This window comes from Salvelinus fontinalis, chromosome 27 (assembly GCF_029448725.1).
Source record: "Salvelinus fontinalis isolate EN_2023a chromosome 27, ASM2944872v1, whole genome shotgun sequence".
Classification (NCBI taxonomy): domain Eukaryota; kingdom Metazoa; phylum Chordata; class Actinopteri; order Salmoniformes; family Salmonidae; genus Salvelinus; species Salvelinus fontinalis.
The window spans coordinates 25,968,364-26,112,542 of NC_074691.1; the positions used below are offsets into that span (position 1 = coordinate 25,968,364).

General features: G+C 44.6%; 4 protein-coding genes and 1 pseudogene across 9 annotated transcripts in view; 3 read left to right on the forward strand and 2 right to left on the reverse strand.

Annotated features, from left to right (window-relative positions):
- LOC129825354 (MAX gene-associated protein-like) overlaps positions 1–8,120 on the reverse strand; it is an 18,940-nt gene extending 10,820 nt beyond the window's left edge. The window contains exons 1-11 of one of the 2 annotated variants that reach the window (XM_055885389.1): positions 7,625–8,120; positions 4,968–6,322; positions 4,055–4,808; positions 3,806–3,884; positions 3,489–3,593; positions 3,240–3,356; positions 1,790–2,360; positions 1,314–1,539; positions 1,014–1,242; positions 689–879; positions 326–487 (exon numbers count right to left, since the gene is read on the reverse strand). In XM_055885389.1, the coding sequence (XP_055741364.1) occupies positions 326–487; positions 689–879; positions 1,014–1,242; positions 1,314–1,539; positions 1,790–2,360; positions 3,240–3,356; positions 3,489–3,593; positions 3,806–3,884; positions 4,055–4,808; positions 4,968–6,235 (3,702 nt within the window). In that variant the 5' untranslated portion in view covers positions 6,236–6,322; positions 7,625–8,120. The other variant, XM_055885390.1, reaches the window with a different exon arrangement.
- A 3,753-nt stretch (positions 8,121–11,873) lies between these two features.
- Positions 11,874–23,193, reverse strand: LOC129825662 (uncharacterized; annotated as a pseudogene).
- On the forward strand, positions 23,128–61,534 carry LOC129825355 (bromo adjacent homology domain-containing 1 protein-like). 4 transcript variants are annotated; one of them, XM_055885391.1, is made up of 7 exons: positions 23,128–23,677; positions 49,190–50,983; positions 51,778–52,136; positions 52,347–52,506; positions 53,655–53,734; positions 54,107–54,198; positions 56,853–61,534. In XM_055885391.1, the coding sequence occupies exons 2-7, from the start codon at positions 49,210–49,212 to the stop codon at positions 57,040–57,042; spliced, it is 2,655 nt and encodes an 884-aa protein (XP_055741366.1). In that variant the 5' UTR covers positions 23,128–23,677; positions 49,190–49,209; the 3' UTR covers positions 57,043–61,534. The 4 variants fall into 4 exon arrangements, with proteins under 4 accessions (XP_055741366.1, XP_055741370.1, XP_055741367.1 ...); XM_055885395.1 differs by having other exon boundaries at positions 51,847–52,136; XM_055885392.1 differs by lacking the exon at positions 23,128–23,677 and adding an exon at positions 32,596–36,032.
- Positions 61,535–65,998: 4,464 nt separating this feature from the next.
- LOC129825356 (echinoderm microtubule-associated protein-like 1) lies at positions 65,999–80,469 on the forward strand. Of its 2 annotated transcripts, none has more exons than XM_055885397.1 (7): positions 65,999–66,548; positions 69,902–70,087; positions 76,932–77,073; positions 77,235–77,351; positions 77,900–77,928; positions 78,807–78,833; positions 79,528–80,469. In XM_055885397.1, exons 1-7 carry the CDS (start codon positions 66,398–66,400, stop codon positions 79,818–79,820), a joined length of 945 nt encoding a protein of 314 aa, XP_055741372.1. In that variant the 5' UTR covers positions 65,999–66,397; the 3' UTR covers positions 79,821–80,469. The 2 variants fall into 2 exon arrangements, with proteins under 2 accessions (XP_055741372.1, XP_055741371.1); XM_055885396.1 differs by lacking the exon at positions 65,999–66,548 and adding an exon at positions 68,452–69,123.
- A 1,778-nt stretch (positions 80,470–82,247) lies between these two features.
- The window catches only part of LOC129825357 (ena/VASP-like protein), a 302,481-nt gene continuing 240,549 nt past the window's right edge, over positions 82,248–144,179 (forward strand). The window contains exon 1 of the mRNA XM_055885401.1: positions 82,248–82,656. Coding sequence (XP_055741376.1) covers positions 82,652–82,656 — 5 coding nt within the window. The 5' untranslated portion in view covers positions 82,248–82,651. The remainder of the gene's footprint in view (positions 82,657–144,179) is intronic.

Below are 144,179 nucleotides of genomic sequence, written 5' to 3' on the forward strand. Positions count from 1 at the left end.
CCAGCACAGTAGGCACAATTGATTTAGTCACAGCGCTCCTGGACCGCCGGGTAGGCTGAGTTTGTGCCTTCAGGCAAATTAAAATGGTTCACAATGGGAACACTTTGCCTACACAGCGTGCAGGGCTTCTGAATCAAGTCCACCTACGGCCAGCAGCGCAAGACAGGAAAACAAATTATGGGAGCACAAGACTTTATCATGGGCTTTTCCACAGAAATGTTCGATGACTGACTAGGAAAGCCTTGAAGATAGACCAGTCGATCGCACTCCTTAATGCATCTACTCCGACAATAAATATTTAGTGTGTGTGTGTCCTGTGCCTCACCTTTCTGCTGCTGGGGATGATGGAACTATTATTGTCCTTAAAGAGGTGGACCTGTGGCGGCAGCACCTGGGGCGGCGGTTGACTGTTAAACTCTCTGACTCTGGCGCACGTCATCATACTCTCAAAGTACTTGTAGACTGGGTCCTTGTCCTCCTCTCGCAGCTGCAGATTGCGCACACACACACACATTCCTTCATAACTTTTTCATATACAACTTTTGTCAAATCAAGGTTTCCATCATATCACTACAGTTGAGTAATTTAGGGTGGTAGTTTGACACTATATGATGTGTCTAAAATGTTCCCCCATTCCCTGCATAGTGCACTACCAGGGCCCACAGTATACTATGACAGAGGAATTTACCTCGGGGGTGAGACGAGGTACGTAGCGCTTGGGACCAGGGTTGTAGATTCTGGTTAAAGGCTTGATGGGTATGTTGGGGGCAGGTTTGGGGCTGAAGAGGGGTTCGGGGTCCACCCCTGATGCGCAGTCCCACAGGGTAGAGACACAGACCCCTCGATTGGGCTGGACCTCATGCTCCACGTTAGACACAGCTGGGCAGGGAGAGGAGAGGAGAAGACACTTTCATTAGCTTGTTCAAGTTGGTGCAATGTGTTATTCATTTGGTCAATAGAGAATATAATACAACTCTCACAAGTCCCCAATTGCACCCTGGGTATGAACTTACTGTAAACAGGCAGTGTCTGGTGCTGGCCGTTCTCTGCTGCTGTGGTCTGTTTGGTGATCCTGCGTTTAAAGCAGGAGCAGCCCAGCATACAGTCAGGTCTGTAACAGTGGAGCGGACCCCTGGACACCCGGGCCAAGCTGGAACACACACACCCCAGCCTGCAGAACTCAGAACCACACTCTGGACTGTCCACTGGACTGGCCTGGGGGGCACGGCTCTTAGGGAGACCCTGGAGGGCAATGACAATGAGGAGAGAGACCATCAGAAAATGTGTGTGCGTGTCTATAAACTAAGTCCTACCTGCGCAGTGAGCAGTGCCATCAGGGCTCTCTCCACTCTCTCAGTAGTGATGTGTGTTCTATCGTGTCCTTGGTAGAAGGTGGCATCTTCCATCTCCATCATTCTTAGCTGGATCTTAGAGAGACCAACCAGTCTGAGCTGTTTCTTAGAGAGGCCAGTCAACCCGCTGGAGAGGCCTCTCCCTGGGCTGGAGTCCCTTCTCACGGCCCCCTGACCTGGAGGAGACCTGGAGGTACGAGGAAAATGTTTAATGAAAGGCTTTATTGTCCATTTTAGGGTAAAAAAGGAAACTTGTTGTAGGCTTACATTAGACAGGATCAATCCCAAATATCTACATAACATCCAAACTATGAAAACAATTGACATTACTGGCATTTCAGACCAATTTCATATTGCTTTGGGACAACAACAAATATAGATGTGTAAACGATATGATTTGGCATGGGTATAGCATGTCTTTAGTGACATTTCCTTACCGTTGCGCAGTAGGAGGGCTGGTGACTTTAACCCCAGCTGTAGCTTTAGCAGCAGTAGTTTTGTTACTGTTGGTGACCTGGATGGGCCGTAGCACAGAGGAAGATCTGGCTTTGCCCTGGGCTGGTGTCATATGGTGCTGTTTGCCCTGTGCTGGTGTGGGTTTGTGTTTGGCTGCTTTAGGAGGGGTCCTGTTGATGGGTGGAGGGGGTTTCTTTAGAGCTGCGTAGAGGAGGGGTTTCCGAGAGAGGGGGCAGGGTCTACAGAAGGCGGGGGGCGGGGGGGCACGTGTCTTCAGAACGCTGTCGAGGGTCCGCACGTAGCTGGTGCTGGTCACAGGCAGCTGATAGGCCACGGAGCCCAGCGGTTTGTGGGAGAAGGCAGCAGCGCGGTCGCTGATTCGCTGGGCCTCGCTCTCCAGGTATTGGTCGAGCATTTCGCTGCAGAAGGCCGAGCGGTTGGGGTTGTGGTTCTTAGAGGTCTCTTTGGTCCTGATGAACTTGTCCCTCCAGCCCTTGATCTTGGTCAGGTCACTGGTCTTCCCCGTCCTGGAGACAAAGGACCTGCTTCCATCTGCACAGCGAAGAGACAAGACCGTTAGAGAAGAGATACGGTCCCAATTCAAAATCAACCTCTAGACCCTTCACCTAGCCTCTACCTCTCTGGTGTTTGGAGACTAAGTAGAGCCATCATCATATTGCACTTATCCAGTCCCTTCAGATCTGCAAATACTGACAGGATTGGGGCTTGTGGGTTATCATCAGACCAAATAATAACCTCACCCATTAACACTCCCCCATTCTACCACAGTGGTGGGAGTCATATTACTAGGGCTAATTCTGAGTGTTTAAGTTGATGTAAATCCCATAATTGCCTTGCCTTATTATCTGCCTGACTGACGAGGGGGTTCAATGTGGATGATGACAGTAAACTGGCTATGAAGTGGTCAGTGACTGATGTATTAAACTAGCTGAGCCATGCAATTGAAAAAGCGCTATCATCTTTCAAGTGTAATTCATTTACTACTAGGCTAGGCAGTCACATTTCTCAATCAGGAAATAATAACATGTCTATTAATACGTCCCCTTGTTGGCAACCACGACATCATCCCTACGGCGGCCACGAAATCATCCCTACGGCCGCCACGACATCATCCCTACGGCCGCCACGACATCATCCCTACGGCCGCCACGACATCATCCCTATGGCCGCCACGACATCATCCCTACAGCCTCTACCTATGGCTCTACTCAAAAACCAGTAATAACTCAGTAAAAATAAATAATACGTTTTGTGTTGGTGTCCCATATAATGATCACTGGAGAGCTTTAAGATATGAGTTTCAACCATTTTTAGAAACAACCAGTATCTCACTGCCGTTTTGCAGGTCTTATTGCTCCTGTATGAGGCCTACATCGCTAGTAAATTACCCATCACTTAAGTGTGACTCACCAGTGGAGGTAGCGCTGCCCAGCCCAGTGAACACAGGCGGAGACAGCGGTAGACGCACCCCCAGATACTGTAGATCGATGGCCAGTCCTGGGTCCAGGGAACTCAACTTCAGCCCAACTATAGGTAAGGGGAATAACACACACATTATCAATGGTGAACATTACTGTGAAATATCTAACTATCTTAGATGGAGAGGGAGGAAGAGAGAGAAATACAGAGTGCATGCGTGAGTGTGTGTTGTCCACTCACCCTCCTGTAGGACAGGGTGGATGACCTGTCTGTATTTGAGTGTGTTCAGGTCTTGCAGTAAGATAGTCTGCAGACCTGCAATCTTCTCCTCAACACTCTCCAGTACTGCACACACACACAGGTTAGAAAATAATAGAATAGACCGGTGTGTCATCATTATTGGAGACTTTCAGAAATGCATGCTGTATTGTGAATGCCAATCAGTGAAAACAGTAGTGGGTGTTGATGTTCTATTTTGTGTCTCCAGCAGGTCTTGTTGCCAAGTACACTGTAATTGACAAGCCCCAGTAGAATAGAACTTCTTCGCTCCCACTTACCAGTTTTCTCTGGCTGTTCCTGAGTGACTGGTGATGTGTTATTGGATGGCATGTCCTCCACATGGACACCAAGAGCTTCCTGTGACACAGAGGAAGAGATGACCGTGTCAATACTGTCTGCACCTTCAGCAAAGTGAAACAAAGTTTCCCTCCTATATTTCCGACTCTGGGGTTTCTAAATTAACATTTCCGGATGTCTGAAATTCCTATTTCCCATAACTCTGACCGCACACAAGTGTCGTGTTTTACCTTGGAAGTGAAGGACACAAAAAGTAGACCCTCCACGTCATCCAGTTCTGGTTGCATAGCAACAGGTATCGGGCTGCTAGTTGCAGTGACAGCCGCTGTCGCCGCCTTAGTACCCTTAGAGACTTTTCCGACACTGCCCCACCGATTGCCCCCCGGTTTACGCCCCTTCTTCCATGGCTTAGGGACGGCAAAGGGGGACGCGGTGGGGGTCAGAGGTGAGGGGGTAGGAGAAGGCTTCGGTGCAATCTTTTGAGGTTTGGATGTTTTAGGGGTTAAGCTCGCAGCCTTGTCCTCTTGAGTTTCTGTAAGCGAAATGGGTGCGGTCATGGTTGGTTCTAGAAGCGGAACCTTCTGTGAAGGCGGAACCTCAGACTCCATTGGTTCTACAGTGGAAGGTTTTAAAGGTTTTGAACAGCTGTTGGTGTGTAACACAGTAGACTGTGAAGTATTCTGAGGGATAGCAGTCAGGCTGGCCTGTATGGAGGGGTCCATCCCAGCACCCAGTCTCTCCCCCCCAGCCCCCGGGCTGTTCTCTGACCTGGAGGCTCCTGAGGGCAGGGCTAGCTGGGCTCGGAGGTACTGCCTGTGGAAGACATGGTCACTGTCACTGTAGTCCAGATCTATCCCCTCTTCACTGGCAGACACATTAGTCTGATTGGCATCTGAATCTGCTGTACCAGGAGCTACTTTCCTCAACTTCCCTGAGACTTCAGCCCCCACAGGGTGAGTTGTAGGGAGAGAACGTTTCTTCATGCTACAAGACAATAGGGGGTGCAGATGAACAAAAATATATTAGCGGTGTATCAAGAACGAATGGAAAACGGAAGAGCAACAGTAAAACACTAACATTCAGTGAATTGTAAGGAAAACACTGGAATTATAGTACAACACGATAACAGAAAGCTTCACTCACCTGATATCAGCCACAACATCGTTTACAGTCCCAATATGCTCAGTCCCCTCACCACCATTGGACCTAACAGAGCTACGACTAGGGGAGCGGATATCTCCCTTCCCCGCATGAGGGTGCTCTGGCCTGGGCTTTGCGAGGCGCGGGCTGCCGCTGTCCTCCCGGAAGCCCTTAGCAAAGGGGTTATAATCTATCTTCAGCTGGGTGATCCTGGTGTTCTGGTACGACGTCACTGCATAGAACTCGGTCTGCGGGAACGTGAAGGTCATGACCTCCGGGCCGAGGAGCTGGAGGTCAAGCAGCTTAGGGTCAAAGCCAAGGTCGTCTCCATCTGCGACGGGGATAACGTGTAAACTGGGCCTGTAGCGGTGCATGGAGTGCAGCAACACATGTCCCTCCTGGTCCAGGCAGTGGTTAGTCAGTTTGAGTTTATAGAAGGAGACCAGGCTGGCCATCCAGACCTTCCCCAGGGCTGATGAGTCCTGGTGGGGAAAGAGTCGGCATGAGGCCTGGGTGTGTGGTTCTCCAGGACCACTGGGTTCCCACTCCTTCAGGTTCCAGCGATGGCGGTACGTGTCGACGGGGGTGATTGACAGGACCAGGCAGTAACGACGTGTTGGTTCCAAACCCGTCAGGCGGTAGCGGCAGTAGGGAAACATGCGCCGGCCCTGTTTGGTGAGGATCATCTCGGTTCCACAGCAGTGGAACTCCCTCCAGACATTGCTGTTCTCCAGAGTGACCCCCACACTACCACATGAGCTTATCGCTGAGAGGCCTCCCTCCTCGGGCTGCAGGCCTCCGGGGGCTGGGCCACTGGCAGCAGATGATGAAAATGGTGAGGGGAGGGCTGGGTTGGCACCAGTGTTTGTTACGGTGGCAGCTGCTGATAAAGATGCTGATGCTATGGGTGGGTTAGCTGGCTTAGCATCAGAGTTTATCCCACTATCTATGGGTACGGCTATGGTTCCACTCGCTTGGTTCCACTCCATGGCATCAGTGGATAATGTTATTGCTAAGTTCACGTCACTGTGTATGGATGATGCCATAGCTAGGTTGACTTCAGTGTTTGTTATGGTGTCAGTGGATGAAGTCATGGCTATGCTGGTTAAGCTTGCATCCTTGTCTGTCATGGCTACAGCTTGCACCTCCACCCCATCCTCGTTGGCCAGGCCTGGCTCCATGGTGACGCTGTCAAATGGGATTGATGTGGTGACAGAGGTAGTAATGGCCGAGTCCTCTACACTCTCCTCCATTACAGTAGGGTCCTCCATAGATGGGACAGAGTAAACGGTGTATACTATTCTTCTTCACTTAAACAGTTTTATAAAAAGCACCTTAAGTTATTTTCAGTCGACATCCTGGAATAATGAAAAAATAATGTTACGTTAGAAAAATGTCTCATGTCAATGGCCAGATAGTGAACCAACTAACAACATGTAAGGACGTGTCTAAATCAATTATTACAGCATAATATATATGTTGGGAAATTGTAAGAAAAACATGGAGATGAAATAAGATTTGAATTTATCAAAATACATTGTTTTCAGATGTGTGACCTTTCATGTGAAGTTTAGTGTCACCCAAAAGCAGTAGGCCGATTCCTAAAGCTTGGACTTTATCCGAGACCACACATTACATACATTTTCTGTTTATCAGCTTGTTTTTGGAATTTTCTTGAACAATGGCATTGTATTCATGCAATGTGTCATTCAAGTGTAGCAGATGAGGTTGGTCAGCTCACTAGGCTCTCTTCAATGGTAAGTTGCCATAGGCTTTAGTTCAGATGGATAACACAGTCTTGAGTTGGGTCCTATGGAACAAAATTGATTAGCCTAGTTACTAGCTTAAGTTACATAGATGCTAGGCCTATATTAAAAAACGTTATCTAAACTGATTAGGTTAAATTAGCCTAGCTAAACGTTTAGGCTAACGTTACAACAAGATTTCCCTGTGCAGGTTAAAATGCAATTATGACATTAACTGGAATGTCCTTGTCAATTTAAGTTCAGAAACAATACAAATATCACGACTTCCTTTCATGTAGCCTATAGAAGTGTTTATTGGAGGTGTTACCGTTATTATTTGTTAAATATGGTTATTCCAAATAATATTTCCATCTCAACAATCAAACCAGTATTATTTTCCATGAGCTTTAAATCGTGTATTTCTTCAAAAACACATGCCAGTGTCGAGTATAAAAGTTGCTTGACAACACCCCTCGTCCTCTCCTCCCCAAGCCTTGTTGTAGGCCTCCAGATATTTAGCCAGCAAGTTAAAAAGTTGGACATTCACTGACGCCTACCTTCCACCACCGTATGGCGTGTTGCGCTGTTTGGAGAGCAATAATAACAGTGCAAACTCCAACTGTTGCGTGCCGTCGTCGAAACAAAAGGCCTCGAAATAATCTTCGAGCGTGCACATAAATTCGCAAATGGAGGCCGCCGAAGCCACGCAATGTAGCATAGCATCGACCATGCACACAGGCTACCAAGGCGCATGCACAACATCAACCCTCAATGGCGCGTGATTTCCCACGCCAGCGCGAGGAAAAGCGGGAGTCCATCCCGAGGATCTCTGCCACCTCGAGTCCAATTCGTGGCCTCGAACAACTCCGGCGAAAAGTCTGTGCAATAAATAACAAATACACAAATTGACTCTACCTTTGTGAATCGTGCAGGAATCGGATAGCGAACTGTCTGTTGTGACTCTTCGGATCTTGTGCATGTCCGTCCACTTCCAGACTATCTCTCACTCCTTTCGAACATCTATCTACACATTCTCACTCCACGGAGACACACACACACACACACACTCAAAACACACACATCCGTGCTCGGGGTGTGACGTAAGTCACCATGGCGGCACACACACTCAGGTTCGGTCCGTGTGTGTTGCGCAGGCTCCCTCCAGAGGTTTAGCGGGCAGTTATTTCTTCGGTGCAGCCGCCACAAAAAAAGCAGAAAATACGATTCAATCTTCAGTACAGCTGATAACGCGGAAAAAAACGTTTAGCCTATCTGCTCTGTTTTGAACACCTCCATTGGGGGAAATGGCAATTTTAGCCTGTATTCCTGCTGTAGCCTATTTGTGTGTGTGTGTATATCTGCCTGTCTGTCTGATGGTTGGACGTCTGCCTGATATTTGGTCTGCCTGTCTGACTTATGATCTCTGTCTTGATCTGTCTGTCTGATGATGGTCTGTCTGTCTGTCAACAGCTAAGTTACAAGTTATATTTTCACTAGTACGCTATAGTCTACCCTCAACTTGATAGGCCCATGGGCTGTGGTTATAACAGGCTATGCCATCAATACACTGAATAATACATATAAACATATTTACCATATGGGACAGGAGCCAATAGACAGCCTATGCTATTATTTTCCCATGTCAAAGTGTTTAAGTTGTTACATTGTTGTAGCCAAACTGCAATGTCAGAAAGTTCCAAATGTAGCCAAATACAATGTTACAGTAGGCTAGGCTAGTGTGATAGAAATGATGCGATTTGTAAAATAGCCTAGTTATTAAAAGTCAATATTGACCATCCAGTCTATCAATCCCGTCCATGGTTACTGCTGTGAAATATAAAAGCTCACAGCGCAAATTGTTACAACTTAAACCACCCAAACTGTTAGCAACAATTGTAGCCCTATGTGAACGCGTTAGTCTGCATGGTTTATGCCCCGTATTTTTATATCAGTACCAAATATGACATTTTGTTAATGTTATTTCAGCGCGAGTGACAATGGTTCATATTTTGTGTTCAATTTGTAACTTCTATCCTATATATGCTCTTATATGCGCCATTGTTGTCATTTTTTCGCACTGGAATAACATCAACAACGTGATTCCTGACTCCTCAGCCCACCTCGGGGGGAGTGAAGGACAAGGAGCCCAGACACAGGACTCCAGGGCCAGCAGAGTATTACAACCTATTGCCGCCTTCGACAGGCTGTGAGGGCCGCAACAACAATTTTCTTTCTAGGTTAGAACACTAAAAGGAATTAGAGACAAAGCGCTGCCTCAGACATCTACATCCTGTCATCCTAAAATAAATAGCCGGCAAACACCTTTCGGACTATTGGGGGCTATTTTGTGAATGCTTCGAATAGTCAATCGTTTATAACATTTCGAGTGTCGGTGTAAGCATGCTTAAACACTTCCCTATTGGACTCACATACAGGCCTCACCCGCACGTTTGATGAATGTTTTAAAAGACAAAAACGACATTTCAGATCTACTAAATATCAAAATAATATTTGCATCTAAATTATATCGGGAATGAGGAATCATGAGAAGCAAAAACGAATGAGTGGTCTTATAATAGTGGCGACGTGTGTATGGCATAAACCTCACAACAACAATAACAACATCAAGACGCATTAGGGAAATACAAGTAGGCTAGTCTATTCTATTGTAATTCGGCATTGAACTAAATAATTGTGTCTATTGAAATAAATCGTTCATGATTATCAATCAATAATCATCACTACTATTGATGATTAATCACTGATTATTTCAACAGGATTTGAGCAGTTATTTTGAGTTAAAACGAGTCTGAAGCCGACATACGTTTTTTTTGTTAATAAAAATTCCCTGTCTGACAATAGATATTATATGACTGTGATGTAGTTTAGATTATCATGTTGAGTTGAAAACCTATTGTGAGTGGAGTGAGAAATGAGATGACTTGAACCTTTACCCTTTCTGCACAGTACAGCCTGTAACTCCTGTAACTATGGACAGATCAATGAATCTAAATCACTCTATTCCTTATTTATTTGAGATGCAATTCATCACCAGTTAAAATTGCTTAGAATGTAACAACATGCATGTCAAATATTTATATTTACACAATGAATATAGTCAGTTGTTCCTCCAAGTGTGCTACTGATCAGATTTGTTTCAAACAAACATAAAAATGTGTTACTAGTAAAGCTATCCTCTTACAAACATTTTGACCCTGGTTTCCACACAAAAGATCCATTTCCTAACTACTTCTGAAAATGTTTTAGAGAAGTATAGAATATTCCCTATTCTATACAGTTATTGCACTCCTAACACATCATGGTGGATAGTTCCCAATATGATTTTATTTAACAATTTAAAATACATAAAATGTTGCAGCAGGCAACCGATACATATACAAAACTTGTTGAGGTTACATAAACAAAAAGTCAAGACTTATTTTCATTGTTGTCAAGTGTCATGTGCACTCTGTGTCATACATTCAATCATAGACAAAGTTCAATGTTATATATACAGTTGAAGTCGGAAGTTTACATACACTTAGGTTGGAGTCATTAAAACTCATTTTTTCAACCACTCCACAAATTTCTTGTTAACAAACTATAGTTTCGGCTAGTCGGTTAGGACATCTACTTTGTGCATGACATGTCATTTTTCCAACAATTGTTTACAGACAGATTATTTCACTTATAATTCACTGTATCACAATTCCAGTGGATCAGAAGTTTACATACACTAAGTTGACTGTGCCTTTAAACAGCTTGGAAAATTCCAGAAAATTATGTCATGGCTTTAGAAGCTTCTGATAGGCTAATTGACATCATTTGAGTCAATGGGAGGTGTAACTGTGGATGTATTTCAAGGCCAACCTTCAAACTCAGTGCCTCTTTGCTTGACATCATGGGAAAATCAAAAGAAATCAGCCAAATTGTGGACCTCCACAAGTCTGATTCATCCTTGGGAGCAATTTCCAAACGCCTGAAGGTACCACGTTCATCTGTACAAACAATAGTATGCAAGTATAAACACCATGGGACCACGCAGCCCTTATACCGCTCAGGAAAGAGACGCGTTCTGTCTCCTAGAGATGAACGTACTTTGGTGCGAAAGGTGCAAATCAATCCCAGAACAGCAGCAAAGGACCTTGTGAAGATGCTGGAGGAAACAGGTACAAAAGTATCTATATCCACAGTAAAATGAGTCCTATATCGACATAACCTGAAAGGCCGTTCAACAAGGAAGAAGCCACTGCTCCAAAACCGCCATTAAAAAAAGCTAGACTACGATTTGCAACTGCACATAGGGACAAAGATTGTACCTTTTGGAGAAATGTCCTCTGGTCTGATGAAACAAAAATAGAACTGTTTGGCCACAATGACCATCGTTATGTTTATAGGAAAATGGGGGATGCTTGCAAGCCGAAGAACACCATCCCAACCGTGAAGCACACGGTTGGCAGCATCATGTTGTGGGTGCACTTCACAAAATAGATGGCTGCATGAGGTTGGAAAATTATGTGAATATATTCAAGCAACATCTCAAGACATCAGTCAGGAAGTTAAAGCTTGGATCTTCCAAATGGACAATGCCCCCAAGCATTCTTCCTAAGTTGTGGCAAAATGGCTTAAGGACAACAAAGTCAAGGTATTGGAGTGGCCATCACAAAGCTCGGACTTCAATCCTATAGAAAATTTGTGGGCAGAACTGAAAAAGTGTGTGTGAGCAAGGAGGGCTACAAACCTGACACAGTTACACCAGCTCTGTCAGGAGGAATGGGCCAAAATTCACCCAACTTATTGTGTGAAGCTTGTGGAAGCCTACCCGAAACGTTTGACCCAAGTTAAACAATGTAAAGGCAATGCTACCAAATACTAATTGAGTGTATGTAAACTTCTGACCCACTAGGAATGTGATGAATGAAATAAAAGCTGAAAAAAATTATTCTCTCCACTATTATTCTGACATTTCACATTCTTAAAAAAATAATCCTAACTGACCTAAAACAGGGACTTTTTACTCGGATTAAATGTCAGGAATTGTGAAAAACAGAATTTAAATGTATTTGGCTGAGGTGTATGTAAACTTATGACTTCAACTGTATATATATATATATATATATATATATATATATATATATATATATATATATATACATATACACACACACACACACACACACAAACCAGTCAAAAGTTTGGACACACCTACTCATTCAAGGGTTTTTATTTATTTTTACTATTTTATACATTGTAGAATAATAGCGAAGACATCAAAACTATGAAATAACACATATGGAATCATGTAGTAACAAAAAATGTGTTAAACAAATCAAAATATATTTTAGATTCTTCAAAGTAGCCACCCTTTGCCTTGACAGCTTTGCACACTCTTGGCATTCTCTCAACCAGCTTCACGAGGAATGCTTTTCCAACAGTCTTGAAGGAGTTCCCACATATGCAGAGTACTTTTTGGCTGCTTTTCCTTCACTCTGTGGTCTAACTCATCCCAAACCATCTCAATTGGGTTGAGGTCAGGTGATTGTGGAAGCTAGGTCATCTAATGCAGCACTCCATCACTCTCCTTCTTGGTCAAATAGCCCTTACACACCCTGGAGGTGTGTTTTGGGCCATTGTCCTGTTGGGGTAAAACATGATAGTCCCACTAAGCGCAAACTAGATGGGATGACGTATCACTGCAGAATGCTGTGGTAGCCATGCTGGTTAAGTGTGCCTTGAATAAATCACAGATAGTGTCACCAGCAAAGCACCATCACACCTCCTCCTCCATGCTTCACGGTGGGAACCACACATGCAGAGATCATCCGTTCACTCTGCGTCTCACAAGACACGGCGGTTTGAACCAAAAATCTCCAATTTGGACTCATCAGACCAAAGTACAGATTTCCACTGGAATAATTAATGTCCATTGCTCATGTTTCTTGGCCCAGGCAAGTGTCTTCTTCTTATTGGTGTCCTTTAGTAGTGGTTTCTTTGCAGCAATTCGACCATGGAGGCTTGATTCATGCAGTCTCCTCTGAACAGTTGATGTTGAGATGTGTCTGTTACTTGAACTCTGTGAAGCATTTATTTGGGCTGCCATTTCTGAGGCTGGTAACTCTAATGAACTTATCCTCTGCAGCAGAGGTAACTCTGGGTCTTCCTTTCCTGTGGCAGTCCTCGTGAGAGCCAGTTTCATCATAGTGCTTGATTATTTTTGCGAATGCACTTTAAGAAATTGTAAAAGTTCTTGAAAGTTTCAGGATTGACTGATCTTAATGTCTTTAAGTAATGATGGACTGTCATTTCTCTTTGCTTATTTGAGCTGTTCTTGCCATATTATGGACTTGGTCTTTTACCAAATAGGGCTATCTTCTGTATACCACCCCTACCTTGTCCCAACACAACTGATTGGCTCAAACGCATTAAGAAGGAAATACATTTCACAAATTCACATTTAAGAAGGCAGACCTGTTAATTGAAATACATTCCAGGTAACTACCTCATGAAGCTGGTTGAGAGAATGCCAAGAGTGTGCAAACCTGTCATCAAGGCAAAGGCTGGCTATTTGAAGAATCTCAAATATAAAATATATTTTGATTTGTTTAACACTTTTGGCTACTACATGATTCCATATGTTTTATTTCATAGTTTTGATGTCTTCACTATTATTCCACAATGTAGAAAATAGAAAAATAAAGAAAAACCCTGGAATGAGTAGGTTTTCTAAAACTTTTGTCGGGTAGTTTACGTCTAAAAACCGGGCTTTGACTTCTTAAAATTACTTCCAAGAAAATAGAGAATCACCTACATCTAACACAGAGCGTTTATAAATATACCACAACTACTTCGTTACATGTTTCAGAGAAGAGGTTATTCCCTTATCCCATAATCATACTGCACAGAAAATTGCTTACACCGGACACCTAAAAATTATTTCTTACATTACTTCTTAAATTGTTTCACAGTAAACAGGTTACTCCCTATCCCATACACATAAGGGCTGATTGTGGTATAGGACGATGTGATGAAGAACTCCACCTCGGTCCAAAAGGGGAAGTCGTAGGGACTGAAGGATCCATTCCACCTGGAACACCCCCATGGCAGCCAGGATGCCCACTGTGTTCCTATCGATCCCCAGGTAGACCTTCTTCCTGGGAGGCTGCTCCACTGGCACCCCTGCTGCACTTAGCGCTGGCACCACCATCCTCCTCTGAACCAGCAGCACCTGGTGCACCAACATTTTAGTCATTCAGTAAAACTTCTATACATAACGAGTTATAATACGGTAGGTGTGTTCAACTAAAGAAGGGGAGACAAAACATACCAAGACAATGTGTCTGTCAACTGGACAACCCTAAGCAAACAAGTGGTCACAGACAGAGCATTGCCACTATCCACAGATCTAGAATCCGATCACTCTACCCTCAAAACTAACCTTATTAACTATTAGAGGGATGTGGTTAGGGGCAAACTCTACCGACTCCAAGGTGGTTACAGACCTTTACAATGAGACAGGTGGTGACGATGACGATGAATAGAGGCAGCAGGTTGCAGAGCAGGATGAAAATATACTTGAAGACCCAGTTAATGGTCGGGCAGTTCACTGGACGAAGTCTGGAGGGCAGCCTCCGTCTTGCGTATAGTTATCCATATGACCATCCATGTTCATGAGATAGGTAGGAGTTCCCAGGAACATGGCTAGCATCACACACAGCCCAGGCCAACCAGATGTTGTCCAGAAAGACGGGCAAGATGCCCCCAGTCTCAGCATCTGGGAGCTTCTGGTACCAGAAGATGCTGATGAGGAATGTGAAGAGGATGCTGCCGATTTCGCCGAACACCTACATTACAAACGAATAGATCAATAAATTATCACATTATACAATTATCTCAGCTGCTGTCAACTTGTTTCTGACAGGAATGATTTCTAAGTACATTTGTACTTATGAGACTGTGTAAATTCCACCCAACCAGAGCACAAACTCATATAACCCTCTACGCTGTAACACAACAAAAAGCACTGTCAATAGCCTACCACTGAGCCAGAAAAGCAATTTCGAGATCCAGGGTGACAGTACTTCCAGGTCTTGGGAAGGCAGTAGCACTTTAGCCATCCGCTGCTACATATACTGTACTTTACTCTCACCATGAGGAACTTGAGCGTCCGTTAGGACAAGGGGGTGAGGACAGACACAGAACATGATGACGTTGCAGATGTTTACGACAAGGAGCTCTTCCAGGTTGGAGGTAGCGAGGCTCAAATGTTTTCAGATGGGAGATCTGGTTCTTTATTAAAGACAGGATTAGGACTACATTACCCATAATGCCCACGATGGAAATGAAGATCTGTTGGAAACTTGGCCAATGTGCTTGTAAGAACCCCTTGCCTGGCAAGCCAGAAGAAGATGGACTGCCTCTCTTGAGCCTGGTGTCTCTGCTGGTTTCTCCTTGCCACTGTCGCCTCTGCTTGCTTGTTGGGAATCTATAGGCTCAGATTATTTGCAAAAGTAAATATACACATCAAATTTGATTGATTGAAGAGCTTATAGTTGATCTGTTCTCCACTTCTTTCTACTTTTCCACCTCAGTGACCTCAAGCTCTGTTGTCATGCCTTCAAAGGCATCTGAACCCAGACTGCTGATTGGTTAAGATCATTAGGTGACAAGGAAGCAGAGGATGCTGGAAAAGCAGAGGCCTGGGACTGGGAGTCCCTTAAATTGCACTTTGGAGCTTCATTTGGACAGCCTCAACTCTGAGATGAGAACACTGAGTCTAACTTTCAACATTTATACCACTGCATGGCACAAATAAATGAGCTGGCATAAGTAAATTGGGTTGTTGCGTAACAAGGTAGAGGTTGATTTCTACCCATTCAACTCGACTCACACAATCTTCCTCTGAGTTATTACTTCCATTGCAAACATGTGTCACCTAAAATCATATGGAAGCAAAAAATCAGTAACTCTAAGAATTTAATTTAATTAAATTCTGATGATTATAATATGGGTTTAATTCAGACATAGGATGTAAAAGTGCCAAAACAAAACCTCTCCTCCCACTTAGAATTACTCCGAAGTCAGAGAAGTTCCATATAAGGCCCTTCCTGTAAGGACAACAAATAGAAAATGGGTTAAATTTCTAGGTTGTCAGCGGTTACACAGTGTGGATTAATAGATAGATTAACAGGAAATGGAGCGAGAGCATAAAATGTAGGCACAATTATAATTAGTACAGCGTACAGGTATTTGGATTTGGTGCACGTAAAACACACCTTTTTCAAGGTGAAAAACATTCACTCATCCTTTCACACTCTTCCTCGTTCCTCTCATCACTCTTTCAATCCCTCAGACTCTCATTCTTTCTATCTCACCATCTCTCTTTATTATTTCCTTTAATACCTCATGCTCACTCCCTCACGTCTTTGTCCTCAATCTCTCATTCCCTTACTTTCACTCTCTTACTGTAATACTCTCTCCATCTTTCACTCCTCTACCCCCTCACCCTTGCTATTTCATCTCTTCACCCCCTCTCTCATTTCTCTTGTTTGTAAGGAAGCCTTCATGAAGCAAGACACACTCAGCAAAATAGGACAGCGAGTAAAGATGTGGGGATTGATTCTCAGTGGATAGTACAGAGTGCGGAAATCTGTAATAACACAATATCACTACACTGGTGAATTGTGAGGGAGGAGTGTAAAATCGTGATGAAAAGCTTTTGCCAATTTCAGCAGGCAGTCTATGATTCACAGGTAGACAGTGTTATTTCACGGCACATCTCTTTTCCTCCATCAGCACTGACAGGTCTGTCTTTAACACTTACCCTGTCTCATTTGAGATCTGCAAAGGGGAGTGAACAAGAGCAGAAGGGAAGGGTCAACTTACTAGAACGAGATTGAGATGCAGTCAGACCAGAGAGAGAGAGAGAGAAAGAGAGAGAGAGTGCCCAGTGGTTATGAGTGTGGACAAGTGACAAGGAGAGGAAACAATTAGTGGATTGAGATGCATACAGAGTGAGTGAGTGCCTGGTGGTGAGGACAGGAGACGATGGGAGGAATGCATCATAACTGCTGTATTTCTGTATTTTGAAAGTTATATACTGTGTCTTGAATACTTGATTTCTGTCATGCACAGCATTTTGGGACTATATCAACAATGGACTAATACCAAAAGATAGTTTTTTGGTGGAGTTTTCCTTTAAGTGGCCTTAAAGCGTAACGGAGGAAAAGAAGACAAGGAAAGGAAACCACTTTAGACTATTGAGATGTATCCCCAGCAACTCAGAATGGGTAAGTGAGTGTCTGCTGGTGCGTGAGTGAAGAGATAAAATGTCCTCAGCCCTGCTGTTCTAACACCATAGCACATTAGATCATGTCCCATCTTGTCTGTTTGTTCCAACAGTCTCCAAACGAGGTCTCCAGCTACCACCACACAGCCTTGTTTAAACCCGTTACTTCTCCTCTACTCTCTTACAAACAGACCCACTTCCCTCCTGCATCAGCTTTTAATCATCAATTGTATTATGTGTCTACTGTGGAAACCATGTCAAAATAGAATAGAAATGTTTACCCTGAAATGGACAAAAACGCTTTGGAACATTGAATTCCCCCTTTGTCCTCCAAGTGTGTGCTTTTATTTTATCTGAATAAAGCGGGTTACTTCCAAGGGGCTTTTAATGCCTTCAAATACAGTACCTCAAACAAGAATCATAAAGACGAGTCATTCGTTGCGTATTAGAGACTACTAGGCTATGCTCCTTGTGCCCTCGCTGTTGGCCATTTGCCATTATCTCTTTTGACCTAAACAGGACAAAATGGCCACTTGACTGACCGCCACATATAGTAAGTGTTCTAACAGTAGCACGCCAGACTGCATGGGCCAAAAATCTGAACATGCTCCAGTGGCTTTACCTAATGCTGCTGTTAGAACTGAATGTTTTAATAGAGATATGATATGGCTTCATACATATTCTACAAAGGACTTTGGTTAGCTTTTTACAGTGCCTTCAGAGAGTATTCAAACCCTTTGACTTTTCCCACATTTTGTTGTGTTACAAAGTGGGATTAAAATGGAATTAATTGTCACTTTTTGTCAACAATCTACACAAAATACTCTGATGTCAAAGAGGAAGAAAAGGTATTACATTTGTGCAAAATGTATGAAAAATACAACATATCATAAAACATAACATAATATATCTTGATTAGATAAGTATTCACTCCATCAATACGTTAGAATCACCTTTAGCAGAGATTACAGCTGTGAGTCTTTCTGGGTAAGCCTCTAAGAGTTTTCCACGCCTGGATTGTGCAACATTTGCCCATGATTCTTTTAAAATGTCTTCAAGCTCTGTCAAATTGGTTGATGATCATTGCTAGACAACCATTTTCAGGTCTTGCCATAGATTTTCAAGAAAAACTGTAACTCTGCCACTCAGGAACATTTACTGTCTTCTTGCTAAGCAACTCCAGTGTAGATTTAGCCTTGCATTTTAGGTTATTGTCCTGCTGAAAGGGTGAATTAATCTCCCAGTCAATGTCGAACCAGGTTTTGCTCTAGGATTTTGCCTGTGCATAGTTTCATTTAGTTTATTTTTTTTATCCTGAAAAGCTCCCCAGTCCTTAATGATTACAAGTATACCTATAACATGATGCAGCCACCACTATGCTTGAAAATATGGAGAGTGGTACTCAGTATTGTGTTGTATTGGATTTGCCCCAAACATAACACTTTGTATTCAGGCCAAAAAGTGAATTGCTTTGCCACCTTTTTTTCAGTATTACTTCAATGCCTTGTTGCAAACAGGATGCATGTTTCGGAATATTTTTATTCTGTAAAGGCTTCCTTCTTTTCACTCTGTCAATTAGGTTAGTATTGTGGATTAATTACAATGTTGTTTATCCATCCTACATTTTCTCCTATCACAGCAATTAAATTCAGTAACTGTTTTTTTTTATATTTATTTATTTATTTTTTTATCCCATTTTCTCCCCAATTCTCGTGGTATCCAATCGCTAGTAATTACTACCTTGTCTCATCGCTACAACTCCCGTACGGGCTCGGGAGAGACGAAGGTCGAAAGCCATGCGTCCTCCGAAGCACAACCCAACCAGCCGTACTGCTTCTTAACACAGCGCGCCTCCAACCCGGAAGCCAGCCGCACCAATGTGTCGGAGGATACACCGTGTACCTGGCCCCCTTGGCTGGCGCGCACTGCGCCCGGCCCGCCACAGGAGTCGCTGGAGCGCGATGAGACAAGGATATCCCTACCGGCCAAACCCTCCCTACCCCGGACGACGCTATGCCAATTGTGCGTCGCCCCACGGACCTCCCGGTCGCGGCCGGCTGCGACAGAGCCTGGGCGCGAACCCAGAGACTCTGGTGGCGCAGTTAGCACTGCGATGCAGTGCCCTAGACCACTGCGCTACCCGGGAGGCCCCAGTAACTGTTTTAAAGTCACAATTGGCCTCATGGTGAAATCCCTGAGCTGTTTCCTTCCTCTCCAGCAACTGAGTTAGGAAGGACACCTGTATCTTTTTAGTGACTGGGTGTATTGATACACCATCCAAAGTGTAATTAATAACTTCACCATGCTCAAAGGAATATTCAATGTCTGCTTTTACATTGTTATCCATCTACCAATATGTGCCCTTCTTTGTGAGGCATTGCAAAACCTCCCTGGCCTTTGTGTTTGAAATTCACTGCTCGACTGAGGGATCTTACAGATAATTGTATGTTAGGGGTACAGAGATGAGGTAGTCATTGAAAAATCATGCTAAACACTATTATTGCACACATAGTGAGTCAATGCAACTTATTGTTAAGCAAATGTTTACTCCTGAATTTATTTAGGCTTGCCTAAAAGGGGTTAAATACTTATTGACTTAAGACATTTCAGCTTTACATTTTTTATTAATTTGTAAAATAAAAAATAACTGACATTATGGGGTATTGTGTGTAGGTCAGTGAGAAACATCTCAATTTAATCTAATTTAAATTCAGGCTGTAACACAACACAATTTGGTGCGAATGCTTTCTGAAGGCACTGTACGTATAAAGTAATCGTGGAATGCTATGCCACCAGAGATTACTAAGGCAAAAAGCAAGTTCAGCTTTAAAAAAAACAGATAAAAACATCGGCCCAAGGCAACTTCCCTGAGGGATACCGCAAACACAATTTTCACCATCAGTTTATGAAGAACAGGCAGCAAACTGATTGGGTGGCTGTTTGAGTCAGGAAAGGGTGCTTTACTATTTTTTGAAAGTGGAATTACTTTCACTTCCTTCCACACCTGTGGACATACACACTCCTTTAGGCTTTGGTTAAAGACATGACAAATAGGGGTGGCAATACAGTCTGCTCCCATTCTCAATAGTTTCTCATCTAGGTTGTCTATATTTGTTAGTAAATCATTGGATTTGATTAATTAATTTGCATCTTTGAGAACTACAATTTCGTATCTATTAGAAATGTTATGGTTATTTTTCTAAAAACGTATTAGGTTGCAAATGGAACTGGGGCCATGTAAATAATTGTAAGGCTACTCATTTTGAATCCATAGGTGGCACCTTGTGTGACCATAAAAGCCTGTGTGCGATTGGACAAAGTAATATAATTTGGTTGCAAAAGTCACTGGCCTGCCATACAGCATATAAATATAATTAGTATTGTGACACATAATTGCCATGGTAATTGGAATTACAATGGAATGTTAAGTCAATAAGCATTATGGGTAATTAAGTAATTTTCCATCATATGCGTTGTGACATTGTTGTTGCTCTGGTTACCAAGATAAAAAAAATTAAACGGACAAATAAACAAAAATACAAAACACAGTGGAATATAAAGTGACCTATGGCATGTATCCGGACAATGCACTTCTTATGAGCCTAAAATAAAATAAACCAACATGAAAAACACAGCGGATTATACAGTGACCAGGGGCATGTCACTGTGTAACGGAGACAAGAACGTGCCGTAAGCGTAGTGCTCAGCTCAACAGCTGGGGTCGCTGTGAAGCGAGTTTAGAGGGGGTGCGTGAACGTGCCGTAAGCTCACTCAACAGTAGAGGTCTTCTCGGGTCCAAAAAGTTGGTCCGAACAGACCCGAGGACAATCAGACCCGGATATGAATGGACCTGATATTTTTTATTAAAGGGGGACCCGAACCCGAATGGACCCGAGGACAACCAGACCTAGACCCAAAGATCAAAACCGATTGGACCCGAGTGACAAAAAAATTATGTTTATCAGCCAAGTTGCTCTTCTGATAAACAAATAGGTATTTATATGTGTGCTAGGCCTTCTAGGCCTTCTATAAGTCAGTAAATTAATCTTATTAGAAAATAAATATGCTATAGGCTATGCAGAGCCGTGGTCAGGTCCATTCTAGTCCACTCAGGTCTATCAGCTTAGGTTACATAGACACGAGACCCGATGACAATAAAACAGGACCCGACCCAGACCTGAGGAAAAAGTTTGAATTTTGGACTCAAACCCAATGGGGTCCCGGTCGGGTCCTGGGTAATTAGTTCCCACCAGGACCCGTGAAAAGCTCTACTCCACAGCTAGCTGGAAATGTCGTCAATGTAACTGCTGAATTGGATCCTTTTCCATAGCTCAACTGGTTAGTATGTTGTCAAGGAGGGCAGTCATCTGTGTTAGTGAGGCCGAGGGCACTGGGTTCGAACTGTGGTTCAGACCGTTTACCCCGAGTTGTATTCAGAGAGGGAGGAAACTAATCCTGCCAAGCTAGCACACTGATAACGATTTCAGCCGGACGCCGAACTTCTTTTGAGGGTAAAATGAAGAAAATTTGAGCTATATTGTAGAAGCAGATCCCACTGCAGTTGTGTGGCTTTGGTATTATAATGTAGCGAATGGAGGGACAGGGATGCAAACCCAAGTTGCTGGTGTAAAAGGTAATCAACATATGCATCGCACCAATAGGGTTAACCCTTTTAATGGGAATTGTAGTGTGGCTCATATAGCGAGAGGATTGCTACACTGCACCCTCCGAACGGGAAGGCAAATCCCCATGCTTCGACCTGCCACGGCCCCCTCACACGTCCGGTTTCCCCCTCACGGCTGCCGTCTCACTTCTGACACCAATGTAGCGAACGGATCCCAGGCGTGAAAGGCAAACACCCTACGCATCTCACCAATAGGGTTAACCCGCTTGGGAATTTTAACGTGGCTCATACAGCGAGGATGACTACAATAATATAGAATGCATCATAACTCCACCTATTAAATGAAATGCTGCTGGAGAGTAACACATTTTGGCTACAGTCTCACGCTCCTTACTGCTAGGCAAGAAAGCAATTTCTAGTATTCAGGGAGGTTTATGCCACTTTGCTGAGTTAAGGGTCACTAATGATTTTTCAATACCGAATCTTGATTTAGGTGATTAGGGTTGGTTAGGGGTGGTTGAAAACCATGGCAACCAATGCATTTCACATTCTGCAACAACATTTGCTGACTAAGGACGCTCAACACCAGTTGAATATGGCCGGTGTTGTAAAAATCGGCAAAAAAGCTTAATTAAATTGTTGCCGGCAGCACAGTTACAGTCACCAACGCTCTGGATAACATGAAAATAGCCCTGCTATGGGCAGGTAAATGGCCAGAGTGAGGAGTTCGCTCATTAATATCTGGAAATAGCTAACTTTAGCCAGTTAGCTTGGGTGCTTGACTGCCATTGTGAGAAACGCTTTGAATTTACGAGCAGACAATCTGACAACGCTCTGAATTTACGAACGCACAGAGCTCACTCTGAGCGCTCTCTGGCACTCCAGATTGAATTTACGAACGCACCCAATATCAAAGGCAATATTAGAGCGAAGTCCAGCCTCTATTTGCCCCAAAAAGATTGTGAAGACAATTGAGTAGGTAGCCGTGCATGAATGAACTAATTGAAACGCTGTTGGGCCATTTACTATGTCGTCTGCAGTGGTAGTCTCCAGATCTCATATACAAAGATGCTCAGATCCGTGGTTGTTTAGGCCTGTGATTCCTCAAATATGCTAAATAATAGAAACATTTGCAGGAGGATAGCCTGTGTTTGAGTGTCTCCACCTGTTAATTTTGTGGTAGCCTTGTCTAAAATGGATGCATGTTCATTAACTCAAGTTTAGGCTATGCTATATAAAAAGTTGCATCCTGGAGGACGGACCCGTAAAGGCCCAATACCCCCTATATCGCTGTTGAACGATTGCCGACCAAGCGCTGGTGCCCCTTTTAAAAGTATCTCCATGTTGTCCTCAAATGTGATCGGACACACACCGCTCCTGGGTGATGCTGTTATGTAAAATACGCTACACTGCCAAAAAATATATATATATTTTTTTACATGCGAAGAAAACAGTTCTGAGATGTTTTACCTGTGTTGAAGCCCGCGTCTGCTGAGGATTGGTACACTTTTCACAGCCAGTGCAACAGAGTAGCTTAGCTACAGCACTTGGGTTTCTGGCGAGCAGCCTTATTTGTCACTGGTGCGCAACTGAAAACTGCCACACAGTGCAGCTAGGTTGCACAGTGCCATAACGGATAAAGCGACGTGTATCTCTACACTTTAGCCCGCCCCAATCAACGGTATCAACTCGTGTGTGGAAATAGGTCCGTGTTTGAGTTGATGTAGCTAACGCTAGGGAGTACCTTTCGGCGAATAGGATGATGCTTGGAGTTGTTTACTTCTTTCGTCGATTGTTTTTGGGGGGTCCTCGAAAAGAGTGTGGAAAGGCTAGAGGAAGCCACATCTAATTCGGCGACATTGACGTTCGCTGAGACAAGCACTTCAAGTAAAGAGCAGAATCCAGCAGCCCCAGCATCGGACAACTAGCTAGCTAGATAGTTCGTAGTTGTTAGCTATCCACCTCTGTTAAACAACAAGGTGTCCTGGAGAGTATTATACCAAGATTGCAGATTGTTAGCGTGCCAATTAGGACAGGAGTGCCACGGAGACCCATACGGGTGAGTAGCTTGCGTTGCTGCCTCTTTTCTCATGGGTTCGTTCGTGGAGTAGCTAGGTAGCTAGCTTGCTAGCTAGATAATGCCACTAAACTAGCCCATACTATTTCGCTGTTTTTCCAGTGATGGCGATTGCGTTTGCTGTGTTTGTTTCGAGTCGTGTGTGTGTGCGTTAATGAGTGAAGTAGCCATGAAAATAGGAAATTGTTTCGGGGAGTGGTACTTGGCTGTGCTGCTAGCCTAAAAGCGTGCGCGATGTATAGTGGTCATCCACTCCAGCCCGTGTATGCTACTGCAGTGGTTCCCAACCTTTTTCGGTTACTGTACCACCATCTGAACTTTGCTCTGCTTGGAGTACCCCTGAAGTAACCACTCATGTGCATTTTACCAGTAAGCCTATGGTCTCATGAGTCTTCTCAAGTACCCCCTGTGGATAGGCCAAGTACCCCCAGGAGTCCTAGTACCCCTGGTTGGAAACCACTGTGCTACTGTGTCACCGCTACTCGTGCTAGCCAAGAAGTGAGCATTCGGAGCAATAGAGTCGATGTTGTGATTCAAAAGCGTGCAATTAGTTTTGAAATCTGGTGTAGTTACCAATAAATTGATGTTTGGTCTTCAATAAATACAACAATTAGGCAATGTTACAGCCTAATATATTATTATTTTATATGGTGGCAGGTAGACTATCAGTTAGAGCGTTGGGCCAGTAAACGAAATGTCGCTAGTTCGAATCCCCGATCCGACAAGGTGAAAAATGTCGACGTGCGCTTGCTCCAGGGTCGTCATTGGTAGAACCTGGCCGTGACCCCACTCCGCCTAGGGAGAGTGGGATCTGCACAAAAACATATTTCAAATTCATCACGTGCTTGTGAATACAAACATGCACATATGTGCTTATTTGTCCTATTTCACAAATCAAATTATTATTAGCTTGCTAACCCACCTGGATGCATGACTCAACAACGAGCATAACATTTAGTTTAGTTTAAAACTGTATCCTTCTTATGATCCTTTATAACACATGTATTAAGCTTTGTGCTTCCTTAACTTATGTTATGTTCTTTGTCGCATGTTTCTCTGAGTCAGTTTTATGGTGTGTGTGCTTATGACACCAAACATCTCATTTCAAAATCATGGGCATTAATATGGAGTTGGTCCCTCCTTTGCAGCTATAAATAACAGCCTCCATTCTTCTGGGAAGGCTGTCCACTAGATGTTGGAACATTGTTGCAGGGGAATTACTTCCATTCAGCCACAAGCGTATTAGTGAGGGAGGGCACTGATGTTGTGTGATTAGGCCTGGCTCGCAGTCGGTGTTCCAATTCATCCCAAAGGTGTTCGAGGGGGTTGAGGTCAGTGCTCTGTGCAGGCCAGTCAAGTTCCTCCACACTGATCTCGACAAACCATTTCTGTATGGACCTCGCTTTGTGCATGGGGGCATTGTTATTATGAAACAGGAAAGCGCCTTCCCTAAACTGTTGCCACAAAGTTGGAAGCACAGAATCGTCTACAATGACATAGTATGTTGTAGCGTGGTGAAGCGTGATTCATTACTCCAGAGAATGCGTTTCCACTGCCCCAGTCCAATGGCGGCAAGCTTTATACCACTCCAGCCGCCGCTTGGCATTGCGCATGGTGATCTTAGGCTTGTGTGCTGCTGCTCGGCCGTGGAAACCCATTTCATGAGGATCCTGACGAACAGTTCTTGTGCTGACGTTGCTTCCAGAGCCAGCTACTACTTGGTAGTGAGTGTTGCAACCGAGGACAGGCGGTTTCAGCACTCGGCGGTCCCGTTCTGTGAACTTGTGTGGCCTACCACTTCGCGGCTGAGCCTTTGTTGTTCCTAGACATTTCCACTTCACAATAACAGCACTTACAGTTGACCGGGGAAGCTCTAGCAGGGCAGATATTTGACGAACTGACTTGTTAAAGGTGGCATCCTATGATGTTCCAATGTTGAATGTCACTGAGCTCTTCAGTAAGACCATTCTACTGCCCATGTTTGTCTATGGAGATTGCACCTGTCAGCAATGGGTGTGGCTGAAATAGCTGAATCCACTAATTTGAAGGGTTGTCCACATACCTTTGTGTATATATAGTGTATATCAAAATATGCAAATGAGACCATATAGGTCTTACATGTGCCTATACTGCCAATCTACTTTAATAGACACTGGATAAAGTCATTATATTTTGGGGGGCTTTAATTTGAAAAAGACTCCAGGGGCCTAATTTATCAACCGTGTAAATTTCTCACAAAATTCTTGCATATGTGAAGATTCTAGGATTTGCGTGCGCAATAAATGATTGGGATTTATCAAACTGTCACACGCAACACATGCGCATGTGTTCATTAATAGATCAGAGCCATACTATATTTCTACGCTCGTGAACAAGCGTAACAACCAATGATATAAACCCTGGATGGCTGATGCGGTGTATTGGCCAGTGAGAGGCTTTGAAGCCACCGATCAGCCTTACTGGCACTCCCCAGAAGGACCAGTCCTCCATAGGAATTCATTGACTTCTACAGTATTTCAATTAAATGTTTCAAGGACAAAATGACATGTATTTTTGTTGTTGTGGTGGGGGAAGGTAACATTAGAACTTTTTTTTTTAAAGTACACTTTAAGGAAGATGTTTTATGTTTATTTTTTCTTTGTATGTTTAGCTCACATAATTTAAAAGTATGCATTTAAGGTTTCTGTAATAGAATAAACGTGGCAAAAACAAATGTAGATATTCATAATAAAGCGCCTCCTGTCAGTGATCTAGTGTATATTTAAATCATTGGTACAACCCTGCCTGGAAAACGCCCTCTCTCCACCTTGTAGGCTAACAACAACGCTCTCATTTGCTGTATGATTTTGAGATGTTGGAACTGGGCCATGGTGGTTTCTAAAGCGCAATGGCAAAATGTATTACAGTTCTGTAGAGGTGTGGGCAGAATGTGGTAATCTTTTGAAGTGACTTTTCCAACTTAAAATGCATGCCGCCTATAGCGAGTGCTAAACACTGGCTGCGCATTCTGCAAGATTGTCTTTTCAACAATTTAAAAGTAAATGCTTCAGCCCACACTTCTATACAAAAGACAAATTGTTGTTCAATATTTTGTTTCAGGACATGATTGTGTTTCTATCTCCTGCCTTTGGGCGGCAGGTAGCCTAGTGGTTAGAGCGCTGGACTAGTAACCGAAAGATTGCAAAATCGAATCCCCGAGCTGACAAGGTAAAAATCTGTCATTCTGCCCCTGAACAAGGCAGTTAACCTACTGTTCCTAGGCCGTCATTGAAAATAATAATTTGTTCTTAACTGACTTGCCTAGTTAAATAAAGGTAAAATAAAATAAAAATAGTCTCTGAGATTAAATAGGCCTTGATTTCGTACTCCTACCACACAGCAATACTAGCATATACTGTCAAAAGGCTACTGGTTTATTTACTTTCGCGCATACTTGGCTATTGAATGAGCAATGGATAAATAGTAGCCTAATATTTGTTGTGCAGCTGGAATAACCCAGTCATGTCAGAAAAGGAGAGACATGTCCTGCAGTATATGATTTAGGCCTATAAAGTAAAGTAAACACATTAGGCTACATGCTGCTATGCGATCTCCTAACCAAATGCATCTGTTTTATCATTAGGCCCACGTTTGAAAGTTTTTGTTAGCCTACCATTATTATAATTCCTGTGCATCGAACGCTTCAAATTCCCCATAAGAACAATATTTGCTTGCAATACAACTGATCAACTTCCAGAAATTGTGTACACGTGGTCTGAGCTGTACTTTGAGATATGCACACTTTTGGGTGCGCATGCACCTTTGATAAATGAGGCCCCAGGACTCTTCACAGATTTCTAAAATAAAAAAACAGTATTGCCATGTGTCATGCATTTCGGCATACATTTGACAAAATAATCTTCTCTAGAACACAATTTTAGAGATATCGGCAATTGCTTCAGTAAAGGTCTGAAGAATATAAGCACACAAAGTGGTGACTGCACAAGCTTCTGAAGATGAGGTATACAGTGCATTCGGAAAGTATTCAGACCCCTTGACTTTTTCCACATTTTGTTATGTTACAGCTTTATTCTAAAATTGATTAAATCGTTTTCTTCCCCTCATCAATTTAAACACAATACCCCATAATGACAAAGCAAAAACAGGTTTGTAGACTTTTTGCAAATGTATACACTACCGTTAAAAAGTTAGTGGTCACTTAGAAATGTCCTTGTTTTTGAAATCATTTTTTTTGTCCATTTAAAATAACATGAAATTGATCAGAAATACAGTGTAGACATTGTTAATGTTGTAAATGACGGCATAGGTGTACAGAGGCCCATTATCAGCAACAATCACTCCTGTGTTCCAAGTGCACGTTGTGTTAGCTAATCTAAGTTTATAATTTTAAAAGGCTAATTGATCATTAGAAAAACACTTTTGCAATTATGGTAGCACAGCTGAAAACTGTTGTTCTGATTAAAGAATTAATAAAACTGGCTTTCTTTAGACTAGTTGAGTATCTGGAGCATCAGCATTTGTGGGTTCGATTACAGGCTCAAAATGTCCAGAAACAAAAAACTTTCTGAAACTCGTCAGTCTATTCCTGTTCTGAGAAATGAAGGCTATTCCATGCGTTAAATTGCCAAGAAACTGAAGATCTCGTACAACGCTGTACACTACTCCCTTCACAGAACAGCGCAAACTGGCTCTAACCAGAATAGAAAGAGGAGTGGGAGACTCCGGTGCACAACTGAGCAAGAGGACAGGTACATTAGTGTCTACTTTGAGAAACAGACGCTTCACAAGTCCTCAACTAGCAGCTTCATTAAATAGTACCTGCAAAACACCAATCTCAACGTCAACAGTGAAGAGGCGACTCCGGGATGCTGGCCTTCTTGGCAGAGTTGCAAAGAAAAAGCCATATCTCAGACTGGCCAATAAAAAGAAAAGATTAAGATGGGCAAAAGAACACTGGATGCTGGACAGAGGAAGATTGGAAAAAAGTGTTATGGACAGACAAATCTAAGTTTGAGGTGTTTGGATCACAAAGAAGAACATTCGCGAGACGCAGAAAAATGAAAAGATGCTGGAGGAGTGCTTGACGCCATCTGTCAAGCATGGTGGATGTAACGTGATGGTCTGGAGGTGCTTTGGTGGTGGTAAAGTGAGAGATTTGTACAGGGTAAAAGGGATCTTGAAGAAGGAAGACTATCACTCAATTTTGCAACTCCATGCCATACCCTGTGGACGGCACTTAATTGGAGCCAATATACTCCAACAACAGGACAATGACCCAAAGCACAGCTCTAAACTATGCAAGAACTATTTAGGTAAGAAGCAGTCAGCTGGTATTCTGTCTGTAATGGAGTGGCCAGCACAGTCACCGGATCTCAACCCTATTGAGCTGTTGTGGGAGCAGCTTGACTGTATGGTATGTAAGAAGTGCCCATCAAGCCAATCCAACTTGTGGGAGGTGCTTAAGGAAGCATAGGGTGAAATCTCTTCAGATTCTCAATATATTGACAACTAGAATGCTAAAGGTCTGCAAGGCTGAAATTGCTGCAAATGGAGGATTATTTGACGTAAGCAAAGTTTGAAGGACACAATTATTATTTAAATAAAAAATCATTATTTATAACCTTGTCAACATTTTTACTATATTTCCTGTTCATTTTGCAACTCATTTCATGCATGTTTTTCATGGAAAGCAAGGCAATTTCTAAGTGACCCAACTTTTGAACGGTAGTGTGTATATAAAAAAAAAAATATATATATATTACATTTACATAAGTATTCAGACCCTTTACCCTTTACAGTTTTTTGTTGAAGCACTTTTGCAAGCGAATACAGCCTCAAGTCTTCTTGGGTATGATGCTATAAGCTTAGCACACCTGTATTTGGGGAGTTTCTCCCATTCTTCTCTGCAGATCCTCTCAAGCTCTGTCAGGTTAGATGAGGAGCGTCTCTGCACAGCTATTTTCAGGTCTCCAGAGATGTTTGATTGGGTTCAAGTCCGGGCTCTGGCTGGGCCACTCAAGAACATTCAGAGACTTGTCCCAAAGCCACTCCTGCGTTGTTTTGGCTGTGTGCTTAGGATTGTTGTCCTTCGCCCCAGTCTGAGGTCCTGAGTGCTCTAGAGCAGGTTTTCATCAAGGATCTCTCTGTACTTAGCTCTGTTCATCTTTCCCTCGATCCTGACTGGTCTTCCATGCCACTGAAAAACATCCCCACAGCATGATGCTGCCACCACTTTGCCTTACCGTAGGGATGGTGCCAGTTTTCCTCCAGACGTGACACTTGGCATTCAGGCCAAAGAGTTCAATCTTGGTTTCATCAGACCAGATGATCTTGTTTCTCATGGTCTGAGTCTTTAGGTGCCTTTTGGCAAACTCCAAGTGGGCTGTCATGTGCCTTTTACTGAGGAGTGGCATCCGTCTGGCCGCTCTACCATAAAGACCCGATTGGTGGAGTGCTGCAGAGATGGTTGTCCTTCTGGTTGTCCTTCCTTCCAAAAGGCACCTAAAGGAATCTTCGACCATTGAGAAACAATATTGAACTATTTGGCTGGAATGCCAAGCGTCACGTCTGGAGGAAACCTGGCACCATCCCTATGGTGAATCATGGTGGTGGTAGCATCATGCTGTGGGGATGTTTTTCAGCGGCAGGGACTGGGTTACTAATCAGGATCAAGGGAAAGATGAACGAAGCTAAATACAGAGATCCTTGATGAAAACCTGCTCCAGAGCACTCAGGACCTCAGACTGGGGTGAAGGTTCACCTTCCAACAGGACAATGACCCTAAGGACACAGCCAAGACAATGCAGAAGTGGCTTCGGGACAAGTCTCTGGATGTCCTTCAGTGGCCAAGCCAGAGCCCGGACTTGAACCCGATCTAACATATCTGGAGAGACCTGAAAATAGCTGTGCAGCGACGCTCCCCATCCAACCTGACAGAGCTTGAGAGGATCTGCAAAGAAGAATGGGAGAAACTCCCCAAATGCAGGTGTGCCAAGCTTGCAGCATCATACCCAAGAAGACTCAAGGCTGTAATTGCTGCCAAAGGTGTTTCAACAAAGTACTGAGTAAAGGGTCTGAATACGTACGTTTTTTAAATTTGTTAATAAATTAGCAAAAACAGGTTTAGAAGTTTTAGCTATGTCATTATGGGGTATTGTGATGTCATTATGGGGTATTGTGTGTAGATTGATGGAGTAAAAAAGCAATTTAATCAATTTTAGAATAGGGCTGTAACGTAACAAAATGTGGAGAAAGTCAAGGGGTCTGAATACTTTCCGAATGCACTGTGTGTATATGATATGTGTGTGATATATATACAGTGGGGCAAAAAAGTATTTAGTCAGCCACCAATTGTGCAAGTTCTCCCACTTAAAAAGATGAGAGAGGCCTGTAATTTTCATCATAGGTACACTTCAACCATGACAGACAAAATGAGGAAAACAAATCCAGAAAATCACATTGTAGGATTTTTTATGAATTTATTTGCCAATTATGGTGGAAAATAAGTATTTGGTCACCTACAAACCAGCAAGATTTCTGGCTCTCACAGACCTGTAACTTCTTCTTTAAGAGGCTCCTCTGTCCTCCACTCGTTACCTGTATTAGTGGCACCTGTTTGAACTTATCAGTATAAAAGACACCTGTCCACAACCTCAAACAGTCACACTCCAAACTCCACTATGGCCAAGACCAAAGAGCTGTCAAAGGACACCAGAAACAAAATTGTAGACCTGCACCAGGCTGGGAAGACTGAATCTGCAATAGGTAAGCAGCTTGGTTTGAAGAAATCAACTGTGGGAGCAATTATTAGGAAATGGAAGACATACAAGACCACTGATAATCTCCCTCGATCTGGGGCTCCACGCAAGATCTCACCCCGTGGGGTCAAAATGATCACAAGAACGGTGAGCAAAAATCCCAGAACCACAAGGGGGGACCTAGTGAATGACCTGCAGAGAGCTGGAACCAAAGTAACAAAGCCTACCATCAGTAACACACTACGCCGCCAGGGACTCAAATCCTGCAGTGCAAGACGTGTCCCCCTGCTTAAGCCAGTACATGTCCAGGCCCGTCTGAAGTTTGCTAGAGAGCATTTGGATGATCCAGAAGAAGGTTGGGAGAATGTCATATGGTCAGATGAAACCAAAATATAACTTTTTGGTAAAAACTCAACTTGTCGTGTTTGGAGGACAAAGAATGCTGAGTTGCATCCAAAGAACACCATACCAACTGTGAAGCATGGGGGTGGAAACATCGTGCTTTGGGGCTGTTTTTCTGCAAAGGGACCAGGACGACTGATCTGTGTAAAGGACAGAATGAATGGGGCCATGTATCGTAAGATTTTGAGTGAAAACCTCCTTCCATCAGCAAGGGCATTGAAGATGAAACGTGGCTGGGTCTTTCAGCATGACAATGATCCCAAACACACTGCCCGGGCAACGAAGGAGTGGCTTCGTAAGATGCATTTCAAGGTCCTGGAGTGGCCTAGCCAGTCTCCAGATCTCAACCCCATAGAAAATCTTTGGAGGGAGTTGAAAGTCCGTGTTGCCCAGCAACAGCCCCAAAACATCACTGCTCTAGAAGAGATCTGCATGGAGGAATGGGCCAAAATACCAGCAACAGTGTGTGAAAACCTTGTGAAGACTTACAGAAAACGTTTGACCTCTGTCATTGCCAACAAAGGGTATATAACAAAGTATTGAGATAAACTTTTGTTATTGACCAAATACTTATTTTCCACCATAATTTGCAAATAAATTCATAAAAAAGCCTACAATGTGATTTTCTGGATTTTTTTCCCTCATTTTGTCTGTCATAGTTGAAGTGTACCTATGATGAAAATAACAGTCCTCTCTCATCTTTTTAAGTGGGAGAACTTCCACAATTGGTGGCTGACTAAATACTTTTTTGCCCCACTGTATATCTCAATAGCCATCACATCCACAGCTGTTACGGATGTTACAGATATCAACATGCTGAAAAAGGATACTGACAATGAAAAGGGAGAAACCAATTATAGACCATATATAACCTTGATGAAAGTTAGCTTCACAGAGAATATTTCAAGATCTGATGTAAGGTGCATGTTTTACCACAAAAAATCATACAAATGTTTTGTAACATTGCCTGCCCCAGTCACCTGCTATCTTTATAAGACTGTAGAACGCGCAAACGAAACTCAAGACACTTCAATTTGGTTTGCATTGCTTCATTAACATCTCATCTTCATAACTAACACTGGGGGACAGCTGTGAGTGGAAAAACAAGCTATTTGAGCCCATTCTAATAGCCTTGGATTACTCCGTAATGGTTCAAATTTAGTACATTTCCTACTTTTCAAATAAAGCCTGAACTCCAACATATACTGTAGACCTTAAGGATAATTATGGAAATGACTAACTTTAATTTGAATGTGTAAAAGACGTCACACTTCTTGCTTAGTCAGCACCGCTTCTTCCTGATTCGGCTCACAACGAGGCTCGGACCGAGGACCTCTGCCTTGCTAGCACACGTGACCGCCCTCCTAAAGCATCTTACCTGTCGGCGCCACGCAAAAAGCTAGCTATTTGCAGGTGCAAGTGGGGACACTTGGGCTGAGGAATAAGTTTCACACATCCCCATGAGCTACACATACTCAGGTTGACTTTTACACAAAACTGTTCTTCTACAGATGTTCCCCTCACACAGTATAGCCCATCTCTCACAGGTGTAGATGAAGTTTGGGGTGCAACATCATTACAACAATTCCAGTCAGACCTGTATGGAGGACAGGAGAATGGGAAGTATTTGTCATTCTAAACTAAAGGGTGTCACTGACTGTGATAAAACTCCCCTGGAAACAACAGCACAAAAATGTTCCCTTGCCATTAGGTGGGGAAGATGGTACAGCATGGAAGTGTCATCAGATAAATGGTTTGGGAAATTACCACTTTGTATTAGTCACTCTGCTCTCTCTCCTTCCTGCTACATATTACCAGAGCTGAAAAACAATTCCATGACTTTATGTTGTTTGTGAACAGCCCACGGATAGAGTTTGTGATTAATATATCACCTTAAAACTGTGTTGTTTAAATCTTGGCAATGCAAGGATTTTTGGTTCCTTGTTTTTGTTTTAATATTATTAAAGTGATTTTTGTCTCCATTTTCCAGGATTATAAGGCTTTGGGTGAACAGATAAAGTTACTCTTTGACGCCCTGGTTTATTGTCGATTAGACATTATCTCTGGGGTAGAGGGTACTGTAGTTGGCTATAGTATATAAAAGTTATTCAGTCACTAGCTGTAGTTTTGTAGGGAAGCAGCCGGTAGCCTAGTGGTTATGGCGAATACCCGAGCCGACAAGGTGAAAAATCAAATAACCCGAATTTGCTCCAGGGGCGCAGTAATGGCTGACCCTGTAAAACAACACATTTCACTGCATCTATCTGTGTATGTGACAATAAGATATTTGTTCTTGTTTGCATTATGCTTAATTTTGTTGTATCACAGAGGTCTCATCAGCCTATAATGCAGTGGACTCCTGATAGGCTACTGGCTTGGGACTGTTGTGATAGTGCAGTGTGAAACTGAAAAACGGTAGTGCATTTAGCTTAGCTGAAGTGCACTTTTCAGGAGTTGACTACTGATTGTGCCCTCAGTTATTGACATATCAATGAAATATGTCAAATTGTCAGTCATATGAACGGCTGTGTAAAATGTTTATTAACTGGTTATTATTATCCAATGTATGGTTGCTGTGTGATTTTAAAGTGAAATGTTTAACTTGTATATAGGACAGATGTTATACATATCGAGATTGCTTCTGTATGCCATTTCTATAGATAGAGCCATGTCAGTTGTTTCAGTTGAAGCCTTCAAGTCATCTGATAATTTACATTCTGTTCAGTTTGCAGCTCAAATCCTTTTCCTCTACCAATTTTCTGACCGAAATGATGCAATTGACAGACATTCAACTACATTTTTTTAAACAAAGATTACCGTGGCTTAAATATGGATACTCTGGAAACACAGCCTCCAACTGAAAGAGCGACGATTGGTGGTCGCGTGGCCAGATGTCTCGGCCTTGAAATCACACATTTTTCAACTTAATGCACATGGTGTTGTGGGGGATTTAAAATCGTATAGGGTTCATCTTAATAGTCTTCAACAGCTTCCTCTACTTGTCTCCTCTCCTTAATCTCGATAGTCTAAAGGAGCTTCCTCTCATTCATCTGCTTATATCTGAAAACCCATACCAAGGAAAAGCAATATGGTGGATACCCACTGGGGATTTGCTTTCAGCTGTCCAGTTCCTTCATATCTGTGCTGCTGAAGGAAAGGAGACAATGAGAGGAAGCAACTCCAGACTATTGAGAATTGCTGCCTATGCATTATTACATTGTAATCACCTGACACCAACACAAAACTAGGACCTGATCACTATAATTTATCATATTAATTTGCCCGTTATTACACGGAGTGTGGAGGCCCGCATATTATTAATGCGCTCGATTAATTTCCTCTGCAATATGACTGGGTGGTGTTTGCATGTACCTATAATACAGCAATAGATACTGTAATAAAGCGATTAATAAAACCGGTAATAGCGGTAGCCTAATGCACATGAAGCAGCTTATGCCTGGTCCAAAGGTTCAATCATTTGGACCCTATACTAGTGAGTGTTAGGCTTTGTAATATATTGATTGAAATTATAATTATTTCCATATCCAATTAACTGTTTGGGCACGCTAAGAAATCAATTAGGCCAATAAAATGGAGGGTTATTATTTGAAAAGCGTTCTCATTTTATTCCACCACAGGCAATGAGAATGAACTGGTGTTTCCCTGCATGTTTTACATTCTCTTGGGTGTACATTACAATGTTGTGATAGCTGTACACACCAGGAGACGTGTGGAAATATAGCTAGTGGTTTACTCAATGTGGTCTGGTCACGACAAAATGACAGGGTGAGGCTGGCGTTGAGGGCGGACAACATCGCTCCATAGCCGGTGCAATTAACCGAGTTGAATCAAGTTAATTCGAGACACTTCGCAGGGGGACGCATATTCGACAAATATTTGGGGTTTTAGTCTTGAAATTAACCGCCAGGCCTGTTCGCTATTGGAAGACTGGGATGTCAGCGAGGCTCGTCTGTATAGCAATTGGTTAAAATGAAGTTTTCTGCAAATCCGTGAAGCCGAACCAGGAAGAGCAAAGCACATCGCGCAGGCAGCCACCGTCCTCTCTCTCCACTCCCCAGCTCTCCCCCAGTCAGTACAGAGATCAGTTCAGCCATCACACCAGTCCAGCACTATTTCGACGCTTCTCCAGGCATAGTATGACGGAGTCGTCGGAGTGTGTAAGTTAATATCTCTCAAATATTTCTTCCTTAACGATTTTCGAGTGCCGAGTGTTGAAGTTGCGTTCGGAGCCCGTCCAAAAAGGAGTGCAGAACCTATTTTCGCTTCGGAGAACGAAACCCCTTCTGCCATGCAAAATCGATAGCTGTAGCTTGCTAGCATACGATATCCTTGGGGTTTCAGACTAAGTAGTGGTATAATAGATAATTATTTCGATGTTATTTTCATAAATAGCATGGAAAAAGTGTTTGTGGCACCATTATTTTGGCTGCGGTTTGTGTTCGGGTCGCCCACAGCCCCGTAGATAGCAGTTACTTCAGATGGCAGGCTACTCAGAGACGTCTAGCGAGCGAGGCGCAGCCTGCCTACTGTAACGTTATGTCGGCCCCGATGTCCTCAAGTAGGCTATAGGACGTTGTGTATGTTTGAGCAAGTCAAATAGGTCACCAGGGCGAAACTCAGGTGTTACATGTAGCGCTTGAATCGATTTAGATGGACTGTAGAGAGTAGACCCTCTGAAAACCATTTCATGACAAACAAGCCGACGCCTCGTGTTTATTGTTTTTGTTCTGGCATCGAAAGTGTTCAAAATACCCCCCTGCATCAGTTCAAAACACCTTACCCTGTGGGTTATTTTGGGGAAGTTGTCGGTCCCCTTGTCATTGCCCCCATATCTCACACGGTGTTAAGGTGTAATTACATAGATTAATGTCAGCGTGAATGCCTGGTTATGGAAATAATTGTGTCTAAATGTGGAGTAGCTTGCTCTGAGAAATGGTAGGCAAGATAGATACATACTTATTAGGTGTCTGTATGGCCTGTAGGCTAGGCAACACAGGACATGACTGTTTGTTTTGTAACTTGTTTACCAAATGAAACCGGGCTCTACAGTCATGTAACAATTATTTCATACAAATAATATGTAATTGTCTAATTGGTTTCTGCTGATTTTAGAATGTTTGCTGAAATGTAATGTCTGCTGGATTAGAATGTCTGGTGAATTTCATTGACTGTTTAAAATGCCCAGATGTGTCAGATTGTCTCCATGCATATGGAAATCTCCCCGACCTCTCACGTACTCGATAACGGTCCAATCATGTTTTGACTATTTTCATCTCTTCAATATTGTTTGATTTGAGTGCGTCGGCATGCGCTTCAGTTTTGCTGCATTCTTTTTATTAAGTATTGTTTAGCATCTCCGCATTTTCATTTTTACAGAGAATCAGAAATTCTAGAACATTCTTTCAGAAGAAGCATATGGAATAGACAACATTGTGGAAAGTTTACTGCTTCTTGGTAGTAAATGAGAAAGAAACCCACCAGGAGCCACATTTTCTCAAGCGGGTGTGAAGTGCAGTTCGACCCAATTATACATGATCGTGCTGTGGAAGGGTCAATGATCTCTGCTGAAGATGTTAAGTGAATTTCAAGGAATCCCTTTTTTGTGACTACTTAAGAAGGCCAAATTGATATCATTCACAGCTCAGCATAAATAGATTAGTCATATTTTGACACACACCTCTATTTTCATGATTTATTGGATTATTTCGTAGATTACTGTTGATGTTATTAACTAAAATATACATTTGTGTATTAGAAGGTAGGGCTGTGACAGTCATGGAATTTTGCATGACTGTAAAATGACCAGCCAAATGACCGTGGTCTCGGTCATAACCGTTTTGAGTCGCATTGGTTATCTATAATTTTTTTTAATGAACACATTTTTAAAATGTAAAAAAAAAAAACTGTCCTGACTGCATGTACTGCTATAGAAATAGAATGAATAGAACAGGAATCCTCATTCAAATGAATGATGGCATAATGGGTGGCGGACATTGCGAGTGTACCCAAAGGAGCAAAGTTGGAAGTAAAAGCAGGAAGTGTACCCATCAATATGGGCTGTGATTTGTTGATTCAGCTCAATTGGCATAAAAAAAAAAAAACATTCCATTGCATGAGCCACATCAGTTAACATAATTTAAATGAACATTCTACATTACGGCGGCAGGTAGCTTAGTGGTTAGAGCGTTGGACCAGTAACCGATAGGTTGCTAGATCGAATCCCCGTGCTGAAAAGGTAAAAGTCTGTTGTTCTGTCCCTGAACAAGGCAGTTAACCCACTGTTCGTATGCCATCATTGTAAATAAGAATTTGTTGCTAACTGACTTGCCTAGTTAAATAAAGGTTACACACACTCTGGCCAAAGTTATTTTGTTGGCATGTATGTATGTCCCCATTACCAGTAAAATATAATCAGAAGCTATTTTTCACTTACTTGCTGTGCTGTTTCATTGTTCATTTGTTCAGTCGTTTCATTCTCAACCAGGATTTCATCATACATGTCAAGCAGTGAAGTTTCAGCTCTGTCTGTCCGTGGCCTCTCTTCCTCTGTGCACACTGTTACTGTGTCCGTTTCCATCTTGTCCAGCTGTGTCTAACATTTCACGTAAACCCTGTTTCTTGTCTGTATCGAAGTAGCGGTCCTTGTACCTAGCATCGGGCATGGTGTCTACACAGTATAGAGGCTCAGAGAAAATTGCCCTAGGAGTGTGTTCATGTTTCCAAGTTCCAAACATGTTCTCAAGTGCCATTGAAATGGCAGCAGCGGTATGAGAACCAGCACATTCTTGAGCATGCAATACAGCTTTCCTCAGTACAAAATCCTTGTTGACCCACTGTGCTGTCAGACAGCATGCTCATGGGGCTGACATCGTTGGTCCAAATGTCAGTCGTGAAGTTAATAGCAGTGACCCCCATAGCAAGTAGCTCATGGATGTGTTTCAACAATACTGTGTAACTCCGGTAGGGCAACATCTGAAAAATAGTGCCTTCTTGGTCGACGAAAGCCAACATCACCCACGACAGAGAACGGTTGATTGTCAAGGCCAATGAATTCCATTATCTTGGCGTTAATTTATTTCACCTTTGAGTTGTCTCGCTGAAATGTTCTTACTCTTTCAAATGACTGCTGGACTTGAACTTGTTTAATTGTTGGAAGTGTGCACTTAGTATTTTTCTGCTTTTGTTCTGTGTAACGCTGTATTTTTCGTGGCGTCATTATGCCATCTGCCTACGTTATATAGGTATGCACGTCAGCTTTGACATCGGTTTTGGACATCAGCGTTAAACTAGACATCATGCCGATGTTGGCATTTTTAGCTAATATTGGCCGATTCTGATATGCTCACCGATTTTATATATTGTGCATCACTACAAATTATAGGGTATTTAATTTTTTCAGCTTCAGTATAAAATTCCAAACACTTAAGACATTGTCAATAACCATCAATATCCCTAATGTTGGATGTTAAGAATAAAATGTCTCTTATAATGGCTGTTTGGATTCTTCGTAAAGCACATTGCATTTTATTCATCCCTTTTTAGTGAGTTTGCTTATAAAAAATAATACTCCTGATTCTACCAGACTATTGATTGATACATATGATCATGTTTGACTTTAAGTGAAGGTAATGGATGAGATGGTAGAATAAATTTTTGGCAACTTTTGAATACACAGTTCTTTCTGTGAGAAATGTCTTGTTGTGGATATAGATACCCACCTTCTTTGTGGTATGTGGCTCCTGTTGGCATGGTTTCATTTCGGCCCCTAAGCCCTTCCCCTAGGGGCCCTACCACTTCACTGTAAGAAATGGATAGCAGAGAATGAGTAATCAGTATACAGTGCATTCGGAAAGTATCCAGACCACTTTTTATACATTTTGTTACGTTACAGCCTTATTCTAAAATGGATTAAATCATTTTCCCCAACATCAATCCCCACGCAATACCCAATATTGACAAAGCAAAAACAGGTTTTTAGGAATTTTTGCATATTCATAAAACCTTAAACTGAAATATCACATTTACATAAGTTTTCAGACCCTTTGTTGAAGCACCTTTTTGGCAGCGATTACAGCCTTGAGTCTTGGGTATGACGCTACAAGCTTGGCACACCTTTATTTGGGGAGTTTCTCACATTCTTCTCTGCAGATCCTCTCAAGCTCTGTCAGGTTGGATGGGGAGCGTCGCTGCACAGATATTTTCAGGTCTCTCCAGAGATGTTAGATCTGGTTCAAGTCCAGGCTCTGGCTTGGCCACTCAAGGACATTGAGACTTGTCCCGAAGCCACTACTGCATTGTCTTGGCTGTGTGCATAGGGTCGGTGTCCGGTTAGAAGGTGAACCTTTGTCCCATTCTGAGGTCCTGAGCGCTCTGGAGCAGGATCGCTCTATACTTTGCTCTGTTTTTCTTTCCCTCGATCCTGACAAGTCTCACAGTCCCTGCCCCTGAAAAACATCCCCACAGCTTGATGCAGCCACCACCATGCTTCACCATAGGGGTTGATGCCAGGTTTCCTCTAGACGTGACGCTTGGCATTCAGGCCAAAGAGTTCAATTGTGGTTTCATCAGACTAGAGAATCTTGATTCTCATGGTCTGAGTCTTTTAGGTGCCCTTTGGCAAACTCCAAGCTGGCTATCATGTGCCTTTTACTGAGGAGTGGCTTCTGTCTAGCCACTCTACCATAAAGGCCTTATTGGTGGAGTGATGCAGAGATGGTTGTCCTTCTGGAAGGTTATCCCATATCCACAGAGGAACTCTAGAGCTCTGTCAGAGTGACCATTTGGGTTCTTGGTCACCTCCCTGACCAATGCCCTTCTAACCGATTGCTCAGTTTGGCCGGGCGGCCAGCTCTAGGAAGAGTCTTGGTGGTTCCAAACTTCTTCCCTTTAAGAAAGATGGAGGCCAGTGTGTTCTCGGAGACCTTCAATGCGGCAGACATATTTTGGTAACCTTCCCCAGATCTGTGCCTTGACACAATCCTGTCCCGGAGCTCTACGGACAATTCCTTCGACCTCATGGCTTGGTTTTTGCTCTGACATGCGCTGTCAACTGTGAGACCTTTTATATAGATAGGTGTGTGCCTTTCCAGATCATGTCCAATCAATTGAATTTACCACAGGTGGACTCCAATCAAGTTGTAGAAACATCTCAAGGATTATCAATGGAAACAGAATGCACCTGAGCTCAATTTCGAGTCCCATAGCAAAGGGTCTGAATAATTATGTAGATAAGGTATTTTCTAAAAACCTGTTTTCACTTTGTCATTATGGGGTATTGGGTTTTAGATTGATGAGCAAAACAATGAATTTAATCCATTTTAGAATAAGTCTGTAATGTAACAACAACAAAAAAGTGAAGGTGTCTGAATACTTCCCGAATACACTGTAATGATGTTCCATCTAGCTCTTCAAGACCCTTAGCTCCATAAGTGGAGCTCCTATAGGGCTTTCATCTGTCCGGTCTTTTCAAATGGGTAGGAGGATGGCTAGGATAAGGGACTAGAGATCAAAATGGAACTGGGCAGTACTTTTATATCAGTGAAAACTTAAAGTATATGTGTATACAGAATATATGTGGAAGGGTTTATACCAGTGGTCATCAACCGGTCAATCAACTAGGAATGCCTTGAAAATGGTGTTGACGTTTGGTGCACTTGATTCAGAAGCCTTGTGCACCAGGTAAACAAAGTTTTCCCATTTTGAACCATTTCATTTGTCTGAAAAGAAAACCTCTGCCTACCTGGCAGACCGGGAAATCTGTGGCTAAATCGAGGCTTACTGCACTGGCCAACCGGATAGCTCAAAACCCGCTCCTACAGCGCTTCCTTGACCCCTGTCACAGCAAAGTTTTATTCTGGCCTACGTGAGATCGAATAACTTTTCAAACCATGACCACAGAGAGAATGTCAAAGAATACAGCAAAGAGCTGCTGTTCTTATGAGTGAGTTAATGTAACAACAACAAAATATTCAGCAATGAGAGGCATACCCTCTGCTGCTCTCTCCCTCCCTCCACTGAAACTAATGCCACGTTCACGACAACTGGGAACTCTGGGGGGGGTGGGGGGGGCGCGAGATCCGACTGGGGAAAAATCGCTTTGAATGGTCATCCAACTCAGAATTCTATCTTTCTAGACCTCCGACTTTCCGACCTGAAGATCACTGACATCATGATTTGACCTCGGTTTTTCCCCAGAGTTCCCAGTTGTCTTGTTCAGTACCATGACCATCAGGTGCAGGTATCATCAGTCCAGTAAAAATAATAAAAAAGCAAATTATTTCAGTTTTTGCTCAGCTGTGCCTAGGGTTGTGGCGGTCACAAAATTTCTTCAGCCGGTGATTGTCAAGCAAATAACTGTCAGACTCACTGTAATTAACCGTTAACTAACATAAACACATTTAGCATCTCCTGGCTTCAACACAGCCTGCAAGCCATTTTAAAAAGTCTAATAAATCCATGTAATATAGCCTACACCTTCACAATAAGTACATTATTTATTCTAGACAGGTCTAAAGAAGCGTGATATGAAGAAAATGTAGTCTATTTCAGAAGAAAAGAATAGCGTACTCTTGAGTTGTCCTGAGGCTATGCCAAATGGCTGTGGGCTACACTAGTTCATTTAGCAGACAAGATGTGCTTAGAATTTGTTGCTATTATTTTATAGTATGAAGAATACAATTGAACAAAGCTGATTAAAATATAAATATTTTCTCCAAACGATTGGAGGGAGTGCGCACATCGCTCAACGCTATTCTGCGTTGAGCGGCTAACAAAAAAATAGGTACACCTATATGCTTAATTTAGAGTTATTAATGTAACTTTAGTTGTTCTACAAACATTGGGCTATATGTTTTGATTTTTAATACATTGTAAGGCTCAGGCAGGTTACTTTATAAATGTTATCCGTTACAGTTACTATTTACCGGTCCAAATTGTAATCAGTAACGTAACTTTTCGATTACCCAAACTCAGTAACGTAAACTAATTACATTCAGTTACTTTTAGATTACTTTCCCCTTAAGAGGCATTAGATGAAGACAAAAATGTATGTTACCAATTGAACGACATCTATTGCAGGATAAATCATTGTTAAAGTTTACATAGCTGACCATATATGGATGTTAAATTTTACTTTATGTGTTTGTTATATTGGCTTCTTCTAACCCATCGCTTTCTACTACATATAATAATACCATTCAATTATATCTTTACATTAAAACCCAAAGTATCAGAATTCCAGTTATTCCAATAAATGTTATACTCCCTGATCTTCAAGAATAGGACTTGAAAGTATGGAAGTATAGACTAGCCTAATGGTTTTACCTGAGCATAACCCCAAAACTAAAGATTTCGTAGCAAGCCCTACTCTGTTGTTTATGATTTAGTTGTCATGGAGGACTGATTGGGCTCATTGATTTGAGTTGAAATTAAAATTAAATGCTGCGCTCATTGAATGGCATGCTTTGAGCACTATTGAAAAGTGCTATTTACATGTGAAAAATGAATGCCATATGCTGCATTTGCTATGGGCCTATTGTTTACCTTTTTGTTGGTAACACTTTGATATCTTGATAATATACAGATATTCATAGGGCAAACCTACGTATGAAATAGTAACAAAAAGGCCGCCCTGCCTCTGTTTTGGTATAAAGCTGAGCGATGGGCCTGGAGAAATGTAACCACTCTCAGATTAATAGACAGCTATGGATGCAAGGACTCTGACCATCAATGATATCAAAATTATAGTTTTAACCATGTTATAAGGTTACACAGTGTTTTTTTACATTTACAATGTTTACAAACATTGGAGATAAACAAGCTTATATTTTGGCTTCTCATGAAGTGTGACAGTTGAACTAAGCTGATGAGGCATTTATACAGTTGAAGTCCGAAGTTTACAAACACTTAGGTTGGAGTCATTAAAACTTGTTTTTCAACCACTCCACAAATTTCTTGTTAACAAACTATAGTTTTGGCAAGTCGGTTAGGACATCTACTTTGTGCATGACACAAGTCATTTTTACAACAATTGTTTACAGACAGATTATTTCACTTATAATTCACTGTATCACAATTCCAGTGGGTCAGAAGTTTACATACACTAAGTTGACTGTGCTTATAAACAGCTTGGAAAATTCCAGAAAATGCTGTCATGGCTTTAAAAGCTTCTGATAGGCTAATTGACATCATTTGAGTCAATTGGAGGTATACCTGTGGATGTATTTCAAGGCTTCAAACTCAGTGCCTCTTTGCTTGACATTATGGGAAAATCAAAAGAAATCAGCCAAGACCTCAGAAAAAAGATTGTAGACCTCCACAAGTCTGGTTCATCCTTGGGAGCAATTTGCAAATGCCTGAAGGTACCATGTTCATCTGTACAAACAATAGTACACAAGTATATCCACCATGGGACCACGCAGCCGCTAGGAAGGAGAAGCGTTCTATCTCCTAGATATGAACGTACTTTGCTGCGAAAAGTGCAAATCATTCCCAGAACAACAGCAAAGGACCTTGTGAAGATGCTGGAGGAAACAGGTACAAAAGTATCTACATCCACAGTAAAACGAGTCCTACAGCGACATAACCTGAAAGGCCGCTCAGCAAGGAAGAAGCCAATGCTCCAAAACCGTCATAAATAAGCCAGACTACAGTTTGCAACTGCACATAGGGACAAACATAGTACTTTTTGGAGAAATGTCCTCTGGTCTGATAAAAAAAAAAAAATAGAACTGTTTGGCCATAATATTTGAAGGAAAAAGGGGGAGGCTTGCAAGCCGAAGAACACCATCCCAACCGTGAAGCACGGGGGTGGCAGCATCATGTTGTGGGGGGCTTTGCTGCAGGAGGGACTGCTGCACTTCACAAAATAGATGGTGGAAAAGTGAGGGGAAGAAATTGTGGATATGTTGAAGCAACATCTCAAGACATCAGTCAAGAAGTTAAAGCTTGGTTGCAAATGGGTCTTCCAAATGGACAATGACCCCAAGCATACTTCCAAAGCTGTGGCAAAATGGCTTAAGGACTACAAAGTCAAGGTATTGGAGTGGCCATCACAAAGCCCTGACCTCAATCCTATAGGAGATTTGTGTGCAGAACTGAAAAAGCATGTGCAAGCAAAGAGGCCTACAAACCTGGCTCAGTTACACCAGCTCTGTCAGGAGGAATGGGCCAAAATTCACCCAACTTATTGAGGGAAGCTTGTGGAAGCCTACCCGAAACATTTGACCCAATTTAAACAATTTAAAGGCAATGCTACCAAATACTAATTGAGTGCATGTAAACTTCTGACCCATGGGAATGTGATGAAAGAAATAAAAGCTGAAATAAATCATTCTCTCTACTATTATTCTGACATTTCACATTCTTCAAATAAAGTGGAGATCCTAACTGACCTAAGACAAGGACTTTTTACTCGGATTAAATGTCAGGAATTGTGAGAAACTGAGTTTAAATGTATTTGATTAAGATGTATGTAAACTTCCGACTTCAAATGTATGTATGTACATTACATTAATGTTACATTACATTAATGTTATGGTATGTTTGTGGCAACTACAGATTTCCCCTTTAACTTCTTATGGCTGCATCCCGCTACCTGGATCGATATGACAACAGCCAGTGAAAGTGCAGGGCGCAAAATTCAAACATCAGAAATCTCATAATTAAAATTCCTCAAACATACATGTGTCTTATATCATTTTAAAGGTAATCTTGTTGTTAATCCCACCAAAGTGTCCGATTTCAAATATGCTTTTCAGCGAAAGCACTACAAACGATTATGTTAGGTCACCACCAAACCACAATAAGCACAGCCATTTTTCCAGCGAAATATAGCAGTCAGAAAAAGCAGAAATAGAGATCAAATTAATCACTAACCTTTGATTATCTTCATCAGATGACACTCATAGGACTTCATGTTACACAATACATGCATGTTTTGTTTGATAAAGTTCATATTTATAACAAAAAATCGGAGTTTACAGTGGCGCGTTACATTCACTAGTTCCAAAAACATCAAGTGATTTTGCATAGCCACATCGTTTCAACAGAAATACTCATCATAAATGTAGATGATAATACAAGTTATACACATGGAATTATAGATATACCTCTCCTTAATGCAACCGCTGTGTCAAATTTCAAAAAAACTTTACGGAAAAAGCAAATAATGCGATAATCTGAGACGGAGCTCAGAACAATAGCCAAATTAGCCGCCATGTTGGGGTCAACAGAAACCAGAAAATACATAATAAATGTTTCCTTACCTTTGATGAACTTCATCAGAATGGAGTCCTAGGAATCCCAGGTCCACAATAAATGCTTGATTTGTTCGATAATGTCCGTTATTTATGTCCAATTAGCTACATTGGTTAACGCGTTTGGTAAACAATTCCAAAGTCACCAAGCGCGTCCACTATAACGTGACGAAATGTCCAAAAGTTCCGTAACAGTCAGTAGAAACATGTCAAACAATGTACTGAATCAATCTTTAGAATGTTGTTAACATACATCTTGAATAACGTTCCAACCGGAGAATTAGATTTGACTTCAGAAGAGCGGCGGAACGGAGATCCTCATGTGAACGTGCATGTGAAAGCATGGTCAGTTCATGGCAGACCTGACTAATTCCTGTCTCCTTCGGCCCCCCTTCACATTAGAGTCATCAGACAAAGTTCTATTGACTGTTGCCATCTAGTGGAAGCCGTAGGAAGTGAAAACTCATCAATATCTCGCTGTAATTTCAATGAGAGCTTGGTTGAAAATCTGCCACCTCAGAAAAAATTCAAACAGGAAGTGGAACTTCTCAGGTTTTTGCCTGCCATATGAGTTCTGTTATACTCACAGACATAATTCAAACAGTTTTAGAAACTTCAGAGTGTTTTCTATCCAATACGAATAATAATATGCATATATTAGCAACTGGGACTGAGGAGCAGGCAGTTTACTATGGGCACCTCTGTGCACCTTTCATCCAAGCTACTCAATACTGCCCCTGCAGCCATAAGAAGTTAAGTCCATCAAAAGTGTGCGAGTTTGAGCATGTGTCCATTAGGCCGCTTTTATTACATAGGCTGGGATCCGCATTATGCAGCTGTTGCAAGAGCGCATGTATCACTGGCTGTCCACTGGTTTCAAAAACAATTATTGATAGGCAGCTTAAACTTCTCATTCAACCATTATTGGGTTCAAATACACATTTATATTTCTGAACAGCCATCCACAACAACCACAATCCGTATGGCGCAAATAGATAAATGAGAGAGCAGCAGTGTGATTCAAATCAATGCGCTATATAGATATCAATAATAAGTCATGTCCGTATCGCCGTAGACTACACCACTGCTCTCGTCCTTACCTCCTAGCGTTTATTTAAGTTGGATAATCTTTAGATGCCGACAGCAGTCGCACCATTGGATGACATAGCTTGGACTGTAGCCTACAAAAGTCTATTCCTGCCCTTTTCCCGCGCTCCATCAAACACATTTGGTGTGTCATCATAGTGGTCTCTGACTTGTGGTCCGACTCGCTCAGGTGGAACAAACTTGTGCCTTTTTTCAATGCTGAGTTTGAATGTCATTGAGAAAACAGAAGTGTCAAAGATCCCTGGTATGCTGCGCATTCCAAAGCGCCTCTCACTCACAGGCTACAAGTGAAGACCAACACATCGGGGACGCAACTGCGCGCGTCCTTATCCAATTCCGAGGTGCATATTGAAGATATTGGAAGAACTGTCCACATTTTACTTTCCGTTGGCCAATAAGATCAGTAGGCCTAACGAACAGCAAAAGCACTAGATATTGTCAATTTACTATCCCCCATGGTACAAAAGTCGACCTATTCTGTACAATAAATAAATATTACAAACATGTTGTGGGATGCGTTAGATCCCAAATTAATAAAACCACTAGCATCAAAAAAACTTTTTTATGCAATGTGGCTGACACAACCGATCAGAATGTTTAGCTTAAAATGTTTATAAACTATAGGCTATTTCTTCACATTATAGGCGCAGCAATGCGCTCATGGTAGTATTATCAACAGTGACTGCAAATGCAATTGGGCATTTTATTATAAAGGTGCATTTTTATGGTGAAAATTAAGCTCACGTGCTGCTTATATATACCAGTTATGCTCTACACTCCTTGTAAAGCAGATTAATGTACTTCATTTTAAGAAGTTATTGGCCTCCCGAGTGATGCAGTGGTCTAAGGCACTGCATCGCAATGCTAGCTGTGCCACTAGAGATCCTGGTTCGAGTCCAGGCTCTGTCACAGCCGGCCACAACCGGGAGACCCATGCGGCGGCACACAATTGGCCCAGCGTCGTCCTGGTTATGGGAGGGTTTGGCCGGCAGGGATATTCTTGTCCCATCTCGCTCTAGCGACTCCTGTGGCGAGCCGGGCACAATGCACGCTGACACGGTTGCCAGGTGTTTCCTCCGACGCTTTTCCCTGTGGTTTATTTTCATGCCAGCCAGCTAGGATATACTCCTGTTGTAAATATAAGCAATGTGTTTAGTATTAGGAGAGTTGAGAAATAAATACAGTAGGTCTAGCCTATAGAAAGCTGATGGGATCCTCATCTTTTTATTAGCAGCCATCACTCTGTTTTCTCCTGCAATTGCATAGCCTATAGAAATGTTGTGCAACATGAGCTCATGGGCTCTCATGAAGTGTTTGATTAGATTATCGAATATGTTTGCATTGATGTCAGTGATTAGAGGGAAAATAGAGTGCTGAGTACCAGGCAGTTAGCATGTTTGGTAGGTTACTAATGACAAGCAGCAGCATCAGAGCTTGGAGAAGCCTAATTACCGTCACTAAACGGTCATGTGTAATTTGACTGCCTTCATGACTCGTGACCGCTGGTGTGGCGGTAATACGGTCACCGCAACAGCCCTAGCTGTGCCTCGGAAGTGCGACACCAACTGATATATTTTGTAATCAAAGCTCAAGTTTTGAAATATAATATGGTCGAGAAGAACAATATGGGCAGGCCAGTTACAGAACTTTTTATTAGGTTAATGGTACATTCTTTAAGTCTTGTTTAAAGACAAATTGTGCGGTAGATCTCGGCACTGGTTTAGGTGATAGGCTAGGGATTAAAGAGATACCAGGGTTGTATTCATTAGGACACAGTGTAGCAAAACGGAAACGATGAGAAATACAAAAAAATAAACAATCTTTTTTTTATTGGACAAATTCAGGTAGTCCCTCCCTGCTTGTCTGTTTTCTTCCGTTTGGTGCCTAATGAATACGTCCCGGGCCATATTACCTTGTTTTTAGGAGTGACATTAACAGTCTCTCCTCCCCAGGCCTAGTGGTGCAGCATGTGATGACCCACGCCCAGAACAAAGGTTCTCTTAGCCAGAGTCGCAGCACAGTGACGCGGGAACACTGCCCCGATAGGTCACATGGTGAGACCATGGGCGGGGCCTGGCCTGAGCGCACGCTGCGATTCGGCAGGACCATGAAGAAGGGCGGGACTAAGCGAGGAAGGGGCGGGGTTAAAGAGATGATGGACAGGAGGGAGAAGACTCCGGAGCGGAATAGGAGGCGGAGCAGGAAATCTTATCCCTTACGAGGAAGGGGAGGTGCTCCGGAGGAGGAGGGACTTAGCTGTCACGTTTTGCTCACCCGACTGGAGAAGGACATCCAGGAGCAGGAGGACACCAGTGAGAGGGGGAATGATTCGCCAATTCAACCGCCTGTCAAACCTGAATCCCGGAGCAAGAAACTGGACAAAGGAAAAGACAAAGCCAAGGGGAAACTCCTGGCAAAGAAGATGATACCAAAAACTAAATCAAAAACCACCAGTGATGAGCAGGGGTTGCCATTTCCAGAGCCGCGTAAGCGACGGCTAGCTTCTCTCAACGCCGAGGCCGTGAACAGTCTGCTGTTGGAGAGACCTAACGAGACCCAGCCGGCTTCTAAACAGGCCAGGAGACAGCAGGATGAGCATACCAGCGGTGAGTCGTTCCTGGGGACAGATCCAGCCAGGCGCGGGGTGACCGGAGGTCCTAATGCTCCAAGAACCAGCAGCAAGGCTTACGCATCGCACAAGCCTGACCCGTGCCAAAGCTCCAGGAAGACTAAGAAGGTCTCCAAGAAACCAGCCAAACCAGACAGAGGACAGAAGAAAGAGATGATGACTTTACAGATGTTACACACCCCTGCTCCCCGACGGCTAGCTGGACTCAACGCTGCCGCGCTGCTAAAGTTAACGAGCACCTCGGCGACTAGCAAACAGCGAGTGAAAACGACATCAACGACTACGACGATGGACTGCAAGGCTACGAGCACCGCATCAGTTGACGTGGAGCAAAAGCAACCGCAACCGCGACCGAATCTTAAACCGTGCAGCCGCCAGCCTAAGCAGAAGGGAAGGCAGTTGATTCCAGAAGAGGTAGGCTGTTCTGCCTGCAAGAAGTCCAACTTTGAGCCCAAAGTGGAGTGGGAGTCTGGCGGTTGCACCCACCGGCTAACCAAACCAGGCTACCAGTCGCGCAGCATGCTAGCCTACCCGTTGAAGCCCGTCGTCAAAGAAGAGCAGGTGGAGGCAGAGCTGAGCCCATACTACTGCTGCCCCCCAGAGGGCTCTGTGGAGTACTGCCATCGCCTGGCCTTGTTCCTGGGTCAGCAGGCCTACGCCGACTCTGAAGAACGACCTTTAAACTCTGCCCTAACCTCTGTGAAACGGGAGTGCCTAGTGACGTCACCCTCCCATCCCCACTCCCACGCAGCCCTGACCCTCAGCCCCCACCCCTGCCTCTGCACCGCCGACCCCGCCTGCTTCTCCAGCTACTACGTCCACATCGCCCATCCTACACACCCTGGAGCTCCGTCAGCCAACCTCAGCTCACGACCTCTGAACTTTGGCTCCTCGACGCTGTGTCCCGGCCGGGTGTCTGGCTCCAAGCTGCTGGGTCCTCCGGTGTCCCATTCCTCGACGCTGTCCCATCCTGCCTTCTGTGGCTCAGTGGGCACTCCCTGCTACAGCGAGGCCTGCCGGGTCAGCGGCTACACATACAGAGCCATGCAGCCGGTCAACAGCAGGGGGTGCTCTTTCTCCACAGGCTGCTCCGGGTGTACACACAGCATCAAGACAGGTAAGAGGAGGACACGGGGAATGTAGGCCTACTGACTAGGCCCCTATATGCTGATTTAAAAAGTAGTGGTAGTTTGGAATTATGTAGTGCATGTACTGTAAATATATTTTATAAGGGAATTCTAACTCATTGAGCACACACTCAAAGGCACATCCATTGTTTATGCTTCTCAGATTGCAAATGAGGATGTGTTATTATCACCTCTGTGTTCTCGCCATTTGGCGTGATCGTGACTGAATTATGTTAATTTTCTTACAAGAGGAAGACATATCTTTGTCTCTCTGTCCCAGACATTGAGTACATTGCAGTAAACAAACAGTATCTACAGGGAATCAGAGAAAAGCATGACATAGGAATCGAGTTAGGCCTATGTATCATGACATCTAGTGAGGCCTATGTATCATGACATCGAGTGAGGCCTATGTATCATGACATCTAGTGAGGCCTATGTAGCATGACATCTAGTGAGGCCTATGTAGCATGACATCGAGTTAGGCCTATGTATCATGACATCTAGTGAGGCCTATGTATCATGACATCGAGTTAGGCCTATGTATCATGACATCGAGTGAGGCCTATGTATCATGACATCTAGTGAGGCCTATGTATCATGACATCGAGTGAGGCCTATGTAGCATGACATCGAGTTAGGCCTATGTAGCATGACATCGAGTTAGGCCTATGTAGCATGACATCTAGTGAGGCCTATGTATCATGACATCTAGTGAGGCCTATGTAGCATTGTTTATGGAGTAAACACTAGTCTATTCTTCCTCCCTTCGCTCTCCCTCCAGAGGGTTACTCCTCCCCCCAGGGTGACCACAACCCCTCCCTCCTGGTTTCTCCCTCTCTCCCCCTCTCAGGCTGTCCCCTCCCTACCACCCCGTCCTCCACCCAGGCCAAGCCCCGTCTCCTCACCCCCCTGTCTGACCGCAGTGTGCCCCAGGCCAGGCTGAAGCTGGCCAGGGAGTGCCCTCAGGGCTCCAAGCCCCCTAACGGCTCTCTGTCCATGGGGAGAACCAGGCTGTCCCAGAAACAGCCAGCTCCGACACCCAGTCTATCCCCCGCCAAGCAGAAGAGGGTCAACCACCGACGGGCCACCAACGGGTGGCTGCCTGTAGGAGTGCCCACAGAGAAAGAAGTGTTCATTGCGGTATGTGGGATCAAGTTTGTGTGTGTTGAGGTACTGAGAGTTTACTTCCCTCATACTACCATGGTAACCTAATCATCCCTAGCTTTCAATTGGCTCATTGTTGTTAATGAGAATGTGTTCCGAGACCTTTCTGATAGAATACTGCTGATGTCGCCAGTGACTGGAGAATAAAGATAAGTGTGTTTTGTGTTTTGACTGTGTGTGTATCAGGGGGAGGACGAGACGGCCTTACGGCAGTGTTATGAAGGAGTGCAGAGAGACGGCGAAGTGATACGTGTCCGAGACACAGTGCTGCTGCGCGCCGGTCCCCGGAAGAAGTCCCTGCCCTACGTCGCCAAGATATCAGCGCTATGGGAGGACCCCAAATCTGGTGAGAGAGACAGCAGGATGTCTGAAACTGTTGTTGGGGTATAATAATTGTGTGTGTGTCAGGGTTTCCGGCACCGGACAACGTGGTAGGGAAGATTGAATATTTTCTAAACAGCGCACCTGATAGCGGTTCCATATGTTAGAAACATAGAAAGAGGGGGATTCTAAAGATGCAGCAGGATGGGTTGCTAATTTGACTAGAACTGTGCCTTTGGCTTCTGGGCAACAACAGAAAGTTGATATGAAAACCAATAGAACAGTAGAGAAATGGCATAGTGGTGGGTCCAGTAGGGAAGTAAATAGAAATTCTAGAATTACTCCTGTCTATACAGAATACTTCTACAGAAAGCATGACTTAGCCACAGAGGAATTTGGAATCATTAGGTTATTTAAATAAATAGCTGTGGATTGTTTCAAATAGCTCGTAGGCTAATGCCTATTTGGGAATGGGTGGCGCGCTTCAATTACCATTTGAGAAATAAAAATAGTATCTCTTTAATTGTGCACCAAAACTGTTTTTAACACTAGATTGCATTTAGAATTGTTGTGCAATGAATGGGCTTGTAAAAGCCCAAGTTTTTACTCCAGCAGCACCCAGCTGAGGCTCTGCAGGAGAAATCCTGCTCAGAATAAGCTCTGTATGCTGTGTGCGTGTGATAGTTGTGTTGAATGAATAAGATACATGATGACTAATGAAAATACACAGGCCAATTTAATTCCAATAAGTTATGCAAATTAAACTATAGACCGATAAGCATGACGGTCAAATTAATTTACATCGACTGGTATTTCCATAAATTAATAAAAAGCATTCTTTTGCAATGGGATTTTATTTCTTCTTCTACCAGTCATTTTGGCCTGCAACAGTTTTATTTATCAGCTTAACATTTTTTGGTGTGTCAAAAAACATCTATTTCCGGCTAATGGAATCCCTGGTGTGTGTGTGTGCTGTGAATGGTTGTTTATGTCTGAAATGCTGCTTATGTCTGGCTGGTTAAAGACTGGGCTGGTCCTTTGATCCTCTGTAGTTGTTTCACTGTCTGCTGTGTGTGCACGTGGGTGTGAGTGTTTGTTTGTGTTTGTGCATGTGCGAATGCGTGATCACCCTGTCTGGTGTTTTGACCGTGTGGGTGTGTGTCTCCTCCTCAGGAGAGCTGATGATGAGCCTGTTCTGGTACTATCGACCTGAACACACACAGGGAGTCCGAGACCCCAGCATGCACTGTGAGGTGAGGACAACTCTCTGACTCCACAGAACAACTCGGGATAACTCTACTCTACTCAACTCTGGCTGCATCTCAGTAGTCTGAAGAGGCCTCCCCTTGTCTTCTCTCTTCGTCTCCTTTCCTTAATTTCAGTAGCCTAGAGCCCTCTCCTTGTCTCCTTTCCTTCATCTGCACTGATGTGTGCTGACATAACTGGTGGAAGCAGGTTTCCAGTAGGCTTCTACCATATTACTTTCACCTGTCTTCTGTTTCTCCATCAGTGCAGAAGCAAGACATGAGAAGAATAATGAGATTCCGTGCCTCTCATCCATCTTGTCTCTGTACCTTTTGATTGTGTGGTGATTCATATTTCTATGTCTGTTTCTCTCTTTTCAGAATGAGATTTTTGCATCTCGGCATCAAGACGAGAACAGTGTGGCCTGCATCGAAGACCGATGCTATGTTCTCCCACTAGCGCAGTACTGTCGGTAAGAAACCCCCCCAAAAAATATATATATACACAGACACACACACACTGAGAAAGACCGTATATCCATCATTAACACACACCATTGTACAGTTGAAGTCGGAAGTTTACATACACTTAGGTTGGAGTCATTAAAACTCATTTTTCAACCACTCCACAAATTTCTTGTTAACAAACTATAGTTTTGGCAAGTCGGTTAGGACATCTACTTTGTGCATGACACAAGTAATTTTTCCAACAATTGTTTACAGACAGATTATTTCACTTATAATTCGCTCTATCACAATTCCAGTGGGTCAGAAGTTTACATACACTAACATGCTGACCAGACCAGACACGTCGCGTGCGCGAGCGTCGCAAAATAAATTTAGAAATCCATGTTATTCAATTATTGCACCCACACTGCTCGCACGCGCCAATGAGCGTCTGCGACGCCAAGGGCTAAAATTGAAGTCGTTCCTATTTCTGACGCAGATCGTGCTGAAAGTCATCTCCTCACAGGTTTATAGAAGCAGGTACCCACGTCCAATTTCCTCATTGGTTATACCCACGTGGGTGATTGAAAGATGAACTTTGTTGCCGGTTGTCGTGGTAATACAATGAAAGTTTAGATGCGATCACCATATAAGTTCAAAGATGAAAAAGCCTGGAAGGACGAGAGATGACTAGAAACGATTCGGTTGGCCGTTTTATGTGTGGATTAATTATCGGAGTAGAGGTCCTTGTGCATTTCAGGTAAAATAACAACTCAATGTTTATATCCCAGGACAAATTAGCTAGCAACAGCAAGCTAGCTAAATAGGACAAATTAACGTTAGCTAGCAAGTGCAAGCTAACTAGCTAAATTGCCATGCATGTTTAATGCTTTTCGACTTGTCCCCAAATTAATGTCATTGGTTAACAAATCAGAGTTTGTTTTGATATTTTAACCTGCGTGTCGTGATCGTTTGGTGTGGGGGGGCAAAATAACTGTATGCACGATGGCGCACGTGCGCAGCCGGTTTGGGTTCCGTGTAAATTGACTGTGCCTTTTAAACAGCTTGGAAAATTCCAGAAAATGCTGTCATGGCTTTAGAAGCATCTGATAGGCTAATTGACATAATTTGAGTCAATTGGAGGTGTACCTGTGGATGTATTTCAAGGCCTACCTTCAAAGTCAGTGCCTCTTTGCTTGACATCATGGGAAAACCAAAAGAAATCAGCCAAGAAAAAAGATTGTAGACCTCCACAAGTCTGGTTCATCCTTGGGAGCAATTTCCAAACGCCTGAAGGTACCACGTTCATCTGTACAAACAATAGTATGCAAGTATAAACACCATGGGACCACGCAGCCGTCATACCGCTCAGGAAGGAGACGCGTTCTGTCTCCTAGAGATGAACGTACTTTGGTGCAAAAAGTGCAAATCAATCCCAGAACAACAGCAAAGGACCTTGTGAAGATGCTGGAGGAAACCGGTACAAAAATATCTATATCTACAGTAAAACGAGTCCCATAGCGACATAACCTAAAAGGCCGCTCAGCAAGGAAGAAGCCACTGTTCCAAAACCGCCATTAAAAAAGCCAGACTACGGTTTGCAACTGCACATGGGGACAAAGATCGTACCTTTTGGAGACATGTCCTCTGGTCTGATGAAACAAAAATAGAACTGTTTGGCCATAATGACCATCATTATGTTTGGAGGAAAACGGGGGAGGCTTGCAAGCTGAAGAACACCATTCCAACCGTGAAGCACGGGGGTGGCAGCATCATGTTGTGGGGGTGCTTTGCTGCAGGAGGGATTGGTGCACTTCACAAAATAGATGGTATCATGAGGAAAGAAAATTTTGTGGATATATTGAAGCAACATCTCAAGACATCAGTCAGGAAGTTAAAGCTTGGTCGCAAATGGGTCTCCAAATGGACAATGACCCCAAGCATACTTCCAAAGTTGTGGCAAAATGGCTTAAGGACAACAAAATCAAGGTATTGGAGTGGCCATCACAAAGCCCTGGCCTCAATCAAGTAGAAGATTTGTGGGCAGAACTGAAAATGCGTGTGCGAGCAAGGAGGCCTACAAACCTGACTCAGTTACACCAGCTCTGTCAGGAGGAATGGGCCAAAATTCACCCAACTTATTGAGGGAAGCTTGTGGAAGGCTACCTGAAACGTTTGACCCAAGTTAAACAATTTAAAGGCAATGCTACCAAATACTAATTGAGTGTATGTAAACTTCTGACCCACTGGGAATGTGATGAAAGAAATAAAAGCTGAAATAAATCATTCTCTCTACTATTCTTCTGACATTTCACATTCTTAAAATAAAGTGGTGATCCTAACTGACCTAAGACAGGGAAGTTTTACTCAGATTTAATGTCAGGAATTGTGAGAAACTGAGTTTAAATGTATTTGGCTGAGGTGTATGTAAACCTCCGACTTCAAATGTAGGTGAAACTCCTTGCTGTTCTCTTTAGCCCAGTGCAGAGGGTAAGATGCTTCTGAATTTACACCTTTCATCGTCGAGGCATTCTTTAGTGGGTAATATCACTGACACTAGAAGCACTCTTAGGGAGAGACCTTACTGGAGCATGTTCACTTGACTGGAGGTAGGAATGTAAAGTAGGGAGAAGAAAAGGCGCGACTGCATTCAAAATTCACTTTGATTTTCCATCTATAGATTTTGTGCCTTGGTGAAGCGGCGTGCAGAGGGTGTGCCCCCTGGCGCTGCCAGAGTGGTCCCATGCCCCTCAGACTTCGACCCCCCCGACCACCGCCAGGTGCCCGCCGACATAGACCCTGAACTGGTGTACCTCTGCCGCCACGTCTACGACTTCCGCTACGGACGCATCCTAAAGAACCTGCAGTAGGGGACAGCAGAGGACAGGCAGACAGACCAACCGTAGTGGAGCACACGCACTCCTACACATGGGGCTGAAGGATGAGAGGGGGAACCCCTGAAGGGTTTTGGGGGTCCCCTGAACTGGAGGGAGGGCTGCTGAAGAATCAAGTACTGGAGGGGGACCACTGATATCTGAATCCCCAGAATGGCGTTAAAGGAGTGGGTACTGAAGTACCTTACCCCCTTTTACAACTGTTACTAGGGAGGTGAAGTTTTCACCCCCTCAACTGGAACTAGAACTGTACCGGCTTGGACAGAAGGGAGAGATCTGCTAGCTGTCCTGGTTAACCATGTCCTGCTATACCAGGGCTCATCACCATGTGCATGGACAGCCATGTTGGTGACCTAACAAGAGGAAGAACTGCGCTACCAGAGCCGTACAGGGCTCGTCATGACGATGATGTTAGAGCCTGATGTGATGACAACGTTCTTCTTCATTTGTGTTTGTCTCTGAGGCAGCTGTGATCGAGAGGGCACTTGCAGCTTGAACACACACACAATTAGGTTTTGTGTGTGTGTGTGTGTGTGTGTGTGTGTGTGTGTGTGTGTGTGTGTGTGTGTGTGTGTGTGTGTGTGTGTGTGTGTGTGTGTGTGTGTGTGTGTGTGTGTGTGTGTGTGTGTGTGTGTGTGTGTGTGTGTGTGTGTGTTCAGTCTGTTGGCTACAGTGAAACCACAGGTGCAGGTTCACAAAGGAAGTGGAAGTCTCACCTTCCCCTCCTGCATTGTCCGAACAGAACACGACACACTATTCTGAAGTACCCTCAGCGCTGGCTGAGTCTCTAATCATACCCTATTCCCCATAAAGTGCATTACTTGGCAGATAAATGTTACTGTATAGCAGGGTTCCCCAATAGGCAGCCCCCCAAGTTTTCTGAACAAAATTATTTTTATTAATTTATTTTTAAATAATGGTTTTTGTGGGACATAAAAAAACAGTGAAATCAGCTCAAAGTGATTTTAATTTAGGAAATCTGTCAAGTATTCCCACACATGAATGGAGATGATCATATCCCAGTGGAATCAAGGTTTGAAATTATGTTTTTGTCAAATACTATATCTGTTTGGGATACATGTGGTCAATTTGCAGGGTACAAATAATTTATAACCATCTTCCGGCTCCCCGACCATCCGCTCAAGAAGAAATTGTCCCCGGCTGAATGTAATTGGGAACCCCTGCTGTATAGGGCTTTGGTCAAAGACAGGGCACTATATGAAGAATAGGGTCATGTGAGATGAAATCCCCCCTGACCCCCTTTTTCTGTTCCTAAGAACAGGACTGTCATCATGCTTTTGTCCAACGGTCCAATGGAGAGCCCCCTTACTGTGGAGGGCTAACCTCTCCCATGCTCTGCATTGGCCTATCAGAAGGAGGGTTGTTGATGTCAGTGCCCACCTCTTTGGAGTGTTCAGAAGGCTGAAACATTCCAGAACGTTCAAATGGAAATGGAACGTATTGCAGAGACCATTGCTTACTATACATGTCCATCTTAACTTTCTGTAATGTTGCACTCTCCTGAACGCGACCCTGTTGTTCCCATGACTTGCCTTATGACTTGCAGGTAGAGCTTTAGGCAGCTAGTCCCACCCAATTAGAAATTGGATGAATAGAATGGAAAAAGTATAAAATCACAGACAAAATCCACATAGATTTCACCCCGGTCAACACTTTGCCATTGTTGTTTGAGTAGAATACTGAGAAAGGCTTGGTTTCCTCAGAAATTCCGAGTGATAAGCATTTTATTCAACATTACAACATGGTACATCCAATATGGCTGCTGGTCCACATGTTGTGGATCTTTGTCCATTCTACTCATTCTACTTCTATCCCCCCATTCCTTTCCATCCTTCGAAGCTCCGCCCTCTCCAAGATAAACCAAAGGATGTCACGAAGCAGAGCACCACCACTCCTCTCCTTCTCTTGTCCTCTTCCCTCCTCTCGTCTCCTCCCTCCCTTGTTAGATTGCACTAATCCATTACTTAATTACAACGTCTATGATTGTGTTCTGATTTATGTTAAGCTACTAATATGTTATATTATAACTGGGGACAATACTGTGTATTATCACTGTCTGTGCGCTTAGTAGAGAATGGAAACTAAGGCTGTGTCATGGCAACTTTTATCAATGCATAACTACTTTATGTGTTTTACTATTAGAGACATCCGCCAGCATACTATCTATGTGTTACTTCAGGGGTGGACAACCTTACTCCTAGCGAGCTACTGGGTATGCAGGCTTTCTCTCCAGCCCTGCTCTAACAACTGATTAGTAAAAGCAGGTGTGTTAGTCGGAGCAGGGCTGGAGCAAAAACCTGCATATTCAGTAGATCTCCAGGAGGAGTGGTGGTCACCTCTGGTTTATATGTTACCTGCTATCCAACCAACCTGTCATATCATCTAATGAAACAATATGTACAATGAAAAATCATTCCTGTAGATTGTGGTTCCACACTGGTATTATTGTTGTTCATCCACGCTGTCCAGGGGGGTTCAGGTGAGTTGGCATCTTGGTGTAGCTCGCTGTCCAGGGGGGTTCAGGTGAGTTGGCATCTTGGTGTAACTCGCTGTGCGGAATGACGTAATGTGATGTTCCAAAGGTTTGGCTTGGAATCTCTGAAAAATGTCCTTTTGATGCCCGTTATTGAGATGTTTTGGTTTTTAACCACAATCATTCAACATTGCCTTGTAACCTTCTGCAGAAGTGTCTGTCCGTCACGTGTAGTCCTAGACAAGCGGCAGTGTCTGACTGAGTTAGTACTTCTTAAAACACTACCTTCGATTGCTTTCTTACTGTGCAAATGTTCTATTGCTGGACTTTGTGCCTAATCTGCAAAGTTTTGAATAATACCCAAAAGCCATCTGAAACATTTTCCATTCTAACAGTTTGAATCATACCCCAAAATAGCGACTAAACAAAGCTTGTATCGGATAAATCATATAAAGGTTTAAATTTAAATATTATCAATAGGTATTTTGTTGCTAGTGGTGCCCAGATTCTTTGAAAAAAATATATATATTCTCCTACTTTACAATTTTTCCTTATCAAAAATATTTTATTATGTCAATTTCTTAAGATGGCATATGCAATATATTTTTCAGAGGGACTATTTTTGACAAATGTATGTGTAAATCGAGGAAGTAAAACTTTTTCATTTTATTTTAGCTTAGTTTTGAATTTGAATCACAAGTCATAAATTGAGATTTGACCAAAAACCTGGAAGACGAGAAATGGGAAGGGTTAGGTTATGTTTTGGTTAATTTCTGACTATAAGGGTTGGTGCAAGATCTGAGGTCCCTACCTAAAAGATGTTGGTTACACTTTATTTTACAGTCCAGTATTCACTTGGGCCCAGATTCACAAAACACTTCATAAGATTGTCGTAAGTGCAATTCCTCCACAATATTTTAAGATTTAATGATGTTCTTACGAACTTCTCAAATATCTTCTTACAAATCATCTTAAAATGTTTGTTGCAAGGAAACCGTTTTAACTAGCTATCTAGCTTGTATGCCAATCATGGTAGCATATTTCTTCCTGAGATTACTGTTCTAAAACATGTTTTGGGGTTTAAAATAATACGTTTGTGAGTGAATTAAACATTTTCAATTGCTTTCATGAGCTTTTTCTCTCACTGCCCTGAGTTTAAGACAAGGGTTTGGCTATCTTTAGAATTAACATTTCCAATAATTTTATTTAAGAATCTAATTTCTTAACTTTTTACTTAAGGAGAAACATAAGAAATCGTGCAAGAACCTTTTTGAGGAATAGAAACTTGGCATAACTTTCTTCTTAAGTCTATAGTTAAGGAAAAAGTGTCAGTTAAGAAGAAATGTCTTCTTTAAAAAGGTTTTGTGAATGTGGGCCCTGGTATTTACTTTAAATTTGCATGGTTAAATGGCAGTTAGTTACCTAATATTTACTTAGTAATTACATTTTAGTTTCTTAAGGATTCATTGGAAAAAGTATAACTTGGTACCAAGTAGTTACCAACCTGAGTTGAATTCTTTGAAATAATAACCAGAAGGCAGAAGGTGCCATTTGAGACGTGACCTACTCTGTACCCTGCTGTGGTGTTACCACTTAATATCTTTCTGAATACTATATAAATACCAGCTAAAAGAGGACTGTAAATAGAGTTTTATGAAATTATTAAGTGTACATATTTGAACCCTGACTCTGTGACCCCTGACCCTCTGTAGACAGCAATTGCACAGTGCAGTAGTAGTATTTTTTTGCAAGACCTGTAGCTGATGATTATATTTAAAAATGAATACATAAATATTTAAATGGAGTAAACCAATACAATATATAAAGATTTCAATTTAACTTATTTGGATAATGTGTTTAATTAATTGAAAAAAGCCCTCTTGCTAATAAGACTTTTGTGGTCAATAATGAAAAACGATTGGTTTCTTGTTATTAGTAATTTATGAGTTTGGAGATTAAATGATTGAATGGAGATTCACAGAGGTTGTAGTATTTTGTACTTATATAGCTAGCGGTGTAGAAGGTTGTTTCTGTAACAATGCTATATTACTGCCCAGCCAGACAATGGCAAGGCCAGGTTGGCTGCAGCAGAAACAGACTGGCACCAGAGCTGGTTTCTATCTAGAGGTGCCACTTGGCATCAGGGGTAAAGAAGACCAAAGCACATTCTGACACAAAGTTAGGGGAGGTAGAAGTTACACTCTAACCACTGATCCAGGATCAGATATGTCCTCATCCCCCTGTTTGTTAAGGTTAGAATTGTGGTTGGAGGGTGAATCTAAGCTGATCCTAGATCTGTGGTTTATGGAGGGAAGTGTCTACATGTCTGACCTTAGGGTTTGACGTCTGGGAGGTTGCCATGGTAACGGAGGTCACCTGAGCCCTCCCCTCATCGATCTATCCAATTAGAGGACATAGTCATACTACACCTGAGACGGCCTGGCTATAGGACGATGAACTTTATCTTTCTGCGGCAGTTTTCTGTCTAGTGGAGTTTTGCTGCTGATATTTTTTGTGACGTCGTAAATTGTCATTTTGGATTTTGACTTAGTCACATTGTTTCATGGGTAGATTCACATGAGAGAGTTGAAGATACAGACTTGACCTGATCAGCTGTTCTGCACCATCAGCACACAGACCCACCATGGCTTTACTCCCAGACGTGTATTTACAGCATTGAGCCCGTAGAGGGCACTACATGAACAGAAATGGGGTGTCCCACTGACAACTTCAGAATAGAACACCCTGGCTATGTCCCAAAGCTCTTTAACATTTACTTTCCTCATCTCCTTTCATTTATGTCACTGAGGAGGGGGAAATTATATAGTATAAGTGTTGTGTGATATTTAACTGTCAAACATTTAAAGTCCTATGGCAAGAGAAGTGAGGAAAGGAGATGGTATATTATGTTTGGGCTATTGGGACATGGTCATGATATATCATGTGTACCTATGGTTTCCATGGTAACATGGGTCAAATGTTCCTGACCTCTGATCTCCACCATTCCACTTCTCACTTACCCAGGAAGTGTTTTTATCTCTGCACCAATCGAAACTAATCACCCGACCAATGCCTGAAACTCTGCTTTTTGTGGTATTCTGTATTACTGCTAAGTGTCAGCATATATTTTGATATATTTAACAATGAGGGATCTAAAAGTCTAGATATTTTTGGAGTAGATAAAGGATGTGTGTATCAGATAACTGTCACTTTGTCATGCTCTCTGAAAATCTCTTGGGTTTTTGGTAAGAATTCTAGAATCCCTGCTGATTTAATGTTCCATTGAAAGACTATTTATAAAGTTTAAGTCCTTTGTGAAAAAAATCTTTGGCGTGTTCTTTATTGTGATTCTGCCATATGTTACTTTGAAAGTTGAATGCAAAACTAACAATCAGATGGCCACTTGTGTGTGTGAGTGTGTGTCATTATGGCTTTTGGAAGGTATACTGGTATGTAAGTTGCAACCAACGACCACAAGGTGACAGTAGATATACTACAGGTTCAGGACTTTGGCCTCCTCTTCAAAGACATATTTCCCTCGGCTCATCTTTGTACAATGCTTAATCCGGCTCAGGCCATTAGGAATGCGCAGTGCTCTATGTGGCCAGACACTAGCACAGCATAGCTACTGGTGTCCATCCCACAGACTTAGACACACAGGCAGTACAGAGCGGGATCACTGAACACTACAGTGGAGGATCTGACAACTCAACAGCTCCAGCAGGCTTTCACGATTTGATTTCAAACTTCAAAAATTTAGTAGCAGTAAGGATGGACTGGGACCAGAAATCGTCCCGGGCATTTCTGAAACACTGGCCCATTTTTTTTTTTTATGGGACAGCGTTTATGAAATGGGACAGCAACCAATTATCTAAATTATGATCATTCTGCTCCAAAATCCTTATAATATTTATTAACAACCATGGGCACGCGTCATTTCTCTTTTTTTTCAACCAAAATGTTTTTCTCCCATGAGCTCAGTCCACTGGCCTACAGGTGGACCAGCCCAGTGGGCATTTGCCTGAACTGCCCTATGGCCAGTCTGTTTCTGAGTAGCACCCAGCTCATAAACCTAATGTCTTGGCATAAGGCACCAGCAATCCTCACTCCCATCAGTACTGTAGGCCTCGAGCACCCACAATGCACTTCCATCAGTACTGTAGGCCTCGAGCACCCACAATGCACTTCCATCAGTACTGTAGGCCTCGAGCACCCACAATGCACTCCCATCAGTACTGTAGGCCTCGAGCACCCACAATCCACTCCCATCAGTACTGTAGGCCTCGAGCACCCACAATCCACTTCCATCAGTACTGTAGGCCTCGAGCACCCACAATCCATTCCCATCAGTACTGTAGGCCTCGAGCACCCACAATCCATTCCCATCAGTACTGTAGGCCTCGAGCACCCACAATGCACTCCCATCAGTACTGTAGGCCTCGAGCACCCACAATCCACTCCCATCAGTACTGTAGGCCTCGAGCACCCGCAATCCACTTCCATCAGTACTGTAGGCCTCGAGCACCCGCAATCCACTCCCATCAGTACTGTAGGCCTCGAGCACCCACAATCCACTCCCATCAGTACTGTAGGCCTCGAGCACCCGCAATCCACTCCCATCAGTACTGTAGGCCTCGAGCACCCGCAATGCACTCCCATCAGTACTGTAGGCCTCGAGCACCCGCAATGCACTCCCATCAGTGCTGTAGGCCTCGAGCACCCGCAATGCACTCCCATCAGTACTGTAGGCCTCGAGCACCCGCAATCCACTCCCATCAGTACTGTAGGCCTCGAGCACCCGCAATCCACTCCCATCAGTACTGTAGGCCTCGAGCACCCGCAATCCACTCCCATCAGTACTGTAGGCCTCGAGCACCCACAATCCACTTCCATCAGTACTGTAGGCCTCGAGCACCCGCAATCCACTCCCATCAGTACTGTAGGCCTCGAGCACCCGCAATCCACTCCCATCAGTACTGTAGGCCTCGAGCACCCGCAATCCACTCCCATCAGTACTGTAGGCCTCGAGCACCCGCAATCCACTCCCATCAGTACTGTAGGCCTCAAGCACCCGCAATCCACTCCCATCAGTACTGTAGGCCTCGAGCACCCGCAATCCACTCCCATCAGTACTGTAGGCCTCGAGCACCCGCAATCCACTCCCATCAGTACTGTAGGCCTCGAGCACCCGCAATCCACTCCCATCAGTACTGTAGGCCTCAAGCACCCGCAATCCACTCCCATCAGTACTGTAGGCCTCAAGCACCCGCAATCCACTCCCATCAGTACTGTAGGCCTCAAGCACCCGCAATCCACTCCCATCAGTACTGTAGGCCTCAAGCACCCGCAATCCACTCCCATCAGTACTGTAGGCCTCGAGCACCCACAATCCACTCCCATCAGTACTGTAGGCCTCGAGCACCCGCAATCCACTTCCATCAGTACTGTAGGCCTCGAGCACCCACAATCCACTCCCATCAGTACTGTAGGCCTCAAGCACCCGCAATCCACTCCCATCAGTACTGTAGGCCTCGAGCACCCACAATCCACTCCCATCAGTACTGTAGGCCTCGAGCACCCGCAATCCACTCCCATCAGTACTGTAGGCCTCGAGCACCCACAATCCACTCCCATCAGTACTGTAGGCCTGCTATTAGAAAAGGAAAGGCTGGGTGGCTTCTATGGGGGACAGTTATGCAGTTATGAGGGTGACCGGTACCGGTGGTATCACAGGTCTAATGGAAGGTGATGCCACTACGTGTGTTTGTGTGTGTGTGCAATACTAGCTGAAACTAACTACGCTACATCAGCAGTGGGCAGTGCAAACATACTGATACTGTGCAGTGCAGCACACTTGGGATGGCAGACCATCTGCTTGAATACCAATCTAGTAAAGTGCAAAATAGACAAAGGAAGAAGCTTACTCTAGGTCTTATTGGTGAGGCCCGTGTGTACCCTAATGCCCTTTCATCTGTTGTTCAACTCTTCCTTTACTGCATAGTAGGATATACTTACCCCTAGACACTGATAAGGTATGTTTGAGTGTTTCCACCCTAATGATTAAGGATAGGATTGGGGAGGGTTAGAGCTGATCGTAGATCAGTGGGTAACTTTTATCCGGAGCTGCCTTCCCCATAATTATAATTAACATGGTCAGCTTATTGTCCCTGTGATGCCTTTAATTAATTAATCAAGATTCCTCCTAATCTTTTGTAGCTCATCAGCCCTACTTGGCCTATGATGCAGCAGCCTGACCAGCTGGCAGTCTGATGCAAGCACTTTGCTTTAGTGTGGGTGGATGGATACATATTTTGAAAACATCAGCAGTTTGGTATCAGTGCAAGACCAATAAATCTTTGTTGAGGAATAGGAATTGTGTGTTTGTTAACTATTCTCACTTTGGCTCTGAGAGTGTTGTTACACAAACCCAGGTAGCCATAGCAACCCCTGCCCACATCTCTGGTGGAAGCTGAAGTTAACCTGTTTGAGACCAAGTGCCCTTTCACCTCTCCCCCCCTCTCTCCCTTTCAGCACTCCACTCCTCTACCTTCCTCCCCCTCTTCTTCCATCACTCCACTGTCCTGTCGTTCTTGGCTGAGGGATTGAGATGGCTTACCAGGGCCTTTTAATCTCTCCTTAATGACATCATCTTCCCACCCATCTCCCTCTAGGCTCCATCTACTCTCCTCTGTGGCTCTGGAACCAGGGATGAAAGAGGGAGGGAGGGGAGCGGATAAGGGAAGGTGATTGACTGAGCTCAGTGGAAGAGGAGGAGTGTAAGCAACCCTTTTGTAGGATCACACCCTCACACACTCGCACACACAGAGGTGGGTAGGCATGGCGTCTGGGACGTCGATGGAGGACAGTCCCATGGAGGAGTTGGTGGACCAGGGGTTGGGGATGGAGGAGATGGGACTGAGGAGGCCTTCTCTTAGGGAGACCTACCACCAAGACTCCCTGCTGGCTCCAGACACAGACTTCATGACCGGTACTGTATGTGTGGGGGATGGCGGGGTGGGGTACAATTCATATAGGTAAAGCAACGAAAGGGAAGATTCCTCTGAACATACATTATTTTGGGGGGGAGGGGGCAATTCCAATTGCTACAAAGTGTCACTTTACCTCTAGTAATTGGGGGCCTGACTGTGTGATGGAGGGGTATTGGTGTCTGTCAGAGGGTTTGTGTGGGTATGCAAGGAGGGTGGTGAATTTGGGATATGAATAGACACATGTTCTTTCTGCCATTCTCAAAGCACACCATCTTGGAAAGGAGAATATCAAATTACTGCCCTCTACATCAACATAATTGCTATAGGCCTATGGTTTTCTAAATGTTTGTTTTAGGGTTGTTTCTATGTTGTGTAGTGTGATTCTATTACATAATCCTGTTAGCTTGAGCGTGTGTGTGTAGACTGCGTGTGTGTGTAGGCTGTGTGTGTGTGTGTGTGTGTGTGTGTAGACTGCGTGTGTTTGTAGGCTGTGCGTATGTGTGTGAAGGCTGGGTTTGTGGTTTGTATAGTTGAGTTAGTGCAGCAGTAGAGATTTGAGCTGGGTGCTACTAATTCCCTTTTCCAGGGCTGGGATTACAGGCTATTCTAATCCCAATCCCACATTAGGTTTCTGGAGGTGGCACAGGCCTGATGTCACAGCCAAAAACAGGAAGAGAAACACTAAATCAGAGAGTACACCGGGTCACAATGCCAAATATAGCAGACTACACTTATCTGCATATATGGCTAGACTATGCCTAAAATAACCTGTATTTGCTAAATGCTATGGTACAGGAAGAGAAACACTAAATCAGAGAGTACACCGGGTCACAATGCCAAATATAGCAGACTACACTTATCTGCATATATGGCTAGACTATGCCTAAAATAACCTGTATTTGCTAAATGCTATGGTATATAGCACATTCACTCTCCTATATAAATGAGATGTGTTGACACTTGGCATGGTTTGTCAGTCACTGCTGGTGTATTAGCATGTGTTGTGTGTAACGTTCAGCCTCCATCAGTCAGAGTGGCCTGTACTATTGTAAATAAAAGACTGGAAGAGCGGGTGATCAATGAGCTGGACAAGCTTCTTAGAGGAGAACAATACAAGGCCATGCAACCTGCCTCTCGCTCTCTCTGTTCTTACTTTACATCTCTATTTGTGTCTAACTCTCTCTCTCTGTCATCTCTCTCTTTCCATCTGTATTATTTTCTCTCTCTTTCTGTCTCCCTCCCTCTCCTCCTCTCTCTTTCTGTCTGCTTCTCTCTCTCTTCCTCTCCTCCTCTCTCTCTTTCTGTCCCCCTCTCCCTCTCTCTTCCTCTCCTCCTCTCTCTTTCTGTCCGCCTCCTCCACTCCTCCTTTCTCTCTCTCTCTCTCTCTCTCTCTCTCTCTCTCTCTGTCCACCTCTCTCTTTCTGTCCCCCTCTCCCTCTCTCTTCCTCTCCTCCTCTCTCTTTCTGTCCGCCTCCTCCACTCTCTCTCTCTCTCTCTCTCTCTCTCTCTCTCTCTCTCTCTCTCTCTCTCTCTCTCTCTCTCTCTCTCTCTCTCTCTCTCTCTCTCTCTCTCTCTCTCTCTCTCTCTCTCTCTCTCTCTCTCTGTCCACCTCTCTCTTTCTGTCCCCCTCTCCCTCTCTCCTCTCTCTTTCTGTCCGCCTCCTCCACTCCTCCTTTCTCTATCTCTCTCTCTCTCTGTCCACCTCTCTCTTTCTGTCCACCTCTCCCTCCCTTTCTATTCTTTATCAGCGCTCTCTGTCTGTCCACCTCTCCCTCTATCTCTTCCTCTTTCTGTCTGTCAGTCTGACAGAAGGTTAATCAGGGTGGGGTTGGGGTTTCTCGTGCCAAAGAGGCTCAGTCTGAGGGATTATCATTGTGCTATTGTATAACACACACACACACACACACACACACACACACACACACACACACACACACACACACACACACACACACACACACACACACACACACACACACACACACAAACACCTCACTTTAGGCCGGATTGGAGAGGATAGGAGTGTATAGGCATGATCAAACACTAACACACACACATATGCACACGCAACCTCAGATCAAGGCTTGAAGCAATGTTGTTAACATCAGCATGCCCCACAACAGCAGACACCACCCAGAGAGAGAGGGAGCGTGATAAAGGAGAGACCGAGAGAAAAAACCCTTAATAATATTTCATAACCTCACCATAGACTCAAAGTCTTTGTGACCTGGATTTGATGCTGTTACAGAGGAAAACAGGACAGGAAGAGAGAAGAGAACAGTTGTTGTGATATACATTTAGTGATCTTGGTGTGAGGCTGGTTGGAGCGGAGAGGAAGGGAGCTCTGTGTTCTACTGTCTGACAGAACTGGAACAGAGGATGGAACAGTGGAGATGAGAACACCAGCCGGTAGAAAACAAAGAGAGAGAGAGAGAGAGCTGGCAATCACTAGGATGGAGGAAGATATTGTCTGTCAGACAGTGGAAGAGAGGAGGAGGAGTTCTGGAGTGGAGGAAGGGTTACCCAGTATGAGGAATCTTTATGACATCTCCTCACTGCACAGGGTTTCCAAAGGTATACGACAGCTTCTGTTCTTTTTCTTTACCATTCCACCAGTCACTTACTAGCATCACTCTCATAGGGATTAGAGTCTACAAAAAGGACACAGATGGCACCTATTGTCTTGGTCTTTGTAGTAGCAGATGTATTTCATTTGATCTCTGTGGTCGTGCTTTCGTATGGTTTAGTAATTTTTTTATATATATATACAAAATGATACAATTTATTAGGAGTGTTCTTCCTATTGATGTAATTTATAGAAAATTGTCTCTTGGTTTTTATCTGAGTGATGTGTGTGTGGTGTTTGTTATGTGTGAATTATAGTGCATGTGCTATTGTTTGTTTTAGCTTTTATGTCTACAGTATTTATGTTACTGTGTAAGGTGTCTGTGTGATATGTGAAGAATTCTCTTTGAGTCTGTGACTGGTCAGTCTGTTTGAGTCTGTGACTGGTCAGTCTGTTTGATGAATCTGTGTGAATATTCAGTCTGTTTGAGTCTGACTGTTCAGTCTTTTTTAATGAATCCGTTTGAGTCTATATCAATCACCTGGAAGCATCAGTAACGCTGTGTGTGTGTGTGTGCTAACATGGTCTTGAATTGCCCAATGGCCAGTGGCTTTAGTTCAGTGGGCTAAGACAGTGTTAGTGGCGCTGGTTGGGTACAAATGGCTTTAGCTGTCTATGTTACCGTAGCTTGGTGGCATGCGGGATGGATATAGTGAACCATCTGACGTACCTGAAGCAGTGGCTTTAGCTCAGTGGGCTAACTCTGTGTGTGGTTGTGCTCCCCAGATGACTGCAGCTCTGCAGCGAGCGGGATAGATGTAGCAGACCGCCTGACATACCTGGAGCAGCGGATGCAGATACAGGATGATGAGATCCAGCTTCTGAAGATGGCCCTGGCAGACGTCCTCAAGAGACTCAACATCTCAGAGGAACACCAGGCCACCAACGCCAAGAAAGGACCTGCTGAGAAAGGTACACACACATAGTGGGGTCCAAAATGATTGACACCCTTGATAAAGATGAGCAATAATGACTGTGTATAAAATAAATAATTCAAATAATGAGCTATATTGTATCCAAAAAGAATTTGGGAAATGATATTGTTTTATACTAATACAATTGCTCAGAGAAAGAGATTATGTTTAACAAGTAATCTTTTTTTTTCTCAAAATGGTAGGAGTCAAAATGATTGACACCCCTAAGGATTCTTTATAAATAAAGTAGTCAAAAGTTTAATATTTGGTCCCATATTCCTAGCAAGCAATGACTACATCAAGCTTGTGACTCTACAAACTTGTTGAATGTATTTGCAGTTTGTTTTGGTTGTGTTTCAGATTATTTTGTGCCCAATTAGTATGTCATGTATTGTGTCATTTTGGAGTCACTTTTACTATAAATCAGAATAGAATGTGTTTCTGAAGACACCATGATTACGGGTCATCCTTAATGAATCGTGAATAAGGATGAGTGAGAAAGTTACAGAGAGTCAAAGATCATACCCCCAAGACATGCTAACAATTCACCATTACCAATAACAGAGGAGGTTAGCATGTCTTGGGAGTATGATCTTTGACGCTCTGTAACTTTCTCACTCATCATTATTCATGATTAATTCATGATTAGCCATAATCATGTTAGCATCCACATTAATGTAGAAGTGTTTAGAAATATATTCTATTCTTATTTACAATCGTCTGAGACCAGCCACCCGGACAGTATTTCTGTTTGTAATAAAGCCATATTGTGGGAGAAAACAAATTCTGATTGGCTAGGCCTTGCTCCCCAATGGATGGCCCCTGCCCGGTCATGTGAAATCCATGGACTAGGGCCTAATGAATTTATTTCAATTGACTTATTTCCTTATATGAACTGTAACTCAGTAAAATCGTTTGAATTGTTGAATGTTGTGTTTTTTATTTTTGTAAATGCTACATTGTTGGGCATACTGCCAAATTCTCTAAAACAGCGTTGGAGGTGGCTTATAGTAGAGAAATTAACATAAAATTATCTGGCAAATGCTCTGGTGGACCTTCCTGCAGTCAGCAAGCCAGTTGCACGCTCCCTCAAAACTTGAGAAATCTGTGGTATTGTTGTAACGATTGTCGTCGGGAGAAGGAGAAGAGGACCAAGGTGCAGCGTGGTACGTGTCCATATTTATTAAATGAACACTGAAATAACAAAAATAACAAAGCATAACGACCGAAACAGTTCTGGCTGGTGCAGACACACAACAGGAAACAACAACCCACAAAACACAGGTGGGATGAGGCTACCTAAGTATGGTTCTCAATCAGAGACAACGATAGACAGCTGCCTCTGATTGAGAACCACACCAGGCCAAACACCTAGAAATACAAAACATAGAACAAAACATAGAATGCCCACCCCAACTCACGCCCTGACCAAACCAAAATAGAGACATAAAAAAGGAACTAAGGTCAGAGCGTGACAATTGTGTTATGTGACAAAACTGCACATTTTGGAGTGGCCTTTTATTGTCCACAGCACAAGGTGCACCAGTGTAATGATCATGCAGTTTAATCAGCTTCTTGATATGCCACACCTGTTAGGTGGATGGATTATCTTGGCAAAGGAGAAATGCTCACTAACAGGGATGTAACCAAATTTCTGCACCAAATTTGGGAAAATAAGCTTTTTGTGCACATGGAACATTTCGGCAATCTTTTTTTCAGCTCATGAAACATGGGACCAACACTTTACATGTTTCGTTTATATTTTTGTTCAGTATATACAGTGCCATCAGAAATTATTCAGACCCCTTGACTTTTTCCACATTTTGTTAGGTTACAGCCTTATTCTAAAATGTATCAAATAGTTTTTTTCCTCAACAATCTACACACAATACCCCATTATGACAAAGCAAAAACAGGTTTTTAGACATTTTTGTTCATTTATTTAAAATAAAAATCAGAAATATCACATTTACATAAGTATTCAGACACTTTACTTAGTGCTTTGTTGAAGCACCTTTTGCAGCAATTACAGCCTCGAGTCTTCTTGGGTATGACAGTACAAGCTTGACAAGCCTGTATTTGGGGAGTTTCTCCCATTCTTCTCTGCAGATCCTCTCAAGCTCTGTCAGGTTAGATGAAGAGCGTCTCTGCACAGCTATTTTAGATCTCTCCAGAGATGTTTGATCGGGTTCAAGTCCGGGCTCTGGCTGGGCCACTCAAGGACATTCAGAGACTTGTCCCGAAGCCACTCCTGCGTTGTTTTGGCTGTGTGCTTAGAGTTGTTGTCCTTCTCCCCAGTCTGAGGTCCTGGGTGCTCTAGAGCAGGTGTTCATCAAGGATCTCTCTGTACTTTGCTCAGTTCATCTTTCCCTCTATCCTGACTAGTCTCCCAGTCCCTGCCACTGAAAAACATCCCCACAGCATGATGCTGCCACTATGCTTACCATAGGGATGGTGCCAGCTTTCCTCCGGATGTGACGCTTGGCATTCAGGCCAAAGAGTTCAATCTTCATTTCATCAGACCAGAGAATCTTCGTATTATTCTGTATGTAACTCTGTGACACTCCATATAGTCTCTATGGGGGTGCCACAGGGTTCAATTCTCGGGTCGACTCTCTTCTCTGTATACATCAATAATGTCTCTCTTGCTGCTGGTGATTCTCTGATCCACCTCTACGCAGACGACACCATTCTGTATACCTCTGGCCCTTCTTTGGACACTGTTAACTAACCTCCAGACAAGCTTCAATGCCATACAACTCTCCTTCCGTGGCCAACTCTCCTTCCGTGGGGGTCTCAATTTACTGTTGACTTAGAATACACATGGTGCAATTTCGACATTTGTTTGTTTAACAGCAGACACTCAGTTAGCCCATGTCAGCAATTATTTTTAACGTTTGATTGGAAAGTTAGTCTAGCGGCCAGCTATGTAAACTTTTAGTAAAACCGACTGAAATGGGGCCCATTGATCATCAGTTATCATATTAAAAACTGCAAACATTTTCCTCCACCCTGTGGCAAAATGTGTAGAATTGCAAGAAATTAGCTGTAAAACAGCACATTTTTCTTTCCTTCCCATAGCAAAGTAAGTAGAATTGCATGAAATTAGTTATAAAATTGCAACATTCTCTCTCCACCCCATGGCAAAATGTGTAGAATTTCAGGAAATTAACTTTAAAACTCAAATGTTTTGTTCGCAAGTTGGGCATGGTGTGGGTACGCAGACCCACTGCGGCCCCCCATGATGAGTTCTGTTTTTTTGTGGCCCCCACCCCTATCAGTTGCCCATCTCTGGCTTATGTTGTTACGAGTGTACTGATATAAGTAGGACACGTGACAACTTTGAGAAAAACACTTTATACCCAAGTTGTGCACACGCGTATCTGATCTCTCATTGGACATTGTGTTAACTAATCTCCAGACAAGCTTCAATGCTATACAACTCTCATTCCGTGGCCTCCAACTGCTCTTAAATGCAAGTAAAACTAAACACATTCAACCAATCGCTGCCCCGCACCTGCCCGCCCGCCTAGCATCACTACTCTGGATGGTTCTGACTTAGAATATGTGGACAAATACAAATATCTAGGGGTCTGGTAAGACGGCAAACTCTCCTTCCAGACTCACATTAAGCATCTCCAATCCAAAATTAAACCTAGAATCGGCTTTCTATTTCGCAGACAAAGCATCCTTCACTCATGCTGCCAAACATACGTAAAACTGACCATCCTACCGATCCTCGACTTCGGCGATGTCATTTACAAAATAGCCTCCAACACTCTACTCAGCAAATTGGATGCAGTCTATCACAGTGCCATTCGTTTTGTCACCAAAGCCCCATATACTACCCACCACTGCGACCTGTATGCTCTCGTTGGCTGGCCTTTGCTTCATACTCGTTGCCAAACCCACTTGCTCCATGTCATCTACAAGTCTCTGCTAGGTAAAGCCCCGCCTTATCTCAGCTCACTGGTCACCATAGCAGCATAGCAGCACGCGCTCCAGCAGGTATATCTCACTGGTCACCCCCAAAGCCAATTCTTCCTTTGGCCGCCTTTCCTTCCAGTTCTCTGCTGCCAATGACTGGAACGAACTGCAAAAATCACGGAAGCTGGAGACTCATATCTCCCTCACTAGCTTTAAGCACCAGCTGTCAGAGCAGCTCACAGATCAATGCACCTGTACATAGCCCATCTGTAAATAACCCATCCAACTACCTCATCCCCATACTGTATTTATTTATCTCTCTCCTTTGCACCCCAGTATATCTACTTGCACATTGATCTTCTGCACATGTACCATTCCAGTGTTTAAATGCTATATTGTAATTACTTCGCCACCATGGCCTATTTATTGCCTTACCTCCCTTATCTTCACTATGGTAGGGGGCAGCATTCAGAATTTTGGATTGAAAGCGTGCCCAAATTAAACTGCCTGCTACTCAGGCCCAGAAGCTAGTGTATGCATATATATAGAAAACACTCTAAAGTTTCCAAAACTGTTAAAATAATATCTGTGAGTATAACAGAACTGATATGGCAGGCGAAAACCGGAGGAAAATCCAACCAGGAAGTACTATTATTTTGAAAGGCTCTTTTTCCATTGAAAGCCCATCCACCATACAAAGACTTAGGACCCAATTCATGAGCTCTGTGGCTTCCTCTACATGTGGCCAGTCTTTAGGCATTGTTTCAGGCTTTTACTCTGAAAAATTAGGGAAATACAGCACTTTCAGTGGCCAGTGGACATTTCCAGCCATGAGTCCTGCGCCTGATCGGGAATGCGCCTTTCTTGTTTCTCTTTTTCTATTGACGAAGCTTTTGTCCGGTTGAAATATTATTTATGACAAAAACAACTGGAGGATTGAGTTTAAACATCGTTTGGCATGTTTCTACTAACTTTTATTGTACTTTTTTTTGGACTTTTCGTCTGGACTTGGTGCACGCGCCTTGAGCATTTGGATTACTGGACAAAACGCGCAAACAAAAAGGAGGTTTTTGGACATTATCTAACAAAACAAACATTTATTGTCTAACATGGAGACCTGGGTGCGCCACCAGATGAAGATCATCAAAGGTAAGTGATTAATTTTAATGCTATTTCTGACTTTTGTGACACCTCTCCTTGGTAGGAAAATGGCTCTGTTTTTCTGTGGCTAGGCGCAGACCCAACATAATCGCAAAGTGTGCTTTCGCCGTAAAGCCTTTTTGAAATCTGACACAGCGGTTGCATTAAGGAGAAGTTTATCTTTATTCCTATGTTTAACACTTGTATCGTTTATTAATGTTTATGATGAGTATTTCTCTAATTTGATGTGGCTCTCTGCACTTTCACCTGATGTTTGTTTGAGACAATGCATTTCTGAACATAACGCGCAAATGTAAACAGATTTTTGGATATAAATATGAACTTTATCGAACAAAACAAACATCTATTGTGTAACATGAAGTCCTATGAGTGCCATCTGATGAAGATCATCAAAGGTTAGTGATTCATTTTATCTCTATTTCTGCTTTTTGTGACTCCTCTCTTTGGCTGGAAAAATGGCTGTATGGTTTTCTGTGACTAGGTGCTGACCTAACATAATCACATGGTGTGCTTTCGCAGTAAAGCCTTTTTGAAATCGGACACTGTGGTTGGATTTACAAGAAGTTTATCTTTAAAATGGTGTATAATACTTGTATGTTTGAGGAATTTTAATTATGGGATTTCTGTTGTTTTGAATTTGGCGCCCTGCAATTTCACTGACTGTTGTCGAGGTGGGATGCTAGCGTCCCACTGGTACCTACCTCATTTGCACACACTGTATATAGATTTTTTCCCATAATACTTATATGTTTGAGGAATTTTAATTATGGGATTTCGGTTGTTTTGAATTTGGCGCCCTGCAATTTCACTGGCTGTTGTCGAGGTGGGATGCTAGCGTCCCACTGGTACCTACCTCATTTGCACACACTGTATATACATTTTTTCCTACTGTATTATGGACTGTATGTTTGTTTAATCCATGTGTAACTCTGTGTTGTTGTATGTGTCAAACTGCTTTGGTTTATCTTGGCCAGGTCGCAGTTGTAAATGAGAACTTGTTCTCAACTAGCCTACCTGGTTAAATAAAGGTGAAATAAAAAAATTAAATAAAAAATAGTATGATACTGTATGTTACATTGTTAGGTTACAATATGAATGGAATAGGGGTCACACAATATCATATGAATTAGAGGAAGTACAGTATCATGCGTCTTACCCAGTTGTACAATAGCAAGAATTGGATGATGTAACTTACATAGATCTTGGAGGATGTATAGTATTATGCGTCTTTCTCTGAGACCAAGTTGCTTGTTGCGTCATAACAACAAAGGAGAATTATGGGGAGAATTAGATCGAATCCCTGAGCTGACAAGGTAAAAATCTGTTGTTCTGCCCCTGAACAAGGCACTGTTCCTAGGTTGTCATTGTAAATAAGAATTTGTTCTTAACTGACTTGCCTAGTTAAATAAAGGTTCATTAAAAAAATTAAGACAAAGGTTAGGTGAATTTATGTGAAAGGTTAAGTGAATTGGGTTTGGTTTAGAATAAGGGTTAGCTAAAATGCTACAGTTGTCCCCAACGCGACTCGAAAACACAACCTTTGGATTGATAGACAGTCGTTGATTACACCCACCCATCCTTCACGACCAACCACCCTACTTTTGTTTCTGTCTAAAGTAACAAAATCATTAGTACATCAGTATCCTATGTCTTGGAGGTGCTCAGAAATGTGGATAGTATGTTTTGTATAGCTCTGAGGCAATGCTACATACACACACACCCTCCTCACCCACATTTCCCCTATGCACCAGCAGCAAGGCCTGTGGCTCTTGCCCTGCCGTCCAGACCATCAATGAACAGCCTTGCCTCTCTGAAGAAAAGCTCCACAAGCTCTACAATGCCCTCTACCTCCACCACACGGAACTACAGCCCCTTACCAGGAGCATCAGCCAAAAGGTACAGTACACAATCACTAACAGAGAGGTACAGTATGATTACTAAACCTCTACTGTAACTCTAGCTAGATAAATTTCACCAAATTAATCATAAACTTGCTGTTGTCCCACTCTCTCCCCCGCCTCTCTCTTTTTTCTCTCCCCTCCCCCTTTCTCCCTCAGTGGTGTGAAGAGTTCAGCAGCCAGTCTGAAGGACTGTACCTCTAAGACAGCTCGGCCCGGCCCCCGACCTGGCCCCTCAGGCTCAACAGCGGCCCCCGGCAGTAAGAAAGCCGATAGGTATGTTAGTAGGCAGATACTGCACAGGAACTTAGACGTCTGTGTCAGTAAGAGGGAAGGGGTGTTAAAATGTGTTCTGAACATAGCCATGGAAAGTAAGGGTGATGAGGGGGCTGTAGCATGCCCTGAAACAAATCACAAGACATTTTTGTTGGGATTTCTCACAACAGTAGTGCACTGGGCCTATTTAAGTCCTGCATTAGCAGCAGCCCCATGCCCAAACATCTTCCCGTGGCTATAACTGTTCTGTACTGAGTCTATAAGGCTCTTACGTAGTTTCAAATACATCCCTAGAGCAGGAGTCACATCTCTGGTCCTTGAAGGTCTGCTGGTTTCCATCCTAGTTCGTCAATCAGACACTGGTTTATATCTGGTAACCTGGTGTAAAAACTAAAAGCATCAGAACTGTGGCCCTCGTGGACTGTGGACTGGAGTTGTCCATCCTTGTTCTAGACGAGCGTGAGATTGAGAATAGATGTGAGATTGAGAAACATTTCCATGCTTGTGGGATGGGGCCTAACTTCTTTTTTCTCACTCTCTCCTTGCAGCAAAACCAAGGAGCCTGCAGCCAGTGTAGGTAAGACAATTCTTTAATGTCTACTGTAGTGTGCTCTTCCCACTAGCAGGGAGCAGCACTAAGATGGACAACTGGGCTTGGGTAGAGTAATGGCCAGGTTTAATATTTGTATTTATTTATTTCAACTTTATTTAAGGTTAATGAAATGGGAAACAAGCTGTAGGTTAGATTGATCCTACTGTAACATACCATTGATAAATGGCAGTGGTGGAAAAAGTACCCAAATGTCATACTTGAGTAAAAGTAAAGATACCTTAATAGAAAATGACAAAAGTAATTACTAAGTAAAAGTGAAAGTCACCCAGTAAAATATTACTTGAGTAAAAGTATTTGGTTTTAAATATACTTAAGTATCAAAAGTAAATGTAATTGCTAATATATACTTAAGTATTAAAAGTAAAACTCTTTTCAAATTCTTTATATTAAGCAAACCAGGCAGCACAATTTTCTTGTTTTTTAATTTAGATATAGCCAGGGGCACACTCCAACAGTCAGACATAATTTACAAACGGAGCATTTGTGTTTAGTGAGTCCGCCAGTTCAGAGGCAGTAGGGATGACCAGGGATGTTCTCTTGATAAGTGCATGAATTGGACAATTTTCCTGTCCTGCTAAGCATTGAAAATGTAATGAGTACTTTTGCGTGTCAGGGAAAATGTATGAAGAAAAAGTACATTCTTTTCTTTAGGAATGTAGTTAAGTAAAAGTTGACAAAAAAATATAAATAGTAAAGTACAGATACCCCCAAAAACGACTTAAGTAGTACTTTAAAGTATTTTTACTTAAGTAATTTACACCACTGACAAATGGTTAGAGTGGCTACTATAACTCCCACATAGAGTGACCTGCTCTCTCTGTTTCTGTGTTTGTTTTCTACAGGGTCGAGGCATGTGACGCACTGTAAAGGTAGGCCTCAGTCCAACCTCTTGGAATAACATTGTTAACCTCAACTGGATATGTCTTAGTCTAGCTTTCCTAGTAATGGCTGAATGGAGTCAATGAAATGGTACCAAACACGTGGTTTCCATGTTGTTGACACCACTCCATTGACTTCATTCCAGCCATTACTTTGAGCCGTCCTCCCTCAGCAGCCTCCACTGAGTTCTACATACTATGACTGTATTCTCCACCGCCTGTTACTGATCCCATGCATTATCTATCTCAGAAGAGACAGCGTCTGTCAAGTTTGTCAAGTTTATGGAATAATATCTACTAAAAGCTCAAATCTAATCTGTGGCAAATACATCTTCTGGTTTCTAAAGTACAAGTAAGCACTGTATTTGAACACTTGTTTTATCCTTGTCTCTCATTTTCTCACCATGTATCATCATGACTTCTCTTCCCTTCCCATTCCCTCTCCACAACACATCCACACCTTTCCCTCCCACCTCAACACTTCAACCCCTGACCATCTCCTCACACCCCAACACTTCAACCCCTCACCACCTGCTCCCTCACACCCCAACACTTCAACCCCTCACCACCTGCTCCCTCACACCCCAACACTTCAACCCCTCACCATCTGCTCACACTAACATACATCACTTCGTCCCCTACTTTCACCCTCAACCTTTACCCCTCATTTCACCTCTTCACTTAGTGACTATGCAGATCTATCTGAGCCCCCAAACAAAAAGGACTGGGTTTTCTGAAGTGGCCAAATCAGCCCCCACGGTCCCCAACTCCAGACCAACCAGAACCCCCACCCCCCCTCAGACCAAAGGAGTCCCCCCAACCTCCGACCGAACCAAGCCCAAGACACGCAAAACACACCCTGCCTTCACCCTCCCCCTGCAGAAAAGCACCAATCAAAATACGTATTCTCCTCTGGACACGTTCAATTACAAAAGCCCCTTCAAATCACCCAGCCATTACTTCCAGATCTGTTACTAAGCAATAGAGTAGGTTATGAGGATATAGAAGTTGCTCCTTAACACAGGTCTGGGGTGAGATATTGTTCTAATCCTCATAATGGTTAGGGTTGGATAATCTGATCCTAGATCTGTGGTTAAGGGCAATTTATATTTGGGCTATTACAAGTGTAGGCCTGTAAGGGAAATCGGTTTTCCAGATGTTTGAAAATGTATAGCAATGTGAGGTACTTACTGTAGAAGTGGAGGTTGTCTTTAGTAATGTTTGAGATGGACTCATAGTTACAAAGTTTGGGTATTGAGGTTTTTGTTTGACCAGACAAGATAATAGTGAGTTTATTTCATTGTTTTGTTGAATTTCCTAGCACCATCAGTGACCATAGTCCTCTTCACTTTGTTCTCTGTAATTTCTTACATATTTCTGTCTCTGTCAACTGGAAGCCTCTATTTTTTTCTGCTGGTTCTTTCTGTCTTTATGTTTTACATTTTAGTAATTTAGCAGTTTTGTTTGTTTTGTAGCTTTATGTCAGTAAAATATGGATGTATGAGTTTTCATTGAAATCTCCCTGACTTTGAGGGGGATGTACAGTATGAGTGGATTCTCTTATTCGATTTCTGTGTGTATCTCTGTCTCTGTTGACAGCCATCAATAAACATTTCAGTGATCACCTGCTTCGACTACTTTTTCTTTCTCCTTTCTCTTACAACACAAATGTTAAGTCATTTAGCAGACGCTCTTATCCAGAGCGACTTACCGGAGAATTGAGGGTTTAGTGCCTTGCTCAAGGGCACATTATCAGATTTTTAACCTAATCGGCTCAGGGATTCAAACCAGTGACCTTTCGGTTACTGGCCCAACACTCTTAACCGCTACCTGGCGCCCCCTATGGCCTGCTGTAATAATAACAAAGTGATAACAAATTATTACAAGATATGTCCATGGTGTTTGGAGTTTTACTCTGTGTGAGTGAATGTGTGTGTGTGTGTTTTGTACATAGTATCGTGGAAAAGTTCTGTTAGAAACCTCTATGGAGATGCATAGTGGGGCAGAAATCTCTGCCGTCGGCTCACAGAAACTGTAGGCCTCAGTGTATGTGAGGGTCAGAAGGCTAGATGTATGCTATCCAACTCGGTGACAACATGACATTGGGTAGGCTAGTTTCAGTAGTTATCTAAATTGCGTATGCACCCCCCTTTAACTTAGTGTGTTGTCTTCACACTTGCAACATGGAGTTCAAGTGGGTAAGGGATGCTCTCTGCTGGCAGAAGATAATTGGGCCTCTGTTTCCTTTCTCAGACACTTTAAAGCCCCCATGCAATCTTTGTAATTGTATTTTTAAATCTTCACTGTATGTCTAATAAAACAACTTAATTTCCCTGAGCCTCATTGGCCCTTGAAACGCTCGGTCTAATGGTGTAGGCATTAGGAAACAAAATAGAAAATATTTCCATGCACAGACCTGATTGGCTGATAGGATGGTCTAGAGCCCACCCCTTTCCCAGATGAACAGTCATTGGCCTATTCACATTGTGGTCACATTGTGAATATCATGATGTGGGCCAAAAGTTCCATTCAACCTGAACAGGCTGAAATTCCAGGCTCTTAAACAAAAAAGGCATTATCATAATTTTCACAATTTCAGTGTTATTTCGACCTCATTGTGTGGAAATATAATTTAAGAAAAAACTGTAAAATCACAATTTAACTGGAATGCCCCTTTAAGTGGGCTCAACTTCAAGGATATTTCTTCTTTAATGGTATCTGAAGAATATGTGGCTTGAAAATCAAGGCTAGACAGCAGAAGTGAAAGTCTGTGACCACACCAACATCTTAGTTGGGTACAGATCATTCACACCTGCCATCTTGCAGGCTATGTTCAATGATTCCGTCGTTGTCGATTGATGTTATGTCCTTGGCCCTGTACTTTGTCTGCATGCAGGTCAGAAGATCTTAGTCGTGTAAAATAAAGGTTAAATGAATAAATAAAATACAAATAGGTTTGAGGTGTCCTAACCCAAAACCTAGCCTACAAAAGGGAAAGACATTCACTTTTGACCTTACAACCCCATCTGTTTACCTGTCCGAGGGGAACAGCTGTTCCCTGTAGTGTAGCCAACTAAGATGGGTTCAACAAGGATGGATATCAAATGGACATCCAATTCCTCTCATCGTGGATTTAAGTAGGCCTAATACTGTTTTTCATTAAGTGCTAGACAGGTTACATTATTACCTGGTGGTGTTGTCAGGGTCACAGGCTTAGTGGTCACACTTCAAAAAAGAAACATCAGTTTGAACCCGACGACCATTGAATATCATTGGTTTGGAGAGGAAACAGAAGGGTGGTATGGACTTAGCCTACAGTAGCTACAGCAGCTGTAGGCCTTCAGCGGAACGAAGCCACTGTGAATGCCCCCCCCCCCCCCCCTCTCTATACCCCTCCATCCCGCGCGTCCACTCTCCGTGTGCTGGACGAAGGGAAGATGGCACCCCAGAAGCCGCTGTCAGCCGCACAGACCGGTCTCTCGCCAGGACAGTTCTCCGTGGCGTTCTGAAATGGCACCGAAAACACTGGCAGGACCTCGAGAGGGACTGGTTAGAGATTCACTTTAAAAGAGACTAAAACTGTGGCATCGTTTTGTGGCATTTACCCCACCCTGTCGCCTTTCTAGCATCTGCCTTGCTCTGCATATCGCCGGCAGGCTTCGTAGCATTGGCGTAGCCTAGGCTATAGCTAGATAATACATATTATAATATTTACATCGACTATATTGTGGACTAAGAGAATCGTCCAGAAAGGGTGACATATTGAATACAGGTCATTCTTCATTTATCATTACGTTGGAGAGAAGAAGATGAGGTAAGCAAAGCATGCTCTGGCTTTTTGATACAGCCCGTCCGCGTTATTAATGCACAATGAACGATACACACACAGAGAGACTGCCGCTGCTGCTACTGCAAGGCTGGATGAGATTCGAGGACGGATTGTACGGGATAGAGTCGGATAAACCGAAAATATCAAATTCATAGTATAACATTTTATTCGTGCTGTCGAGGACGCACTTAGCAAATATACCGCTCTTAAAGCCAGGCTTTTATTATAGTCACATTTTGTTTTTAGGATGACCGGCGACTCTACCTTTATTTGAGCCTATGAGGTGGGGCTGTGAATTATCCATGTGAATAGAGGAAAAGGAATCCGCTTCAGTGTCAAAAAGCAACGAGCATGGGCATAGACACAGGGGAGAAAGCATTGATAAGACACATAAGCAGCAAACGTCTCAACCCAGCTCTTGCTCGTGCTCCCATACAATCTCTGTGATGTGTCACCAACACCGAGGGAGTAGTCTGCAGATGGATCTGTTGTCATAGAAACCAGACTACACGTGCGTCATGTGTAACATGGTTATAAGTGGTGGCTCTAACATATAAATATAATTCAATCCATTCTAATTCTATTCTGGGTTATAAATGGTTCCAGAATGCCATGTAATTGGAATTTTGATTCTATGGTTTTGATTCTATGGGCCTTTTTGGATTGTAGGGCACACATTAACTCATAACTCATAGGATTTCTTATCACCAAAAATAACCTACAAATGTAATTTTATCAGGCCATCAGATCCTGCAACATGCTCAGGTGAACACACACACAAGACACACAGACCCAGGTCAACTGGTCTGTGATCAGTGTTTACTTCCAATATAGGGAATGCTTTCCCCTCTGTGTCTTGTGTTGATTGTGGTCTCCGTTTTGTGACCAGCAGCTCCTACTGGTTCAAAATAATTTACCATGTTCCAGTACTTTCTCACTGAGCCAGTTCCAGTATTATCTCACTGAGCAAGTTCCAGTACTTTCTCACTGAGCTAGTTCCAGTATTATCTCACTGAGCCAGTTCCAGTACATTCTCACTGAGCCAGTTCCAGTACTTTCTCACTGAGCCAGTTCCAGTACATTCTCACTGAGCCAGTTCCAGTATTATCTCACTGAGCCAGTTCCAGTATTATCTCACTGAGCCAGTTCCAGTATTATCTCACTGAGCCAGTTCCAGTATTATCTCACTGAGCCAGTTCCAGTATTATCTCACTGAGCCAGTTCCAGTATTATCTCACTGAGCCAGTTCCAGTACTTTCTCACTGAGCTAGTTCCAGTATTATCTCACTGAGCCAGTTCCAGTACTTTCTCACTGAGCTAGTTCCAGTACTTTGTCACTGAGCCAGTTCCAGTCCTTTTTTACTGAGCTAGTTCCAGTACTTTCTCACTGAGCTAGTTCCAGTACTTTCTCACTGAGCCAGTTCCAGTACTTTCTCACTGAGCCAGTTCCAGTACTTTCTCACTGAGCTAGTTCCAGTACTTTCTCACTGAGCCAGTTCCAGTACTTTCTCACTGAGCCAGATCCAGTACTTTCTCACTGAGCCAGTTCCAGTACTTTCTCACTGAGCCAGTTCCAGTATTATCTCACTGAGCTAGTTCCAGTATTATCTCACTGAGCCAGTTCCAGTATTATCTCACTGAGCCAGTTCCAGTACTTTCTCACTGAGCTAGTTCCAGTACTTTGTCACTGAGCCAGTTCCAGTACTTTCTCACTGAGCTAGTTCCAGTACTTTCTCACTGAGCTAGTTCCAGTACTTTCTCACTGAGCCAGTTCCAGTACTTTCTCACTGAGCTAGTTCCAGTACTTTCACACTGAGCCAGTTCCAGTACTTTCTCACTGAGCCAGTTCCAGTACTTTCTCACTGAGCCAGTTCCAGTACTTTCTCACTGAGCCAGTTCCAGTATTATCTCACTGAGCCAGTTCCAGTATTATCTCAATGAGCCAGTTCCAGTATTATCTCACTGAGCCAGTTCCAGTATTATCTCACTGAGCCAGTTCCAGTACATTCTCACTGAGCCAGTTCCAGTATTATCTCACTGAGCCAGTTCCAGTATTATCTCATTGAGCCAGTTCCAGTATTATCTCACTGAGCCAGTTCCAGTATTATCTCATTGAGCCAGTTCCAGTATTATCTCACTGAGCCAGTTCCAGTATTATCTCACTGAGCCAGTTCCAGTACTTTCTCACTGAGCCAGTTCCAGTATTATCTCACTGAGCCAGTTCCAGTATTATCTCACTGAGCCAGTTCCAGTATTATCTTACTTAGCCAGTTCCAGTATTATCTCACTGAGCCATACCCAGAACTCAGTTGTTCTATCAAATCTCACACCGAACACAGCCACCCTAACCAATAGTGACAGTTCTTCCTGCGAATCAGATCACCAACCCAATCAGAACTGGCCTTACTGTAGTGCAGCACTGAATGGTGGCCAATCCGCCAAGGTTTTACTGTCGCTCTGTGGTGACTGCCAGCCTTTGGCACAGGTCTGCTGCAGGCAGAGGAACCCCAGGTTGAGGCTAATTGTTGTTGGCGGTGTTTGGGCAGCCAGTCTCTCTTTCTGTGTGTGTGTGTGTGTGTGTGTCTAGGCTGTATCTCCCAAGGTCAGAGTGGGAGTGTGCCAAGAATGCCCACAGTCAGACAGTGCTCTCTATCTATGCCCACAGGGCAGTATTCCCTGTCCCCTCCTCACCTCTCCTTCTGTCTCCCCTTCTTTCACCTAGGACTCCAGCCTACTCTTTCCCCCTCCATTATCACACTGCTCCCTCATCCCCATCTCCTCCCCTTTCTCCCATGCACCCTGTCTCTTCTTTACCCTCTCCCCTTCCCTGCCACCCTGGCATTGAGCATAGCATATACCCTACCTAAGACACTTTTCATCAACTGTTTTTGTATGCTCGAACCCTGTAGGCTTACGGTGCCATTAGCTAACCCAAGCTGACCCTAACAAACTGATTGACTTCAATGGTTATATAATGTCTGTGACCGTCACATATGTCTGGCTGGGGATGTAAACTCATGTAGCCTACACTGTTATAGAGCTGTACAGTAGGTGGCAACATTGACTGTGGTTCAACCATTCTTCATCTGTAGTAATGTGTATGAGTGTTTTAGGGTGTGAGTGTGTGTTCGCGTAGTTGTTTGCGCGTGTCAGTGTGCATGCACTTTCATGTATGCTCTTGATTGATTGTGTCTCTGTGTGTTTGTGTATTGTGACAAATGTTCAACATGTGAGCCTCTCCATGCTATGTGTGTAGGCCAGTAAGTGATTGTTGGTCTCTCTAACAGGGACTTAATGGCCATTGATTCTAACCAGATGAAGTCATCTCTACAGGTCAAACATACATTAGTCAAGGTTACAGACTCAGAACCTCACGGGTTGCATCCCAATACCACCCTATTCCCTATAAAGTGCACTACATAGGGAATAGGGTGCCATTTGGAGTGCAGACACTGTTTCTTTTCAGAGTTAACCTACAGTATACTGGACTAAAAGCTTTGTCACTGTTGGTTCACACACACTGACCTGCATTCAGTCACGTTCATGGTGAATTTCACATCACTAATAGAGTTTTCTATTTTACCAAGTGTATGGGGTTTTGCTTAAATGGAACAAATAAATTAATTATCTGAATTAAACTTCCCAAAGGGTGTGTTGGGGGGGGTGGGACGGATTATATTAAAATAAGGCATGATAATATTTAAGTCTGCCTCTTTAAGTCTGCCTCACAAGAGGCGAGAGTCTGCCTCTCGCCTCTTGTGCCCCAGTCATGGAACCTGGTCTCAGAGAATTTCGTATTATTCAGTAAATAAATCCGAGACATTCCATTTAGTATATGTTACGTTTCGTATGGTATGTATTCATTTGTGGATGTCCATCACCCATTTTGTATAATATGTTAGGAATTATAATTCATATTATATGTTGTGACTTTGCGAAATGTATATGTTACGAATTTGCTAAATGTATGATATGCTACAAATTCTTGTCACGACCGTTTAAAGGAGTGGACCAAGGCGCAGCGTTTTGAGCGTACATACTTGTTTATTTAACGATGTCGCCAACAAAACAATAAACAACCAACCGACACGTGAATCTAACGTAGTGCTCACAGGCAACTAAACATGGACAACTACCCACCAATACAGGTGGGAAAAAGGCTATCTAAGTATGGTTCTCAATCAGAGACAACGATAAACAGCTGTCTCTGATTGAGAACCACACCCGGCCAAACACACAGAAATACAAATTATACCCTGACCAAACCAAAATAGAGACATATAAAGCTTTCTACGGTCAGGGCGTGACAATTCTAACTAGGTGGCTAATGTATGCTAGCTGGCTAATGTTAGCTAGGCTAGGGGTTAGGATTAGGGGTTAGGGTTAAAGTTAGGGTTAAGTTTAGGAGTTAGGTTAAAGGGTTAAGGTTAAGGTTCGGTGAAGGGGTATCTAACATGCTAAGTACAGTCGTGGCCAAAAGTTTTGAGAATGACACAAATATTAATTTCCACAAAGTTTGCTGCTTCAGTGTCTTTAGATATTTTTTTCAGTTGTTACTATGGAACACTGAAGTATAGTTACAAGCATTTCATAAGTGTCAAAGGCTTTTAATGACAATTACATGAAGTTGATGCAGAGTCAATATTTGCAGTGTTGACCTTTCTTTTTCAAGACCTCTGCAATCTGCCCTGGCATGCTGTCAATTAACTTCTAGGCCACATCCTGACTGATGGCAGCCCATTCTTGCATAATCAATGCTTGGAGTTTGTCAGAAGTTGTGGGTTTTTGTTTGTCCACCCGCCTCTTGAGGATTGACCACAAGCTCTCAATGGGATTAAGGTCTGGGGAGTTTCCTGGCCATGGACCCAAAATATCGATGTTTTGTTTCTAGACAAATGGCAAGGTGCTCCATGATGCTGGAAAAGGCATTGTTCGTCACCAAACTGTTCCTGGATGGTTGGGAGAAGTTGCTCTCGGAGGATGTGTTTGTACCATTCTTTATTCATGGCTCTGTTCTTAGGCAAAATTGTGAGTGAGCCCACTCCCTTGGCTGAGAAGCAACCCCACACATGAATGGTTTCAGGATGCTTTACTGTTGACATGACATAGGACTGATGGTAGCGCTCACCTTGTCTTCTCCGGACAAGCTTTTTTCCGGATGCCCCAACATATCATACTAAATAAACTTTATTGGATTTACGTACAGAATAATACAAAATTCTCTGAGACCAGATTGAGGCATGTTATTACATGTTAAGTCTATTAGCAGGTTATCAGTTAGAGTAGTAATATTATGTGTATTAAGGTGAGATGTGAACGTGTTGGAGAAGGTGGCTCTCTCAGGATGTGTGGGTATGTGGTGGACATAGTTTTGCGTGCTGACGTGTCAGCCTGCCACGCAGTGTCCTCGTGGAGTGCAATGTAATCGGCCACAATCGGTGTCCAAAAATGCCAATTACTGATTGTTATGAAAACTTAAAATCGGCCCTAATTAATCATCCCGATTAATCGGCCGACCTCTAATTGATAGTCTTTACTGTGACTGTGATCAGACAGCAGCAGTGTCGTCTCGAATTAATCTGCTGTTCTCACACTGGTGAGTTAAACCATTTAACGAGTAAGCCAACCATTAACCACAGACTAACATGAGAATAGACTCACTCATTACTGCTGGGAAGTATAGAAGGGAGTATGGAAGAGACAGATTTTAGGTAGTGTTGGTGTCAGCATGTGAACACTGCATTAAGACGTGATGTCGTTCCTGGACTTTCCCGGACCCAGACTAACATTAGTCCTAGATTTTAAAATATATATATTCTCAATGGAGAATCTTCATTGAAAGTGCACTTTATTCCAGAACTTGGGTTAATCTGGGGTGGGGAAACTGGCTCCACAGTATATATTATAATTCAGAAATGTTCACAAGTTGTTCACTGTTTTCACAAGAAACAGACTGACACACATTTTCTGTTTTGACTGAGTACTATGAAAAAGACAGGTTTAGGTCATTTCTCTGTCTCCAGCAGGTCCCATTAATAGCCTAATGCTTCTAGCCAGCTGTAGTTGATTTATATATATATATAAATGATGCACTTAAACCACCCTGTGAGAGAATTCTGAAATGTAATTTAGCACTGAAAGCATGCGGGCCATCGATCTAGCCCGAAGCGTAATGGTTTGGGTTGATGTGTATTGGAGTGTGCGGTTAGTGGTGTGTGTGTGTGTGTGTGTGTGTGCGTGTGAGTGTGTGAGTGTGAGCGTGTGCGTGTGTGTGAGTGTGTGTGTGTTTGTGTGTGTGTTTCAGCTGGGCTAGAGGTGACTACCAAGTATAATTCAAGTGACTGTAACTCCAGTTCCATGGCAGCCCCCTCACTACTCGATTCACCACAGAGACCCTGAAACTATTGGGCTTATATTCACTGCTTCTGGAATATCCTTTGCTTATGAGGGTACCATGATGCTACCTTTCAAGCCTTTACCCCTAGCCTGAGCACCCCTGTAATTCAAACCCTGCGGCTGAATTATATGGATCTTCTTGGTCCTTTGAGGTTTACTGTAAGGCTTGGTTCCAGGTGGAATCTATTCACTGTGCACTTTTAACTGGCACAGGTGAGTGCTTTGTAGTTCCACAGCTGTGTGCTCTGAAGTAAACTATAGTTCATTGTTGGAACATTCTAACTCCTAGAAATGAAGCAGAGGCATGGCTGAGAGATACAGTACACTTCCAAGCTGTGGAATTTGTATCTTTCGAATCCATCAAATCAAAATCAAATCAAATGTGTTTATATAGCCCTTCGTACATCAGCTGATATCTCAAAGTGCTGTATAGAAACCCAGCCTAAAACCACAGCAAGCAATGCAGGTGTAGAAGCATGGTGGCTAGGAAAAACTCCCTAGAAAGGCCAAAACCTAAGAAGAAATCTTCTATTTCTTTACGCAATCTTTATTGCACTCCACACTGCCCTCTCCCACCTGGACAAGAGGAACACCTAGCTGAGAACGCTGTTCATTGACTACAGCTTAGCGTTCAACACCATAGTGCCCATAGTGCCATTCAGTGATCTGGCAGTGTGCTGCCAAGACAACAACCCCTCCCTCAACGTCAGCAAGACAAAGAAGCTTATCGTGGACTACAGGAAATGGAGGGCTGAGCACTTGGGCTGTGAATAACCACGTAACTGATGGTTAAGGATGAAGACAGTCATGAAAATAAAATAACCGTCAAAACTATTTAAATAGGCCTGCATTCATGTATCATTTATTTTATTTTTATTAACTTTATTTTCATGTAGGTAAACTTTACCTAGTAGAGGGAGTGTTTACTAATGATTATAAGCAATTGTTCTTGCTAACTTAGTATGTCTATTAAAGTGTTCACGTCTCCTCTTCTTTCCAACTGTCCTGCTACAGCAGCTACTTCGCTAGGTGCTAGATGCTAGATGCTAGGTGCTAGATGCTAGGTGCTAGGTGCTAGATGCTAGATGCCAGGTGCTAGGTGCTAGATGCTAGGTGCTAGATGCTAGGTGCTAGATGCTAGATGCACGGGGGTGTATAGCACTATGGCACTTCAGTAAAAACGATTGTTTCTGTGGACTTTCTTTTATACAATGCACATTTTCATTGCTTGCTAGTAAATATATCAATCAGTCTTTTAAAAAGCGTTGGATGTGTATGACTATTCATGAATTATTCAACAGCAGTCGACACCGTTGTTCTATTTCCGAGGCCTATAATGTGCTAATGTTGTGTCAAATGGGCAATGCTCCAATCACCTCCAACCTGGCATGGTATCATTTGATGCAAAATATTTTCTTAAGTTATCAGCCCAGTCCTGGCCGACATGCCGCCCTCCTATCCCCACATTGTAGAATAGTAGCCTAGGCTATACAGTGTCGGCCCACAATGCACTTTAATGAATGTGGTAGCCTACCGTTTGTAATATCGGTCGTTAATCCCTGGCATTTGGTTACATACATTTCTGTTAATGCATGTACAGTTTTGGCCCATTCCTCCTGACAGAGCTGGTGTAACTGTGTCAGGTTTGTAGGCCTTCTTCTTGCACATGCTTTTTCAGTTCTGCCCACAAATGTTCTATAGGATTGAGCTCAGGGCTTTGTGATGGCCACTCCAATACCTTGACTTTGTTGTCCTTTTGCCATTTTGCCACAACTTTGTAAGAATGCTTGAGGTCATTGTCCATTTGAAAGACCCACTTGCGACCAAGCTTTAACTTCCTGACTGATGTCTTGAGATGTTGCTTCGATATATCCACATCATCTGCTTTCCTCATGATGCCATCTATTTTGTGAAGTGCACCATTCCCTCCTGCAGCAAAGCACCCCACAACATGATGCTGCCACCCCTGTGCTTCATGGTTGGGAGGGTGTTCTTCGGCTTGCAAGCCTCTCCCTTTTTCCTCCTAACATAACGATGGTCACTATGGCCAAACAGTTCTATTTTTGTTTCATCAAACCAGAGGACGTTTCTCCAAAAAGTATGATCTTTGTCCCCATGTCCAGTTGCGAACTGTAGTCTGTTTTTTTTTATGGCAGTGGCTTCTTCCTTGCTGAGCGGCCTTTCAGATTATGTCGATATTGGACTCGTTTTACTGTGGATATAGATACTTTTGTACCTGTTTCCTCCAGCATCTTCACAAGGTCCTTTGCTGTTGTTCTGGGATTGATTTGCACTTTTCACACCAAAGTACGTTCATCTCTAGGAGACAGAACGCGTCTCCTTCCCTTATAGTATGACGGCTGCGTGGTCCCATGGTGTTTATACTTGCATACTATTGTTTGCACAGATGAACGTGGTACCTTCAGACGTTTGGAAATTTCTCCCAAGGATGAACCAGACTTGTGGAGGTCCACAAATTTTTTTCTGAGGTTTTGGCTGATTTCTTTTGATTTTCCCATAATGTCAAGTGAAGTGTCACTGAGTTTGAAGATAGGCCTTGAAATACATCCACAGGTACACCTCCAATTGACTCAAATTATGTCAATTAGCCTATCAGATGATTCTAAAGCCATTACATCATTTTCTGGAATTTTCCAAGCTGTTTAAAGGCCCAGTCAACTTAGTGTATGTAAACTTCTGACCCACTGGAATTGTGGTACAGTGAATTATAAGTGAAATAATCTGTCTGTAAACAATTGTTGGAAAAATGACTTGTGTCATCTTTGTGTGTCATGCACAAAGTAGATGTCCTAACCGACTTGCCAAAACTATAGCTTGTTATCAAGAAATTTGTGGAGTGGTTGAAAAACAAGTTTTAATGACTCCAACCTAAGTGTATGTAAACTTCCAACTTCAACTGTATGTCTCTAATGTGGTCATAGAGGTTAGGAAGAGGTTGTGGTGTGTGCATATATCCTGTCTTCTCCTGAGAGCCATGTCTGCCTATGGCTATCTTTCTTAATAGCAAGGCTATTCTCACTGGGTCCGTACATAGTCAAGGATTTTCTTATATTTGGGTCAGGTATTCTGCCACTCTGACAGATAGCATTCCAATTTGCTCAATTTTTTTGGTTGATTCTCTCTCTCTTTCTCTGTCTCTGTTTTTTTCTCTTAGTATTTGTCTCCGTGTCCCCCCCTCCAGCTGTTTGCCTATAGGCCTATCTGTAGATCTGTTATTTTCTCTCTCTCTCCCTCTTTACCCCTCTCTTTCTGTCATAACTCATAGAAACACTTGCGGCCCTATGGGTGTCCACCAGACACACTATTAAAGACTACATCATGTCTTTAGACCCATTGCCTTCACATAGAGAGTTCACTGTCAGCAGTCACACATCACTTGGTTCTGATTGGACACATACTCCCCTCTGACAGAAGGTTAGGATGCTCAGTGATCAGCTTGGTTGAACATGTTGTATTACTACTAGCGCAATAAATAAAGAGAAAGGATGGCATACTGACAGAGGGATTGTCTGCTCAGCTTGGATATGAGACTACCTGACCAGTATGGTTGAAATGTTAGCTCAATAAAGAGAAACGGTGGCAGACTGGACTGAAGTATTGGCTCAGCTTGGACCGATATAGTTGAAAGGTTGTATTTCTAGCTGATCTCTAGCTGCTGTAGTGTGTCTGTATGTGTGTGGCTTGAGACCAAGACATTTATTACAGGAGCCTTCTATTGTCAGGGGAGCAGTTTGGTGAGGGAGGGATATTAACTTGAGCTTCTCCTCATCACACAACAACAGACTCAGTACCTCATCACACACAACAACAGACTCAGTCCCTCGTCACACACAATAACAGAGTCAGTTCCTCGTCACAGAAAATAACAGAGTCAGTCCCTCGTCACACACAATAACAGAGTCAGTTCCTCGTCACACACAATAACAGAGTCAGTTCCTCATCACACACAATAACAGAGTCAGTCCCTCATCACACACAACAACAGACTCAGTCCCTCGTCACACACAATAACAGAGTCAGTTCCTCGTCACAAACAACAACAGACTCAGTCCCTCGTCACACACAATAACAGAGTCAGTTCCTCGTCACACACAACAACAGAGTCAGTTCCTCATCACACACAACAACAGAGTCAGTTCCTCATCACACTCAACAACAGACTCAGTCCCTCGTCACACACAACAACAGACTCGGCCCCTCGTCACACACAACAACAGAGTCGGTCCCTCATCACACACAACAACAGACTCAGTACCTCATCACACACAACAACAGAGTCGGTCCCTCGTCACACACAACAACAGACTCAGTACCTCATCACACACAACAACAGAGTCGGTCCCTCGTCACACACAACAACAGACTCAGTCCCTCATCACACACAACAACAGACTCAGTCCCTCATCACACACAACAACAGACTCAGTACCTCATCACACACAACAACAGACTCAGTCCCTCATCACACACATCAACAGAGTTAGTCCCTTATCACACACAGCAACAGACTCAGTCCCTCATCACACACAACAACAGACTCAGTCCCTCATCACACACAGCAACAGAGTTAGTCCCTTATCACACACAGCAACAGACTCAATCCCTTATCACACACAACAACAGACTCAGTCCCTCATCACACACAACAACAGACTCAGTCCCTCGTCACACTCAACAACAGACTCGGTCCCTCATCACACACAACAACAGAGTCGGTCCCTCGTCACACACAACAACAGACTCAGTACCTCATCACACACAACAACAGAGTCGGTCCCTCATCACACACAACAACAGACTCAGTTCCTCATCACACACAACAACAGACTCAGTCCCTCATCACACACAACAACAGACTCAGTCCCTCATCACACACAACAACAGACCCAGTCCCTCATCACACACAGCAACAGACTCAGTCCCTCATCACACACAGCAACAGAGTTAGTCCCTTATCACACACAACAACAGACTCAGTCCCTCATCACACACAGCAACAGAGTTAGTCCCTTATCACACACAACAACAGACTCAGTCCCTCGTCACACACAACAACAGACTCAGTACCTCATCACACACAGCAACAGAGTTAGTCCCTTATCACACATAGCAACAGACTCAGTCCCTCATCACACACAACAACAGACTCAGTTCCTCATCACACACAGCAACAGACTCAGTCCCTCATCACACACAGCAACAGAGTTAGTCCCTTATCACACACAACAACAGACTCAATCCCTCATCACACACAGCAACAGAGTTAGTCCCTTATCACACACAACAACAGACTCAGTCCCTCGTCGCACTCAACAACAGACTCAGTCCCTCATCACACACAGCAACAGAGTTAGTCCCTTATCACACACAACAACAGAGTTAGTCCCTTATCACACTCAACAACAGACTCAGTCCCTCGTCACACTCAACAACAGACTCAGTCCCTCATCACACACAGCGACAGAGTCAGTCCCTCGTCACACACAACAACAGACTCAGTCCCTCATCACACACAGCAACAGAGCCAGTACCTCATCACACACAACAACAGACTCAGTCCCTCGTCACACTCAACAACAGACTCGGTCCCTCATCACACACAACAGAGTCGGTCCCTCATCACACACAACAACAGACTCAGTCCCTCATCACACACAGCAACAGAGTTAGTCCCTTATCACACACAACAACAGACTCAGTCCCTCATCACACACAACAACAGACTCAGTCCCTCATCACACACAACAACAGAGTTAGTCCCTTATCACACACAACAACAGACTCAGTCCCTCATCACACACAACAACAGACTCAGTCCCTCATCACACACAACAACAGACGCAGTCCCTCATCACACACAACAACAGACTCAGTCCCTCATCACACACAACAACAGACTCAGTCCCTCATCACACACAGCAACAGAGTTAGTCCCTTATCACACACAACAACAGACTCAGTCCCTCATCACACACAGCAACAGAGTTAGTCCCTTATCACACACAACAACAGAGTTAGTCCCTTATCACACACAACAACAGACTCAGTCCCTCATCACACACAACAACAGACTCAGTCCCTCATCACACACAACAACAGACTCAGTCCCTCATCACACATAGCAACAGACTCAGTCCCTCATCACACACAACAACAGACTCAGTTCCTCATCACACACAACAACAGACTCAGTCCCTCATCACACACAACAACAGACTCAGTCCCTCATCACACACAACAACAGAGTTAGTCCCTTATCACACACAACAACAGACTCAGTCCCTCATCACACACAACAACAGACTCAGTCCCTCATCACACACAACAACAGACTCAGTCCCTCATCACACACAACAGCAGACTCAGTCCCTCATCACACACAACAACAGGCTCAGTCCCTCATCGCACATAGCAACAGACTCAGTCCCTCATCACACATAGCAACAGACTCAGTCCCTCATCACACACAACAACAGACTCAGTCCCTCATCACACACAGCAACAGAGTTAGTCCCTTATGACACACAACAACAGACTCAGTCCCTCATCACACACAACAACAGACTCAGTCCCTCATCACACACAACAACAGACTCAGTCCCTCATCACACACAGCAACAGACTCAGTCCCTCATCACACACAGCAACAGAGTTAGTCCCTTATCACACACAACAACAGAGTTAGTCCCTTATCACACACAACAACAGAGTCGGTCCCTCGTCACACACAACAACAGACTCAGTACCTCATCACACACAACAACAGAGTCGGTCCCTCGTCACACACAACAACAGACTCAGTCCCTCATCACACACAACAACAGACTCAGTCCCTCATCACACACAACAACAGACTCAGTACCTCATCACACACAACAACAGACTCAGTCCCTCATCACACACATCAACAGAGTTAGTCCCTTATCACACACAGCAACAGACTCAGTCCCTCATCACACACAACAACAGACTCAGTCCCTCATCACACACAGCAACAGAGTTAGTCCCTTATCACACACAGCAACAGACTCAATCCCTTATCACACACAACAACAGACTCAGTCCCTCATCACACACAACAACAGACTCAGTCCCTCGTCTCACTCAACAACAGACTCGGTCCCTCATCACACACAACAACAGAGTCGGTCCCTCGTCACACACAACAACAGACTCAGTACCTCATCACACACAACAACAGAGTCGGTCCCTCATCACACACAACAACAGACTCAGTTCCTCATCACACACAACAACAGACTCAGTCCCTCATCACACACAACAACAGACTCAGTCCCTCATCACACACAACAACAGACCCAGTCCCTCATCACACACAGCAACAGACTCAGTCCCTCATCACACACAGCAACAGAGTTAGTCCCTTATCACACACAACAACAGACTCAGTCCCTCATCACACACAGCAACAGAGTTAGTCCCTTATCACACACAACAACAGACTCAGTCCCTCGTCACACACAACAACAGACTCAGTACCTCATCACACACAGCAACAGAGTTAGTCCCTTATCACACATAGCAACAGACTCAGTCCCTCATCACACACAACAACAGACTCAGTTCCTCATCACACACAACAACAGACTCAGTCCCTCATCACACACAGCAACAGAGTTAGTCCCTTATCACACACAACAACAGACTCAATCCCTCATCACACACAGCAACAGAGTTAGTCCCTTATCACACACAACAACAGACTCAGTCCCTCGTCGCACTCAACAACAGACTCAGTCCCTCATCACACACAGCAACAGAGTTAGTCCCTTATCACACACAACAACAGAGTTAGTCCCTTATCACACTCAACAACAGACTCAGTCCCTCGTCACACTCAACAACAGACTCAGTCCCTCATCACACACAGCGACAGAGTCAGTCCCTCGTCACACACAACAACAGACTCAGTCCCTCATCACACACAGCAACAGAGCCAGTACCTCATCACACACAACAACAGACTCAGTCCCTCGTCACACTCAACAACAGACTCGGTCCCTCATCACACACAACAACAGAGTCGGTCCCTCATCACACACAACAACAGACTCAGTCCCTCATCACACACAGCAACAGAGTTAGTCCCTTATCACACACAACAACAGACTCAGTCCCTCATCACACACAACAACAGACTCAGTCCCTCATCACACACAACAACAGAGTTAGTCCCTTATCACACACAACAACAGACTCAGTCCCTCATCACACACAACAACAGACTCAGTCCCTCATCACACACAACAACAGACGCAGTCCCTCATCACACACAACAACAGACTCAGTCCCTCATCACACACAACAACAGACTCAGTCCCTCATCACACACAACAACAGACTCAGTCCCTCATCACACACAACAACAGACTCAGTCCCTCATCACACATAGCAACAGACTCAGTCCCTCATCACACACAACAACAGACTCAGTTCCCCATCACACACAACAACAGACTCAGTCCCTCATCACACACAACAACAGACTCAGTCCCTCATCACACACAACAACAGAGTTAGTCCCTTATCACACACAACAACAGACTCAGTCCCTCATCACACACAACAACAGACTCAGTCCCTCATCACACACAACAACAGACTCAGTCCCTCATCACACACAACAGCAGACTCAGTCCCTCATCACACACAACAACAGGCTCAGTCCCTCATCGCACATAGCAACAGACTCAGTCCCTCATCACACATAGCAACAGACTCAGTCCCTCATCACACACAACAACAGACTCAGTCCCTCATCACACACAGCAACAGAGTTAGTCCCTTATGACACACAACAACAGACTCAGTCCCTCATCACACACGACAACAGACTCAGTCCCTCATCACACACAACAACAGACTCAGTCCCTCATCACACACAGCAACAGAGTTAGTCCCTTATCACACACAACAACAGACTCAGTCCCTCATCACACACAACAACAGACTCAGTCCCTCATCACACACAACAACAGACTCAGTCCCTCATCGCACATAGCAACAGACTCAGTCCCTCATCACACATAGCAACAGACTCAGTCCCTCATCACACACAACAACAGACTCAGTTCCTCATCACACACAACAACAGACTCAGTTCCTCATCACACACAACAACAGACTCAGTTCCTCATCACACTCAACAACAGACTCAGTTCCTCATCACACACAACAACAGAGTTAGTCCCTTATCACACACAACAACAGACTCAGTTCCTCATCACACTCAACAACAGACTCAGTCCCTCATCGCACATAGCAACAGAGTCAGTCCCTCATCACACACAACAACAAAGTCAGTCCCTTATCACACACACAACATCAGACTCAGTCCCTCATCACACACAACAACAATGTCAGTCCCTTATCACACACACAACATCAGACTCAGTCCCTCATCACACACAACAACAGACTCAGTCCCTCATCGCACATAGCAACAGACTCAGTCCCTCATCACACATAGCAACAGACTCAGTCCCTCATCACACACAGCAACAGAGTTAGTCCCTTATCACACACAACAACAGACTCAATCCCTCATCACACACAGCAACAGAGTTAGTCCCTTATCACACACAACAACAGACTCAGTCCCTCGTCGCACTCAACAACAGACTCAGTCCCTCATCACACACAGCAACAGAGTTAGTCCCTTATCACACACAACAACAGAGTTAGTCCCTTATCACACTCAACAACAGACTCAGTCCCTCGTCACACTCAACAACAGACTCAGTCCCTCATCACACACAGCGACAGAGTCAGTCCCTCGTCACACACAACAACAGACTCAGTCCCTCGTCACACTCAACAACAGACTCAGTTCCTCATCACACACAACAACAGAGTTAGTCCCTTATCACACACAACAACAGACTCAGTTCCTCATCACACTCAACAACAGACTCAGTCCCTCATCGCACATAGCAACAGAGTCAGTCCCTCATCACACACAACAACAAAGTCAGTCCCTTATCACACACACAACATCAGACTCAGTCCCTCATCACACACAACAACAATGTCAGTCCCTTATCACACACACAACATCAGACTCAGTCCCTCATCACACACAACAACAGACTCAGTCCCTCATCGCACATAGCAACAGACTCAGTCCCTCATCACACATAGCAACAGACTCAGTCCCTCATCACACACAGCAACAGAGTTAGTCCCTTATCACACACAACAACAGACTCAATCCCTCATCACACACAGCAACAGAGTTAGTCCCTTATCACACACAACAACAGACTCAGTCCCTCGTCGCACTCAACAACAGACTCAGTCCCTCATCACACACAGCAACAGAGTTAGTCCCTTATCACACACAACAACAGAGTTAGTCCCTTATCACACTCAACAACAGACTCAGTCCCTCGTCACACTCAACAACAGACTCAGTCCCTCATCACACACAGCGACAGAGTCAGTCCCTCGTCACACACAACAACAGACTCAGTCCCTCATCACACACAGCAACAGAGCCAGTACCTCATCACACACAACAACAGACTCAGTCCCTCGTCACACTCAACAACAGACTCGGTCCCTCATCACACACAACAACAGAGTCGGTCCCTCATCACACACAACAACAGACTCAGTCCCTCATCACACACAGCAACAGAGTTAGTCCCTTATCACACACAACAACAGACTCAGTCCCTCATCACACACAACAACAGACTCAGTCCCTCATCACACACAACAACAGACGCAGTCCCTCATCACACACAACAACAGACTCAGTCCCTCATCACACACAACAACAGACTCAGTCCCTCATCACACACAGCAACAGAGTTAGTCCCTTATCACACACAACAACAGACTCAGTCCCTCATCACACACAGCAACAGAGTTAGTCCCTTATCACACACAACAACAGAGTTAGTCCCTTATCACACACAACAACAGACTCAGTCCCTCATCACACACAACAACAGACTCAGTCCCTCATCACACACAACAACAGACTCAGTCCCTCATCACACATAGCAACAGACTCAGTCCCTCATCACACACAACAACAGACTCAGTTCCTCATCACACACAACAACAGACTCAGTCCCTCATCACACACAACAACAGACTCAGTCCCTCATCACACACAACAACAGAGTTAGTCCCTTATCACACACAACAACAGACTCAGTCCCTCATCACACACAACAACAGACTCAGTCCCTCATCACACACAACAACAGACTCAGTCCCTCATCACACACAACAGCAGACTCAGTCCCTCATCACACACAACAACAGGCTCAGTCCCTCATCGCACATAGCAACAGACTCAGTCCCTCATCACACATAGCAACAGACTCAGTCCCTCATCACACACAACAACAGACTCAGTCCCTCATCACACACAGCAACAGAGTTAGTCCCTTATGACACACAACAACAGACTCAGTCCCTCATCACACACGACAACAGACTCAGTCCCTCATCACACACAACAACAGACTCAGTCCCTCATCACACACAGCAACAGAGTTAGTCCCTTATCACACACAACAACAGACTCAGTCCCTCATCACACACAACAACAGACTCAGTCCCTCATCACACACAACAACAGACTCAGTCCCTCATCGCACATAGCAACAGACTCAGTCCCTCATCACACATAGCAACAGACTCAGTCCCTCATCACACACAACAACAGACTCAGTTCCTCATCACACACAACAACAGACTCAGTTCCTCATCACACACAACAACAGACTCAGTTCCTCATCACACTCAACAACAGACTCAGTTCCTCATCACACACAACAACAGAGTTAGTCCCTTATCACACACAACAACAGACTCAGTTCCTCATCACACTCAACAACAGACTCAGTCCCTCATCGCACATAGCAACAGAGTCAGTCCCTCATCACACACAACAAAGTCAGTCCCTTATCACACACGAAACATCAGACTCAGTCCCTCATCACACACAACAACAATGTCAGTCCCTTATCACACACACAACATCAGACTCAGTCCCTCATCACACACAACAACAGACTCAGTCCCTCATCGCACATAGCAACAGACTCAGTCCCTCATCATACATAGCAACAGACTCAGTCCCTCATCACACACAACAACAGACTCAGTTCCTCATCACACACAACAACAGACTCAGTCCCTCATCACACACAACAACAGACTCAGTCCCTCATCACACATAGCAACAGACTCAGTCCCTCATCACACACAACAACAGACTCAGTTCCTCATCACACACAACAACAGACTCAGTCCCTCATCACACACAACAACAGACTCAGTCCCTCATCACACACAACAACAGAGTTAGTCCCTTATCACACACAACAACAGACTCAGTCCCTCATCACACACAACAACAAAGTCAGTCCCTTATCACACACACAACAACAGACTCAGTCCCTCATCACACACAACAACAGACTCAGTCCCTCATCGCACATAGCAACAGACTCAGTCCCTCATCACACATAGCAACAGACTCAGTCCCTCATCACACACAACAACAGACTCAGTTCCTCATCACACACAACAACAGACTCAGTCCCTCATCACACACAACAACAGACTCAGTCCCTCATCACACACAGCAACAGAGTTAGTCCCTTATGACACACAACAACAGACTCAGTCCCTCATCACACACAACAACAGACTCAGTCCCTCATCACACACAACAACAGACTCAGTCCCTCATCACACACAGCAACAGAGTTAGTCCCTTATCACACACAACAACAGACTCAGTCCCTCATCACACACAACAACAGACTCAGTCCCTCATCACACACAACAACAGACTCAGTCCCTCATCGCACATAGCAACAGACTCAGTCCCTCATCACACATAGCAACAGAATCAGTCCCTCATCACACACAACAACAGACTCAGTTCCTCATCACACACAACAACAGACTCAGTTCCTCATCACACACAACAACAGACTCAGTTCCTCATCACACTCAACAACAGACTCAGTTCCTCATCACACACAACAACAGAGTTAGTCCCTTATCACACACAACAACAGACTCAGTTCCTCATCACACTCAACAACAGACTCAGTCCCTCATCGCACATAGCAACAGAGTCAGTCCCTCATCACACACAACAACAAAGTCAGTCCCTTATCACACACACAACATCAGACTCAGACCCTCATCACACACAACATCAGACTCAGTCCCTCATCACACACAACAACAATGTCAGTCCCTTATCACACACACAACATCAGACTCAGTTCCTCATCACACACAACAACAGACTCAGTCCCTCATCACACACAACAACAGAGTTAGTCCCTTATCACACACAACAACAGACTCAGTTCCTCATCACCCTCGACAACAGACTCAGTCCCTCATCGCACATAGCAACAGAGTCAGTCCCTCATCACACACAACAACAAAGTCAGTCCCTTATCACACACACAACAACAGACTCAGTCCCTCATCACACACAACAACAGACTCAGTCCCTCATCGCACATAGCAACAGACTCAGTCCCTCATCACACATAGCAACAGACTCAGTCCCTCATCACACACAACAACAGACTCAGTTCCTCATCACACACAACAACAGACTCAGTCCCTCATCACACACAACAACAGACTCAGTCCCTCATCACACATAGCAACAGACTCAGTCCCTCATCACACACAACAACAGACTCAGTTCCTCATCACACACAACAACAGACTCAGTCCCTCATCACACACAACAACAGACTCAGTCCCTCATCACACACAACAACAGAGTTAGTCCCTTATCACACACAACAACAGACTCAGTCCCTCATCACACACAACAACAGACTCAGTCCCTCATCACACACAACAACAGACTCAGTCCCTCATCACACACAACAACAGACTCAGTCCCTCATCACACACAACAACAGGCTCAGTCCCTCATCGCACATAGCAACAGACGCAGTCCCTCATCACACATAGCAACAGACTCAGTCCCTCATCACACACAACAACAGACTCAGTCCCTCTTCACACACAGTAACAGAGTTAGTCCCTTATGACACACAACAACAGACTCAGTCCCTTATCACACACAACAACAGACTCAGTCCCTCATCAAACACAGCAACAGAGTTAGTCCCTTATCACACACAACAACAGACTCAGTCCCTCATCACACACAACAACAGACTCAGTCCCTCATCGCACATAGCAACAGACTCAGTCCCTCATCACACATAGCAACAGACTCAGTCCCTCATCACACACAACAACAGACTCAGTTCCTCATCACACACAACAACAGACTCAGTTCCTCATCACACACAACAACAGACTCAGTCCCTCATCACACACAACAACAGACTCAGTCCCTCATCACACACAACAACAGAGTTAGTCCCTTATCACACACAACAACAGACTCAGTCCCTCATCACACACAACAACAGACTCAGTCCCTCATCACACACAACAACAGACTCAGTCCCTCATCACACACAACAGCAGACTCAGTCCCTCATCACACACAACAACAGGCTCAGTCCCTCATCGCACATAGCAACAGACTCAGTCCCTCATCACACATAGCAACAGACTCAGTCCCTCATCACACACAACAACAGACTCAGTCCCTCATCACACACAACAACAGACTCAGTCCCTCATCACACACAACAGCAGACTCAGTCCCTCATCACACACAACAACAGGCTCAGTCCCTCATCGCACATAGCAACAGACTCAGTCCCTCATCACACATAGCAACAGACTCAGTCCCTCATCACACACAACAACAGACTCAGTCCCTCATCACACACAGCAACAGAGTTAGTCCCTTATGACACACAACAACAGACTCAGTCCCTCATCACACACGACAACAGACTCAGTCCCTCATCACACACAACAACAGACTCAGTCCCTCATCACACACAGCAACAGAGTTAGTCCCTTATCACACACAACAACAGACTCAGTCCCTCATCACACACAACAACAGACTCAGTCCCTCATCACACACAACAACAGACTCAGTCCCTCATCGCACATAGCAACAGACTCAGTCCCTCATCACACATAGCAACAGACTCAGTCCCTCATCACACACAACAACAGACTCAGTTCCTCATCACACACAACAACAGACTCAGTTCCTCATCACACACAACAACAGACTCAGTTCCTCATCACACTCAACAACAGACTCAGTCCCTCATCGCACATAGCAACAGAGTCAGTCCCTCATCACACACAACAACAAAGTCAGTCCCTTATCACACACACAACATCAGACTCAGTCCCTCATCACACACAACAACAATGTCAGTCCCTTATCACACACACAACATCAGACTCAGTCCCTCATCACACACAACAACAGACTCAGTCCCTCATCGCACATAGCAACAGACTCAGTCCCTCATCACACATAGCAACAGACTCAGTCCCTCATCACACACAACAACAGACTCAGTTCCTCATCACACACAACAACAGACTCAGTCCCTCATCACACACAACAACAGACTCAGTCCCTCATCACACATAGCAACAGACTCAGTCCCTCATCACACACAACAACAGACTCAGTTCCTCATCACACACAACAACAGACTCAGTCCCTCATCACACACAACAACAGACTCAGTCCCTCATCACACACAACAACAGAGTTAGTCCCTTATCACACACAACAACAGACTCAGTCCCTCATCACACACAACAACAAAGTCAGTCCCTTATCACACACACAACAACAGACTCAGTCCCTCATCACACACAACAACAGACTCAGTCCCTCATCGCACATAGCAACAGACTCAGTCCCTCATCACACATAGCAACAGACTCAGTCCCTCATCACACACAACAACAGACTCAGTTCCTCATCACACACAACAACAGACTCAGTCCCTCATCACACACAACAACAGACTCAGTCCCTCATCACACACAGCAACAGAGTTAGTCCCTTATGACACACAACAACAGACTCAGTCCCTCATCACACACAACAACAGACTCAGTCCCTCATCACACACAACAACAGACTCAGTCCCTCATCACACACAGCAACAGAGTTAGTCCCTTATCACACACAACAACAGACTCAGTCCCTCATTACACACAACAACAGACTCAGTCCCTCATCACACACAACAACAGACTCAGTCCCTCATCGCACATAGCAACAGACTCAGTCCCTCATCACACATAGCAACAGAATCAGTCCCTCATCACACACAACAACAGACTCAGTTCCTCATCACACACAACAACAGACTCAGTTCCTCATCACACACAACAACAGACTCAGTTCCTCATCACACTCAACAACAGACTCAGTTCCTCATCACACACAACAACAGAGTTAGTCCCTTATCACACACAACAACAGACTCAGTTCCTCATCACACTCAACAACAGACTCAGTCCCTCATCGTACATAGCAACAGAGTCAGTCCCTCATCACACACAACAACAAAGTCAGTCCCTTATCACACACACAACATCAGACTCAGTCCCTCATCACACACAACAACAGACTCAGTCCCTCATCACACACAACAACAGAGTTAGTCCCTTATCACACACAACAACAGACTCAGTCCCTCATCACACACACCACAAAGTCAGTCCCTTATCACACACACAACAACAGACTCAGTCCCTCATCACACACAACAACAGACTCAGTCCCTCATCGCACATAGCAACAGACTCAGTCCCTCATCACACATAGCAACAGACTCAGTCCCTCATCACACACAACAACAGACTCAGTTCCTCATCACACACAACAACAGACTCAGTCCCTCATCACACACAACAACAGACTCAGTCCCTCATCACACACAGCAACAGAGTTAGTCCCTTATGACACACAACAACAGACTCAGTCCCTCATCACACACAACAACAGACTCAGTCCCTCATCACACACAACAACAGACTCAGTCCCTCATCACACACAGCAACAGAGTTAGTCCCTTATCACACACAACAACAGACTCAGTCCCTCATCACACACAACAACAGACTCAGTCCCTCATCACACACAACAACAGACTCAGTCCCTCATCGCACATAGCAACAGACTCAGTCCCTCATCACACATAGCAACAGAATCAGTCCCTCATCACACACAACAACAGACTCAGTTCCTCATCACACACAACAGACTCAGTTCCTCATCACACACAACAACAGACTCAGTTCCTCATCACACTCAACAACAGACTCAGTTCCTCATCACACACAACAACAGAGTTAGTCCCTTATCACACACAACAACAGACTCAGTTCCTCATCACACTCAACAACAGACTCAGTCCCTCATCGCACATAGCAACAGAGTCAGTCCCTCATCACACAAAAACAACAAAGTCAGTCCCTTATCACACACACAACATCAGACTCAGTCCCTCATCACACACAACAACAATGTCAGTCCCTTATCACACACACAACATCAGACTCAGTTCCTCATCACACACAACAACAGACTCAGTTCCTCATCACACACAACAACAGAGTTAGTCCCTTATCACACACAACAACAGACTCAGTTCCTCATCACACTCAACAACAGACTCAGTCCCTCATCGTACATAGCAACAGAGTCAGTCCCTCATCACACACAACAACAAAGTCAGTCCCTTATCACACACACAACATCAGACTCAGTCCCTCATCACACACAACAACAGACTCAGTCCCTCATCACACACAACAACAGAGTTAGTCCCTTATCACACACAACAACAGACTCAGTCCCTCATCACACACACCACAAAGTCAGTCCCTTATCACACACACAACAACAGACTCAGTCCCTCATCACACACAACAACAGACTCAGTCCCTCATCGCACATAGCAACAGACTCAGTCCCTCATCACACATAGCAACAGACTCAGTCCCTCATCACACACAACAACAGACTCAGTTCCTCATCACACACAACAACAGACTCAGTCCCTCATCACACACAACAACAGACTCAGTCCCTCATCACACACAGCAACAGAGTTAGTCCCTTATGACACACAACAACAGACTCAGTCCCTCATCACACACAACAACAGACTCAGTCCCTCATCACACACAACAACAGACTCAGTCCCTCATCACACACAGCAACAGAGTTAGTCCCTTATCACACACAACAACAGACTCAGTCCCTCATCACACACAACAACAGACTCAGTCCCTCATCACACACAACAACAGACTCAGTCCCTCATCGCACATAGCAACAGACTCAGTCCCTCATCACACATAGCAACAGAATCAGTCCCTCATCACACACAACAACAGACTCAGTTCCTCATCACACACAACAGACTCAGTTCCTCATCACACACAACAACAGACTCAGTTCCTCATCACACTCAACAACAGACTCAGTTCCTCATCACACACAACAACAGAGTTAGTCCCTTATCACACACAACAACAGACTCAGTTCCTCATCACACTCAACAACAGACTCAGTCCCTCATCGCACATAGCAACAGAGTCAGTCCCTCATCACACAAAAACAACAAAGTCAGTCCCTTATCACACACACAACATCAGACTCAGTCCCTCATCACACACAACAACAATGTCAGTCCCTTATCACACACACAACATCAGACTCAGTTCCTCATCACACACAACAACAGACTCAGTTCCTCATCACACACAACAACAGAGTTAGTCCCTTATCACACACAACAACAGACTCAGTTCCTCATCACCCTCGACAACAGACTCAGTCCCTCATCGCACATAGCAACAGAGTCAGTCCCTCATCACACACAACAACAAAGTCAGTCCCTTATCACACACACAACAACAGACTCAGTCCCTCATCACACACAACAACAGACTCAGTCCCTCATCGCACATAGCAACAGACTCAGTCCCTCATCACACATAGCAACAGACTCAGTCCCTCATCACACACAACAACAGACTCAGTTCCTCATCACACACAACAACAGACTCAGTCCCTCATCACACACAACAACAGACTCAGTCCCTCATCACACATAGCAACAGACTCAGTCCCTCATCACACACAACAACAGACTCAGTTCCTCATCACACACAACAACAGACTCAGTCCCTCATCACACACAACAACAGACTCAGTCCCTCATCACACACAACAACAGAGTTAGTCCCTTATCACACACAACAACAGACTCAGTCCCTCATCACACACAACAACAGACTCAGTCCCTCATCACACACAACAACAGACTCAGTCCCTCATCACACACAACAACAGACTCAGTCCCTCATCACACACAACAACAGGCTCAGTCCCTCATCGCACATAGCAACAGACGCAGTCCCTCATCACACATAGCAACAGACTCAGTCCCTCATCACACACAACAACAGACTCAGTCCCTCTTCACACACAGTAACAGAGTTAGTCCCTTATGACACACAACAACAGACTCAGTCCCTTATCACACACAACAACAGACTCAGTCCCTCATCACACACAGCAACAGAGTTAGTCCCTTATCACACACAACAACAGACTCAGTCCCTCATCACACACAACAACAGACTCAGTCCCTCATCGCACATAGCAACAGACTCAGTCCCTCATCACACATAGCAACAGACTCAGTCCCTCATCACACACAACAACAGACTCAGTTCCTCATCACACACAACAACAGACTCAGTTCCTCATCACACTCAACAACAGACTCAGTTCCTCATCACACACAACAACAGAGTTAGTCCCTTATCACACACAACAACAGACTCAGTTCCTCATCACACTCAACAACAGACTCAGTCCCTCATCGCACATAGCAACAGAGTCAGTCCCTCATCACACACAACAACAAAGTCAGTCCCTTATCACACACACAACATCAGACTCAGTCCCTCATCACACACAACAACAAAGTCAGTCCCTTATCACACACACAACATCAGACTCAGTTCCTCATCACACACAACAACAGACTCAGTTCCTCATCACACACAACAATTGAGCTAGTCCCTTATCACACACAACAACAGACTCAGTTCCTCATCATCCTCGACAACAGACTCAGTCCCTCATCGCACATAGCAACAGACTCAGTCTCTCATCACACATAGCAACAGACTCAGTCCCTCATCACACACAACAACAGACTCAGTTCCTCATCACACACAACAACAGACTCAGTTCCTCATCACACACAACAACAGACTCAGTCCCTCATCACACACAGCAACAGAGTTAGTCCCTTATCACACACAGCAACAGAGTTAGTCCCTTATCACACACAACAACAGACTCAGTCCCCCATCACACACAGCAACAGAGTTAGTCCCTTATCACACACAGCAACAGAGTTAGTCCCTTATCACACACAACAACAGACTCAGTCCCTCATCACACACAGCAACAGAGTTAGTCCCTTATCACACACAACAACAGACTCAGTCCCTCATCACACACAGCAACAGAGTTAGTCCCTTATCACACACAACAACAGACTCAGTCCCTCATCACACACAGCAACAGAGTAAGTCCCTTATCACACTCAACAACAGACTCAGTCCCTCGTCACACTCAACAACAGACTCGGTCCCTCATCACACACAGCAACAGAGTCAGTCCCTCGTCACACAACAACAACAGACTCAGTCCCTCGTCACACACAACAACAGACTCAGTCCCTCATCACACACAGAAACAGAGCCAGTACCTCATCACACACAACAACAGACTCAGTCCCTCGTCACACTCAACAACAGACTCGGTCCCTCGTCACACTCAACAACAGACTCGGTCCCTCGTCACACACAACAACAGACTCGGTCCCTCGTCACACACAACAACAGAGTCGGTCCCTCGTCAATCACAACAACAGACTCAGTCCCTCGTCACACACAACAACAGAGTCGGTCCCTCGTCACACACAACAACAGACTCAGTCCCTCATCACACACAACATCGGACTCAGTACCTCATCACACACAACAACAGACTCAGTACCTCATCACACACAACAACAGACTCAGTCCCTCATCACACACAACAACAGACTCAGTCCCTCATCACACACAACAACAGACTCAGTCCCTCATCACACACAACAACAGACTCAGTTCCTCATCCCACTCAACAACAGACTCAGTTCCTCATCACACACAACAACAGAGTTAGTCCCTTATCACACACAACAACAGACTCAGTTCCTCATCACACTCAACAACAGACTCAGTCCCTCATCGCACACAACATCAGACTCAGTCCCTCATCACACACAACAACAATGTCAGTCCCTTATCACACACACAACATCAGACTCAGTTCCTCATCACACACAACAACAGACTCAGTTCCTCATCACACACAACAACAGAGTTAGTCCCTTATCACACACAACAACAGACTCAGTTCCTCATCACCCTCGACAACAGACTCAGTCCCTCATCGCACATAGCAACAGAGTCAGTCCCTCATCACACACAACAACAAAGTCAGTCCCTTATCACACACACAACAACAGACTCAGTCCCTCATCACACACAACAACAGACTCAGTCCCTCATCGCACATAGCAACAGACTCAGTCCCTCATCACACATAGCAACAGACTCAGTCCCTCATCACACACAACAACAGACTCAGTCCCTCATCACACACAGCAACAGAGTTAGTCCCTTATGACACACAACAACAGACTCAGTCCCTCATCACACACAACAACAGACTCAGTCCCTCATCACACACAACAACAGACTCAGTCCCTCATCACACACAGCAACAGAGTTAGTCCCTTATCACACACAACAACAGACTCAGTCCCTCATCACACACAACAACAGACTCAGTCCCTCATCACACACAACAACAGACTCAGTCCCTCATCGCACATAGCAACAGACTCAGTCCCTCATCACACATAGCAACAGACTCAGTCCCTCATCACACACAACAACAGACTCAGTTCCTCATCACACACAACAACAGACTCAGTTCCTCATCACACACAACAACAGACTCAGTTCCTCATCACACTCAACAACAGACTCAGTCCCTCATCGCACATAGCAACAGAGTCAGTCCCTCATCACACACAACAACAAAGTCAGTCCCTTATCACACACACAACATCAGACTCAGTCCCTCATCACACACAACAACAATGTCAGTCCCTTATCACACACACAACATCAGACTCAGTTCCTCATCACACACAACAACAGACTCAGTTCCTCATCACACACAACAACAGAGTTAGTCCCTTATCACACACAACAACAGACTCAGTTCCTCATCACCCTCGACAACAGACTCAGTCCCTCATCGCACATAGCAACAGACTCAGTCCCTCATCACACACAACAACAGACTCAGTCCCTCATCACACACAACAACAGACTCAGTCCCTCATCACACACAACAACAGACTCAGTCCCTCATCACACACAACAACAGGCTCAGTCCCTCATCGCACATAGCAACAGACGCAGTCCCTCATCACACATAGCAACAGACTCAGTCCCTCATCACACACAACAACAGACTCAGTCCCTCTTCACACACAGTAACAGAGTTAGTCCCTTATGACACACAACAACAGACTCAGTCCCTCATCACACACAACAACAGACTCAGTCCCTCATCACACACAACAACAGACTCAGTCCCTCATCACACACAGCAACAGAGTTAGTCCCTTATCACACACAACAACAGACTCAGTCCCTCCTCACACACAGCAACAGAGTTAGTCCCTTATCACACACAACAACAGACTCAGTCCCTCATCACACACAACAACAGACTCAGTCCCTCATCGCACATAGCAACAGACTCAGTCCCTCATCACACATAGCAACAGACTCAGTCCCTCATCACACACAACAACAGACTCAGTTCCTCATCACACACAACAACAGACTCAGTTCCTCATCACACACAACAACAGACTCAGTTCCTCATCACACTCAACAACAGACTCAGTTCCTCATCACACACAACAACAGAGTTAGTCCCTTATCACACACAACAACAGACTCAGTTCCTCATCACACTCAACAACAGACTCAGTCCCTCATCGCACATAGCAACAGAGTCAGTCCCTCATCACACACAACAACAAAGTCAGTCCCTTATCACACACACAACATCAGACTCAGTCCCTCATCACACACAACAACAAAGTCAGTCCCTTATCACACACACAACATCAGACTCAGTTCCTCATCACACACAACAACAGACTCAGTTCCTCATCACACACAACAACTGAGCTAGTCCCTTATCACACACAACAACAGACTCAGTTCCTCATCATCCTCGACAACAGACTCAGTCCCTCATCGCACATAGCAACAGACTCAGTCTCTCATCACACATAGCAACAGACTCAGTCCCTCATCACACACAACAACAGACTCAGTTCCTCATCACACACAACAACAGACTCAGTTCCTCATCACACTCAACAACAGACTCAGTCCCTCATCGCACATAGCAACAGACTCAGTCCCTCATCACACACAACAACAGACTCAGTTCCTCATCACACTCAACAACAGACTCAGTCCCTCATCACACAGAGCAACAGAGTTAGTCCCTTATCACACACAGCAACAGAGTTAGTCCCTTATCACACAAAACAACAGACTCAGTCCCCCATCACACACAGCAACAGAGTTAGTCCCTTATCACACACAGCAACAGAGTTAGTCCCTTATCACACACAACAACAGACTCAGTCCCTCATCACACACAGCAACAGAGTTAGTCCCTTATCACACACAACAACAGACTCAGTCCCTCATCACACACAGCAACAGAGTTAGTCCCTTATCACACACAACAACAGACTCAGTCCCTCATCACACACAGCAACAGAGTTAGTCCCTCGTCACACTCAACAACAGACTCGGTCCCTCATCACACACAGCAACAGAGTCAGTCCCTCGTCACACAACAACAACAGACTCAGTCCCTCGTCACACACAACAACAGACTCAGTCCCTCATCACACACAGAAACAGAGCCAGTACCTCATCACACACAACAACAGACTCAGTCCCTCGTCACACTCAACAACAGACTCGGTCCCTCGTCACACTCAACAACAGACTCGGTCCCTCGTCACACACAACAACAGACTCGGTCCCTCGTCACACACAACAACAGAGTCGGTCCCTCGTCAATCACAACAACAGACTCGGTCCCTCGTCACACACAACAACAGAGTCGGTCCCTCGTCACACACAACAACAGACTCAGTCCCTCATCACACACAACATCGGACTCAGTACCTCATCACACACAACAACAGACTCAGTACCTCTTCACACACAACATCAGACTCAGTACCTCATCACACACAACAACAGACTCAGTACCTCATCACACACAACAACAGACTCAGTCCCTCATCACACACAACAACAGACTCAGTCCCTCATCACACACAACAACAGACTCAGTCCCTCATCGCACATAGCAACAGACTCAGTCCCTCATCACACATAGCAACAGACTCAGTCCCTCATCACACACAACAACAGACTCAGTTCCTCATCACACACAACAACAGACTCAGTTCCTCATCACACACAACAACAGACTCAGTTCCTCATCACACTCAACAACAGACTCAGTTCCTCATCACACACAACAACAGAGTTAGTCCCTTATCACACACAACAACAGACTCAGTTCCTCATCACACTCAACAACAGACTCAGTCCCTCATCGCACATAGCAACAGAGTCAGTCCCTCATCACACACAACAACAAAGTCAGTCCCTTATCACACACACAACATCAGACTCAGTCCCTCATCACACACAACAACAAAGTCAGTCCCTTATCACACACACAACAACAGACTCAGTCCCTCATCACACACAGCAACAGAGTTAGTCCCTTATCACACACAACAACAGACTCAGTCCCTCATCACACACAACAACAGACTCAGTCCCTCATCGCACATAGCAACAGACTCAGTCCCTCATCACACATAGCAACAGACTCAGTCCCTCATCACACACAACAACAGACTCAGTTCCTCATCACACACAACAACAGACTCAGTTCCTCATCACACACAACAACAGACTCAGTTCCTCATCACACTCAACAACAGACTCAGTTCCTCATCACACACAACAACAGAGTTAGTCCCTTATCACACACAACAACAGACTCAGTCCCTCATCACACACAACAACAGACTCAGTCCCTCATCGCGCATAGCAACAGACTCAGTCCCTCATCACACATAGCAACAGACTCAGTCCCTCATCACACACAACAACAGACTCAGTTCCTCATCACACACAACAACAGACTCAGTTCCTTATCACACACAACAACAGACTCAGTTCCTCATCACACTCAACAACAGACTCAGTCCCTCATCGCACATAGCAACAGAGTCAGTCCCTCATCACACACAACAACAAAGTCAGTCCCTTATCACACACACAACATCAGACTCAGTCCCTCATCTCACACAACAACAAAGTCAGTCCCTTATCACACACACAACATCAGACTCAGTTCCTCATCACACACAACAACAGACTCAGTCCCTCATCACACACAACAACAGACTCAGTTCCTCATCACACACAACAACAGACTCAGTTCCTCATCACACTCAACAACAGACTCAGTCCCTCATCGCACATAGCAACAGACTCAGTCCCTCATCACACACAACAACAGACTCAGTTCCTCATCACACTCAACAACAGACTCAGTCCCTCATCACACAGAGCAACAGAGTTAGTCCCTTATCACACACAGCAACAGAGTTAGTCCCTTATCACACAAAACAACAGACTCAGTCCCCCATCACACACAGCAACAGAGTTAGTCCCTTATCACACACAGCAACAGAGTTAGTCCCTTATCACACACAACAACAGACTCAGTCCCTCATCACACACAGCAACAGAGTTAGTCCCTTATCACACACAACAACAGACTCAGTCCCTCATCACACACAGCAACAGAGTTAGTCCCTTATCACACACAACAACAGACTCAGTCCCTCATCACACACAGCAACAGAGTTAGTCCCTCGTCACACTCAACAACAGACTCGGTCCCTCATCACACACAGCAACAGAGTCAGTCCCTCGTCACACAACAACAACAGACTCAGTCCCTCGTCACACACAACAACAGACTCAGTCCCTCATCACACACAGAAACAGAGCCAGTACCTCATCACACACAACAACAGACTCAGTCCCTCGTCACACTCAACAACAGACTCGGTCCCTCGTCACACTCAACAACAGACTCGGTCCCTCGTCACACACAACAACAGAGTCGGTCCCTCGTCAATCACAACAACAGACTCGGTCCCTCGTCACACACAACAACAGAGTCGGTCCCTCATCACACACAACAACAGACTCAGTCCCTCATCACACACAACATCGGACTCAGTACCTCATCACACACAACAACAGACTCAGTACCTCTTCACACACAACATCAGACTCAGTACCTCATCACACACAACAACAGACTCAGTACCTCATCACACACAACAACAGACTCAGTCCCTCATCACACACAACAACAGACTCAGTCCCTCATCACACACAACAACAGACTCAGTCCCTCATCGCACATAGCAACAGACTCAGTCCCTCATCACACATAGCAACAGACTCAGTCCCTCATCACACACAACAACAGACTCAGTTCCTCATCACACACAACAACAGACTCAGTTCCTCATCACACACAACAACAGACTCAGTTCCTCATCACACTCAACAACAGACTCAGTCCCTCATCGCACATAGCAACAGAGTCAGTCCCTCATCACACACAACAACAAAGTCAGTCCCTTATCACACACACAACATCAGACTCAGTCCCTCATCACACACAACAACAAAGTCAGTCCCTTATCACACACACAACAACAGACTCAGTCCCTCATCACACACAGCAACAGAGTTAGTCCCTTATCACACACAACAACAGACTCAGTCCCTCATCACACACAACAACAGACTCAGTCCCTCATCGCACATAGCAACAGACTCAGTCCCTCATCACACATAGCAACAGACTCAGTCCCTCATCACACACAACAACAGACTCAGTTCCTCATCACACACAACAACAGACTCAGTTCCTCATCACACACAACAACAGACTCAGTTCCTCATCACACTCAACAACAGACTCAGTTCCTCATCACACACAACAACAGAGTTAGTCCCTTATCACACACAACAACAGACTCAGTCCCTCATCACACACAACAACAGACTCAGTCCCTCATCGCGCATAGCAACAGACTCAGTCCCTCATCACACATAGCAACAGACTCAGTCCCTCATCACACACAACAACAGACTCAGTTCCTCATCACACACAACAACAGACTCAGTTCCTTATCACACACAACAACAGACTCAGTTCCTCATCACACTCAACAACAGACTCAGTCCCTCATCGCACATAGCAACAGAGTCAGTCCCTCATCACACACAACAACAAAGTCAGTCCCTTATCACACACACAACATCAGACTCAGTCCCTCATCTCACACAACAACAAAGTCAGTCCCTTATCACACACACAACATCAGACTCAGTTCCTCATCACACACAACAACAGACTCAGTTCCTCATCACACACAACAACAGAGTTAGTCCCTTATCACACACAACAACAGACTCAGTTCCTCATCACCCTCGACAACAGACTCAGTCCCTCATCGCACATAGCAACAGAGTCAGTCCCTCATCACACACAACAACAAAGTCAGTCCCTCATCACACACAAAACAACAGACTCAGTCCCTCATCACACACAACAACAGACTCAGTCCCTCATCGCACATAGCAACAGACTCAGTCTCTCATCACACATAGCAACAGACTCAGTCCCTCATCACACACAATAACAGACTCAGTTCCTCATCACACACAACAACAGACTCAGTTCCTCATCACACACAACAACAGACTCAGTTCCTCATCACACTCAACAACAGACTCAGTCCCTCATCGCACATAGCAACAGACTCAGTCCCTCATCACACACAACAACAGACTCAGTTCCTCATCACACTCAACAACAGACTCAGTCCCTCATCACACACAGCAACAGAGTTAGTCCCTTATCACACACAGCAACAGAGTTAGTCCCTTATCACACACAACAACAGACTCAGTCCCTCATCACACTCAACAACAGACTCAGTCCCTCATCGCACATAGCAACAGACTCAGTCCCTCATCACACACAACAACAGACTCAGTTCCTCATCACACTCAACAACAGACTCAGTCCCTCATCACACACAGCAACAGAGTTAGTCCCTTATCACACACAGCAACAGAGTTAGTCCCTTATCACACACAACAACAGACTCAGTCCCTTATCACACACAGCAACAGAGTTAGTCCCTTATCACACACAGCAACAGAGTTAGTCCCTTATCACACTCAACAACAGACTCAGTCCCTCGTCACACTCAACAACAGACTCAGTCCCTCATCACACACAGCAACAGAGTCAGTCCCTCGTCACACACAACAACAGACTCAGTCCCTCGTCACACACAACAACAGACTCAGTCCCTCATCACACACAGAAACAGAGCCAGTACCTCATCACACACAACAACAGACTCAGTCCCTCGTCACACTCAACAACAGACTCGGTCCCTCGTCACACTCAACAACAGACTCGGTCCCTCGTCACACACAACAACAGACTCGGTCCCTCGTCACACACAACAACAGAGTTGGTCCCTCGTCACACACAACAACAGACTCGGTCCCTCGTCACACACAACAACAGAGTCGGTCCCTCGTCACACACAGCAACAGAGTTAGTCCCTTATCACACACAACAACAGACTCAGTCCCTCATCACACACAGCAACAGAGTTAGTCCCTTATCACACACAACAACAGACTCAGTCCCTCATCACACACAACAACAGACTCAGTCCCTCATCGCACATAGCAACAGACTCAGTCCCTCATCACACACAACAACAGACTCAGTTCCTCATCACACACAACAACAGACTCAGTTCCTCATCACACACAACAACAGACTCAGTTCCTCATCACACTCAACAACAGACTCAGTTCCTCATCACACACAACAACAGAGTTAGTCCCTTATCACACACAACAACAGACTCAGTTCCTCATCACACTCAACAACAGACTCAGTCCCTCATCGCACATAGCAACAGAGTCAGTCCCTCATCACAAACAACAACAAAGTCAGTCCCTTATCACACACACAACATCAGACTCAGTCCCTCATCACACACAACAACAAAGTCAGTCCCTTATCACACACACAACATCAGACTCAGTTCCTCATCACACACAACAACAGACTCAGTTCCTCATCACACACAACAACTGAGCTAGTCCCTTATCACACACAACAACAGACTCAGTTCCTCATCATCCTCGACAACAGACTCAGTCCCTCATCGCACATAGCAACAGACTCAGTCTCTCATCACACATAGCAACAGACTCAGTCCCTCATCACACACAACAACAGACTCAGTTCCTCATCACACACAACAACAGACTCAGTTCCTCATCACACACAACAACAGACTCAGTTCCTCATCACACACAACAACAGACTCAGTTCCTCATCACACTCAACAACAGACTCAGTCCCTCATCGCACACAGCAACAGACTCAGTCCCTCATCACACACAACAACAGACTCAGTTCCTCATCACACTCAACAACAGACTCAGTCCCTCATCACACACAGCAACAGAGTTAGTCCCTTATCACACACAGCAACAGAGTTAGTCACTTATCACACACAACAACAGACTCAGTCCCCCATCACACACAGCAACAGAGTTAGTCCCTTATCACACACAGTAACAGAGTTAGTCCCTTATCACACACAACAACAGACTCAGTCCCTCATCACACACAGCAACAGAGTTAGTCCCTTATCACACACAACAACAGACTCAGTCCCTCATCACACACAGCAACAGAGTTAGTCCCTTATCACACTCAACAACAGACTCAGTCCCTCGTCACACTCAACAACAGACTCGGTCCCTCATCACACACAGCAACAGAGTCAGTCCCTCGTCACACAACAACAACAGACTCATTCCCTCGTCACACTCAACAACAGACTCAGTCCCTCATCACACACAGAAACAGAGCCAGTACCTCATCACACACAACAACAGACTCAGTCCCTCGTCACACTCAACAACAGACTCGGTCCCTCGTCACACTCAACAACAGACTCGGTCCCTCGTCACACACAACAACAGACTCGGTCCCTCGTCACACACAACAACAGAGTCGGTCCCTCGTCACACACAACAACAGACTCAGTCCCTCATCACACACAACATCGGACTCAGTACCTCATCACACACAACAACAGACTCAGTACCTCTTCACACACTTCATCAGACTCAGTACCTCATCACACACAACAACAGACTCAGTACCTCATCACACACAACAACAGACTCAGTCCCTCATCACACACAACAACAGACTCAGTCCCTCATCACACACAACAACAGACTCAGTCCCTCATCGCACATAGCAACAGACTCAGTCCCTCATCACACATAGCAACAGACTCAGTCCCTCATCACACACAACAACAGACTCAGTTCTCCATCACACACAACAACAGACTCAGTTCCTCATCACACACAACAACAGACTCAGTTCCTCATCACACTCAACAACAGACTCAGTTCCTCATCACACACAACAACAGAGTTAGTCCCTTATCACACACAACAACAGACTCAGTTCCTCATCACACTCAACAACAGACTCAGTCCCTCATCGCACATAGCAACAGAGTCAGTCCCTCATCACACACAACAACAAAGTCAGTCCCTTATCACACACACAACATCAGACTCAGTCCCTCATCACACACAACAACAAAGTCAGTCCCTTATCACACACACAACAACAGACTCAGTCCCTCATCACACACAGCAACAGAGTTAGTCCCTTATCACACACAACAACAGACTCAGTCCCTCATCACACACAACAACAGACTCAGTCCCTCATCGCACATAGCAACAGACTCAGTCCCTCATCACACATAGCAACAGACTCAGTCCCTCATCACACACAACAACAGACTCAGTTCCTCATCACACACAACAACAGACTCAGTTCCTCATCACACACAACAACAGACTCAGTTCCTCATCACGCTCAACAACAGACTCAGTTCCTCATCACACAACAACAGAGTTAGTCCCTTATCACACACAACAACAGACTCAGTCCCTCATCACACACAACAACAGACTCAGTCCCTCGTCGCACATAGCAACAGACTCAGTCCCTCATCACACATAGCAACAGACTCAGTCCCTCATCACACACAACAACAGACTCAGTTCCTCATCACACACAACAACAGACTCAGTTCCTTATCACACACAACAACAGACTCAGTTCCTCATCACACTCAACAACAGACTCAGTCCCTCATCGCACATAGCAACAGAGTCAGTCCCTCATCACACACAACAACAAAGTCAGTCCCTTATCACACACACAACATCAGACTCAGTCCCTCATCTCACACAACAACAAAGTCAGTCCCTTATCACACACACAACATCAGACTCAGTTCCTCATCACACACAACAACAGACTCAGTTCCTCATCACACACAACAACAGAGTTAGTCCCTTATCACACACAACAACAGACTCAGTTCCTCATCACCCTCGACAACAGACTCAGTCCCTCATCGCACATAGCAACAGAGTCAGTCCCTCATCACACACAACAACAAAGTCAGTCCCTCATCACACACAAAACAACAGACTCAGTCCCTCATCACACACAACAACAGACTCAGTCCCTCATCGCACATAGCAACAGACTCAGTCTCTCATCACACATAGCAACAGACTCAGTCCCTCATCACACACAATAACAGACTCAGTTCCTCATCACACACAACAACAGACTCAGTTCCTCATCACACACAACAACAGACTCAGTTCCTCATCACACTCAACAACAGACTCAGTCCCTCATCGCACATAGCAACAGACTCAGTCCCTCATCACACACAACAACAGACTCAGTTCCTCATCACACTCAACAACAGACTCAGTCCCTCATCACACACAGCAACAGAGTTAGTCCCTTATCACACACAGCAACAGAGTTAGTCCCTTATCACACACAACAACAGACTCAGTCCCTCATCACACTCAACAACAGACTCAGTCCCTCATCGCACATAGCAACAGACTCAGTCCCTCATCACACACAACAACAGACTCAGTTCCTCATCACACTCAACAACAGACTCAGTCCCTCATCACACACAGCAACAGAGTTAGTCCCTTATCACACACAGCAACAGAGTTAGTCCCTTATCACACACAACAACAGACTCAGTCCCTTATCACACACAGCAACAGAGTTAGTCCCTTATCACACACAGCAACAGAGTTAGTCCCTCATCACACTCAACAACAGACTCAGTCCCTCGTCACACTCAACAACAGACTCAGTCCCTCATCACACACAGCAACAGAGTCAGACCCTCGTCACACACAACAACAGACTCAGTCCCTCGTCACACACAACAACAGACTCAGTCCCTCATCACACACAGAAACAGAGCCAGTACCTCATCACACACAACAACAGACTCAGTCCCTCGTCACACTCAACAACAGACTCGGTCCCTCGTCACACTCAACAACAGACTCGGTCCCTCGTCACACACAACAACAGACTCGGTCCCTCGTCACACACAACAACAGAGTTGGTCCCTCGTCACACACAACAACAGACTCGGTCCCTCGTCACACACAACAACAGAGTCGGTCCCTCGTCACACACAACAACAGACTCAGTCCCTCATCACACACAACATCAGACTCAGTACCTCATCACACACAACAACAGACTCAGTACCTCTTCACACACAACAACATACTCAGTACCTCATCACACACACAACAACAGACTCAGTCCCTCATCGCACATAGCAACAGAGTCAGTCCCTCATCACACACAACATCAGACTCAGTACCTCATCACACACAACAACAGACTCAGTACCTCATCACACACAACAACAGACTCAGTACCTCGTCACACACAACAACAGACTCAGTTCCTCATCACACACAACAACAGAGTTAGTCCCTTATCACACACAACAACAGACTCAGTCCCTCATCACACACAACAACAGACTCAGTCCCTCATCGCACATAGCAACAGACTCAGTCCCTCATCACACATAGCAACAGACTCAGTCCCTCATCACACACAACAACAGACTCAGTTCCTCATCACACACAACAACAGACTCAGTTCCTTATCACACACAACAACAGACTCAGTTCCTCATCACACTCAACAACAGACTCAGTCCCTCATCGCACATAGCAACAGAGTCAGTCCCTCATCACACACAACAACAAAGTCAGTCCCTTATCACACACACAACATCAGACTCAGTCCCTCATCTCACACAACAACAAAGTCAGTCCCTTATCACACACACAACATCAGACTCAGTTCCTCATCACACACAACAACAGACTCAGTTCCTCATCACACACAACAACAGAGTTAGTCCCTTATCACACACAACAACAGACTCAGTTCCTCATCACCCTCGACAACAGACTCAGTCCCTCATCGCACATAGCAACAGAGTCAGTCCCTCATCACACACAACAACAAAGTCAGTCCCTCATCACACACAAAACAACAGACTCAGTCCCTCATCACACACAACAACAGACTCAGTCCCTCATCGCACATAGCAACAGACTCAGTCTCTCATCACACATAGCAACAGACTCAGTCCCTCATCACACACAATAACAGACTCAGTTCCTCATCACACACAACAACAGACTCAGTTCCTCATCACACACAACAACAGACTCAGTTCCTCATCACACTCAACAACAGACTCAGTCCCTCATCGCACATAGCAACAGACTCAGTCCCTCATCACACACAACAACAGACTCAGTTCCTCATCACACTCAACAACAGACTCAGTCCCTCATCACACACAGCAACAGAGTTAGTCCCTTATCACACACAGCAACAGAGTTAGTCCCTTATCACACACAACAACAGACTCAGTCCCTCATCACACTCAACAACAGACTCAGTCCCTCATCGCACATAGCAACAGACTCAGTCCCTCATCACACACAACAACAGACTCAGTTCCTCATCACACTCAACAACAGACTCAGTCCCTCATCACACACAGCAACAGAGTTAGTCCCTTATCACACACAGCAACAGAGTTAGTCCCTTATCACACACAACAACAGACTCAGTCCCTTATCACACACAGCAACAGAGTTAGTCCCTTATCACACACAGCAACAGAGTTAGTCCCTTATCACACTCAACAACAGACTCAGTCCCTCGTCACACTCAACAACAGACTCAGTCCCTCATCACACACAGCAACAGAGTCAGACCCTCGTCACACACAACAACAGACTCAGTCCCTCGTCACACACAACAACAGACTCAGTCCCTCATCACACACAGAAACAGAGCCAGTACCTCATCACACACAACAACAGACTCAGTCCCTCGTCACACTCAACAACAGACTCGGTCCCTCGTCACACTCAACAACAGACTCGGTCCCTCGTCACACACAACAACAGACTCGGTCCCTCGTCACACACAACAACAGAGTTGGTCCCTCGTCACACACAACAACAGACTCGGTCCCTCGTCACACACAACAACAGAGTCGGTCCCTCGTCACACACAACAACAGACTCAGTCCCTCATCACACACAACATCAGACTCAGTACCTCATCACACACAACAACAGACTCAGTACCTCTTCACACACAACAACATACTCAGTACCTCATCACACACACAACAACAGACTCAGTCCCTCATCGCACATAGCAACAGAGTCAGTCCCTCATCACACACAACATCAGACTCAGTACCTCATCACACACAACAACAGACTCAGTACCTCATCACACACAACAACAGACTCAGTCCCTCGTCACACACAACAACAGACTCAGTCCCTCATCACACACAACAACAGACTCAGTCCCTCATCGCACATAGCAACAGACTCAGTCCCTCATCACACATAGCAACAGACTCAGTCCCTCATCACACACAACAACAGACTCAGTTCCTCATCACACACAACAACAGACTCAGTTCCTCATCACACACAACAACAGACTCAGTTCCTCATCACACTCAACAACAGACTCAGTCCCTCATCGCACATAGCAACAGAGTCAGTCCCTCATCACACACAACAACAAAGTCAGTCCCTTATCACACACACAACATCAGACTCAGTCCCTCATCACACACAACAACAAAGTCAGTCCCTTATCACACACACAACATCAGACTCAGTTGCTCATCACACACAACAACAGACTCAGTTCCTCATCAAACACAACAACAGAGTTGGTCCCTTATCAAACACAACAACAGACTCAGTTCCTCATCACACTCAACAACAGACTCAGTCCCTCATCGCACATAGCAACAGAGTCAGTCCCTTATCACACACAACAACAAAGTCAGTCCCTTATCACACACACAACAACAGACTCAGTCCCTCATCACACACAACAACAGACTCAGTCCCTCATCACACACAGCAACAGAGTTAGTCCCTTATCACACACAGCAACAGAGTTAGTCCCTTATCACACACAACAACAGACTCAGTCCCTCATCACACTCAACAACAGACTCAGTCCCTCATCGCACATAGCAACAGACTCAGTCCCTCATCACACACAACAACAGACTCAGTTCCTCATCACACTCAACAACAGACTCAGTCCCTCATCACACACAGCAACAGAGTTAGTCCCTTATCACACACAGCAACAGAGTTAGTCCCTTATCACACACAACAACAGACTCAGTCCCTCATCACACACAGCAACAGAGGTAGTCCCTTATCACACACAGCAACAGAGTTAGTCCCTTATCACACTCAACAACAGACTCAGTCCCTCGTCACACTCAACAACAGACTCAGTCCCTCATCACACACAGCAACAGAGTCAGTCCCTCGTCACACACAACAACAGACTCAGTCCCTCGTCACACACAACAACAGACTCAGTCCCTCATCACACACAGAAACAGAGCCAGTACCTCATCACACACAACAACAGACTCAGTCCCTCGTCACACTCAACAACAGACTCGGTCCCTCGTCACACTCAACAACAGACTCGGTCCCTCGTCACACACAACAACAGACTCGGTCCCTCGTCACACACAACAACAGAGTTGGTCCCTCGTCACACACAACAACAGACTCGGTCCCTCGTCACACACAACAACAGAGTCGGTCCCTCGTCACACACAACAACAGACTCAGTCCCTCATCACACACAACATCAGACTCAGTACCTCATCACACACAACAACAGACTCAGTACCTCTTCACACACAACAACATACTCAGTACCTCATCACACACACAACAACAGACTCAGTCCCTCATCGCACATAGCAACAGAGTCAGTCCCTCATCACACACAACATCAGACTCAGTACCTCATCACACACAACAACAGACTCAGTACCTCATCACACACAACAACAGACTCAGTCCCTCATCACACACAACAACAGACTCAGTCCCTCATCACACTCAACAACAGACTCAGTCCCTCATCGCACATAGCAACAGACTCAGTCCCTCATCACACACAACAACAGACTCAGTTCCTCATCACACTCAACAACAGACTCAGTCCCTCATCACACACAGCAACAGAGTTAGTCCCTTATCACACACAGCAACAGAGTTAGTCCCTTATCACACACAACAACAGACTCAGTCCCTCATCACACACAGCAACAGAGTTAGTCCCTTATCACACACAGCAACAGAGTTAGTCCCTTATCACACTCAACAACAGACTCAGTCCCTCGTCACACTCAACAACAGACTCAGTCCCTCATCACACACAGCAACAGAGTCAGTCCCTCGTCACACACAACAACAGACTCAGTCCCTCGTCACACACAACAACAGACTCAGTCCCTCATCACACACAGAAACAGAGCCAGTACCTCATCACACACAACAACAGACTCAGTCCCTCGTCACACTCAACAACAGACTCGGTCCCTCGTCACACTCAACAACAGACTCGGTCCCTCGTCACACACAACAACAGACTCGGTCCCTCGTCACACACAACAACAGAGTTGGTCCCTCGTCACACACAACAACAGACTCGGTCCCTCGTCACACACAACAACAGAGTCGGTCCCTCGTCACACACAACAACAGACTCAGTCCCTCATCACACACAACATCAGACTCAGTACCTCATCACACACAACAACAGACTCAGTACCTCTTCACACACAACAACATACTCAGTACCTCATCACACACACAACAACAGACTCAGTCCCTCATCGCACATAGCAACAGAGTCAGTCCCTCATCACACACAACATCAGACTCAGTACCTCATCACACACAACAACAGACTCAGTACCTCATCACACACAACAACAGACTCAGTCCCTCATCACACACAACAACAGACTCAGTCCCTCATCACACACAACAACAGACTCAGTCCCTCATCGCACATAGCAACAGACTCAGTCCCTCATCACACATAGCAACAGACTCAGTCCCTCATCACACACAACAACAGACTCAGTTCCTCATCACACACAACAACAGACTCAGTTCCTCATCACACACAACAACAGACTCAGTTCCTCATCACACTCAACAACAGACTCAGTTCCTCATCACACACAACAACAGAGTTAGTCCCTTATCACACACAACAACAGACTCAGTTCCTCATCACACTCAACAACAGACTCAGTCCCTCATCGCACATAGCAACAGAGTCAGTCCCTCATCACACACAACAACAAAGTCAGTCCCTTATCACACACACAACATCAGACTCAGTCCCTCATCACACACAACAACAAAGTCAGTCCCTTATCACACACACAACATCAGACTCAGTTCCTCATCACACACAACAACAGACTCAGTTCCTCATCAAACACAACAACAGAGTTAGTCCCTTATCAAACACAACTACAGACTCAGTTCCTCATCACACTCAACAACAGACTCAGTCCCTCATCGCACATAGCAACAGAGTCAGTCCCTCATCACACACAACAACAAAGTCAGTCCCTTATCACACACACAACAACAGACTCAGTCCCTCATCACACACAACAACAGACTCAGTCCTTCATCGCACATAGCAACAGACTCAGTCCCTCATCACACATAGCAACAGACTCAGTCCCTCATCACACACAACAACAGACTCAGTTCCTCATCACACACAACAACAGACTCAGTTCCTTATCAAACACAACAACAGACTCAGTTCCTCATCACACTCAACAACAGACTCAGTCCCTCATCGCACATAGCAACAGAGTCAGTCCCTCATCACACACAACAACAAAGTCAGTCCCTTATCACACACACAACATCAGACTCAGTCCCTCATCTCACACAACAACAAAGTCAGTCCCTTATCACACACACAACATCAGACTCAGTTCCTCATCACACACAACAACAGACTCAGTTCCTCATCACACACAACAACAGAGTTAGTCCCTTATCACACACAACAACAGACTCAGTTCCTCATCACCCTCGACAACAGACTCAGTCCCTCATCGCACATAGCAACAGAGTCAGTCCCTCATCACACACAACAACAAAGTCAGTCCCTCATCACACACAAAACAACAGACTCAGTCCCTCATCACACACAACAACAGACTCAGTCCCTCATCGCACATAGCAACAGACTCAGTCTCTCATCACACATAGCAACAGACTCAGTCCCTCATCACACACAATAACAGACTCAGTTCATCATCACACACAACAACAGACTCAGTTCCTCATCACACACAACAACAGACTCAGTTCCTCATCACACTCAACAACAGACTCAGTCCCTCATCGCACATAGCAACAGACTCAGTCCCTCATCACACACAACAACAGACTCAGTTCCTCATCACACTCAACAACAGACTCAGTCCCTCATCACACACAGCAACAGAGTTAGTCCCTTATCACACACAGCAACAGAGTTAGTCCCTTATCACACACAACAACAGACTCAGTCCCTCATCACACTCAACAACAGACTCAGTCCCTCATCGCACATAGCAACAGACTCAGTCCCTCATCACACACAACAACAGACTCAGTTCCTCATCACACTCAACAACAGACTCAGTCCCTCATCACACACAGCAACAGAGTTAGTCCCTTATCACACACAGCAACAGAGTTAGTCCCTTATCACACACAACAACAGACTCAGTCCCTTATCACACACAGCAACAGAGTTAGTCCCTTATCACACACAGCAACAGAGTTAGTCCCTTATCACACTCAACAACAGACTCAGTCCCTCGTCACACTCAACAACAGACTCAGTCCCTCATCACACACAGCAACAGAGTCAGTCCCTCGTCACACACAACAACAGACTCAGTCCCTCGTCACACACAACAACAGACTCAGTCCTTCATCACACACAGAAACAGAGCCAGTACCTCATCACACACAACAACAGACTCAGTCCCTCGTCACACTCAACAACAGACTCGGTCCCTCGTCACACTCAACAACAGACTCGGTCCCTCGTCACACACAACAACAGACTCGGTCCCTCGTCACACACAACAACAGAGTTGGTCCCTCGTCACACACAACAACAGACTCGGTCCCTCGTCACACACAACAACAGAGTCGGTCCCTCGTCACACACAACAACAGACTCAGTCCCTCATCACACACAACAACAGACTCAGTCCCTCATCACACACAGCAACAGAGTTAGTCCCTTATCACACACAACAACAGACTCAGTCCCTCATCACACACAGCAACAGAGTTAGTCCCTTATCACACACAACAACAGACTCAGTCCCTCATCACACACAACAACAGACTCAGTCCCTCATCGCACATAGCAACAGACTCAGTCCCTCATCACACATAGCAACAGACTCAGTCCCTCATCACACACAACAACAGACTCAGTTCCTCATCACACACAACAACAGACTCAGTTCCTCATCACACACAACAACAGACTCAGTTCCTCATCACACTCAACAACAGACTCAGTTCCTCATCACACACAACAACAGAGTTAGTCCCTTATCACACACAACAACAGACTCAGTTCCTCATCACACTCAACAACAGACTCAGTCCCTCATCGCACATAGCAACAGAGTCAGTCCCTCATCACAAACAACAACAAAGTCAGTCCCTTATCACACACACAACATCAGACTCAGTCCCTCATCACACACAACAACAAAGTCAGTCCCTTATCACACACACAACATCAGACTCAGTTCCTCATCACACACAACAACAGACTCAGTTCCTCATCACACACAACAACTGAGCTAGTCCCTTATCACACACAACAACAGACTCAGTTCCTCATCATCCTCGACAACAGACTCAGTCCCTCATCGCACATAGCAACAGACTCAGTCTCTCATCACACATAGCAACAGACTCAGTCCCTCATCACACACAACAACAGACTCAGTTCCTCATCACACACAACAACAGACTCAGTTCCTCATCACACACAACAACAGACTCAGTTCCTCATCACACTCAACAACAGACTCAGTCCCTCATCGCACATAGCAACAGACTCAGTCCCTCATCACACACAACAACAGACTCAGTTCCTCATCACACTCAACAACAGACTCAGTCCCTCATCACACACAGCAACAGAGTTAGTCCCTTATCACACACAGCAACAGAGTTAGTCACTTATCACACACAACAACAGACTCAGTCCCCCATCACACACAGCAACAGAGTTAGTCCCTTATCACACACAGCAACAGAGTTAGTCCCTTATCACACACAACAACAGACTCAGTCCCTCATCACACACAGCAACAGAGTTAGTCCCTTATCACACACAACAACAGACTCAGTCCCTCATCACACACAGCAACAGAGTTAGTCCCTTATCACACACAACAACAGACTCAGTCCCTCATCACACACAGCAACAGAGTTAGTCCCTTATCACACTCAACAACAGACTCAGTCCCTCGTCACACTCAACAACAGACTCGGTCCCTCATCACACACAGCAACAGAGTCAGTCCCTCGTCACACAACAACAACAGACTCAGTCCCTCGTCACACACAACAACAGACTCAGTCCCTCATCACACACAGAAACAGAGCCAGTACCTCATCACACACAACAACAGACTCAGTCCCTCGTCACACTCAACAACAGACTCGGTCCCTCGTCACACTCAACAACAGACTCGGTCCCTCGTCACACACAACAACAGACTCGGTCCCTCGTCACACACAACAACAGAGTCGGTCCCTCGTCAATCACAACAACAGACTCGGTCCCTCGTCACACACAACAACAGAGTCGGTCCCTCGTCACACACAACAACAGACTCAGTCCCTCATCACACACAACATCGGACTCAGTACCTCATCACACACAACAACAGACTCAGTACCTCTTCACACACAACATCAGACTCAGTACCTCATCACACACAACAACAGACTCAGTACCTCATCACACACAACAACAGACTCAGTCCCTCATCACACACAACAACAGACTCAGTCCCTCATCACACACAACAACAGACTCAGTCCCTCATCGCACATAGCAACAGACTCAGTCCCTCATCACACATAGCAACAGACTCAGTCCCTCATCACACACAACAACAGACTCAGTTACTCATCACACACAACAACAGACTCAGTTCCTCATCACACACAACAACAGACTCAGTTCCTCATCACACTCAACAACAGACTCAGTTCCTCATCACACACAACAACAGAGTTAGTCCCTTATCACACACAACAACAGACTCAGTTCCTCATCACACTCAACAACAGACTCAGTCCCTCATCGCACATAGCAACAGAGTCAGTCCCTCATCACACACAACAACAAAGTCAGTCCCTTATCACACACACAACATCAGACTCAGTCCCTCATCACACACAACAACAAAGTCAGTCCCTTATCACACACACAACAACAGACTCAGTCCCTCATCACACACAGCAACAGAGTTAGTCCCTTATCACACACAACAACAGACTCAGTCCCTCATCACACACAACAACAGACTCAGTACCTCATCGCACATAGCAACAGACTCAGTCCCTCATCACACATAGCAACAGACTCAGTCCCTCATCACACACAACAACAGACTCAGTTCCTCATCACACACAACAACAGACTCAGTTCCTCATCACACACAACAACAGACTCAGTTCCTCATCACGCTCAACAACAGACTCAGTTCCTCATCACACACAACAACAGAGTTAGTCCCTTATCACACACAACAACAGACTCAGTCCCTCATCACACACAACAACAGACTCAGTCCCTCATCGCACATAGCAACAGACTCAGTCCCTCATCACACATAGCAACAGACTCAGTCCCTCATCACACACAACAACAGACTCAGTTCCTCATCACACACAACAACAGACTCAGTTCCTTATCACACACAACAACAGACTCAGTTCCTCATCACACTCAACAACAGACTCAGTCCCTCATCGCACATAGCAACAGAGTCAGTCCCTCATCACACACAACAACAAAGTCAGTCCCTTATCACACACACAACATCAGACTCAGTCCCTCATCTCACACAACAACAAAGTCAGTCCCTTATCACACACACAACATCAGACTCAGTTCCTCATCACACACAGAAACAGACTCAGTTCCTCATCACACACAACAACAGAGTTAGTCCCTTATCACACACAACAACAGACTCAGTTCCTCATCACCCTCGACAACAGACTCAGTCCCTCATCGCACATAGCAACAGAGTCAGTCCCTCATCACACACAACAACAAAGTCAGTCCCTCATCACACACAAAACAACAGACTCAGTCCCTCATCACACACAACAACAGACTCAGTCCCTCATCGCACATAGCAACAGACTCAGTCTCTCATCACACATAGCAACAGACTCAGTCCCTCATCACACACAATAACAGACTCAGTTCCTCATCACACACAACAACAGACTCAGTTCCTCATCACACACAACAACAGACTCAGTTCCTCATCACACTCAACAACAGACTCAGTCCCTCATCGCACATAGCAACAGACTCAGTCCCTCATCACACACAACAACAGACTCAGTTCCTCATCACACTCAACAACAGACTCAGTCCCTCATCACACACAGCAACAGAGTTAGTCCCTTATCACACACAGCAACAGAGTTAGTCCCTTATCACACACAACAACAGACTCAGTCCCTCATCACACTCAACAACAGACTCAGTACCTCATCACACACAACAACAGACTCAGTCCCTCATCACACACAACAACAGACTCAGTCCCTCATCACACACAACAACAGACTCAGTCCCTCATCGCACATAGCAACAGACTCAGTCCCTCATCACACATAGCAACAGACTCAGTCCCTCATCACACACAACAACAGACTCAGTTACTCATCACACACAACAACAGACTCAGTTCCTCATCACACACAACAACAGACTCAGTTCCTCATCACACTCAACAACAGACTCAGTTCCTCATCACACACAACAACAGAGTTAGTCCCTTATCACACACAACAACAGACTCAGTTCCTCATCACACTCAACAACAGACTCAGTCCCTCATCGCACATAGCAACAGAGTCAGTCCCTCATCACACACAACAACAAAGTCAGTCCCTTATCACACACACAACAACAGACTCAGTCCCTCATCACACACAGCAACAGAGTTAGTCCCTTATCACACACAACAACAGACTCAGTCCCTCATCACACACAACAACAGACTCAGTCCCTCATCGCACATAGCAACAGACTCAGTCCCTCATCACACATAGCAACAGACTCAGTCCCTCATCACACACAACAACAGACTCAGTTCCTCATCACACACAACAACAGACTCAGTTCCTCATCACACACAACAACAGACTCAGTTCCTCATCACGCTCAACAACAGACTCAGTTCCTCATCACACACAACAACAGAGTTAGTCCCTTATCACACACAACAACAGACTCAGTCCCTCATCACACACAACAACAGACTCAGTCCCTCATCGCACATAGCAACAGACTCAGTCCCTCATCACACATAGCAACAGACTCAGTCCCTCATCACACACAACAACAGACTCAGTTCCTCATCACACACAACAACAGACTCAGTTCCTTATCACACACAACAACAGACTCAGTTCCTCATCACACTCAACAACAGACTCAGTCCCTCATCGCACATAGCAACAGACTCAGTCCCTCATCACACACAACAACAAAGTCAGTCCCTTATCACACACACAACATCAGACTCAGTCCCTCATCTCACACAACAACAAAGTCAGTCCCTTATCACACACACAACATCAGACTCAGTTCCTCATCACACACAACAACAGACTCAGTTCCTCATCACACACAACAACAGAGTTAGTCCCTTATCACACACAACAACAGACTCAGTTCCTCATCACCCTCGACAACAGACTCAGTCCCTCATCGCACATAGCAACAGAGTCAGTCCCTCATCACACACAACAACAAAGTCAGTCCCTCATCACACACAAAACAACAGACTCAGTCCCTCATCACACACAACAACAGACTCAGTTCCTCATCATCCTCGACAACAGACTCAGTCCCTCATCGCACATAGCAACAGACTCAGTCTCTCATCACACATAGCAACAGACTCAGTCCCTCATCACACACAACAACAGACTCAGTTCCTCATCACACACAACAACAGACTCAGTTCCTCATCACACACAACAACAGACTCAGTTCCTCATCACACTCAACAACAGACTCAGTCCCTCATCGCACATAGCAACAGACTCAGTCCCTCATCACACACAACAACAGACTCAGTTCCTCATCACACTCAACAACAGACTCAGTCCCTCATCACACACAGCAACAGAGTTAGTCCCTTATCACACACAGCAACAGAGTTAGTCACTTATCACACACAACAACAGACTCAGTCCCCCATCACACACAGCAACAGAGTTAGTCCCTTATCACACACAGCAACAGAGTTAGTCCCTTATCACACACAACAACAGACTCAGTCCCTCATCACACACAGCAACAGAGTTAGTCCCTTATCACACACAACAACAGACTCAGTCCCTCATCACACACAGCAACAGAGTTAGTCCCTTATCACACACAACAACAGACTCAGTCCCTCATCACACACAGCAACAGAGTTAGTCCCTTATCACACTCAACAACAGACTCAGTCCCTCGTCACACTCAACAACAGACTCGGTCCCTCATCACACACAGCAACAGAGTCAGTCCCTCGTCACACAACAACAACAGACTCAGTCCCTCGTCACACACAACAACAGACTCAGTCCCTCATCACACACAGAAACAGAGCCAGTACCTCATCACACACAACAACAGACTCAGTCCCTCGTCACACTCAACAACAGACTCGGTCCCTCGTCACACTCAACAACAGACTCGGTCCCTCGTCACACACAACAACAGACTCGGTCCCTCGTCACACACAACAACAGAGTCGGTCCCTCGTCAATCACAACAACAGACTCGGTCCCTCGTCACACACAACAACAGAGTCGGTCCCTCGTCACACACAACAACAGACTCAGTCCCTCATCACACACAACATCGGACTCAGTACCTCATCACACACAACAACAGACTCAGTACCTCTTCACACACAACATCAGACTCAGTACCTCATCACACACAACAACAGACTCAGTACCTCATCACACACAACAACAGACTCAGTCCCTCATCACACACAACAACAGACTCAGTCCCTCATCACACACAACAACAGACTCAGTCCCTCATCGCACATAGCAACAGACTCAGTCCCTCATCACACATAGCAACAGACTCAGTCCCTCATCACACACAACAACAGACTCAGTTACTCATCACACACAACAACAGACTCAGTTCCTCATCACACACAACAACAGACTCAGTTCCTCATCACACTCAACAACAGACTCAGTTCCTCATCACACACAACAACAGAGTTAGTCCCTTATCACACACAACAACAGACTCAGTTCCTCATCACACTCAACAACAGACTCAGTCCCTCATCGCACATAGCAACAGAGTCAGTCCCTCATCACACACAACAACAAAGTCAGTCCCTTATCACACACACAACATCAGACTCAGTCCCTCATCACACACAACAACAAAGTCAGTCCCTTATCACACACACAACAACAGACTCAGTCCCTCATCACACACAGCAACAGAGTTAGTCCCTTATCACACACAACAACAGACTCAGTCCCTCATCACACACAACAACAGACTCAGTCCCTCATCGCACATAGCAACAGACTCAGTCCCTCATCACACATAGCAACAGACTCAGTCCCTCATCACACACAACAACAGACTCAGTTCCTCATCACACACAACAACAGACTCAGTTCCTCATCACACACAACAACAGACTCAGTTCCTCATCACGCTCAACAACAGACTCAGTTCCTCATCACACACAACAACAGAGTTAGTCCCTTATCACACACAACAACAGACTCAGTCCCTCATCACACACAACAACAGACTCAGTCCCTCATCGCACATAGCAACAGACTCAGTCCCTCATCACACATAGCAACAGACTCAGTCCCTCATCACACACAACAACAGACTCAGTTCCTCATCACACACAACAACAGACTCAGTTCCTTATCACACACAACAACAGACTCAGTTCCTCATCACACTCAACAACAGACTCAGTCCCTCATCGCACATAGCAACAGAGTCAGTCCCTCATCACACACAACAACAAAGTCAGTCCCTTATCACACACACAACATCAGACTCAGTCCCTCATCTCACACAACAACAAAGTCAGTCCCTTATCACACACACAACATCAGACTCAGTTCCTCATCACACACAACAACAGACTCAGTTCCTCATCACACACAACAACAGAGTTAGTCCCTTATCACACACAACAACAGACTCAGTTCCTCATCACCCTCGACAACAGACTCAGTCCCTCATCGCACATAGCAACAGAGTCAGTCCCTCATCACACACAACAACAAAGTCAGTCCCTCATCACACACAAAACAACAGACTCAGTCCCTCATCACACACAACAACAGACTCAGTCCCTCATCGCACATAGCAACAGACTCAGTCTCTCATCACACATAGCAACAGACTCAGTCCCTCATCACACACAATAACAGACTCAGTTCCTCATCACACACAACAACAGACTCAGTTCCTCATCACACACAACAACAGACTCAGTTCCTCATCACACTCAACAACAGACTCAGTCCCTCATCGCACATAGCAACAGACTCAGTCCCTCATCACACACAACAACAGACTCAGTTCCTCATCACACTCAACAACAGACTCAGTCCCTCATCACACACAGCAACAGAGTTAGTCCCTTATCACACACAGCAACAGAGTTAGTCCCTTATCACACACAACAACAGACTCAGTCCCTCATCACACTCAACAACAGACTCAGTACCTCATCACACACAACAACAGACTCAGTCCCTCATCACACACAACAACAGACTCAGTCCCTCATCACACACAACAACAGACTCAGTCCCTCATCGCACATAGCAACAGACTCAGTCCCTCATCACACATAGCAACAGACTCAGTCCCTCATCACACACAACAACAGACTCAGTTACTCATCACACACAACAACAGACTCAGTTCCTCATCACACACAACAACAGACTCAGTTCCTCATCACACTCAACAACAGACTCAGTTCCTCATCACACACAACAACAGAGTTAGTCCCTTATCACACACAACAACAGACTCAGTTCCTCATCACACTCAACAACAGACTCAGTCCCTCATCGCACATAGCAACAGAGTCAGTCCCTCATCACACACAACAACAAAGTCAGTCCCTTATCACACACACAACATCAGACTCAGTCCCTCATCACACACAACAACAAAGTCAGTCCCTTATCACACACACAACAACAGACTCAGTCCCTCATCACACACAGCAACAGAGTTAGTCCCTTATCACACACAACAACAGACTCAGTCCCTCATCACACACAACAACAGACTCAGTCCCTCATCGCACATAGCAACAGACTCAGTCCCTCATCACACATAGCAACAGACTCAGTCCCTCATCACACACAACAACAGACTCAGTTCCTCATCACACACAACAACAGACTCAGTTCCTCATCACACACAACAACAGACTCAGTTCCTCATCACGCTCAACAACAGACTCAGTTCCTCATCACACACAACAACAGAGTTAGTCCCTTATCACACACAACAACAGACTCAGTCCCTCATCACACACAACAACAGACTCAGTCCCTCATCGCACATAGCAACAGACTCAGTCCCTCATCACACATAGCAACAGACTCAGTCCCTCATCACACACAACAACAGACTCAGTTCCTCATCACACACAACAACAGACTCAGTTCCTTATCACACACAACAACAGACTCAGTTCCTCATCACACTCAACAACAGACTCAGTCCCTCATCGCACATAGCAACAGAGTCAGTCCCTCATCACACACAACAACAAAGTCAGTCCCTTATCACACACACAACATCAGACTCAGTCCCTCATCTCACACAACAACAAAGTCAGTCCCTTATCACACACACAACATCAGACTCAGTTCCTCATCACACACAACAACAGACTCAGTTCCTCATCACACACAACAACAGAGTTAGTCCCTTATCACACACAACAACAGACTCAGTTCCTCATCACCCTCGACAACAGACTCAGTCCCTCATCGCACATAGCAACAGAGTCAGTCCCTCATCACACACAACAACAAAGTCAGTCCCTCATCACACACAAAACAACAGACTCAGTCCCTCATCACACACAACAACAGACTCAGTCCCTCATCGCACATAGCAACAGACTCAGTCTCTCATCACACATAGCAACAGACTCAGTCCCTCATCACACACAATAACAGACTCAGTTCCTCATCACACACAACAACAGACTCAGTTCCTCATCACACACAACAACAGACTCAGTTCCTCATCACACTCAACAACAGACTCAGTCCCTCATCGCACATAGCAACAGACTCAGTCCCTCATCACACACAACAACAGACTCAGTTCCTCATCACACTCAACAACAGACTCAGTCCCTCATCACACACAGCAACAGAGTTAGTCCCTTATCACACACAGCAACAGAGTTAGTCCCTTATCACACACAACAACAGACTCAGTCCCTCATCACACTCAACAACAGACTCAGTACCTCATCACACACAACAACAGACTCAGTCCCTCATCACACACAACAACAGACTCAGTCCCTCATCACACACAACAACAGACTCAGTCCCTCATCGCACATAGCAACAGACTCAGTCCCTCATCACACATAGCAACAGACTCAGTCCCTCATCACACACAACAACAGACTCAGTTACTCATCACACACAACAACAGACTCAGTTCCTCATCACACACAACAACAGACTCAGTTCCTCATCACACTCAACAACAGACTCAGTTCCTCATCACACACAACAACAGAGTTAGTCCCTTATCACACACAACAACAGACTCAGTTCCTCATCACACTCAACAACAGACTCAGTCCCTCATCGCACATAGCAACAGAGTCAGTCCCTCATCACACACAACAACAAAGTCAGTCCCTTATCACACACACAACATCAGACTCAGTCCCTCATCACACACAACAACAAAGTCAGTCCCTTATCACACACACAACAACAGACTCAGTCCCTCATCACACACAGCAACAGAGTTAGTCCCTTATCACACACAACAACAGACTCAGTCCCTCATCACACACAACAACAGACTCAGTCCCTCATCGCACATAGCAACAGACTCAGTCCCTCATCACACATAGCAACAGACTCAGTCCCTCATCACACACAACAACAGACTCAGTTCCTCATCACACACAACAACAGACTCAGTTCCTCATCACACACAACAACAGACTCAGTTCCTCATCACGCTCAACAACAGACTCAGTTCCTCATCACACACAACAACAGAGTTAGTCCCTTATCACACACAACAACAGACTCAGTCCCTCATCACACACAACAACAGACTCAGTCCCTCATCGCACATAGCAACAGACTCAGTCCCTCATCACACATAGCAACAGACTCAGTCCCTCATCACACACAACAACAGACTCAGTTCCTCATCACACACAACAACAGACTCAGTTCCTTATCACACACAACAACAGACTCAGTTCCTCATCACACTCAACAACAGACTCAGTCCCTCATCGCACATAGCAACAGACTCAGTCCCTCATCACACACAACAACAAAGTCAGTCCCTTATCACACACACAACATCAGACTCAGTCCCTCATCTCACACAACAACAAAGTCAGTCCCTTATCACACACACAACATCAGACTCAGTTCCTCATCACACACAACAACAGACTCAGTTCCTCATCACACACAACAACAGAGTTAGTCCCTTATCACACACAACAACAGACTCAGTTCCTCATCACCCTCGACAACAGACTCAGTCCCTCATCGCACATAGCAACAGAGTCAGTCCCTCATCACACACAACAACAAAGTCAGTCCCTCATCACACACAAAACAACAGACTCAGTCCCTCATCACACACAACAACAGACTCAGTCCCTCATCGCACATAGCAACAGACTCAGTCTCTCATCACACATAGCAACAGACTCAGTCCCTCATCACACACAATAACAGACTCAGTTCCTCATCACACACAACAACAGACTCAGTTCCTCATCACACACAACAACAGACTCAGTTCCTCATCACACTCAACAACAGACTCAGTCCCTCATCGCACATAGCAACAGACTCAGTCCCTCATCACACACAACAACAGACTCAGTTCCTCATCACACTCAACAACAGACTCAGTCCCTCATCACACACAGCAACAGAGTTAGTCCCTTATCACACACAGCAACAGAGTTAGTCCCTTATCACACACAACAACAGACTCAGTCCCTCATCACACTCAACAACAGACTCAGTCCCTCATCGCGCATAGCAACAGACTCAGTCCCTCATCACACACAACAACAGACTCAGTTCCTCATCACACTCAACAACAGACTCAGTCCCTCATCACACACAGCAACAGAGTTAGTCCCTTATCACACACAGCAACAGAGTTAGTCCCTTATCACACACAGCAACAGAGTTAGTCCCTTATCACACACAGCAACAGAGTTAGTCCCTTATCACACTCAACAACAGACTCAGTCCCTCGTCACACTCAACAACAGACTCAGTCCCTCATCACACACAGCAACAGAGTCAGTCCCTCGTCACACACAACAACAGACTCAGTCCCTCGTCACACACAACAACAGACTCAGTCCCTCATCACACACAGAAACAGAGCCAGTACCTCATCACACACAACAACAGACTCAGTCCCTCGTCACACTCAACAACAGACTCGGTCCCTCGTCACACTCAACAACAGACTCGGTCCCTCGTCACACACAACAACAGACTCTGTCCCTCGTCACACACAACAACAGAGTTGGTCCCTCGTCACACACAACAACAGACTCAGTCCCTCATCACACACAACAACAGACTCAGTCCCTCATCACACACAGCAACAGAGTTAGTCCCTTATCACACACAACAACAGACTCAGTCCCTCATCACACACAGCAACAGAGTTAGTCCCTTATCACACACAACAACAGACTCAGTCCCTCATCACACACAACAACAGACTCAGTCCCTCATCGCACATAGCAACAGACTCAGTCCCTCATCACACATAGCAACAGACTCAGTCCCTCATCACACACAACAACAGACTCAGTTCCTCATCACACACAACAACAGACTCAGTTCCTCATCACACACAACAACAGACTCAGTTCCTCATCACACTCAACAACAGACTCAGTTCCTCATCACACACAACAACAGAGTTAGTCCCTTATCACACACAACAACAGACTCAGTTCCTCATCACACTCAACAACAGACTCAGTCCCTCATCGCACATAGCAACAGAGTCAGTCCCTCATCACAAACAACAACAAAGTCAGTCCCTTATCACACACACAACATCAGACTCAGTCCCTCATCACACACAACAACAAAGTCAGTCCCTTATCACACACACAACATCAGACTCAGTTCCTCATCACACACAACAACAGACTCAGTTCCTCATCACACACAACAACTGAGCTAGTCCCTTATCACACACAACAACAGACTCAGTTCCTCATCATCCTCGACAACAGACTCAGTCCCTCATCGCACATAGCAACAGACTCAGTCTCTCATCACACATAGCAACAGACTCAGTCCCTCATCACACACAACAACAGACTCAGTTCCTCATCACACACAACAACAGACTCAGTTCCTCATCACACACAACAACAGACTCAGTTCCTCATCACACTCAACAACAGACTCAGTCCCTCATCGCACATAGCAACAGACTCAGTCCCTCATCACACACAACAACAGACTCAGTTCCTCATCACACTCAACAACAGACTCAGTCCCTCATCACACACAGCAACAGAGTTAGTCCCTTATCACACACAGCAACAGAGTTAGTCACTTATCACACACAACAACAGACTCAGTCCCCCATCACACACAGCAACAGAGTTAGTCCCTTATCACACACAGCAACAGAGTTAGTCCCTTATCACACACAACAACAGACTCAGTCCCTCATCACACACAGCAACAGAGTTAGTCCCTTATCACACACAACAACAGACTCAGTCCCTCATCACACACAGCAACAGAGTTAGTCCCTTATCACACACAACAACAGACTCAGTCCCTCATCACACACAGCAACAGAGTTAGTCCCTTATCACTCTCAACAACAGACTCAGTCCCTCGTCACACTCAACAACAGACTCGGTCCCTCATCACACACAGCAACAGAGTCAGTCCCTCGTCACACAACAACAACAGACTCAGTCCCTCGTCACACACAACAACAGACTCAGTCCCTCATCACACACAGAAACAGAGCCAGTACCTCATCACACACAACAACAGACTCAATCCCTCGTCACACTCAACAACAGACTCGGTCCCTCGTCACACTCAACAACAGACTCGGTCCCTCGTCACACACAACAACAGACTCGGTCCCTCGTCACACACAACAACAGAGTCGGTCCCTCGTCAATCACAACAACAGACTCGGTCCCTCGTCACACACAACAACAGAGTCGGTCCCTCGTCACACACAACAACAGACTCAGTCCCTCATCACACACAACATCGGACTCAGTACCTCATCACACACAACAACAGACTCAGTACCTCTTCACACACAACATCAGACTCAGTACCTCATCACACACAACAACAGACTCAGTACCTCATCACACACAACAACAGACTCAGTCCCTCATCACACACAACAACAGACTCAGTCCCTCATCACACACAACAACAGACTCAGTCCCTCATCGCACATAGCAACAGACTCAGTCCCTCATCACACATAGCAACAGACTCAGTCCCTCATCACACACAACAACAGACTCAGTTCCTCATCACACACAACAACAGACTCAGTTCCTCATCACACACAACAACAGACTCAGTTCCTCATCACACTCAACAACAGACTCAGTTCCTCATCACACACAACAACAGAGTTAGTCCCTTATCACACACAACAACAGACTCAGTTCCTCATCACACTCAACAACAGACTCAGTCCCTCATCGCACATAGCAACAGAGTCAGTCCCTCATCACACACAACAACAAAGTCAGTCCCTTATCACACACACAACATCAGACTCAGTCCCTCATCACACACAACAACAAAGTCAGTCCCTTATCACACACACAACAACAGACTCAGTCCCTCATCACACACAGCAACAGAGTTAGTCCCTTATCACACACAACAACAGACTCAGTCCCTCATCACACACAACAACAGACTCAGTCCCTCATCGCACATAGCAACAGACTCAGTCCCTCATCACACATAGCAACAGACTCAGTCCCTCATCACACACAACAACAGACTCAGTTCCTCATCACACACAACAACAGACTCAGTTCCTCATCAAACACAACAACAGACTCAGTTCCTCATCACGCTCAACAACAGACTCAGTTCCTCATCACACACAGCAACAGAGTTAGTCCCTTATCACACACAACAACAGACTCAGTCCCTCATCACACACAACAACAGACTCAGTCCCTCATCGCACATAGCAACAGACTCAGTCCCTCATCACACATAGCAACAGACTCAGTCCCTCATCACACACAACAACAGACTCAGTTCCTCATCACACACAACAACAGACTCAGTTCCTTATCACACACAACAACAGACTCAGTTCCTCATCACACTCAACAACAGACTCAGTCCCTCATCGCACATAGCAACAGAGTCAGTCCCTCATCACACACAACAACAAAGTCAGTCCCTTATCACACACACAACATCAGACTCAGTCCCTCATCTCACACAACAACAAAGTCAGTCCCTTATCACACACACAACATCAGACTCAGTTCCTCATCACACACAACAACAGACTCAGTTCCTCATCACACACAACAACAGAGTTAGTCCCTTATCACACACAACAACAGACTCAGTTCCTCATCACCCTCGACAACAGACTCAGTCCCTCATCGCACATAGCAACAGAGTCAGTCCCTCATCACACACAACAACAAAGTCAGTCCCTCATCACACACAAAACAACAGACTCAGTCCCTCATCACACACAACAACAGACTCAGTCCCTCATCGCACATAGCAACAGACTCAGTCTCTCATCACACATAGCAACA

Coding starts and splice junctions, on each gene's coding strand:
- LOC129825355 (XM_055885391.1), top strand. CDS start 49,210: ATGACCCACGCCCAGAACAAAGGTTCTCTTAGCCAGAGTCGCAGCACA. Junction 52,137..52,346: donor AGAAAGAAGTGTTCATTGCG/GTATGTGGGATC, acceptor TGTGTGTATCAG/GGGGAGGACGAGACGGCCTT. Junction 52,507..53,654: donor ATGGGAGGACCCCAAATCTG/GTGAGAGAGACA, acceptor TCTCCTCCTCAG/GAGAGCTGATGATGAGCCTG.
- LOC129825356 (XM_055885396.1), top strand. CDS start 68,943: ATGAGAACACCAGCCGGTAGAAAACAAAGAGAGAGAGAGAGAGAGCTG. Junction 69,124..69,901: donor ACTGCACAGGGTTTCCAAAG/GTATACGACAGC, acceptor TGTGCTCCCCAG/ATGACTGCAGCTCTGCAGCG. Junction 77,074..77,234: donor CCAGGAGCATCAGCCAAAAG/GTACAGTACACA, acceptor TTTCTCCCTCAG/TGGTGTGAAGAGTTCAGCAG.